Source organism: Cricetulus griseus, chromosome 6 (assembly GCF_003668045.3).
Source record: "Cricetulus griseus strain 17A/GY chromosome 6, alternate assembly CriGri-PICRH-1.0, whole genome shotgun sequence".
Taxonomy (NCBI): Eukaryota; Metazoa; Chordata; class Mammalia; order Rodentia; family Cricetidae; genus Cricetulus; species Cricetulus griseus.
Genome location: NC_048599.1, coordinates 96,736,252 through 96,880,430, shown reverse-complemented (window position 1 = coordinate 96,880,430; position 144,179 = coordinate 96,736,252). Strand labels below are relative to the sequence as shown.

Below are 144,179 nucleotides of genomic sequence, written 5' to 3'. Positions count from 1 at the left end.
GCAGTCTATGGGACCTCTAACAGTGGATCCAGTGTTTATCCCTAGTGCACAAATGGACTTTGGGAGCCCAAACCCTAGGCCCTCCCCCAAATGATGTGACAGACATTGATGATCCCCTGTGGAAGGCCTCACTGCCCTTGGGGAGTAGGTGGGGGCTGGGTTGGAGGTTCAGTGTGGGGCATGGGAGGATAAGAGGGTGAGGGAATGGGGAATTGATATGTAAAATAAGATTGTTTCTAAAATAAAATAAAAATAAAAATAAAAAAGAAAAGATACTGATTCAAGAATAAAATTCATGGGCCACTTTAGCTTACATTACGGTTATCACTTATTTCTTTTTCACTTTTACTGGAAATTTATGTGAGGCCTTTGGCTGTGTAGATGCAACACAGTTAACTAAGCCATTATTATCACCTGGAGGGGCCTGACACATAGTATTAATGAGTAATTAAGTTCATTGTTTTGAGTATCACACATGGAGCAATGGAGCTAATGACAGTACAAGCCTTCAATTATTTACCTTGTTATATTTAAAGGATAATTTCATTAAGAATTGCTCTTTTCAAAACAGCAGCCTACAGAATGGGAAAAGATATTCCCCAACCCCACATCCAACAGAGGGCTGATTTCCAAAATACATAAAGAAATCAAGAAACTAGACATCACCTAACTAAATAATTTAATTAAAAGTGGGGATACAGATCTAAATAGGTAATACTCAACAGAAGACTCTCAAATGGTCAAGAAACAGGTAAGGAGACTGGAGGCAGAGTTTTTCTGTCCTGAAGTCACTCTCAAATAATCACTGGGAGGCTTAATATTAAATACAAATACTCAGCTGATAGCCCAGGTTTGTTACTACCTAACTCTTAGATTTAAATTAACCCATATTTCTTATCTATGCTTTGCAACATGGTTCTTGGCTTGTTACCTCATTTTTTACACATCCTGCTTCTTCTGGGGCTAGCTGGTATCTCTCTTCCTCATCCCATCATTCTCAGTTTGGCTTTCCTGCCTAACGTTATCCTGTTTAACTATTGGCCAGTCAGCTTGTTTATTAAACTAATCACAGTAACATATTCACACAGTGTAAAGGAATATTCCACAGCAGGAGATGTTCAACATTCTTGACTATTAGGGAAATGCAAATCAAAATGACCTTGACATTCCATCCTACTCCTGTCAGAAGACTAAAACACGAGTGAAAACCCATGCTGGAGAGGATGTGGAGGAAGGGGACACTCCATTGCTAGTGGGAGTGCAAACTTGTACAGCTATTTTGGAAGTCAATGTGGTGGTTTCTCAGAAAACTGGGAATCAATCTACCTCAAGACCCAGCTACAATGCTCTTGGTCATTTACCCAAAGGATGCTCAATCATACCACAAAGGCACTTGCTCAACAATGTTCATAGTGGCTTTATTTGTAATATCCAGAAACTGGAAATACTAAATGTTCCTCAAATGAGGAACAGATAAAGAAGATGTGGTACATTTACACGATGGAGTATTACTCAGTTGTTAAAAACAAGGATGCTAGGAAGTTTGAAGACAAATGGAAGGAACTAGAAAAAAAAACATCCTGAGTGAGATAACTCAGACCCAGAAAGATGAACATGGTATGCACTCACTCATAAGCATTAGGTGGAGATTGTGGAATCCTACAAAAGAGGAGAAGAAAGGGTTTTAGGAGCCAGAGGGTTCAAGGATACCACAAGAAAACTCATAGACTCAATTAACCTAGGCTCACAGGGACTCACAGAGACAACTGACAACAAGGGAGTCTGCATGGGGCTGACCTAGGCTCTCTGCATATATGTTACAGTTGTGTAGCTTGGTCCTCTTGTGGTACTCCTAACAGCAGGAACAGAGGCTGTCTCCTATTCTGTTATAGACCTTTAGGATTCTACTCCTACTGGATTAACTTGCCCAGCCTAATACATGGGGAGGTGCTTAGTCTTACTGCAAGCTGATGGGCCATGTTTTGTTGATACTCATGAGAGACCTGCCCTCTCCTAAACAGAAAGAGAGGAGGAGTGGATTGGGGGAAGGGAACGTAAGGGGGATGTGGGAGGGTCTTGGAGGAGAGGAGACCAGAGAAACTGTGTCTGGGATGTTACGTAAGTAAATAAATAAACAAGTAAGTTTATTTATTAAAAATTGCTCTTTTGCCTTTGTTATAAAGATGCGTAATAGCCACATAATTTATCTAATTAAACTGATTTGTATTTCTTAGAAATCTTTAAAACATGGGTTATTTCTTTCCTTCAAGAGTCAAATATTTCTACATGCAAAGAAACTGACAAAGAGCTCAACCGATTTTCTGTTGATAGAACATCAGCTTCCTTCCCGTGGGTCCCGAGTATATCCCACTGTTCCTGCATTGCTCAGTGTGAGAGGGAGTGTAGGGCCTGAGCAGGTGGGTGGTAATGGAGTTCACATGTGATGCTATGGGAGGTCCTTTTAGATTTTCATCTGTTAGACTCCCTAAGGCTCTTTGGCTCTCAAATATATGCCCCACACCTTCAAACTGAGAATTTAGCTCAGGAAGCCGTCCTGCCAAGAAAATCAGTAGCCTTGTTCTAGAGAAAGGCTATATCCAGTGTGCAGTATACACCCAGATAGCCTCTTTCTAATACTAGAAGTTTTTGTTATATTTGTCCCATCAAGCATCAAGTGCTGGCAGAACCCCTACAAGTCATCTCACCCAGCATTCTAGCACTGATTTCTCTTTCACTTCATGTAACATATTCTTTCCCTATAATTCTTGCCTGAGAATTACATACATGTACATAATGTGTTTTGACTAAGTGCATACCAAGTCTCTACCCTCCAGCTCTTCCCTTAGCCCACCACCACTTTAACCTCCTAACTTCATGTGTTCTTTTTTAAACCCACTGAGTCTGCTTAGTGCTGACAGTCTGTACAAGGGTTTAGGGTCATCTGCCAGAACATAGTAGTCATTCAGGCACCACATCTTTGAACAAAACTGACTCTCCCTTCCCGACAAGCCATCAGTTGCTCTTCAGTTCGGGGTGTAACTTCATGAGCTCCTCCTCCATCCATGCTGAGCCTTGGTTGGTTTGATCTTATGCAGGTCGTGTATAAGCAGTCACAGCTGCTATGATTTAATGGGTGTAATGTGTTGCAAACACTGCAGACATCCACTTCATCTGGCTCTCTGCCTTATTTTCACAATAGTCTCTGAGATTTAAGGGGAAAGATGTTATATATACATTTCTCACTTAGGATTGAGCACTCCGTAGTCTTTTACTCTTGGCACATTGGCCAGTTGTTAGACTCTGTATTAATCACTATCTACTACAAAAAGAAACTTATCTGATGAGGGCTGGGAGATGTATTAATTTATGTGTTAAAATATCCTTTTTTAGAAAAAAAACATTCTATTGTTCAATAGGCTATGTATTCAGCTTTTCAGGTCTACATTGTTGAGTGTCAACTTCTTTACAGAGCACCCTTATCTCCAGGATAGGCTTGGAGCCATCTATCTGCAGTGCTTGAAAAGTGGAGAAGTAGGAATCTTCATTTAGAACATTCATACACGCCGTTGGTGAGGGATAGCTGATTAACATCAGTAGATACTTAGAATTATGTGCCACTCTTGGCAACATAACTAATAATATTCAGAAGCTTGTCTGGCCTAGGCTACAACAATACATGTAATAATAAGATGTGACATAATGTGACAGTACTGGGAAAGCTACAATAACTCAGGAGTGTTGATGGTATGCTTAGCCTAGTCACATTTCATTATAACACAAAGCCCAGTCATAAAATATCTCTGTGCTTTAAGCCTTTGAGAACAATTGAGAAGACCTTTGAGGTTAGTTAGTTTTTTCCCTCCTTATTATCCTCAAAAGGATGACCCCAAGATGAGTCCAGGTCACTTATTTTTGTCATCATGTAAATAATTCTTCTGCAGAGGAAAGGCAAAAGAGAACTCAATTCCCTATTAATCCACAGGTTCCTTTGGCCCACTCCGCTTCTTTATCACAAAGGCCACCAGAGGATGATGGGAACAGAAATGAGACAGACCTTCAAGATTTATTTCCCTATGAAATTTTGTCCTTTAAAACCAGCTTAAGCAGAGCCTCCCATGATGCTTGTTTAGTAGTTATCAAAGCATTTCATCAAAACGCTGTTCACACTGAAATTGCGGGTATGGAATTAGCTTGGGGAAACCTTTGGGAGATTGTTTCTTTGTGGGTAATTTTTGTACTGCATGTTAGTGACCCATTTTAGCAGTTTATACAGTGCAAAACATCTGAAAAAACAGCTGGCTTCTGAAATATTTTTTAAAGGAAATTCTGACTGCATTGAGGTAGACTGCTTTCTCAGGTAAAGGATGCAGTGTCACTGTTTATGTTACAGCATGGAATTTATGAGATGACAGCCAGATCTGCAGGAAGAGCTGTTCAGAGACCTTCTGCAGAGCAGATCTGTACCCAAGCCACCTATTTCCTGTGATTGCAGGAGTAGTCATGAACACTAACTCTGTCTCATCTGGTGTAATGGTAAGTCTCATGGCAACAGATATGCAGGGCTGTGGAAGGAATGTGTCTTTGGAGGACAGCAGTACTTGTCTGGGAAGACAATTCTATCACATAGCAGTCATAAAACTTTTCATGTAATGTTTATTTATTTTAACATTTTTTCACTTTGATTTTATGCACTTGGGTCCTTTGCCTACAAGCAGTTAGTTGTATGTACCACATGTATATGTTGCCCATGGAGACCAGAAGAAGGTGTTGAATATCCTGGGACTGGAGACTTATGAGCCTCCATGTGAGTGCTGGGAATTTAACTCAGGTTAAGAAAGAGCAGGGAGTGCTCCTAACCACTGAGCAATCCTTCCAGTTCCATATACAATATTTCAATTATTTGGTTTTGCCTTTTTATAAAAATGGTTGTTAATACCTTCTTCAGAGCAATGTTGAGATGTTTAAAAGAATGAACCTGAGCTCCTCAGTCACGTTGCTAGATAGACCATGGGTATTTATCAGATGCCATTTTCTTTACAGTACCTATATATTAATTTTTCTAATTGATAATTAAAATATGAAAAATACTGGGGACAGTGTATGTCTCTCTTACAGTTCTCCTTGTTTCCTAACTTCTCTGGAGGTGTGGATTGTAGGCTGGCAATCCTTTGCTCTATGTCTAATATCCATATATGAGTGAGTACATACCATGTTTGTCTTTTTGTGACTGGGTTACCTCACTTAGAATGATTTCTTCTAGTTCCATCCATTTGCCTGCAAATTTCAAGACTCCATTGCTTTTTTTCCACTGAGTAGTACTCCATTGTGTAAATGTACCACATTTTCTGTATCCATTCTTTGGTTGAGGGGCATCTAGGTTGCTTCCAGGTTCTGACTATTACAAACCAGTGAAGGGGAAAGGGACAAGAGCCCCTGAACAAATTGGGTGCAAGTGGGAAGGGAGGTGGGTGGGAGAAGAAAGAGGAGGGGAGAAGAGAAGGGGAGAGGAGAACATGAGGGATCAGGAAGCTTGAGTGGTACATGAATAGAGGAGAGCAAGAAAAGTGACACATCAATAGTGGGAGCCACTATAGGTTTAAAGAGAAATTGGAATTAGGGAATTGTATAGAGATCCACAAGGATGACCCAAACTAGGAATCTAAGCAATACTGGAAAGGCTACCTTAAATGTCCTTCCCCTATAAGGAGGTTGATGACTACTTTAAATGCCATCCTAGAGCCTTCATCCAGTAGCTGATGGAAGCAGAAGCAGAGATCCACAGCCAAGCACTGAGCCAAACTCCTGGAATCCAGTTTCAGAGAGGGAGGAGTGATGAACAAAGGGGTCAAGACCATGCTGGGAAAACCCACTGAAATAGCTGACCTAAGCAAATGGGAACTCATGGACCCCAGTCTGACATCTGGGGAACCAACATAGGGCCAAAACAGGCCCCCTGAACGTGGGTATCAGGAGCACTGAGCAGTCTATGGGGCCTCTGGCAGTGGAACCAGAATGTATCGCTAGTGCACGAAGGGATTTTGGAAGCCTATTTCCCATGGAGGCATATTCTCTTAGCCTAGATACACAGGGGAGGGCCTAGCCCCATCCCCAAATGATGTGACAGACTTTGATGATTCCCCCATGGAAGGCCTCACCTTTTCTATGGAGCAGAAGAGAGATGGGATGGGGGTGTTAGTGGGGGGGGCACGGGAGGATGAGAGAGAGAGGGAACTGGGATTAATATGTAAAATAAGATTGTTGATAATTTACATAACATTTATAAAAAATATGAAAAATACAACACAGCTTCTACTTAGATAATACAATTAATCACAGAGAATCTGATGGTAAATGTGGGTATAATAAATGGGTCATCCATAATTATTGTTATTTCAATGCCAGATACATAAAGAGGACCTCTTTTAGATAGAGCTTTTGCCTTGTTTAGAAGCAAAGACACAAAAATATCACTTTTAGTTATTAATTCATTAATTAATTTGAAGCGCATAGCCCAGGTTGACCTGGAGATCACTCTGTAGCTGAGGATTCTTCTTCTTCTGCCTTAGCCTTCCATCTGTTGTGACTGTAAGAACATGCAACCGTGCCTGCCTTAAATGTTTTCACATAATTGAATTTAAGATCCGTTAGTGCTTTCAAATTCAAGGGATGGGTGGCATATAGGATGCTTATAATTTACAATGTTCCTTTCTAAGGAAAGTAGTTATTTTGTGAGTATGTGTGTTTTGCTTATATATAGATCTGTGTACCACCTGTGTGTCTGGTGACTGTGGAAGCCAGGAAAGGAAACTGGATCCCCTATAGCTGGTGTTAAAGATGGTTTTGAGTTGCCATGTAGATGCTGAGAATTGAGCCCAGGGTTTTTTGAGAGAGCCAGTGTTCCTAACCACTGAGCCATTTCTCTAGCCCAGAAGTTCCTTCCTCTCTTTCTTTTCTGCTCTTTTTTTAAAAAAAACCCAATTTTATTACACCATTTGTTGATTTGGGTTCATAAAACCTAGTAAAAATTTCAAATTTTAGCTCAAAATCTGAAGTTGTGAATTTTTTTAATTTCTTTTTTTTCTTTCTGTCTATGAAAAATATTTCTTAAGGTTGAAATGCAGAAGTGAAGGGGAATAGATGTTTCATGAATAAATCAGTATGTGCTGCTAAACTAGACATGGAACACTCCTTTCTTAACACAGTAGCAATTAAAGCGAAAACAGGTTGAGTTTAAGGTTCTCTTAAATTCAAGATATTGTGAGGTGTTTTGGTGTTCCTCTTGAATGATGGGCAGTTATTTCAAACATTGCATCATGGGAACTTTATGAAATGGAAAGTGAAAGTTATTTCAGTTTTTATGTGATGTTCAGATTTCTTTATTGTTATTTTCAGTCACTGTAAGGAATGCCTTTTCTCTAACAGGCAGAATGTGTTATTTGGAAAAATAATAAGTTAAAAAGAAAGACCTCTACAATAAAAACTTTTTGACTATAAAGAAATTAATTGGAGAAGACACTGGTCACTAACACCTCCATGCTTGTGGACTGGTAGGATTACTATTGTGACAATGAGGTCAGTGAGATAATTCAGTCAGAAAAGGCATCTGTTGACAAGACTAATGACTCAAGTTCAATATACCAGGATCTATATAGTGGGATGAGAGAACTAACTAACTCTCGGAAAGAGTTCCTCTGATATGACCATAGGCACACCCATGCATGTGTGTGAGTATGCATACACACACACACACACACACACACACACACACACACACACACACACACTAAAATTGTTTTAAAAATTAGTGTGAAAATGTCTTCCTACCAAAATCAATCTGTAACATGAGAAATGAAAGACCCAGATACTGAGATTCAAGTTTCAAGCTGAAGATCAGGAAACAAAATAGCTGGCCACTAGCTCTTGCCTCTACCACAGCTCAGATAAAAAAGGTGATCCCTAGACTGCTCCCAGCTTGCTCCTCAGATTCACTCAGACTGCTATGCTTTCCTCAACATGGCTGGAGACTCCTGGGACTGACAACTGAAGACTCTGCTCCTATTTTTATATCTCTCTAGTGCTGGGATTAAAGGGTGAGCTCTGTTACTCTTTTAGACTGATTCAATCTCGTAGCCCTGGGTGGCCTTGAACTCAGAGAGATCCATCTGCCTATCTCCTGAGTCCTGGGATTAAAGGTGTGTACCACCACTGGCTGATCTATAGCTTGAGGCTGATTTTGCTTTCTGAATCCTCAGGCAAGCTTTAATAAATCATAAATACTATATCATCACAACAGTCTACAAATTCAGTTTGATTCCAAATAAAATTCCAACTAAATTTTTCAGAGAAATAGAAAAAAATTCTTAAATTTTATATAGAAGCACAATAGTTCCTGGACAGCCAAAGCAATCCTGACCACCCCACCTCTCCACCCTACCCCACCCCAGCCAAAAAACAATGGAGCGATGTCATAATATTTTATATCAAATCATGCTACAGAGCAACAATAATAAAAACAGCATGGTACTGACACATACAGGGAGAGAGAGACAGAGAGACAGAAAGAGACACAGAAAGAGAGAGACAGAGAGAACAATGGAAGAGAATAGAGGACCCGGATCCAAGACTATCTAACTAAAGCCATTTGATTTTTACAAAGACTCCAAAATTATATAATGAAGAAAAGATTACCTGCATAGTAAATGGTGCTGAGAACCCTGGATATTTACATGTAGAAGAATGAAAATTGATTGTTACTACTTATCCTACACAGAAAACCAATTCCAAATGGATCAAAGATGTCAACATTAGACTTTAAGCCTAGTCTTCTAGAGGACAGAGGAGGGAGTAAACTCCATGGTGAAGGCATAGATAAAGATTTTCTTCATAGGAGTCAATCAAGTTGCTTAGGAAATAATGCTCAGTACTAGTGGGAGGCATGGAGTTAAACAACTTCTGTATTTCCCAGAAAATGATTAAAGTCATGAAACAGACTCCAGAACTGAAGAACATCTTTGCTAGTTAAACATCTGACAGAGCATTAGTGTCTAGAACACACAAAGAGCAAAAACAAAACAAAACCTAAACATCAAGCAAACAATCTGATTAAAAAGCGATCAGTGAAAAGAACAATCAGAAATAGCTAATAAATACTTCTAAAAAATGTCCAAAATCATTAGCCACCAGGGAAATGCAAATTAATACCACTTTCATATTTCATCTTATCCCAGTTAGAATGTTTATTATCATAAAACAAATGACCAAAAATGCTCTCAAGGATGTGGGAAAGGCGAAACACTTATTCACTGTAGGTGGAAGTATAAACTGGTGTATCCACCATAAACTTAGTGCAGAGGCCCCTGAGAAGGCTAAAAATTGTCAAAGGGGAAACACTTATTCACTGTAGGTGGAAGCATAAGCTGGTGTATCCACTACAGAAATTAGTGCAAAGGTCCCTGGGAAGACTAAATATTCAACTGATATATTGTTCAGCTATAGCACTGTCCAGCATGTCCCTAGAGGACCATATGCCACCTTACATCAGAGAAACCTGCACATCCATGCTCTTTTGGTTTTACTCACAATACTAAAATCATGGAATCAGACATGATGTCCATCAGTGGATGAATGGATAATGAAAACATGTACAGCTGAATTGAATTAATCTGTAAAGAAAAGTATAATTATGAAATTTACAGGGGAGTGGATAGAACTGCAAAATAAGGTCATCTGGGCTTTGGAAGACAAATGCCATTTTTATAGTAGTGTGTGTAACTCTGAGTGCTGGTAGAGGCAAGAAAATAGAAAAGGTCAAGACAGGGAGATCTTCAGGGAGAAGGGAAAACAGAACACATTGACCATGAAAGTGAAGTATGTGTGTAGGGTACCGGGGGCAGAAAAGTCTAAGTGGGGACTGGTAGGGTAAGAAAGAAGAAGGGGAAGGACAGAAAGTTAACCAAAGTTAAGGTGTATGAAAAAGCCATATAGAAACCCACTATTCTATCAGTTTATTACAAACTACAACATCTCCCTAACAAGAGTATGAATAGAGGTAACTTTTATGGGTGATATGCTCCCCAGAAGCAATGGAACCTTAAACAAAAATCCCAGTGGCAGGCGTGGAATACCTCTCTACAAGCAAGTGGTCAGAGAGGCTTTGAGGACAAATAAAGGCTCTGGCCCTTGCTCTTGGTTGTCCACAATAACTTGATGATAGCATCCTTTTGCTGAAGATACCACACAATTTTGTCACAGACCATTGAGACATGAAGCTGAAATTGGCATATAACACAAACAAAAGAATGAATAAAAATATAATATTAGTAGGCTGGATAAAAAGGCTCAATATGTGCAGGCACTTGCTGCCAAGCCTGATGACCTGAATTCAATCCCCAAGGCCCATATGTGGAAGGAAAAAAACTAATTCTCCAAAGTTATCCTATGACTTCCATACATGTGCAATGGCATTCTCACATGCACTAACAAAAATGAACGTAATAAAAGTGTATAAGAAAATACCAAAAAACCCACAATGCAGGTTTTATTTTATTTGATATGCGCATTTTCATGGATGTGGCTGTGAGGCACTTGGGTAAGCTGAGGAACTTCTGGTATCCTGAATTTTAGCATCTTTATGCTCTGTGATGAGAGTAGGGTATCACATAGCAAACTGAATTCTCTAAGGACTTTTTCTCTTCTGTTGTTTGAGGATTGATTCTTGCCTCACTCAAAAACACTTTCTCCAAAGGCAGGGATCATTTTCCCACCCCAGGGCAAGCCACTCATCCTACTGGTTCATCTCTACTGACTTTTGCTTGAATATTTTTATATAATTTTTCTCCCATAATTGGATGGACCAAGATACCCCTCTGAACTGAGAATAGTCAGAACTCAATTTTATACCTATTTTACATTTCCATACAATGAAGATTGGGCTTATAATTTATTAAAGAAGAACTTTCATATTTTGTTTTTGTGAATAAATAAGTGTGTGTGCGTGTGTGTGTGTGTGTGTGTGTGTGTGTGTGTGTGTGTGTGTGTGTTTGTGTGTGTGTGATTAAGAAGCCATGGCAGGAAGGGAACACTGATGTAGGAGGTTAGCCTATGAAAACAACTTAACACTCATTTTCTATTCCAAGAGGAAATGTTTTAAGTTAATACAAGTTAGGAGCTCTGAAAGGCTCCTGGATGATCTGAGAGGTAATGTATGAATGAAAACATACCTATTAAGAAGGTCCTTTTCAGACTGATAAAACTGAGTGCAGTGGACTGTGAGCTGGGTCTCACTACATAACTGTCTGGACCAGAATTCTCTATGGAGACAATGTTGTCTGTGAACTCATGGAAATTCCCGTCCTTGCTTCTTGAGTTTTGGTATTTAAGCTGGGTTGCCCAACTTGAGTTTTGTAAAATAAAATCATTAAATTAATTTTGGCTTGAGATTACAATAGAATTTCCAACAAATTCTTGAATGACCATTCTGCATTCTCAACATTAATGTTTATAAAATAAAAATATAGATGCTATGTCCTGCAGTATCAAATGTTTAGCCAAAATTTAATCCCTTATGCAAAGTAAGCATACTAATCTCATTAATATGAGAGTAACTAATCTTTAATAATTAGTAGAATTGTAGGTACACGAAATACTTGATTTAATATAAAATTCTTTAAAAGCTGATTATCAGTGAATATTTCAGTGGTATACCTATTTTGTGTAACTTCATGTCACACTCATGGAAACTTTTCTTGAGAAAAGAGGTCATGAGCAGAAAAAGTTTAAGAAGCACTGTTGCAGGGTATGATGATGTTTTACCAAAGAAACTGCAACACAAAGTGATTGGGAAGGTGTATTGTTTGGTTGGTCTGAGTGATGTGTTGGCTCTGGTTCTGCATGAACAGATCGGGGGCTGTGGAACATAGTATCTAAGAGCCTGGCTGATAATAACCATCAAATACATCATCACATTGTAATCATATGTAGTAGATTCTGAAAAAGAACAAAGCCTGTTGAGGTCCTGTTTTCTTTACACAGGGCCTGCTGGGAGCCAGAGGTCGCAGCAGCAGCTCCTTCAAGATCTCTGTAGTTGAGCAAAGGTGCAGTTTTCAGTTCTCTAGTGTCTGGAATGCAGCCCAGGAGCAGTTTCCTTGGTGAACCAGTTTTGTAATGATGATCTGTAAAGCTCCTGAGGCTCAGCCCCTGGCAGGTTTCTGCAGATCAGCTGACAATGCAGTCAATTCCGCATTCTTGTTCTGATGTCCCTTTGGGTTGTGATGACCCTGTCCTCTGCTATCAGCTATTGAACATGGGCTGACACGTGGGGATTTGATAAATTCCGTGTGGTATATTACATTTTAGATAATATATAAATTAAAAAAGTATTGACTTAAAGGCAACACTATTTGATACTTTTATTTCTATTCATTACAGAAATACAAATAGTGGAATTAATCTATGAGGTTCAAGGGTGAAGTTAGCATGAAGACAATTTCATTTCTCTTTTTACCTGGGATGTTCACAGTTAACAGCCTTTATTTGCAATGCAATTTGCAATCTATATCCAAAGACACTGAAGAACTACCAACAACCTGATAGCAGTCACCTACACTTTGGGAACCAGCTACAGTCATTTACATAATGGGGTGAAACGTTGCTATTGTTATCGGAACAAATGGGTCACTAAGACGACAGTCCTTCTTTCCTCTAGGTGTCTTAAGAAATGAGGGAAAGATCTTTTCTCAGAAGAAAGAGATAGTGATTTGTGTTTAGTTTTGCTGACAAATGTGTTTATTTTTTGTCTTCAATGTGTCCTTTTATCTTGTTCTATATAAACCTGGTAATGAACAGATGGCTTTGTCTCTTATTTTTCCCTTTGACTTTGAATAAACTTCACTTTTAAGTACATTTTAGATTAATAAAAAAATATGAAGATAATGAGAGTTCCCATATTCACCTCTTATTAACATTCATATAGGTATAGAATATCCATTATCATTAATGAGCTGACATTAATACATTTTATAGTCCATACCTTACTCAGTTTTCTTTAATGTTCTTTTTCTTTTGTAGGACTCACTCAGTGCCTCATTTTATATTTCGTTGTTGTGTTTTCCTGGGCTTCTTTGGAGAAGACAGTTTCTCAGACTCTCACTGTCATTGATGTCTTGACAGTTTTGAGGGGGAGACTCCAGTATTTTGTCTATTACTCTTTAATGTATTGTTTGTTGTCCTTCCTCATAAGAGTTGAGCTACAGTCTTTGGGAAGAAGACCACAAGGTTGCATCATAACCTCCACCACACCACAGCATAAAGAACATGCTACACATGATATCACTGCTGATGTTGATCACTCAGTGAAGAAAGGCTTGGGAGCCTCCTCTTTTGGAAAGACACTCTTTTATTCAATTTCCATACTAGCTGGTAGGAAGTCACCATATACAGCCCATACATTAAGGGCTGGGAGGTTATGTTCCTTCTGTTTGGGAGTAGAGTACTTATTAATTATCTAGAGTTGTTCATCAAAGTTTGTCAATCATTCTTCCATTTGTTGGCTTAAGTGTTGAATGAAATATATTGGAATCATACTTCAGGTTGTATAGCAGTTAATCTCAACTGTCAACTTGATGCCATCTAGAATCCGAAGGGAAATAAACATCAGAGCATGCCTCCCCTCCTGAGGATTACCTTGATTAGGTTAATTGAGGCAGGTTGCCCATGTGGTGTCCCCACTTGAAGGTGGGGCCTGAGATCCTAGTCTGGCTATAAAAAGGGATGGAATGGAGAAGTGAGCTGAGCACAACATTCCTCTCTCTCTGCTTTTATGACTATCTCTCTGTCTCTCCTCTCCCCACCACACCTCTCCTCTTTTGTTGCTCCGGTCTCCAGAGGCCAGTCTCCCCTTCTTCTCCCCACTTTTCCAATTCCCTCCCCCCCAATAAAAAACTCTCCATGTGTGTCTGTTGCATGGTGTCTTTAAATTACAACATCGGTGGGAGGGGTCATCATTTTTCGGGTTTTCTGAGATGAGGTGGGGTTTGGAGAGAGAGAGATGGGGGAGGGAGTTTTCCACCAGAACATTCCAGACTCTTTGGGTATATGGATGTCAGAGGCTGGGGTGAAACTTCCAGCAGAAGATTTACCAGGGTGTTTTATGACAGCAACTGAATAGGAGCTAAGACAGGTTGTATGTAGCAAATGTGCCTTGTGTTATATCAGCTTTGATGACTGAGAATGTTTGGGTTGACTCCTGTGTCCCTCTGACATGATGGATTCTTGTGTTTTGTGTTTGTCTTAGCCCTTCTTTACTGTCTGATACTAAAAGATCGAAAGCTTTACCTGGTCCATTTCTTGACCTACTTCTAGTATGAATAATTGTAACCTTACTGTAAACTTCTATCCCAGAAGTGAAAATTCTGAGTCCAACCCTCAGCATTCACTTGTTTAATTGTTCAGCACAAGTCTATGTACATGGTGGTATCAGAGGTCTTAACCTGTACTCATGGAGAAATAACTTTTTTTAAAAAATAAAGCATTGTGGTAATCAATTTCCTGTTACTATAACAAATCCCTGGGATAAATTAACTTAAAAAGGGAGAATGCTTAGTCAGAGTCATGGTTTCAGAGGGTTCAATCCATGATTACTTGCCCCTGTTTCTCTGTAGCATGGTGCAAGAGTACATAGAAGAGAAGGCCCATTCAATCCATGTGGTTCAGGAGTTGTTTCTATTTTTAAATTCAGAGACTATTTTGTGTATTTTGGATTATATTTATATGAGGCATAAAATTGGATATATATCTTATATATAGCTTCTTGAAGTCTATGACTTGTGTTTGTAAACTCTTAACATAGTGTTTAATAGAGAACTTTTTAATTCTAACAAATTCTATTGTCAGCTTTTTTCTTTTGTGGTTGTTTTTAGTGCTGATTTAAAAAATGTACCGTGCCACTTTCTAGATTTTCTTCTACACTGTCTTCTAGAAGTTCTAGTGCACAGTGCTTTGTATTTAGATTTATGATTCATTTTGAGTAAGCTTTTGTGTATGTGTTTAAAGATATATATATCTTTTATATAAATTATTTCAGGACCATTTGTTAGACAGATAAACTTTTCTCCACTTAATTGGCTGTATTCTAGTGTCAAAGTTTAGCATGCTATGTTTACTTGGGTCTCTTTCTGAGCCCTTTCCTCTGCTGCTCTTATCCTTTTACTAATAGTTCACTGTCTTGGTTTATTTTGTTCATTTTTGTTTTTGTTTTGTTTTTTGAGACAGGATTTCTCTGTATAGCCTTAGCAGTCATGGAATTAGCTCTGTAGACCAGGCTGGCCTCAAAGTTGTAGAGCTCCACCTACCTCTGCCTCTTTAGTGCTGGAATTTAAAGGTATGTGCCACCACTGCCTGGCTCTGTCTTGGTTTTTATAGCCTGTGGTAAGTCTGAAAACCAGCTAGTATCAATTTTGTAATTTTGTTCTTTCTTTCCACTGACTATTGGAAGGTTTTGTTTTCCATATACGTTTAAGACACAGCTTTTAACATTCACAAAATATCTTGATATTATTTTGATTGGAATCCCATTAGACATATACAAGAAGTTGGAAGAACTAACAACATTTGAATTTTAAATATTAACAGAGGCATCAGAAAGGGAATTTGATGTCTAAGTTAGCTTGCTGAAAAATGTGATAAAATCTAGAATCTTCAGATGGTGCAAAAGTCCAAAGAAATAAAATTATGACCATACTGATTAAAGATATGAATAATCTAAGAGACTGTATAAGCAATAATTCTGTAAAGGGAAAATGGAGCAGATGGAGACATATGTTGTTCAGAATTCTTTCTGCAAACAACAGAATGTTCTTTGGCGAGTTGATGAAGGGAAGGGTTTTATTAAAATGTATTTGGCAGAATCCCTACAACTGGATGAAGAGTTAAATTGGCTTTGCAAATAAATACAGTCCAAGAGAACCTTGGAGCATTTCTTAATAAAATATAATATCCTTCCATGTTTGCTGCTCAGGCTAAGGATCTGATGCTCCAAAGTTAGGAAAAGTGCTGAGGCGCAATGGGACTCCTATAGCTCAGGGGCCCTGGCTCCTCTACTGAGGACTATAGGTAAATATCTGTGCTGGTGTGTGTGGAGTGGGTGGGTCTCTATTGTCGCAGCAGCCAGAAGACCAGGCCCCTCACTTTGGCATTTTAACTTCTAACTAGGAGAGTAATAGAAGTCATACTGTTAAAAATACCAATATTCATGCTTGGCATTCCATGATAGTAACAAGCAGCAGGTGTCAATACCTGTAGACAATTGAAAACAATGATGAGGCATTTTGGAGATTTCAAACATAGGATTTTTAGATCAAAGATGCTGGCCATATCCCCCAAAAGGCTAAGACATAAAGTCAGAGACTCAGTCATTTCAGGATATGTATCTCCTGGCCAGCTGCCAGTTATTACCATACCCTGTAGAATTAGAGAGTTTGTGTGGGGGCCAAGCTTGGCCTATTTTCAAACAACATAAATCCTTATCCTCCTCGGTTGGGCCTCTGCCTTCTGACATGGAGGTTCTGAATCTTCGGGTCAACCAACCTTCTTAAGGAAAAACCCTCAGGCAGTACCTTCCACTGTGTCCTCATAGTCAATATATGTCTCTTTAGAAATTCACTAAAATCACCTTTTTTTTCTTGCTGTTGTTGAATTGTGTTTATTCCTTTCTTATCATTTCACTGACTCTTCAGGAGGCAAGGGATTTAAAGCCATGCCTAAGTCTTCTCCATGTTCTCCAAACCTACTCTAAGTGTGTTATAAAAATTATTTTGTAATTCAGGTATCAGCACAGCATTAAAAAATCCATGTGCATTCATTTTGTGTTATTTCACTTACATTAAATTAGAAATGATCATCTGTCCTCTTTTAGATGATAATGAGGCACATTCATGGAATGGTTAGCACCTGCCACTTTCTTTTAGGTAACCTCATTCAGAATTTTCATTCATTTCTTTGATTCATTCTGTTGTCTGAAATGGAAAACAGCTGGCCACCACTGGAGCAAAGATGACAGACATGAAAGGTTTGTTGTGTAATTTTAGTGGCTATATGCTTGAAATTGGGTGCATAGGCCAAGGATATTGCAATATACTATGCAAACAGCATGGCAAACAGATGACCAGACTTATAGCACCCCCTTTTTCAGCAGGGACATTCATCTTGTCACATTGCAGAAATGTTTCAGTGGGTTTTGATTGTCTCCTGATCTCTGTTCATGGGACACTTTCTGATCTAATATTAGGGGTGTGTTTGAACCTAGAACACTTAGCATTGGACTGATGAGACTAACAGCAGGCTAGCACAGTCCTCACAGCCTGAGGGACAAAAATACTGTCTTCTTTGTCAAGTACATGGGTTTGCCCATTGGGATTTAATGAGCAACCTGGAACTGTGGTAGCCCGGGCTTCATGATGACAACATGGTGGGTTTCCTATTTTCTTGATTCTCTGGAAAGGATGAACAAATCTCCTTGGAATCATTCTGAATGAAAGAGCAGGCTGGGAACTTAAGCCCCTTCTCAGATATTAGCTAAGGACAGCTGCTTTGCTAGGGGAAACCTCCACCACAGCAGAATGGGTCATTTGAGGTTTTGTTGGTTAGTTTTAACTACTCTACAATCATGTAGGAAGAACGTTTCAAATGAGAAAATAGCTCTGTCAGGTTAATGAGCATGCATGTCTGTAAGGCATGTTTTTGTTGTTGATTGATATAAAAAGACCAAGCTCATTGAGGATGACACTTTTTCCCAGGCAGAAGGTCCTGACACACAGAGTAGAGAAAGCTGGCTGAGTGCTAAGCAAGCAGGCAGGTAGCATTGTGCCCTTTCTCTCTATCCTTCCTGTGGAGAAGATGGAACTGTCTCAAATTCCTTCTTCTATGACTTCCCTGCTACCATGATCTCTAATCTGGAATTAAAAGCTGAATGAATAAGCCCCCTTTTTTTTCTCTACGTTACTTTTGGTCAGGGTGTTTTATCATGCCAATAGATGTGAAACTAGAAGAGAGGTTGTCTTGATTTCAACTGTTTTGGGGGAAATATATTGTTCTCAAGTCTTAATCTGAGTTCTTAAATTGCCAGCATGGGCAAAGGCAGAAGTACAGGTCTACACTGTCCTTGGCAACAGCTTGAACAGCATCCTTTATCTTTTAGGGACATTGACACAGGTAAAACTGTACCCTTGGTTTTGCAGGAGAGAAGAATTTTGGTATGAGCCAGTATTAAAGATAGGAGGAGTTTATCAAAAGACACTTTTGTAATGTGGATTTTAAGCATGCAGATGGAGAGAGAAATAAAGCACATCTGAGAGACATGGTGTGGACTTGTGAAATTCAAGGCATGCTTCAGTGTCTTATGGAAAGCTTTTGGAGTTTTACTGTTTTTGAGGGACCATGTCTTCTTCTCTTCTTCCTCCTCCTACTTCTCTTTCCTCTTCCTCCACTTCTTCTTCTTTGTCTTTTTTCTCCTCCCCTCTCTCTCTTTCTCTGTCTGTCTGTCTGTCTGTCTGTCTGTCTGTCTGTCTGTCTCTACCTCTCTCTGTGTGTTTTCTTTTCCACGATTGAGTTTATAGGCACCAAAAGTACCCTGAATAGGATTATAACTTGATAACATAATACCAGAGGTTGATAAAGTAAAACTGAGGCTGTACAAGGTGATCGGCACATATCCTTATAAGCACACATGGGTGATTTTAGAAGACTCCTAGAAAATTTCAGGGTGACAGCTGGGAAGGGAGATGGTCTTAAACAAATATAAATTGTGCTAGAATTCTTGATTCTCAGCTGGAGAGGGAGGCCTCAACTAGACTCTGGGCAAGGGGCTCATCTGCATTCCTCAATAATTCCCCCTGTCTTTTTATACTGTTTCCAAAACCAAAAAAAAAAAAATACAACCCTCCCAAAAAATACACAGCATGTCTTTTATGTGTATGTGTAGAACACCTGAGGTTGATTTTTCTTATTTTTTTCCCATTACTTAATCTGATATACCAGATTTGTTTTCTGATAATGGATATTGTGCACAGTTTTGAGAAATCTTCACTTTACTAGAAGTTTGACCCTTTTAAGAGGTATAGTTTGCTGAAGAGGCTTTCCAGACTAAAGAATCCCAGTCAGCTTTGCTGCATAAAATGCAATCAATGTAAATGGCGTATGAAGCTTAGTGGCCTGCCTCTGGCCTCACAGTTAAACCCAGACCAGTTGAACACATACTCTGAAAGAGAAACTTTTGGTTCTCCTGAAAGAGATCACTGTGATATGAATCCCAACGGTAGCTTTGGTTACTTATTGATGTCTCAGTTATGCACTAATAAATTTTAGAGAAGGTGTATTATAAATCATGTAAATAACTGGGGGGTTCTGAGTCTCATGAGGAAGGAAGACTTGTTAGGTAAACGGGAAAGAATTTACACAGTAATATTTGGCTTATGTTTCAATCGGCAGTTTTAATGATTAATGGAAACGTTGGTGAATGAAAGTCTGTTTGAGCCTTGGAAAAGCAAATTTGTCTCTAGTTTGGGGGACTATCATTCAAGGAAAGTAAATCAACACAGGGAGAAAGCTGCCAGAGTGGAAAGAAAATTGGACTGAGTCAAAAGACACTTGGTCTTGTTTTGAGATCTGAGTTGGGTAAGTTTCTGAATCCTTCATTGTCCCACTTTGTCCCCATCCCTATGGCATTAGTTTGGTGGTCTCTTAGAAATATTCAACTCCAAAATTGTGTAATTTGAGAAATGCCTGGATTTAACCCTTTATGGCAGAGGTGGTGTTTCCAGAGGTTAGGACATCTGCATCCTGTTGAGATGCTCCTCAGTTTCCTTTGTTATGCACAGTTCCTGCTCATGTGGAATCTCTTTTGCAATCACTATCCCCCTTGGAATTTAAATAAAGCCCAAATGGGAGTGCCCAAGTACAAAAAGATTAAGAAATAAGATTAAGATTGCTGTAATGCAATCATCTTGTTTCATAGAACACCACAAATGTGTCATAAATTTCTTAACTCCTCAGCTAAGAACACTGTCAGCTGCTGGCTAGAGCCTCACTCCCAAACACTCAAGAGCAGAGGAAAATGAAGTGATAGTGTTTGTTTTTCAACTATTTTCAACTACATTTGTGTGTGTGTGTGTGTGTGTGTGTGTGTGTGTGTGTGTGTGTGTGTGTGCGCGCATGCGCGCGCATGCTCGCTATATTATGCATATGGAGGCCAGAGGTCAACTTGTGAGAGCTGGTCTCTTCTTCCATTATGTGGGTCCTGTGGATTGAACTCAGAACTGGAATAATAATAAATACTGTTTCTTAGACAACAGTTTATTCATAAGTGCTAAAGTTGATTAGAGTTGTACTAACAACTATAGCTTTTCTTTCTTTGGCACAAAATCTCTAAGGACTTGTTTGCCTTAACTTAGAATGTTATCTTTAACACGGACAGTTACATTTACTGAACACTGCTATTCTGAGTGTTTCATGTATCATTGAATCTCCATACATCTTTGAGGCAGATACCTTTATTTTACACATGGAAAGAAACAAGAGTTAAAATACCTTGTGCAAATTCCACACAACTCTTGGGTGGTAAGGTTGGGATTTGAACCAAGTACTTCCCTTAATCAGTGGCAATATTAACTGCTTTATAGGAAGGCATTAAGGATAATAATGGTGCAGAAACTGCAGTCAAAGAGGAAGCCAGTACCACCCAGTCAGCAAAAAGACTGGAGGGGTGAAAGGGAAGAACCCAGCACACACAGAAAAGACTGCACACAGGTCTGTTCTTATTTCATTTGGGGCTTAAGAAGAACATTCCACATCCTCACTGCTTTTCTTTTTAGTTCTGCCAAATACAGAGATCACAATCTGCGGGTGGGGGTGGGGGTTGTGGAAAAGAGGATACTCAGTGTTGACCTACTATGAGTCACAGTCCACACTCTGTCACCCCTTAGCAGCTCTGTTCTCCTGTTTACTTCTTACGAGCAGAGTCAGTCCTCATTTCAGAAAATCTGAGAAAGCCAGATAGCCACTCACCCAAATCTCTGTAACTAAATATTAACTTGTGACCCAAATCTAGTCAATGAGCTGTAAGGCAAATATTAGAGACTTCTGGGCATGATTTTTCTCGGTGAAAAAAGGACTGATGGATTTGGAGGGTCCACTGTGTCATGCTAGGTTTTGGTTGCCCTGTGATATTTGGTTCGGGTGTAGGTAACACAGAGACCACAAGGGGCAGCTCAGTCAATGTACAGAGAGCATCAGAAGATCAAGACCGAGGCAGCAGGAATTTAGATTATCAGTGGGATTACTTCTGCAAGATTGTTCAGGTTTAATTCATGCATTTAGAACTATTCATGCATTTTGTGTTGTTTTGTGCAGATGGGAGGCAAGAGGCAAGGGCTGTTTAGTAACTAACTGAACACAGAAAACTGGACACTTTTATTATCAGTAGTTGGAAAGATTCTTCTTTTTCTCATTGAATTAGATTGGCACTTCTGAAAAAAAAATCAATGAGCTACATATGTACAGATTTGATTTTACATTTATTCTTCATCCCATGTGGGTCTATATATTTACCCTTATGTCCAAATACAATGCTGTATCACATTAGAGATTGCTATAGCTCCAGAGTAAAATTTAAAGTCAGATAGCATGGATTTTCCAAATCTGCTCTTTTCAGCTCTTTTACAACTGTTTTAGATACATTTATGTGCGTGTACATTTTAGAATAGATCTCCTGATTTTTCTAGTAAAAGCTTTCTGGGATTTTGCCTGCAGTTATCTTGAATTATAGGTCAATTTGGGGTTAAATGGTATCTTAATGACTGTGTCTTTTGCTCTTTGCATTTGGTGTATTAAAATTTTATGCAATCAACCTAAGTTTTATTACATCATTCTAGAATATGTCTTTCCAATTGATCACTGATTCATACCATTGACATTACTATCAAAGGTATTGTTTTAATTTATATTTTAACATTGTTGTAAGTGGATTTTAATTTCATAATATTGGCCTTGTATATATTCTGACTTTTCTAGATTCAGGTATTAGTTTTTGTGGTTTCTCTGTGGCTTCTTTATGATTTCAATATAGATGTTTATGATGACTATGAAAGACAAAGTTCTGCTTTCCTCCCTGTGACATTTGCATTATGCCTGTCACTATCCAAGTGCACTGACTAGGACCAATGTCATAACCTTTATCATAAGCTATATGAACAGACAAAATTTTATTGTTCAATATCTCAGAATGATGTTTATTGAAATTTGCTTTGGCAATCCTGTTGTAGTCTCTCAGCATTTTCATCATGTGTTTAAGAAGAATTCATATAAATTAAAGTGGTTGACAATATTTAAGATTAATGCTGTGCCATATGCTCATAAAAGGACAAATTAAAATGTTTACCATTACACGGTGATCTATGTTTATTTCACAGCATCCTTTGCATTGGAATCTACTTTTTCTTAACATTAACACAGTCACTGGAGCTTTTTTTTTTGAGCTAGCATTAATGAGGCAAATGATTTATGTCTTTTTTTATCCAGTCTATTTCTTAAATTACAAATAGGTTTCTAGAAGTAAGCATAGACTTGGACCCTGTTGTTTTAGTTATTCTGAGACTTTCTGACTTTTAATTGGTGTTTTCATTTAAATGTAATTATTGTTGCTTTGAATATGGCCAGCCTTCTCTTATGCCAACATCAGGAAGTTTTGCCATGCTGGTACTGACAGTGACTTATCTGAGGACAGAAGGTGGATGCCCTATAATCTGTGGTATTTTTCCTGTGTAGGGAGTTTTTCTTTCTGCTATTGGGTTCTGGAGACCCCAGATATCCTGGTCCCCCCTGCCTTCCCTCTCTTCAAATTAGAGGGTCCACCAAGTTCTCTTTCTGGGCTATTATCCCTCCCTGGCAATGTTAAAGATTCTATCAAAAAAGTAGGTATTATTCTTCATAGGTAATTTGAGCAATAATTGAGTCTAACAGAGGTCACATGGCTATAAAGTTAGGATTTGTATTCAAATTAGTCTGGCCTCAGAGCCTTTGGTTGTCCTCTCAAAGCAGAATCACTAGAAACATACAGGTTAAAAGAAGTCTATGGAATTTATGTGCATTGATGGAATTGTCCTTATTAATTACTGATCTCACCATTATTTTTGTGACCAAATTAGTTATTTCAAGTAGCTAACACATCACAATTCAAAATTCATGCTTCATCAATGGATTATGTCAGTAGAAAGTTAAGTAGTTGTTCACACAGCAGTTTTAATGATTCAGAGATAGTGGTGTGATGATGTCAGCTTTATGATGGCTTTCACACATCCCAGTGTGGATGTGTCAGCCTAAATTCATCTTGATTTTGACATCCTCAGGCGGCATCACACCCAGAGTAAATTATCTCTTAAGTGGATGATTTTGTATGAGAAAAAACAATGAGGCAGTTTTATTGCTTGAAACCTCTTTTGTTTTCTGAAAAGACTGAATAGTTCTGAAAATTATTTAAAGTTCTTTTGTGAAAATAATTTAGTTATGGTCTTTTCTGTCAATTCAACCAGTTTCTTTCAACAAGAATAGAATAACCAGAAAGGACAGAGTGAGATAAGTACTCACTAGCCCCTGACACAAACAGGATGGTGACCGTAGCAATGCACAGTGAAGTGTGGATGACTCAGGACGGCCATTGCTAGTATAGAACAATGTTCACAGAGGTGTACGTTTAGCAGACCTTGTGAGCACAAGTCCTCCTCCATCAGCACCTGAGCACATGCTTCCCAAGGTTAGTACTAGATCAAGCTAGTGTGTTCTGAGGACTCCAGTCAAAAATGAATACACAGAGATAAATGCAAATTTATTTAAATTAGTTGCATTTTTAGCTGTTAAGACAAAGTTATAATCTGTGGGCTGTTAAAGGAATAATTTAAAATCAACAATGATCCAGTCAGTGGTCATGAACTAGAACTGATCACCTGTGAGCTTTGACCTCAAGGTGAGTTTAACAAATAAATATTCATCTATAATAAAACAACCACTTTTCTGGTGGTTTCCAGAACATTTTCTTTCAAACAATAAAGTATAGGGCTGTCTCTGCTCTAGAGGCAGTGGGACCCTGGAAAATTAGGCCTATAAATGAAGCAAACCAGAGTCTCATGCAATAGGCAACTTTAGTCAGAGCATTTATACCCTGAGCATTAGTGGTCACCTGAGGCAAATTATCATGAATTCAAGTAGTATACAATAACAAGGACAAAGCCACACATGGCAAAAAACATGTTTTTCTATAGAGGCATATAAAGTATAGTTTATAAATTTAACTAAATAGCATTAGCAAAATATAATGAACAATCTGAAGTAAACTCACTCCTATCTACTACACCTGGGAAGAGCACAAAAATGCATTCCAGGAACAATTCCATGTTTTGAAGAAACTGAGGTCACAAGACTCTTGGCTTGCTTTCTTGGAGCCTCAGAATTCTCCTCACATAACTCCATTTTACACCATGTTTTGACATAGGACCTGCAAAATGGCTTGGTGGGTAAAGGTGCTTGCTGCCCAGCCTGATGAACTAAATTCAGTTCCTGGATCCACTTGGAGGAAGAAAACTGATTCCTGAAAGTGGTGTACTGATCTCCACATGTGCACATAGCATGAGTATGTGTGTACACACCGGCCCACACACACACACACACACACACACACACACACACACACACACACACACACACACACACACACACAGGGTTCCTGGAACAGGATATAGCAGGGAACCAAGTAACCATTAGGGTTAACATAACCCTAGTATTACAATTAGGGCCTATGTAATTCCAAGTAAGTTAACAATTACTCCCTAGTGGTGACAGATGCAAAGAGTAACTGGTCACCATGCAGGAGTGCTGACACTTTCTTTCTTGCAAATAACAGTGGGGGAAAGCTACTCTGAGGATACAATAAGGCCTGAGACTTAGTGGAAAGAAGTGAAGAAGGCCGAGGCCTGGGTGAAGACTTCCAGACAGAGGTGTAGCAGGGTGCATAGACCTTGGAAAAGCCACACACTTGCTGTTTGAAGTGAGACAACAGTCATGATGGCCATAGCATGGTGAGAATGTGAGGAAACAGGCTGTGAAATTAGTTCCCAAGTGATGAAACAGACATGACATCCTCCTGAGCAGAGCTGTGATGCTGGAGATGATGCCGACACACAGTGTGCTAGTGGTGTGGTGGAAGCAGTCCCTCCGTGTGATGTTGCTTAGGCTGGAGCTAGAGTGGGCCTACTCTGGGCCAGCATGGGAGCTAGAGAGGCCCTACTCTGTGATGGAGCACAGAAACAGCTTCGAGTTGAGGCTCTGTCTTATAAACATATACTTTGTTCATTGTGTAAATGATGCTTCTGTGATAGGATTTTTTAAAATAATTTTGCCATTTTGCTCCTGCAGGCATGGATAGTTAACAGTCACAAAACACCTTTACATATCCTACATTTCTCTTTTGAGTTTCAGACACCTGGTCATCATTTTCTGTACCTGGTCACTTGTCATGTATGCATCATTATCTTGTCACGGCTTCTCTGCACTTCAAAAGGTAATTATTGTTGACAGTGGCTGTAAAAACCAGACATCTGTGTGGCTTCTGAGAGTCTGTCTGTCATAGGCAGCTGCTGTTCAGAAATGGTCTTCCTGGAAAATGAGATACAATGTAGACAGAAGCATTTGAAGAGTTGAACTAATTCCAAAATTATGGTGGCTCTCAACACTAAAGCCTTTGGTCTGTGTTACAATAGTGTTTGGCTGTGTGGTAGGAATACTGAGCCCTTCACATTCAGCCTCGGCCTGTAGCTGCAGTCAGGTCAGTTGTCTAGCTTCCAGCTACATTTGTTGTCCTTACACCAGCATTTTGAGTTGTCGTTTCTTCATATGGTATGGGACAGACTCCTTCTTCATCCTCCAGTCTCACTTCTCATTGACTATGCCAGGCCATGTTGCCCAGTAGAAGGTACTTCCTCCTACACTTTTTCTTTGACTTCATGGTTTTTACATTAATCTCAAATTTCAGAACATTTGCGTGCATCTACATGTTTATTATACATTTCCTCTTCTTTAGTATAAGCTTCATAAAGAAAAGAATTGGCCCATTTTCTTTACTGTATGTTTTCTGAATTTGGCTGGCCATCTGGAGCCAACCACAAATGTGATAAAGGCTGTAGTTTCTCATTGTTACTCTGTCAAGCATCAAATCTCCTCGCAATAACTGTTGTCCTCCTGTGACTGAGAGCAGCCCTGATGGCTGAGAGCTCTGAGGTTCCCATGATGGCTTCATGCAATCTTTCATCTTTCAGGAAAAGATGAAAGATTTCATGCTGGTTCATGAAGAGCTGCATCTCAGGGGCTACAGTTTTGCTAGCCTTGGCTGTGTGTCTTCTTTCAAGGGTCTTGCTGTAGGTGTATGACTAAAAAGTCAGTTCCTTTTGCCTAACTGAATTCATAGCTCTGATGGGTGGCTCTGAAGTTTTCACCATTGCCCATCAGCATTTGCCTTCCCTGGCCATTGTGTGTGTCTGGGTGTGGGTGTCAGAGTCAGCATTATGACTTCCTAACTGACTTTCCAAGCCTGTTCTTGGGTCTGCTTTTGCTATTGTCACATACAGCTCTCATCACTTATAAATCTCACAATACAATGTTAACATGGTGACTTCCAGGAGTTATTCCTTGCCAATTTATAACTAGAAAATTCTCCCTCTCTCTCTCTCTCTCCCTCTCTCCCTCTCTCTCCCTCTCTATCTCTCTCTCTCCCTCTCTCTCTCTCTCCCTCTCTCTCTCTCTCCTCTCTCTCTCTCCCTTTCTCTCTCTCCCTCTCTCTCTCTCCCTCTCTCTCTCTCCCTCTCTCTCTTTCCCTCTCTCTTTCTCTCCCTCTCTCTCTCTGCCTTTGGTTTTCCATGTCTGTGGCTTTTCATTTCTTTCTGTTGATCCATTGTGTCTGGTCCTGTGAGTGTGAAGAATTCCCTCATATGTTTCTTCGAGGACAAATCCTCTGCCGCTGGTGCTCACATTATGTGTCTGAAAAGTTCATCTTTACTTTCGATTTTTGAGAGATGGTTGTGTTAGATTATTTTCTGGACTGACAGAATTGTTTGCTTTCAGTGATTCACAGATGTCACATCGTTGTCTTTCACTTTTCATAGTTTCTGACAAGAAGTTTATTCTTCTACTCATCTATTTTCTTTTGTTTGTGACATGCCTCTCCTCTGGCTGCTGCAAGGTTTTCTCTTTATCTCCAATTCATTGAAGTCTTCCTGCCATGCTCTGTGTGTTTTGACTTATTTTAACTTTGTTTTGCTTTTATTAGGCGTTTATCTTACTCCAAGTTCTTTGGATCCTTGGTTGAATATATTTATAAGTCTCTTTTAGTAGCTTTTGTCTCTTCAACTATTTCTTCTGTCCTTTCTTTTTTTCATCTTCTCTTGTGACTCCAGGTACCTTTAATATAGTCTGACAGACAGCTCGGTGCTTGCTGTGTTTTTCTCCCTCTCCACTTTTCTTTGTGAAGCTGGTTTATGTCCATCTGCCATTAGGTTCAGTGACTCTGAAAAATAAATTTATCATTAGCCCTGAATTTACACTTGATTCTAGCTAATAGATCCATCTCTGATAAAATTCCTCATTTGCTCACGCATGGTGCCACCTTTTCTACTGTAGCTTTTAACATAGTCATCCATTCCTCTATAGTCCCAGCGGGAGCTAACATTTGGTTCATATCTGACTTTGGCTCCATTTATATATTTAATCACCCCTTAACTATATTTTTTTCATTTTTATATTTCTTTTAATTTTCACTCAACTGGAAACATCATGTATAAAAGACCTAAAAATGAGCAAGTACTGATTATACTAGAATACACCTCTTATGTTGGGTCACTGGTTTGGGGGTTAGGCTGTGTTTTCAATGTACATAGGCTTTAATCTCTCTAGTGTTAGACCACCATTGCTGCTGCTGAAGACAAAAAGGTCTGTACTGTTTTCCCAACTGTCAGTTGTTCTTTCGCATGTGCACAGATTTATCTTCATGTGGTGGCTTATTACCTATGGAGATAATTGCTGCTTGTTCATCAGTTTCAGACCCATAATGAGTATGGTGAAAGCCTTCTGTTATTTTTGTCCAGATGTACTCTTAGACTCTTAGACTTAAGCTATGGATTCTGGCTTTTACACTATTTGGTCTTCTTACTATGGCAGTCAAGCTCTGCCTTTATTTGGGGGTTAATCTAAAAAAGGAAATGTTCTAGCCTTTCCCAGGTGTTAGCAGACCACTCACCACTGCTTAGTTCCGGAGTAGAATCCTTTGGGCAACATGGTTTTCTGCCTTCTCCCAGCATGGAAATGTGTTCAGTAAGGCAGCTTCCATCACAGCAGGTCCTTTTCACTCTTTAGAGATAATGGGCTTAGCTCTCCATTCCTTAGTCACCTCAGGATTTTACCTCTGATGAGAATGCAGAGATAGGGTCTCATAATATTTCTGTACAACATCTACTAGTTACCATGGATGGTTCTGCCCTGGGGTGTTGATCCTAGAGTCCAGTTCTGTGACATTGTCCCTCATCAGCACTCTGTCAAAGTACATGATAGTGGAGCCAGGTGCTTGAGGTGAACAAAACAAGCACTGACTGTCTGAAGCTCTCCACTCTTTCACACTGACACATTAGCCCATTCCATTTAGCAGTCAGGGCAACTGTAGCTGACTGTGACCAATCAGCCCACATGGCGATTATCCTTTCCTCTCCCAGTTTGTGACAAACCAACAGTCTGCATGTTCTGTCTCTCTTTGGAATTCAGCTGACTCAACTGCTCTACTTATCAGTACTTTGATCAGGAAGCAAAGTTAAGATTTTGTGGTTTCTACATTTTCTTGTTGTTAGCATTTGATGGGTGTTTTTCACCTTTCTTTTTTCACAGTTCTTTTTTCCTTTCTTTGTTTAATGCCCTTCGAACAAATGAAAAGAAACCCAGCTAGTTTCAAGTTTTATAGTTGTATAGTTTTTGTAGCTGACTTTCTTTCCTCAGAGGGCCTATAATCTAACTGGAGAGGTTGTAGCTTCCTAAACCAAGAGTCAGTCACTTTCACACCTAACACACACTCCTGTTTATAAGACAATGTCAGTGATCTACTCTCAAGGTTGGACTTAGCCTATCCTACAAAGGATGCTTTGACCTTGTAGGGAAGAGCAGCAACAACTTGATAGCTAGACTGTAGATTCCCCTTGGATGATTCAGTATGTGTTCCAAAGCTACTCCCTTTTTAAAAAATAAAATAATATTATCACCACAGGGGCGGCACAAACTATTCTGTTCAAAGACAAAGAAACCAGGTGCATTAACTTTACCAAGATCACTTCCAGTTAAAAAGAGGGAGTGTTTACTTAAATATTACCACAGTGTTCAGGTTAAATTTTCAAACCTGGCAATGATTAATTCTCAAACCACAGTCAAAATATTTTGTCTTATAGAAGAGGAATACTCATTCTAACTTGTAGTTAGAATAAAATTAGGAGAGATTGTAAGGCTGGAGGTGTCTGTTTGGGGGAGGGTCATAGTAAGTTTGGGATTGCAGGTAAAGATAACCATCACACATTACAAGGCATGGGTTTTTAAGTGATGATTTCAAGGCACTGACCAGAGAATGATGTCTTCCTGTCTGGGACTGAATTAAAAGAAGGTAATGGCTGCAAATGAATTCTGCTTCCATGGCAAAAGTACACGGAGATAAACTCATCCCTTGAGGAGTGTTCCCCAACTGTATGGCAGGATTGTATGGAACAAAGGAGACTCAATAATAATGAGCAATAACCAGCTATTACAGCTGACCTTTCACACAGAATCCCCCAAGGACTTAATGCACGCTGAATAGTACAGCAATCTGAAGTAGTAAAGAGGACTGTTAGGCCTAAAAACTATTTCAGACGATGGCAAGACGCATAAACTGTGACAGAAGAAGATTTTTAAAGGCCATCCAGGGATTACAGAACAAATGCCTTCAGGTATTGGTTCAGAAAATATTCATAAATAGCTGTGGTCTGCTATAAGACAAACAAGAAAGAGTCAGTTCTGAGTTTCTGGTGTAAAGATTTTCAAATCTTATTTTTTTTCATAGCTGTTTCACTCAAATTAAATGTACATTAAGGTCCATCTTTCCCTGCCACATCTTTGACATTTTTATCATCAGTGGGGTATCTGAAATTTTCAATGTCATTATTTGAATTTGTGTACCTTCACATGTCCCATAGTCAACTTTTTCAGGAAATATTCACTTTCTTATCTTAGAGTATCCTAGTGACCCCAAATCTCTTCCCCATCTTAATCAATTATTAAAATCCCACTTAGGTATTACTCCTGAAGTCAAAGCATGGTCTGTCATCCAGAGGGATGACAGGTCAGAAAGCACATACAAACTGACCATGAACTAGGTATCACTGTCACTCTCTAAGACTAATTTTGAGATGAGACGAAGGACAAGTGAAATCAAGACACATTTGCTTTCTTGTTTTGTTCTTTGGAAAATGTTAGTTGGAGAGGTTTTAAGTGACAGAATTTTTGTTTTCAAACAGTAGAAATACAGAACTTGGCTTGCCTATTGAACTGATTGATGCATAGGAAGAAGAGCAGCCTCATACAAACATACAGAGAACCACTACTAGGTAAAAACTGTAGAGGAGAATGCAGTTAGATACATGGCAACCAAGCCAGGTACTCTCTTCTGGGAACTAGACATAGTTTCTGGATGTGGGGAGGCATGTGGTATTGAAATCCTAGCCTTAGAATCATATGCTTATAAGGAAGGTGAAATAATAGATTTTCGTAGTGACCAGTATCTGAAAAGGCAAAATTCATATTTGCCCTCATTATGCACAAAGTAAATATGGTTGTTCTGAGGAATTTAACTGTATGGTTTCCATAAAACAAATAACCATGGATTGAACGGATTTTCTGATAGTTTTTCTTTTTCTCTTTTTTCTTTTTAATTTATTTATTAGTTCTAGTTAGGGAACAAGCTTGTTTCACATGTAAGTCTCTTGTCCCTCTCCCTCCCCTCACCCCATCCCTCCTCCCCCACCCCCAGCCTACCCCCACTCCATCCACCCACCACTCCCCAGGCAGGATAGGGCCCTCAACGGGGGCTCTGCAAAGTCCACCAAATCTTCCTGTGCTGGTCCTGGGCCCTTCCCCATGTGTTCAGGGCCACAGTGTAACCCTTCACGTGGGATGGACTCTCAAAGTCCCTTCTTGCACCAGGGAAAAATACTAATCCATCACCAGAGGCTCCCTGGAGTGCAGAGGCCTCTTTATTGACATCCATGATATCCATTGACATCCATGGCTGGATCAGTCTTGTACTGGCCTCCCAGACAGCATCTGGGGTCGATGTACTCTCCCTTGTTCAGGCCAACTGTTCCTGTGGGTTACGCCAACCTGGTATAGACCCCTTCGCTCTTCTTTCCTCCCTCTCTTCAACTAAATTCCCGATTTCAGCTCAGTGTATATCTGTGGATGTCTGTCTCTGCTTCCTTCAGCCACTGAATGTGGGCTCTAGGATGGCATAAAGAGAAGTCATCAATCTTATTTTAGGGGAAGGGCTTTTAAGTTATCCTCTTCACCATTGCCTGGATTGTCAGATCATGTCATCCTTGTAGGTCTCTGGAGATTTCCCTGGTTCCAGGTCTCTTCTCAGACCTATAGTGGCTCCCTCTGATATGGTATCTCTCATCCTGCTCTCTTTCCTCTATTCTTCCCTCAACTCAATATTTCTGCCCCTCCATTTCCTCTCCTCTCCTCTACTCTTGCTCTTATTGTAGCAGATCCCTCCCCACTACCCTCATGCTTCCGATTAGTTCAGGAGTTCATGCCACTTCCCATTCCTGGGGACCATTTATCCCTTAGAGTCCTTCATGTTTCCTAGTTTCCTTGGTGAAGAGGATTATAGGCTGGTAATCCTTTGCTCTATGTCTAAAATTCATATATGAGTGAGTACATACCATGTTTGTCTTTTTGTGACTGGGTTACCTCACTCAGGATGGTTTCTTCTAGTTCCATCCATTTGCCTGCAAATTTCAAGATTCCATTGCTTTTTTCTGCTGAGTAGCACTCCATTGTATAAATTTACCACATTTTCTCAATCCATTCTTCAGTTGAGGGGCATCTAGGTTGCTTCCAGGTTCTGGCTATTACAAACAATGCTGCTATGAACATTGTTGAACATATGTCCTTGTTGTATGAACATGCACTATTTGGGTATATATCCAAGAGAGGAATGGCTGGATCTTGAGGTATACTGATTCCCATTTTTCTGAGCAACCACCATACTGATTTCCAGAGTGGTCTTACAAGTTTTCACTCCCACCAGCAATGGAGGAGTGTTCCTTTTTCTACACATCCTCTCTAGCATAGATTGTCATTGGTATTTTTGATTTTAGCCCTTCTGACAGGTGTGAGGTGGTATCTCAGAGTTGTTTTGAATTGCATTTCTCTGATGGTCAAGGATTTTGAGCACTTTCTTAAGTGTCTTTCAGCCATTTCAGATTCCTCTGTTGAGAATTCTCTATTTAGTCCTGCACCCCACTTTTTAATTTCATTGTTTGGTGTTTTGGTGGCTAGCTTCCTGAGCTCCGTATATATTTTGGAAATCAGTCCTCTGTCAGATGTGGGATCGGTGAAGATCTTTTCCCATTCTGTGGGTGGTTGTTTTGTCCTACTGACTGTTTCCTGTGCCTTGCAGAAGCTTCTCAGTTTCAGGAGGTCCCATTTATTAATTGCAGACCTCAATGTCTGTGCTACTGACATAATGTTCAGGAAGCAGTCTCCTGTGGCAATTTGTTCAAGGGTAATTCCCACTTTCTCTTCTAGAAGATTCAGTGTGGCTGGATTTATGCTGAGATCTTTGATCCATTTGCACTTAAGTTTTGTGTGTGGTGACAAGTATAGATCTATCTGCAATTTTCTGCATGCTCAAATCCAATTGTGCCAGCACCATTTGTTGATGATACTATCTTTTTTCCATTGTATAGATTTAGCACCTTTGTCAAAAATAAGATGTTCCTAGGTGCATGGGTTAATATCAGGGTTTTCAATTCGATTCCATTGGTCTATCTGTCTATTTTTGTGCCAATACCAAGCTGTTTTCAGAACTATGGCTCTATAGTAGAGCTTGAAGTCGGGGATGGTAATGCCTCCCCGATTGTAAAGAGTTGCTTTGGCTATCCTGGGTTTTTTATTTTTTTATATAAAGTTGAGTATTGTTCTTTCAATGTCTGTGAAAAACTGTGTTGGGATTTTGATGGGGATTGCATTGAATCTGTAGATTGCTTTTGGCAAAATTGCCATTTTTACTATGTTAATTCTACCTATCCAAGAGCATGGGAGATCTTTCCATTTTCTGGTATCTTCTTTAATTTCTTTCTTTAAAGTCTCAAAGTTCTTATTGTACAGTTCTTTCACTTTTTTGGTTAGTGTTACCCCAAGATATTTTATGTTGCTTGTGGATATTGTGAAAGGTGATGTTTCCCTGATTTCTTTCTCATTGGATTTATCATCTGTATATAGTAGGGCTACTGATTTTTTTGAGTTAATTTTGTGTCCTGCTACCTTGCTGAAGATGTTTATCAGCCATAGGAGTTCCCTGGTAAATTTTTTCGGGTCACTAATTTAGACTATCATGTCATCTGCAAATAGTGAAAGTTTGACTTCTTCCTTTCCAATTTGTATCCCTTTGATCCCCTTTTCTTGTCTTATTGCTCTAGCAAGAATTTCAAGTACAATATTGAAGAGATATGGAAAGAGTGGACAGCCTTGTCTTATTCCTGATTTTAGAGGAAATGCTTTGAGTTTCTCTCCATTTCGTTTGATGTTGGCTATTGGTTTGGTGTATATTGCGTTTATCATGTTTATATATGTTCCTGTTATTCCTGTTCTCTCCAAGATCTTTATCATGAAGGGATGTTGGATTTTATCAAAGGCTTTTTCAGCATCTAGTGAGATGATCATGTGGTTTTTCTTTTTCAGTTTGTTTATATGGTGGATTACATTGATGGATTTTCATATGTTGAACCATCCTTGCATCCCTGGGATGAAGCCTACTTGATCATGGTGGATGATTTTTCTGATATGTTCTTGGATTCAGTTCGCCAATATTTTATTCAGTATTTTAGCATCAATGTTCATATGGGATATTAGTCTGTAGTTCTCTTTCTTAGTCATATCTTTGTGTGGCTTGGGTATCAAAGTGATTGTAGCCTCGTAGAAAGAGTTTGGTAATATTCCTTCTGCTTCTATTGTGCGGAACAGTTTGGGGAGTGCTGGAATTAGCTCTTGTTTGAATTTCTGGTAGAATTCTGCAGTGAAGCCATCTGGCCCTGGGCCTTTTTTTGTTTGGGAGGCTTTTGAGGAATGCTTCTATTTCATTAGGGATTATAGGTCGATTTAAACTGTTTATCTGATCTTGGTTTAATTTTGGTGATATTTATCCAGAAAGCTGTCCATTTCCTTTATATTTTCCAATTTTGTGGAGTACAGGTTTTCAAAGTATGACCTGAAGATTCTCTGGATTTCCTCAGTGTCCGTTGATATATCCCCCTTTTCATTTCTGATTTTGTTAATTATCATGCTCTCTCTCTCTGCCTTTTGGTTAGTTTGGATAGAGGTTTGTCTGTCTTGTTGATCTTCTCAAAGAACCAACTCTTTATTTCATTGATTCTTTGTAATGTTTTCCTAGTTTCTACTTTGTTGATTTTGGCTCTCAGGTTGATTATTTCCTGGTGTCTACTCCTCCTTGGTGAGTTTCCTTCTTTTTGCTCTAAAGCTTTCAGTTGTTCTGTCAATTCTCTAATGTGACTTTCCTCCAATTTCTTCATGTGGGCACTTAGTGCTATGAACTTCCCTCTTAGCACTGCTTTCAGAGTGTCCCATAAGTTTGGGTATGTTCTGTCTACATTCTCATTAAATTCGAGGAAGCCTTTAATTTCTTGTTTTATTTCTTCCTCAACCCAGGAATGGTGCAATTGGATGTTATTTATTTTCCACAAGTATGTAGGTTTTCTGGAATTCATATTGCTGTTGAATTCTAGCTTTAATGCATGGTGATCTGATAAGATACAGGGGGTTATTTCAATTCTTTTGTAACTGTGGAGGTTTGCTTTGCTGCCAACTATGTGATCAATTTTTGAGAAGGTTCCATGTGGTGCTGAGAAGAAGGTATATTCTTTTGTGTTTGGATGGAATGTTCTATAGATATCTGTTAAACCCAGTTGGGTCATAACTTCAGTCAGATCCTTCGTTTCTTTGTTAAGTTTCTGTCTGGTGGGCCTGTTTAGTGGTGTAAGGGGGTTGTTGAAGTCTCCTATAAGTGTGTGTGGTTTGAGCTTTAGTAATGTTTCTTTTACAAATGTGGGTGCTTTCGTATTTGGGGCATAGATGTTCAGGATTGAGACTTCATCTTGATGGACTTTTCCTGTGATGAGTATGAAATGCCCTTCTTCATCTCTTTTGATTGATTTTAGTTTAAAGTCTAATTTGTTAGATATTAGGATTGCTACACCAGCTTGTTTCTTGAGCCCATTTGATTGGAAAATCTTTTCCCATCCTTTTACTCTGAGGTATCGCCTGTCTTTGAAGATGAGGTGTGTTTCTTGTAAACAGCAGAAGGATGGATTCTGTCTTTGTATCCATTCTGTTAGCCTATATCTTTTTATGGGTAAGTTAAGACCATTGGCATTTAGGAATACTAATGTCCATTGTTCGTTGGTTCTTGTTTGTTTTGGATTTTTTGTTGGTGGTGTCATTGTGTGTGGATTTTGCCCTCCTGTTTCTTTTTGTGTTCGGTAAAATTAGCTTATCTATTCCCTGTGTTTTTGTGAGTGTAGTTTTGTTCATTGGGTTGGAGTTTTCCTTCCAGAACCTTCTGTAGTGCTGGATTTGTGGATATGTATTGTTTAAATCTGTTTTTGTCATGGAATATCTTGTTTTTTCCATCTATATGATTGAAAGTTTTGCTGGGTACAGTAGTCTGGGTTGACATCCATGCTCCCTTAGTGCTTGTAGGGTATCTATCCAACATCTTCTGGCTTTTCGAGTTTCCATTGAGAAGTTGGGTGTGATTCTGATTGGTTTGCCTTTATATGTTACTTGGCCTTTTTCTTTTGCTGCTCTTAATATTTTTCTTTATTATGTAGATTTGGCGTTTTGATTATTATATGTCTGGGGGACTTCTTTTTGTGGTCCAGTCTGTTTGGTGTCCTGTAAGCTTCTTGTGCTTTCATAGGCATATCTTTCTGTAGGTTGGGGAAGTTTTCTTCTATGATTTTGTTGAATATGTTTTCTGTTACCTTTGAGCAGTGTTTCTTCACCTTCTTCTACACCTATTATTCTTAGGTTTGGTCTTTTTACGGTCCCATATTTCCTGGATATTTTGTGTTAGGGATTTGTTGGACTTGAGGTTTTCTTTGGTTGATGAATGTATATCCTCTAGCGAGTCTTTAATAGCTGAGATTCTCTCTTCCATCTCTTGAATTCTATTGGTTATACTCACATCTTTAGTTCCTGATTGTTTATCCAGCCTTTCCATTTCCAGCATCGCCTCATTCTGTGTTTTCTTTATTGTGTCTATTTCAGCTTTCATGCTTTGAACTGTTTCAAGAACTTCCTTCACTTGTTTGGATGGTTTTTTTGGGGGGGTTTCTTTAGATTCTTTAAGAGATTTGTTTATTTCTTGAATTTTTTGGTTTGTCTTTTCCTCCATTTCGTGTAATTTTTTGGTTGCTTTTTCTTCTATTTCTTTAAGGGATTTTCTTGTTTCCTCTTTAAAGGTCTCTATCATCTTGCAGAGATAATTTTTGAGGTCCATCTCATCTTCATGCTCTGTGTTGGGCTTTTCAGATCTTGCTGGAGTGGAGTCCCTAGATTCTGGTGGTGTCATATTGGTCTTTCTGTTGTTGAGTGAAATCTTATTCTGTCTTCTTCCCATATCTTCTTTTAGTGGGAGCAGGTGGGGTCTCTCTATCTCCTCTTGTGGTGTGTAGGGGCCAGGAATTCAATGTCTGAAACTCTGGATGCTCTTGCCTCTCCTGGTAGTCTCCTCATTAGTTGTGGATCGGTTGGCAGAAAGAGATGTAAGAGTGGGGTGCTAGCAGATTCAGGGAGCAGGGAGCTCCTCCCTGCCTGGGTGTGTCTACCCCAAGCCGGCAGGCAAAGGGGGGGGGGAGGCAGGCGCGGGTGGTCGGGGTGAGTGATGTTTTGGGCAGGAGTTGGGTAAGGGCAGAGACTCACTCACCTAGTTCTTGGGTCGGTTGGCGGAAAGAGATGGAAGAGTTGGGTGCTACCAGATTCAGGGAGCAGGGAGCTCCTCCCTGCCTGGGTGTGTCTACCCCAAGCCGGCAGGCTCAGGCCCTGATAGTTTTTCTTAATTGAGATTCATGAATATGCAGGAGACAGTTAGTGGCTTACTCTGTTTTAATTCCTTGAGCACTGAGTTTATTTTTACAGTAACAAAAAGTATTTCTTTTATTTGATATGGCTCAGTTTAAAACTTGCTTATTATTTTCTTTCTCTTTGAAACTCCTTTGCAGACCCTTATAGGGATATCTACATGTACTTAATTAAGAAAAAACCTGTTATACATGTTCCAACATAGAATGGATAAAGTACTATATGCTAATAGCTCAGACAAATGTAAAATCCAAGTACATTTACAGATTCAATATATTAAAAACTACAAACACTAAATTCAATAAACTGTAAATGACATTTTGTGTTGCTTTGCTGACAGTTTTGGTTGACATGTGGCAGGAGTATTGACTGTATCACAGCCAAGCATTTTATGCCACTGTGCATCATACAACAACTCGATGGCACATAATGTCTCCCATCTCAAACTAAAGTCTTCCTGGCACACTTCATAGAGCCCCTGGGATTGGCTCCCAATCTTCAGTATAAGAAGAGACAGGACGCAGCTTATGGAACTTGTTCAATGCTTCATACTAATTGAGACACATTTTAAAGGACTGTAAGTAAATAAAGACATGAGAATAAAGCAAACATAGATGTAGCATAGCATGCATTTTAACTGGGATAAAACATTATGAACAAAAATTCTTAAATTTCTGTTTTATTTTCTTTTGAAGAAATTTCTCATGGGATCAAAACATTGAAAAGACTTCCCATAGTCCCTCCATTTTTTATTATTAATTTTTACTGTAATGGTTCCAATAAGGGGGGTTGAGTTTCATGGGGTGCTGTTCTGAAGTGCCCTGTTACTCACTTAGAGTCAACCATGCTTAAGTGGGAAGGTAGTGGCCGTCATTTTGCTGAAGAAAGGCAGGCTGAGGTAGATGGATTCATCTAATTCAAAGCCAATTGCTCAGCCCAAGGAAGGTTATCCAGGGGGAATCAGTTCTAATTGGGTGGGCTGACAAGCACACCATGAGGTGTTATTTTAATTTCCCTTTTCCTATCATGGCAGACTTGGCTGGAATGACAGCTTTTACAGGTTGAAAACAGTATACACTCAAATTTGAGATGAGAGAGATTTAAGATTTTGTAACTACACTTAACTCTCATGAGTTGATGAGGACCCCCGAGGCTGACCCTGACTAAGTCCACTTCTGAAGTGTTAGGTCAAATGCCTTGCTCAAGGTGACATTTAGAAGGCTGAAGACTTAAATCATGTTGAAATTTCTTTCAAAATATGCAACAGACTGGATTTCTTTTGTATGTTGCCGAAGGCGTCTTCTTTTTGAGAAGTTCATAGTTATTTGGTGAATAAGGAAGACAAAAATTGCTGGCCCTTAAAATGTCTAGAGGTTTTGCTGTGTAGGAGGCAAAATTATGTGATTAGAATGAACTGAAACAGAAATTTTATGTCTATAATATTTCATATAACTAAAGAAGTCTGTGAATTTTAGATTATCATTTTTATCATTATCATTATGTTACTTTATATTTATTCAAAATGCTTTTGTCACAGTGGGGTGGCAAGAAAGGTGTGTTTCCTCTGGTCATGATTCTATTAGAAATGAGAAAGTACTCTATTAGGGGTGGAATTCATTCAGTGGTTTGCAAGGGCATTCTGTTACCTACAGGTTCTCTCTGAATGACTTAAGAACTTTCTCAGACTACATCCTTTGTGAGAGGCTAGCAGCTGTTTCTGAAGAAACCAAATGTCTTTATTTTAAAATTTATTACCTCAGAATTGAAAACAGAAATATATAAACTTTGAAGACAAGGTATTTTATATATAGATAGTGGGGCTTTTAAGATTTAACTATTGTATGGAAATACACAGCATAATTAGAGTAAATTAAATCTAGTTTTGGAGAAATTATTGCTGAGGGCTTGGATGTAGCTCAGCTGCAGGAGAGTAGACTAGCATGTGCAAGACTCTGAGTTTACTCTTCAGCATGGGAAACCAACCAACCAACAAACAAACAAACATAGCTCCTGCTTGCTAGTGCTTATGATTAACTGGCCTTGTCCTCAGGCAGCTTCCTTAGTAAAAACAAACTTAACAGCTCTGTCTGCTAAATTAAATAAGAAAAGTGGCTGTCAAATTGGATTTGGAGGTGGTGTTGAGAATAAGCCCATTATTGATGTAAATTCAATAATAACACATAAGATGAGAAAGTGGGACAATGATATGATAAGCCTTTGTTTATTTATCATATTCCAGACTTGTTCTCAAGTGAGATTTTCTTTAAAAATTATATTAATGATCAAGAGCCATATGGCTTGCAATGGAGACATTGCAAGAGTGGCATAAATCCAGCTGTCCATCCCAGCACATAAGCATATTTTATTTGTTGCTTAATTTTTTTTGTAAAAGAATTTCCTTAGGTGTTAAGTATACACAAATTACTTCATTTTCTATTTTATGGTTAATAATAGACATTCCACTATCATTATTATTTTATTTACGCAGCACCTTTCTTTTCAGCAATTCATATAATTTACAACTACATCAAAAGTCCATTTATGTAAATATTTTGCATGCCTGGGTAACAACCTTGAAGCTTGCCATGTGTTCACATTCATAGAGTTACAAATAATTTATAAGGGTTCAAGTTGAGACAAAATGTATTTTATTTAGTTTATTTTCTGTTTACTTATGAAATGGATTTTATTTATTTTATTTTCTGTTTACTTAAATGGTGGAATTGGGGAGTTGTTGGAGAGGGAACAAAAGAATAAGAAAACATATCATATACCAGCTTCAATTTTTTTTTGATCAGTTGTATGTTATGTATTGGTTGGGGTGGGGGTACAGCAAAAGGAAGACCATTCTGGAAAGGTTTACAGTTTACTGAATCAATATAATGAATTAATACAATTCCTTTCATGTTTGCATAGTACCCCAACATTTTCAAGTGATGTTTTTCAATTACCTTTAAATCTAAGTATTACTAACATTGTGTGTTTCTCTATGCACAGATAGGAGTCCCTTTCAGAGGGTCACTGTGTGAGATGTCTTAGTGCTCACCGGCATCTGCTGAGTAGGTGTTACTTCCAAATTTACATGGTCTTGGTCTACAGGAGGGGCTAGACCCATGATATAAATAGAGGTTGATTTGCGACATTTTATAAGCATTTTACAGTTTGTGAAGTCAAATATCTTTCATAATAATGTATCTTAGTAATTCTTTTAGAGAAATCAGAAGATTTGCAAAACCACACTTAGGTTTCTTCATAGCAATGGTTTTCTGGGAGCTTATTAGCTATGGGTTTTTGGTTTGTCATTTAACCCTGCTTGCTGTTAACGAGATAGTACCTGCAATTAATAGACCACACAAGAATCTGAAACCTTAAAACAAACTGTCCACTTTAAAAAAGCCTTCCTACCAGCACAAGGGACACTGTTCCTTTTTCCAGTCTTTTGGAGAAGGCATTCTTCCCTGAGACAGCCACAAACCTGCCACCTTATCAAGTTGGAAATTCTTATTTGTGCTGTGCATGTATTTATAGAATCTCAGCCTTAGACACTCACATAGGAAAGACCATTGCTTGGTAAAGTAACCTGACACTGAATGGAATCAAAGATGAAACCTTTCAGGACAATATAAAATCAACCTCAGATTTAATGGAATGCTATGATCTTTCAGTGACTGTGTATTTAAAAATCCAAACCAATGGGATGCATAGAAAAACAGGAATCAGAAGATATAAGAAATAGAGTAAACCACCAATAGTTTTGCATATGGAGCTACTGAGCAAGTTATCTGGAATTAAAACATGAAAATCTATTAGATGTTATGATAAAGAGAAGTAAAAATAAACATGGCACTTGTAGAAATGAGAAATACATTATTGAGTTATAAGGTCATATGAATAGGTTGATAGATTAGACAGTTAAAGAGTACATTAGAGAATACCAGACAGATTTGAGAAAGTGGTAGTACATAGAAAGGGTTGGGGATAAGAACCAGGTAAATATTTCTTTTAAAGTTTGTGATGGCTTCCATCGCACATGAAGGGATACACTCTCAGCCTGGACACATGGGGGAGGGCCTAGGCCCAGCCCAGGATGATGTGGTGGACTTTGGGGAGACCCCATCAAGGGCCCTACTCTGCCTGGGGAGTGGAGGGTGGGTGGGGTGGGGATTGGGAGGAGGATGGGGGAGGGGAGGGAGAGGGAGAAGGGATTGACATGTGAAGCAAGCTTGTTCCTAATTTGAACTAATAAAAAAATTACAAAAAAAGGTTTGTGATGGCTTCAATAACGAGGTTACTATCAGAATTGAGAGGCAAAACCCAGTTAGCTGCACGCCAGAGACCTTGTCTCAGACTGAGAGAGGATTTCTCTAACAGAACCAATGTAGCAACCAATGTAACAAGATGTCCAGTACATAAAAACATGACAATTGCTAACCTATAACTTCATGGTAAACTCAAGTGACATTCAAGAGGGTGAAATGCTTTTTTTTTTCTTTTAACAAATAAAATCCAAACTTTCAAAAAGTCTAACTGTAAAGGAGAGAGTCTGGGTAGGAACAACTCCATATAGCCTGGCTACTTTATCTCTGTAAGTTCCCTCGACTCAATCCATGTAGCCAGGCAGTAAGAGAAAGGCATGATGGGAAAGAAAGGCAAACAGGGATGCTCACATACGTTATCAAACAAAATTCGGAAGGTTATATATAAGGCAGGGTAGAACACCCCCTCCACCCATCAACACCTGGGGCAGGTGGTGGCAGAGCTGTCCCTGAAGCCATAAGAGCAGGAGAGCTGCTCTTGCCCCTCACCAGCTACAGCAAGCATTTGGGAGAGCAGGTGCTGAACTTTGCCAGGGCAACACAGTAGAGCCAACTCATTGGGGGAGGTGTGGGTGAGCCAGACCTGAAGCTGTGAGCATGGGGGAGCTGTCCCAGCTACTCATCTGTCATGTGTGTGTATGGGGCAGGGGAGTTGCAAGGGCAGAGGGTGGATATGAAGGGACAGGGAGATGCAGAAAGACACAAAGAAAAAATAAAAATAAATAAATAAAAATAAATACATTGCACTAGTGAACCTCTGTGGATTCACTATTTGGAGTAATAGAAGTAAAAACATTTTTTTTTGTATTAGAGGTTTCTGGTCTCTCTTTATCTCTCAATAACAGTTTTATTTAATTTGCTAAGACTACAGTTGAATCCAGTAGCTATGAATTTCTTTGTTTCCTACGTATTTCTCATAACACATATGCTTATCTGTGTGTACAATTACTAATTTTCAAGCTACCTTTTATATCATCTTTGGCTAAAGTTCAACTCTGTGCTGTGTTGTGACTCAGACATTGTTTGTTCCCCAGTTCCTTGTACTGGAAGCTTGGTTTTTGGGGTACTGGTATTAGTAAGTAGTGAGATCTCTTAGGGGCAGGTAACAGAGCAGTGGTTCTCAGCCTTCCTAGTGCTGTGACCCTTTCATACAGTTCCTCATGTTGTGGTGACCCCCAACCATAACATGATTTTTGTTGCTACTTTATAGCTGTAATTTTGCTGATATGAATCATAATATAAATCTCCGTGTTTTCCAAGAGTCTTAGGTGACCCTGTGGAAAGGTTATTCAGCTACCCAAGAGGTCGTGAGCCACAAGTTGAGAACCACTGGTGTAGAATCTCATGAATAGTCTGATGGCTTCCTTCTGATCAAGATACTTCAGAAACTTTGTCTTCTTGCTGGCTTCCTGCCTGGAAATCTGCTCCGTTTTCACACTAGAGCTGAGCTGGACAGAAGCCAATGCTACACCCTTGAGAAATCTCCAGAATTACAAGTGAAACAAACCTTGTTGTTTTCCACGGAGTTAGCTTGTCTGAGGTTCATTGTAGTAGCAAACTCTCCCACAGATTTTGGTGAACACACTTGAGCTATTCCGTACACCACCCGTGTTGATGAAGCCTCTCTGAGCAGCTTCCGTGCTCTGCTCTCCTTACACCATTTGGGCAATTTTTTTGCTCCCCAATATTTCTCCTATCAAGGATTAATTGAACTGCTTTCTTTAACATAAGCCAAGGAGTGCCACCTTCCCTAGATGCTTCGCTTGGTGACCTGACATTCTGGTCACACACCAGCAGTGGCTGTACTATGATGTAGATTTCTTTATTTGATATGTGACTGTTTCTCTTTTGTTTACACTCTTTTCCACACTGTAAAGACCTCACATTTTCAAACTAAAGAAAAGTATGTGTGCAATAAAATTATTTTTTTGCTGACTGGTTATAGATTAGTATGTTTTTAGATTATAACAACACAATTTACCATCAAAGTACAAAATGAACAGAGAGGTGGGATTATTACACTAAAACAAAAAAAAGTTTTTTATCATCTCTCATTACTCTGATCTGTGGCATAAATTACAACATTTATTCTGAAAGAAAATAGTTGGTGATGATGAAACTACACCCTAAATTGCTCATGATTACTTACAAAAAATTCAGTTATTTATTATATACTCATTGTATAGCTACTCATTTTCAATTTGCTGTTTATTCATTAGCAATGAGCTTTTAAAACCCTTCAGTTGAGATAAGTAATGGCATTGATTTTTCCAAATAGTATAACGGTCTGTTTGAATTACTGGTGCACTCTAGTGATCTTGTCTCATTCTGTTTACAAGCCTTGCTTTAATCCATCTTCCAGAGTCTCAGCCCCAGAAAGACTCACCAATCTCAACTTTAAAGGCTTCATGCTATTTTATGCATAGGTGTGCTATGCCAAAGGGAAATCTGACTACAGGGTCAGGGGAGACTGTTCACCATTAGTGTGTTTAAAAAGAGATTACTTCCAGTACAATGATTATACATGACAGTAGGAATCTGGCTTGAAAATCATATAACATTATCCAATTTTGTAATGATAGAATAATTGGAGGACTATAAAGACAAGTTCTGAGTAGATCAATAATATTGCACAAAGAGTAAATTTCAATAAGAACATCATCATAATTGAGAAATGTTATTAAATCAAAGGCATGCCATATTTCAGTACTTAGAGCATTAACAGTATAATCTCCATGGCTGAAGGATTTAAATTGATTATAATTGAGTATTATGAGGAGGCACATTCAGCAAAATAAGATAGAAACAGCTTTTTGTTTTAATTTGAGTTACTTCTGAGATACAGATATGGACTCAATAACTAAGAAAAAAATTGACTTTAGCCCCTTAGAACAGATATATATATATATATATATATATATATATATACATAAAAAAACATTAGCATGTGAAGATACCTGAAGGTTTTTTAGAAAGCCTTTAGACATACCACCTAAATTAAAAATCATCAACAGAAAGCAACCTGCTACTCAATTGTCTTTTGATTTTTTCAATTATAATGACATCATTCTTTTTCATTTATTTTCCTCTTTCTAACCATTCTCATGTTCACCTTCTTCTTGCTTTCCCCAATCCATAGCCTCTTTTTAATTGTTGTCAGATATTCCTCAAGCTCAAGGGTCATTTCAGAAGAGGTGGTGGAAAGGTTTTAAGAGCCAGAGAAACACGAAGTTTGATGTGAGATTTTGTCTCCTAGAATGGCAGAAAGGCCACACCTGTGAAGTCTCATCAACATGGCTGCCTGAATGAGACCTGAGACCTGAACTATGAGAATACCAGTAGATATGCTAGCATAGAAGGGAGAATGCTCAAATGCTTGTGATCCTACAGGATTTTCTCCCTGTGGCTACTGATATCGAGATCATATGTAAATCAAGAAAGCCCATACTAAAGTTGTCTTATATTTACCAAAATTTCCATAGCAGAAAATGTCTGTAATAATTTTCAATTTCAGTCCTGCTTTGTGACATATTCAATGAGGGAATCAAAGGATCTACTTGTGCTTAGTCTGTGTGTAAAGCCAGGAGTGTGGCTCATACCTGCAGCCCTAGCAAACTGGGAGAGCAGAGGCAAGAAGACTGTTGGGGAGCTATCCCAGAACACAGTGAGTTTCAGGACAGCCTGGGCTACAGAGTCAGAGCTATTTCAAAATAACAACAACAGATGTGTTTTTCTCTCCCTGTGGAGACACAAACCAACCCCTCACAGTCGCCAGGTTCTTAGAACCCTCTGTAATTGCAGAGGCTTGCATGAGGCTGTCCCATGGTCTTCTCTGTTACTGCTTTATACAATTTCCTTTGTAGGTCATCTTATGAATTTAATGTCTGGATGTGGATATAATATCTGAAGTTAATTTTCTAGTAAAAATATGTAATTAGTCTTTTTGAACAGCATATTGTGTAAATAGTCCAGGGCTTCTATTTAAATGAAATATGGTAATGGCTACATTACCACTAAGTGTTCTAATGTGTATCTTTCTCAGGTTATTATTTTACTTAACACATAAACTAACTGATCACTGGGGAATTAGTTTCCTTTGAGTTGTTGCTGCTTGGAAAAGAGACATATGGTTGCATGCATTTAAATTCTTCATTAAAAATGTTTACAGGAGAGGAAAAGTAATACACTCTAAAATGGCAAACATTATAGAGGGTTGCAGAATTCAGCTCCCAAGAATTTTATATCATCATTTTACTACTTGGAAATAAACATTATGTCTAAATAACTTGTTTATACAAACTACAAGTAGCTCACTTCCCTGAGTAACTATTTAACTTGAAACTGTTCCCCAAACATTTAGTTATTCTAATTTACATGGGTACAAAGAGGGTGTGTATTTAATCATATTATTATGCAGAATTTTAAAGACAAAAGCATGCTTTCTTAATGTTTTGTTGCGTTAGTTGAAAAGGTATGCTTTATTTCATTTTGTTGTTTCTGTGGTTGAATGTGGCTATATCTGTTGTCGAGAATTAATTTTTTAAGTTTATTTAGGATTTGTGTTTGTGTCCAATCACCTTACTAGTCATACCTGGCAGTTTGGGTGGTATTTATTCTGAAGTTCACAGTGGTTGCTATGATGTCTCTTCTACCAGTATCTGCCTGATACATCCCTGTTCACACACATATCAAAAAAGCAAGACAGAACAGCACAACTAGTTCGGTAAATAAGATCCACAGCCTTTGGAGAAGCGAGACACCATCTCAGCTTTAAAAAGTAATGTTTTAAGGTCATCTCGAGGGGACCAACAAAGAACAGTGGTGAATGAATAAGCAGGAGGGGGTGGTTGTTTTTATTCTTTCTCACAATGAATGCTTTAAACACCGTGTTACAGACATGGTGCTAGATAAACCATTGAGAGTACCCCACAGTATGAGGCAGCTGACACACAGTATGCACAGGAACCAAGCAGAACTGAATGCTAGTGCTCAGCCTGCCCTCACCCTTTGTTCATCTGGTACCCCCATTCAATGTAATGGTATGCCCACATTTAGAATGAGTCTTCCCATCTCAATTACCCTGATCCATTAAAAACTCACTGAGTCACCTCAAGTTGACAAGTTTAACACACTTGGCTATCCACATCTTCTAAAGGCAGCACTGTAGTACATGCCTTGGCCTAGACATGGGTGCTCCTACACTTCTCAGGGTCATGCGTGTCTCAGTCTCCAAGACTGGTTCAATAGTCACCAGTAAGTCGGTCTGGTGTCTGAGATGTAGCAAATACGTCAGCACCAAGAGGGCTGCTGGTATCATCTTGCATAAGTTTTCTTTCAATTCTCAATATTTCTTTTAAAGCATGTTGTTGGTAATTTCAGCTTCCACCACTCCATTAACATTTCTTACAATCCTGTTAGCTTAAGTTACTCATTATTTTATGAGAAGCCTATACGAATAATTATTTTTAAGAGGTAAGAAAAAGAAACAAGGGATACTAAAGTGGGAAATTACCAATACGGAGCCTAGTAGAAGTATAAGGATATTTAATAGGGAAAAGCTTTACTTTCAGAGTGACCTAGCCAGCCGGCAGCAGCAGTCTGTACAGCAAGCTCAACAGTGAAACTGAAAGTGAAACCCAGCCACCTGAAACTCTCACTCTATGTCGCCCTGACCACGCCCTCGAAGGCGTGGTCAGACACACCTGTAGCCAGCCCCTAACTAGTCGTGGCTACAGCTTCCCCTACAGGATACAATGAAGCAGTTAACTAGAGAACTTCCCTCATGTTAGTTGCAACACACCCACTCTCCCACACCCCTCTTTCTCTGAACAAACAAGAAAACACAGCAAATCAGAAAATATGAATACCAAGAGATGACATCTATTACACAAATACACATCAAAGAAGCTTAGCAGCTAAGAGCACTTGCCCCTGCAGAGGACCCAGGTTAGGTTCCCAGCACCCTCATGACTGCTTACAGCCTCAGGAACACATGCAGTGCACATGCATACATACATACATACCTACATACATGCATGCAGCAAAACACTCATTCATGTGAAATAACTCTAAAAAGTTAAGATTCGACTTTTACCTCTCATATTGAAAATTAATTAAAAATTTCTGCCTTCCAACATCTATTTGAGCATAGGAAAAGAATGTAATATCAGAGTTAATAGAAATGTGTTAGGTTATTTACTTAGATAAACATTCAGGGTGGTGTTTTTATTCTGTGATTATAACATAGTAACCATAACTTGTTTCTTAGAGTACAGCTTAATAGCCTTAACATGTATACATACATACATGCATACATACATACATACAAACATATATATATATGAATGCTAGTGCATTATATATATGTATATTGCATATATATATATATATATATTCTGTTGTATGATGCTATATTTCTATACATTTGAGGCAAGGTTAAAAAAAGAGATGAGAAACTAAGGGCATGCAGACCGGAAAGAAGCTGTTCCTTCTATAATCTGGCTATGTTTCCTGGTCAGAAACTGCAACATCAAGATTTCCTGTAGAGACAGTAGTTCCTTCACCAAGGGATATATCAAACAAGAGTATCAAATTCAACAAATAGACTGTGTTTATTTAGGACCAGAATATTGGAGAGCCTTAAATTGAATTACGTTGGCCCTCCTCTCTCATGCCTGTGCATCCCAACACTCCTCATATGACTAGCTTAAAATTCCATTACAAAACTAAATGGAATTCATTAAGAGAAATAAGAAAATCAGCTCATGTTTTTCCTGCTTTTGAAACTTTACTTAAATTTTTAAAATTGTTTTGTCTTTGAATCTGGTTTAAGCTTGGTACCTTTGCTTCACTCTGAAGTTCTTTCTGCAGCATTGTCCAGGATCTTGTCTTACCTGAGTGAGGTTTTTGAAGCGACCATTCCTCAGGCTACAGGAGGCAATGGCCCCCGCTCCACTGACATATCTATCTAGACAGGTGTGTAGGAACATATAGTGAGATAGATGGTAGATGCTAGAAACTACTATCATATTTAAGCAAAACAAAACCAGTCCCTCTCGCATACTGTCACTTTATACTCTTAACCCTGGGCAATGGTTACCACATTTTCCAAGAGTGCAGATTTGCTCCCATGAATGTCCTGTAAGTAGTCATATATAACCTGCAAGCCTGGCTTATGTCACTCAGCACAGCAGATCTCAGATTTAACCAAGCCTGTGTAATAATTTTGCTCAGCTCTGGTTCTTTTGTGTGGTGAAATATCTTAGTTTCAGTGCAGCCCAATTTATCATTTTTTCTTAACTATTTCACATTTTCAGTATAATTATTTTCAGTATAATTATTTCAGTATAATAATTATAAATCCTTGAGCACTTCAAGAAAGTGAATTCATCCCTATGTTTTCTTATACAATATTCATCATTTTGGACTCAAAGTTTAGACCATCCATGTCCTTTAAATATCGCCAATGAGAAAGGTAAGTTATGGTTTGTTACTCTCAGCTATTTGGATGTCCAGTGTCCATCTTACCCAGAACCATTTCTTCAAAAGTCTCCCCTTACTCCTTTAGTTTTTTCCCCTCTTTTGTTATGAAGTAATCGATCAGCTTCATTTCTTGCATCTCTCTACTGTTCCGTTCATTTGTGGAATGGATCATACCAAGCTGTCTTGATTGCCTTAGCTGTGCATACTGATGGATGGGCATTGATTCTTAACTCTCAAGCCACTTGGCTGACTTTAGGAGTTAAAAACATTTCAGGATATATATATATATATATATATATATATATATATATATATTATTTGTTATGTTTTTATTGCATTCTTTTTGTACGTTCCATTTCTTTTCAGAGAATGTCTACCTTTTGTTCTATTCAAGCTGTTTCCTTTATCTTACAGAAGAGCTCAGTTATAACAGCCACTTGAGAGACTTGCGCTGTACGTCTAAGCTAAGGCCCAGGCACCCTCAGGCTTGTGATTTCCCTTTCCTCTTGAGATTTAATCTCGTTTTCTGCTGCTTTTTATGTCCAGTCGTTTTGGATTGCATCCTGGACTGCATGAATGTTATATGCAGGTTCCAAGTCTTACTATGGTCCTCTGGAAAATATTAGTTTCCTTTTTAGCAATCAACCTGGCTAAGCTAACTCCATAAGGTCTGTTGGTGTGTTCTTCGGGGCTCATTCAAATTCCAGCTAAATTCTCTGAGTCTTCTTGTCTGGGTCGTCCTATGAATATATTACTGAAGAGCTTGTCAGAGCCTCTGTGGATTCATACACAGAACTAGGCAACCTCCTATCTGAACCTTCTTTTCCTTGGAGTCTCTGTCCACACATTATCTGTCCCGGCTCTTGTCCTGAGTATTCTGGCTAGGAGAGACAGGTTTCTTTCCTCTGTGCTTTAATACTGCAATGGCAATCACATGCACACTGAGTGCTGGAGGGGATGATGCTTCATGTGGCTGTTCCTCGAGCTCTGACTTCCCTGCAGTCTTTTTTCTCCTGGTTACTTGCAGAATTCTCACCTAGGCAACCAGATGTGGTATTCCTCTTTTATGCTTCAGTCAGGAGGACAAGTGGGCTACAGTAATGTCCTCTTCTTTGGCTACTCCTTTAAAAATGTAAGTGGCGGGTACAATTCCTGTGCCTGATTGTATTTCTTGGGGGATGTATCAGTCAAGATCTCAATGGACGCATTGTAAATCTATTTCTTTTTCCAAAATGGCCTCCCACACTCCTTCTCTGTTTTAACTTGGATTGGGAATTTTTGGATAAGGAGGAGCCGTCTAAACACTCCTGCATGTGCATTTGCCATGCCAGTCCCCAATCTTTGAATGCCAGGCTTTATTAGAGGAACTGCTCCGTGGTGACACTTCTGATAATTCTTTGTTAGTTCAGTTTTTATTTCTGGTGATACAAGGAATCCTACATGAGAAAAGTAATTTGAATAAAACTCTCTATTATGGGTTGCCTGGTGCCTGCTCTGCCCTGCCACTTTAGCAAGCAGCCAATTGACCTTACTTTTCACGCTCGTCCATGTTTTACCACTTCCTGTGGGCTGTTCTTTCATGAAATCTTCAGCAGAGCACTGACATCCTACTTCGCAACCAAACCCCACCATCAATTATTCATTCGTTCTTCAGCTCCTTATACTGAGCGTCACACATTCCTCCTCTGCCTTTCGCCTGCCAGCCGGCTGTGGCAGCTGTGGCAGCTGGCTGTGAGTTGGCTGTGGGCAACTGGCTGCCCACAAATATAACAGCCCCTCCGTCAGCTGTGCCCTGGATCTTTTGCTTTGCTTCCGAAAGGTTTTTGCAGCTAAAGACTGGGGCTTGCTATAGAAATCTGCTTGGTCAGCTTGGTGTGTGTTCAAACCTTAATGTGGGACGAAGTTAGCATTTCCTTAAGCCTATTGTGGAAGCTGTTCCCAAAATGAGTCATACATCAGTTATCACTGGGGGGAGGATCTTTAAAAGAGAGAGAGTTTTCTCTCCAGGCAGTCTCCTTTTAATTGCTATGGGGTTCAGCCCAGGCATCATGAGTTTTGAAAGATCTCCAGGTGATTTTAATGGGCTTCAAAATGTGGGAACACAGCCTTGGGGTAATTTTTGAGCCATGGGATTTGGAAGCCAGTTAATAGATAATCCTTCCAAATATTAGGCAGATAGCACTGAAAACACTTGAATTATGTATCCAAGCAGGCTCATTATACATTCTGAATTGATGTTTCCTCTTTTTGTTTACTCTCTCAATTCACCTCTCTAGTTTCCTGGGATCAATTCCATAATTAACTACACAGAGATACTCAGGCTCTGCTTTTTCAGAGAATCCAAACAAAATGATTAATACCAGGAGTGGTCCCAGGAAGCCAGCTCCGGTAGTAGGATCCTGAATTTGAACAGCATAGAGTCTGAAAACAAAAGGCCTGTACTGGTGAGACATGGGCTGACGACATGGCTAAGCAGCAGTGGTAGTGATACTGGAAGTGGAAAACAGAGGGGTGCTGGGATAGGGTACAGAGGGAAATAAAGCCGAGGCTTAAGTTATGGAAGATAGGAAAATAGCAAGTCCAAGGGTGATTTAAAGATGGTTTTGGGGGTGTGGATAGGAATGGCCCACATGTGAATGCTTAGTAATCAGGGAGTGGCACTATTTGACAAGGATTAGGAGGACTGGGACATGTGGCCTTGTTGGAGAAAGTGTGTCATTGGCATGGGCTGTGTTCAAAAGCCTACAGCAGGCCCAGTCGGATTCTCTTCCTGTTGTCTGTGGATCAGGATGCAGAACTCTCAGCTACTTCTTTAGCACCATGTCTTCCTGCACGCTGCTATGCTCCCTACCATGGTGATAATGAACTAAGCCTCTGAAACTGTAAGCAAAGCCCTACTCAAATATGTTCTTTTATAAGACTTTCCTTGGTCATGGGGTCCCTTTATAGCAATAGAACAGTGACTAAGACAGTGGTAAGATTATTGGCTTCCATTAATAACTTTAAAAGCCTTAGAAAAAGAAGCTGATTGGTTTGGGTTGTTGAGGGTAAACTCAGGGCACAGTGGGAATGCCAACAAGGAAGGAGATTTTTTATGCTCGGTGGCCAAAGGCCACCGAGCATAAAAGCCCAGCGAAGAGATTCTGTGAGGATGATGGCAAAGCTTAGGTTCTGTTAGATAGTAGGAGGGATCCTGGAAGCAGAGATTGGTCCCCGAGGACTGATGAACGTAAGTGCTTTGAATCCCTAGATTCTCCTAAACTGAAAAAAATCAGTTTTCTTTCTCTTTCTCCAAGTGAGTTCCCTCTTTGGTCTGGAGATGAGTAACCACCTCTGATGTGGTGGCTCTATCATTAATGACGTGTGACGTCTCAACATGCGACCATTACCCTCTTTCCTGGTGAAAGATCATTAACTGTTATCCAATGATAGTACATCCTAGGACAGAGCAGTGTATGCTTCCAGAGACACAGAAGACCTGGGCACTGTGTACCAGCCAGAGCAGGAGACCACTATTGGGAAAGGGTTTTTGAGAGAATTGCGCCAGAGAGACTATAAGGGTGAGTGGAGAACAATGCATTGTGAATACAACTCTCTTACGACTTCTGATTTAATGTCTTGGTAGGGACAAGTGGATCTGTCCTCAATGGAATTTGGGAATGAATCCTTGAAATTCGAACACAACAAGCCCATAGTTAGTGAAATGGAGTGGCTAGATATACCATGGTAGAGTAGAAGAAAGTGGATCGAGAGCTTGGGGAGAACAATATTAGATTTGAGTTTAGCAACTGAGAGCTTACACCTTTAGTGGGGCTGGAAGCCTTCCTTTGTCACATTGAAAGCTACAGTGGGGAGCACTGCATTTGTATTTGTTTACTTATATTGTTTTTATTGACTTTCACTTATTGTAAATAGAGATGAGGTTCAGAAGGGAATTCCTATGAAAGGGCATGGTGTACTTTCACCATATTTACTCCACATACCAACCCCTTCCTTTCCTTTCCCTACCCCCAGTCCTCTTTCTTTTCCTCAATAGTCCTACTTGTACTGTCATGTAATTAATTCATATATATATGAAAATTTCATATATATTTCATATATATATATATATATATATATATATATATATATATATGAAATCCGGGATCTACATAAGAAAGAAAATGTGAGAACTCCCTGAGTTTGACTCATTTAGATGAACATAATCTTGACTTCAATCCATAGTCCTATAAATAAGGTAATTTCATTACTCTTCATGGTTGAATAAAACTCCATTACGTATGGATACCACATTTGCTTCACCCTCATCTGTTCACAGACAGCTGGGCTGGCCCCACAGCATGCCAACTGTGAAGAGCACTTGCATGTTTGCAAATCTCTCTGAGGCTGTTGTCCCCTTGTGCCAAGCTTGCGTTAAGAAGGGATAATACCATCTAGGTACATTTTTCAGTATCAGGCGGATGGATAGAATTTTAAGAGCCCAGAATCAAGTGCCAGAATTTACCTGACAGCAACAAAATAATATAATAGACAGCAAAGCCAGGAAGGCAACCAGTGACTAAAGGGGTACTGCCTCTGTGGATGAAATAGAGGGCATGCCACCTAGGGCTTCTCTTGGTTTATATAATAAAAAGCTGACCACTTCTGGCAGAAAGACAGCTCATGTCATCCACTGCAATGGAAAGTTGTTTTCCTCTACCCTCTTCCAGCACAGCTGAGTTGTCATTGTGATAGCCCATTAATTGCAGGAAAGGTAGGGCCTCTGGCAGAAGACTCCTGCAATGTAACCACAAGAACAAGCAACAAGCATCCCTCAGTCCTTTTTCAGAAGACCCATGGCCATTTACCATAAGCAACTATGTTTTGAATATTGGGGAATTTGATAAGGGAAGCAAAATGTAGACACATTCTGTGGCTCTCTCATCCTTTCCCAGTGAGCTGCTTGGGGAATTTGTGCTTCTCATCCTATTCCCTCAGGCTCATTTTATATGGAAACTTGACTCTAGGTGTGGTAAAGGGCAGTGCCACCAAACACAAGGTAAAACCTGCCGTGAACCTAAAGCCTTAACAAGCATATGATCATTTTGGCCTTCTTGTACCATTACATAAAGTAGCAAAATTAAGACATGGCAACTTGGCTAGAGGTAAGATCTCTATTACTATGAAGAACTGGAGGGCATAACAAAAGGAGAAGGGACTCTGCCTTGCAACCTCGAGATTCACTAGAAAGCCTCCTAGTGTTCATCTGGCTTGTGACAACATAGACAACAGTTATAGCAATCATGGCTAAGAAGAAGGGGAAGTCAGCCACAGACTTCAATCCCTCTAAGAATGAAGACTGAATCACCACATGTAACCCAGTCCTTTCTTCGTACTGCCCCACAGAGAGGTGAATATAAAACGGAAGTGATGGGAATAAGTGGTACTCTGAGGACGAATTGCAGGACAGGCTGACATTTATCCACTAACCTTTCTATATTGAGTTTTTGTACCAACTCCTGACAACAAACACCTTGAAGTAGCATTTAACTTAGTTTGTTGTTGTTGTAAGTAGTACAAGCAGCTAGAGGCACAGAAAGAAAGGAAAAGGAAGGTTGAATTGGAAGCTGAAGTGGTCAGTGGAAAGGTATATGCCAAAAATGTATTTCTTGTGAATTTAATTCATGTGCTTTTTAAAAAGATGGACAGGAACTAGTTTATAATAAATCATTACCTTAAGAATTTATGCCTACAAAGTCTGTTATCATTTTATATTATGCAATATTTTTCTTGTGAACATTGTGAAGACTTCACAACACTAACATTTGCCCCAGATGTTTTCTTAAATAATATTAATAATATTTTTCTTATTTGAGAATATCATGCAATGTATTTTGATCATATTTGTACCCTGCAACTTTTCACAAATTAACCCACACTTCCCTACCCACTCAATTTCATGTTTCTTTCTTTTTTAAAAAGCCCATTAAGACAAATTAGTGTTGCCCAAATATTATTTGGATGTAGGGCTTGCCCTGGAGAGTGGACCAACTACCAAGGTTCATACTCTTTAAAGAAATTGGAGTCCACCTCCCCAGCAGCTATCAAATGTCAATAGCTCCTTGCCTAGGGTTGGGACTTAATGCTTATCTTCACACTGGGGTTTTGTCTGTCTTGACTTTGAATAGAACTTGTTCATGCTGTCACAAACATTGTGAGTTGACTCTGAACAGAAATTGTGCTTGCTGTCACAATCATTGTGAGTTCATATGTACAAGTGCCCTCTTGTATCCAGAAACACTTTTTCCCATTTAGTCACCTACTACCTGAGTCTTACAATCTTTCCACCCACTTTTATAAATGATCACTGTGCTTGGGAAAGGGTACATGATATAGCTGTCTCATCGGTGGCCGAACACTCAAGTCTCTTATCCTCTGAGTGTTGACAGTTGTGGGTCTCTGTGTTAATTTTCATCTACTGAAAGAATAAGCTTCTCTGATATGGATTGAGCTATGCATTGATCTCTGGGTATAGCAGTAAGTCAATAGGAGTTGTTTTAAAACTGTCTTTACTCAGCAGGATAATACTACTAGGTTCTCCATTAGGGCTAATTATGTATTGAGTCATAGTTCTTGGCACAAACAACTGCCAGGTTTGGGTGCCATCTCATGGAGCAGGTCTTAAATCCAATCATAAAGAACTTGGTTACTCCTGTGATGGTCATGCCACTATTGCAACAGTGGGCATATCTTGCCAAGACCATTATTATTATGGATCACAGGATTTGTAGCTGGTTAAAATAGATGTTTGTTTTTCTTCTCTGGTAGTTTGCATAACACCTTCCAGCACTATGAAAGCAACTCAGTATGTATGAAGGTTGTCAATACCCATTTGATTTTTCCATTCCTTTTTTCCCTTTTTCATTTTTTGGTTTCATCTCACATTCCAACCACAACTCCCCCTCCCACCTCTCCAATTTCTCCATTCTTTATGACTTAAGTATATGGTATCTTCAGCAATAGGGTCTTACCTTCAAGTTCTGGGGAGTAACAGAGATCAATAACATAAGCCTGTCATGTTTGTAGATCTGTAAGATCCCACTGGCCAGTAACACAAGAAGAGATACCATTTTTGATGTTGGGGTTTTATTTTCTAGCAGGTGGTGTCTTGTCAGGATATTGTTTCTCCATTATAGGGCAGCTCCACTTCAGTTCTAAGTTACCTTGTCATTGCTGTGATGGCACATCATGGTCAAGGCCATTTATAAAGGAAAGCATTTTATTGAGATCTTATTTGCAGCTTGAGAGGGTGAATTGATAATTATCATGGCAGAGAGCAGGGCAGCAGCGCTGGAGCAGTAGCTAAGAGCTTACATCATATCTGCAAACATGAGGCAGAAAGACAAAAAGCTAGTTCACAATGGAGTGTGCTTTTTTAAAAAATAAATTTTTATTTAAATTAAAAACAATCTTATTTTACATACCAATCGCAGTTCCCTCTCCCTCCAGCCCTCCCACATGCCCCACCAATCTCTCATCACACCCATTATCCACTTCCCAGGGAGGGAGAGGCCTCCTATGAGGGATCATCAAAGTCTGTCACATCATTTGGAGCAGGACCTAGGCCCTTCCCCATTTATCTAGGCTGAGAGATTGTCTCTCCATAGGGAATGGGCTTCCAAAGTCCATGCATGCACTAGGGATAAATAATGGTTCCACTGCCAGAGACCCCATAGACTGCCCAGGCCTCCCAACTGACACCCATGTTCAGAGGACCTGGTCCAGTCCTATGCTGGTTCCCCAGCTGTCAGACTGGGGTCCGTGAGCTCCCACTTTCTCAGGTCAGCTGTTTCTCTGGGTTTCCCCAGCATGGTCTTGACCCCTTTGCTCATTCCTCCTCCCTCCCAGGAATTCAGTTCACTGCTTTGCTGTGGATCTCTGTTTTTGCTTCCATCAGCTACCGGATGAAAGCTCTAGGATGGCATATAAGGTAGTCATCAATCTCATTATCCGGGGAGGGTATTTAAGGTAGCCTCTCCACTATTGCTTGGATTCTTAGTTGGGTCATCCTTGTGGATCCCTGGACATTTCCCTAGTGCCAGATTTCTCTTTCAACCTGTAACAGCTCCCTCTAAATCCCAAAGTGTCATCTATTCCTCCCGCCCCCACCCTCACCCCTGGCCCCATGACACACCTCCTCCGACAATGCCATACCTCTTAATCCTTCCCAAACAGTTTCACCAACTGTAGAACAAACATTTACATATTTCAGCTTGTGGGGCTTATTGTTATTGAATTCATCACAAACTTTAAAAAAATATATTTACCTGGTTCTTATCTTACCAATCCTTTCAGTGCCCACTTCCTAAGTTAAATGCCCCCACAACAAAGGGAATGTAGCCAAGGAAAGCTGAACATTTTTAATTGCTCCTTTCTCACAGATTTTTCTTTTCCTCTGATAATTTTCAACAGAGACATAAAGCTGTTGTGGAAGGTAGGGGGAGAACACACACATTTTAGTGACCCCTCCCTGTGCTGCCTGAATGGAATTCTTCTCCTTCTCTGAGGTGGTATTCTATCTCCTCTGGGTGCGTGGTTACGACTTAGGTAAATGTGGGGCAGCTGTGATGTGAGCTTGTCACCTTTTTGTTCCAAGAAAGTCTGTGCATGTTAACTGTGTCTCCAGGTAGGGGAATGATGTGCAATGTCTTTTCTTACTGAATAAAAAGGGAATAAGGAGATGGTTTTTGTTACATTTGCTCCGGGCAAATTTGAGCACTTAGTTCAGATTTACCTTGATATAACAAATTGGCTTTGCAATTCTTCTCCACAGAGTTTGAACCTCATCAAACTGCCAGCAGTAACTATTTTATATCTGCAGGCACTTTGGATATTTGCTACATCTTTATATAAATTGAGTAATACACAGTTGAACTCCTGGTTGACTATATGTCTTCAGAGTTTATGTTTTCTTTGAAATATTTTTCTATTTTAGTTTTACTTTGGAAGTGTTGGTGTCCCGATTGTCTGCTTTTCATTGGTGCTTTTGGAAATGTTGCTGCACTTCTTATTTGTTAGAGCATTCATTTCTCTGAAGGAAGAGAATTCTGGGGATGCCTCCTTTTGTGGATTTTATTTTTCAAAGCCTTGCCATGGATCTTAAAGTTGAAAAACAAAGACATGAATAATTCCAAGTTTATAGGAAGAATGTTTTAGAGAGAGGTCTACAGGTTAATTTTCAGGGGAAATTAGTGGTATAGCCACTGGACTGTGAAAATAAAATGTGAAAACTTGAATAGGTTAAATATTCAGGCATGGCCTTAGAGAATAGCCCTCCAGTTTGCTGTTGAGAAGGCAGACCAGTGAATCAAAATGGACCCCCCCTTTATATTCTCAATGTTAATGGAGCTATAATGTGATATATTTTTTAAGAAGTGTCTTCCCTCAACCTCATGGCAAGTGCGTGATTTTTTTAAGTGGGCTCAATGTTGACTCATACAACAACTAAGCCAGAAATAGAACTTCCCGTTTGTTTAAAGTGTAGTAATGATATTAAGTACAGGAGCCTCAAAAGGAGCACAGAAAGACAGGAAACTGTGGTTTGAAATGTAACAATGTACATAGTTGAACATAACCTAATGAAAACAATGTTGTTTAAGCTTTGGCAAATGTGAGCATTTCTACATACAGTGCGGCTGCTGATTCATTTTGGAGTACTGCCTTTGGCAAACAAGTGCAGGCTCATCTTAAAACACTTATAGAACATTAAGAACCTAAGTGTTACTAAAATTTACTTAATTTATATGGAAAGGGAACTTCATATTTCAATAGGTCTCGCAGGGCTTTAGACATGGCTTGTCATTCATGAATATTGAGCAAAATAGGGGCATCCAGCTTCGTATTATAAAACCATATAGATCAGACCACAGCCTTCCCAGACTGCCATCTTCAGCATTAGCTCTTGACTTTACTCATAATAGAAATATTGAAAGTTTTCCTGTAAAATATGGGCTAGGAATTTTAGAACCTTTACTTTCCTATTTTATTCAACAGCCAAAAATGAAATGTGATTCTCCTAACATGGTGCTGGCATGAGGCACACTGTCTATTTCAATATCAATCCGTAATACACTCTAAAATGCTTGCTGGCAGTTGTGGCTACAGCCTGGACTGCTTGAAATGCCTCCATAATCTATCCTTAGCTGTGTTAGTCAAGTGTTTATGTTGCTGTGATGATATGCCTGGGGAACAGAACCCCTGAAAGCAGCAGGATTTGTTTTGGCTCTCGGCTCAGGGATTTTGGTTGTGTGGCTGGGTGGGCCCTGGTCATCAGCTTAACATGAATCAGGGAACCACTGTGCAGAGATTGTACTGGAGTAAAACTGTTCATCTCTGTTCTGGGAGGCAGAATGAGACAGGAAGGAGCCATAGACAAGGTACATCCTTCAAAGTCACACCTTAACTGACCCATTTCCACCAACCAGGACCTTCCTCCTGGTTAGCATCACCTTCTATCAATGCCATTACACTATGCATCCATGAGTAGGTTACATCACTGACAAGGTCAGAGATCTTATGATCTAATCACTTCCCCAAAGTCTCATCTCTAAACAATATATTAGAGACCAGGACTTCGACACATACATTTTGGAGAAACTCATTATTTAAATCAACATCCACTGACTGGTGCTCTGTCCTGAAGTCATACTTCAGCAAGTGGTTTTTTTGTTCCCTTGTCATTTCTTTGGACACTATATGACTGAGAACTCTGTTTTTTTTTTTTTTTTTTAAGAATACTGCTATAGCCTTGTTGGAGAGTTTAAAGGACAAGGAGATCCTCCATTGTGATGAGAAACGTCATTTAGAATGTCCATATGGTACCAGAAGAGAAAAATCCAGGCTTCCAGATGAGCAGTTTTTTCCAAATTTGCTGCTTAGCCAGCAGATCTCGCCTCCTTGAGTTGTTGATACTGTCTCTGAGTGTCAATACATTCAGGTCAGCATCTGTGTGTTGCTTTATGCCTTTGGAGTTGATGCTACTCAGTAAACCGCAATCCCTTTGTGGGGATGATGTTGGAAACCCACAGATTAATCTTCTCAGGTTGTGCTTTCTTTCATTTATTCTGTGATAGTGCTCTTGCCATCTCCAGTTCTACTTCGTATTAAAGACAGAACCTCTGCTTGCTCTAATAATAGGTTTTAAGTCAGGAGGAAGAGAGCTTTAACTCAGTTGGCATGGAGGGCAGAATATACGGTGCACTGAATAAACAAAGACCTAGAAGGCTTTTGTCAGCCTAAAATACTCCCTGCGATTGTTTTTGATGAAATAATAATAATTATAGTGACGGCTGAGGCTTGCCACTGAAAACCTGTAATTTTTAGCAGCTGTGTCACGACCATAACAGCTACTGGCATGTATAAAATAAAATGTACGTTTCCCTGAACTGTGATTGCCCCTATATGTAAATACCCTATTACTTGCTGGGCCTGCTTTTTAATTGTCAACTTACCTGAAGCCATCCTGAAAATTCATATAACTTCAAAAGTTTTGTCTTATGAACTCCTAAGGGATTTTGAAGACAATGATTATTTTAAAATAATTAATAGAATTGATCTAAATACAGTTTATTAGGGAAAATTTGGTTATGCATAGTTCCAATCACATGGATTGCTGCACACCTAGCATCAACTAATTAGCTATTTAGAAGATGGAAATCTGCCCAACACCAGTGACATCAAAGGACTCTATGGTAGGAGATGATATGTAAATGTGATCTTCACAGTAACCAACTACCTTATTTCCAAAGTTGTATTTGTGCTGTCAATAATTTATCAAAGAGGGATGGAAGCCCTTCTGAGATTCTGTTTAATATATTTCATGATGTAACAGGATTTGCTAGACAAATGCCTACTACCTTCAAAGAGAACACAGTTGGTATAGTTGCTTGGTGTTGGGAAGAGTAAAAGAATCAGGTCTGTCTTTAGAGATTTCAGTTCTGTTAGGAAAGGTAGGCATGTTAATTTGAGATAAGAACATTAATCTGGAATCAACAGAGGTATAGATGTTCACAGGTGATGATGTACAGTCTAATGACAGAGGAAAGAATTCAAAAGGAAGAATTTAGCACCACATGGTGACAGGTACGTGGCTAATTTGATTTTCTTGTTTGCTGCAGCCATCCAAGGATCTGGAGTCAGGGTCCAGAGGGAGGCAATACTTATACTGGAGGAGAGCAGTGGTGCTCAAAAATAGAAGGAAATATTCAGAGTAGACAACACCATGGGTGTGTCCAGTAGACACGTAATGAGTCTTGATTGAAGAACGAAGGAGGGAGAAGAGAGGGGATTATGGACCAAACAAAGGACAAGAAAAGGGATGTGGATATCAGAAGATCCAAAGTGTACAGAGCATGGAGAATTCATTGCAATAGGCAATCTTGCACGTAATTTGTATTCCTCCTGCTCCCAGCAGAATCAGAGCTGGGAGGGGACCAACTTTATTAGCAAATTTATACCAGAATGTGGATATATTCCTTTAATTCCTACTTTCTCCCCTCCAGATTTTGTTATTATTATATATGTAAATGGAAAATTATGTGTCAATCAGCAAAATGAACTAAATCTTTCTTAAGTTGGTGTGAAATCATAAATTTGTTTGAAAACAATATTTCATGCTGGCTTTTCATAAACAATTTGATATCCCTTCACAGTCTGGATGAAGCTGTCTTGCTCGACAGGGAGATAGAGAAAATACACAATGTTGTGGCCTCTGGTCCTGAAATAAAAATAGTGGTTTGATTAAATGCCAGTTGGTTGTAAACGATAACCCACGTAAACAGTGGGAAATCATTACACTTAAGCAGTGAATTCTAATTTAATTTTATGGCCTTTGGAAAGAAATCCCTCAGGCCAGTCAGCAGAAGTTAAGCGATGGTGACTGAGCTAAGGCTTAGAGGGATTACAGCTAGGCTGGGCCAGCTCTGGGGTGCCCTATCTCTGCAGAGTGGAACTGTCCACACCCATCCTTCCCTGTGTTCTTCTAAACAGGTCATTTTAAGGTTTGGCCATCCCAATGAATTTTCCCATTTTATGTCCATGTTTTTTATTGCTTGCTGCATTTAAAGTACCCCCACAAATTTGGTACTTCTAAACAAGGATTTTATTATAAATAACAGTTCCTCCTCTCCCTTTCTTCCCCTTTCTCCTTCTTTGTAATAGAGAGAAATTCCACATTTTATTGTGTGTAATCAATGCATTTTGCTTGTTATATTTACTTTAAAAATCATTTCTTTTACACGCTTATTCTTTGACAGTGTCATCTAAGTTTTGATGTAATTGGATCATATATTCCTGTTAACTATCTCTTACTGTCTCTCAAATCTGCTGAATGCCTGTGGGTCCCTGAGAAAGCTCCTTCTATTTTCATGACTTTTTTGTTTTGTTTTTAAAGGTTTTGTAATCCACTGAGTTTAATTAGAGTTATTTGCATGAGCATATGTGGAAGGTTTATTTATTAGAGCATGTGAAACTAGCCAGTGGTTGCACCACTGAAGAAAGTGCCCCCCATCATTAACTGCCCATGAGTCCTTAAGGAGAGCTGGGGCCTCTAATTTTCCTTCTCCAGCCATGATGGAATGTTGCTAGGATCAATCTTGTGCAAGTCTTATGAGGAAATCACAGCTGCTATGATTGTGTGAGTGGAATGGCCATGTCCTGTTTAGAACACAGCTCCATACTCCTCCTCTGGTTCCTACATTCTTTCTGCCCCTTCTTACTAAATGTCCCCTGCACTTTGGAGGGAGTGATATAGATGTGCTATTTAGGGCCAAGTTTTCATATGTAACCATTTGATTTGAGAGGGCTTCCATCAGAGCTTAGCTGGGTGATTCTTCTCCTGTTTAAGGTGTTTGTTGTATGGGTCCATTCATGACTTATGTTTGGGGGCTTGGCCAGTCTGAAGGGAAAAAAAGAGAATTTACTCAAAAGTCTGCTAGATTGAGGCCCAAAGCTGAGTTCACATAGATCTTTGTCTTTAGCACATGACTTATATCCTCCTAGTGTGGTCTCTCCAGCATGGGTGTAAACTTCTCACAAGGTGACTAAAACAGGCCAAAGTAGAAGCTGCCATCTTTGTAAAAGTAAGACAGAGGCTAGAATACTATCACTTTCACTAAGCAGACTGGTCAAGATAATAACAGGCTAGCCTAGGCTCAAAGGGATAGTAAATATATTTCATGTCTTGAAAATATATAGTCAATAATTTGTTATTTGTAATCCACTGGCATGCAGAACCAGAGTCTTATAGACAAATACATCTTGGAAAGTCTAACATTGTTAATGTATATACCAGTCAATTACCAAAATTTATAAGTGATTATTTCCTTGTGCAGTACCAAATAGGTACAATTAAGGGAAGATTGACAATTTGTAAATTAAACATAAATAGGTAAGAGATGTTTCTTATAAACATGTGATGTGCAGATTGGATAATTAGCTGATGTCTTGGCCTCTAGCCATTATGTGACTAGTTGTATTGTGCTCATGCTCTACAGTTATTTCTCATTAAACTGTGTATGTCCTGAGTTTTTATCAAACCCTAAACTATATTCTTTGTCGGATGCTGTGGATGTGTACACCAGGCAATAGATGCAATATACCCACTTGTCCTGACAGCAGGCATGTTTTAAGAATCACTCTGCTTCTTCTAATCCTGTTGAGCTTGTCTGTGTTGGCACTGACTGACAGCAAAAGCAATAACATGTAAAGGCACCTGCTGGCATTGATTTGGCTTTACAGTCAGAGAAGACAAAGGGAGATTACTTTCCAGCATTTTGTGCCAGGACTGTTGATCTAATCTGATCTACACAGGGGCTCTTATAAAGATGCAAGTTGTTTTAGGCAGGCATCTGGAGCTGTCTGGCTAGAAGAGTTATTATGTATCAGAACAAATTAGGCAAAATTAGTACAGCATTCAAATGGCACCAGCACAGGTGTAACGTTGGCTGGCTGCTAAAATATGTCACATAGCAACACAATCACACTCATTAAGGAAGACTAAGTTATATAGACATGGTGTGAGAGCAGAAAATATCATAGGCCATTTGTTCAGTAGCCATGATATGACTGGATTAATTGGAGAATGTCACAATTTGCTTTTGAAATGTTTTGCATCAGATGAAGAAAGACAACGTAAGAAATGATGGGTATTTTTTTGAGATCTGCTTTTGGATTTCTTCCCTTGTTTCCATGCTTCAGCTGAAGAGGCATTTATTAACTTATTCGTGTTTGTACACGTTTTCCTGTATTCACACACTCAACAGGATTTATTGAGGACTTGCTACTTACCAGGCACTGGGCCAGGAGCAAATGCTTGCTGGAGAGCAACATTAGGCACAGCTCCAGCTTCAAGGGGCTTCTAGAATATTTAGGGAGATAAGGAAATAAATAAACAACACATACATGATACACACTTAAATGGAGAGCTCTGTGTAAACTCTGTGTAAGGTAAGCTAAACGCTCACATTTTAGAATTCCAGAATTCCACGGTGTATGGTGAAGACTTTACTTCTTACTCTCCAGTTCAACCTGATTGTTGTTCTCTGTGAGGTAGCAACTGGGTAACTCTCCAAAAGAGGAAATTCAGGAGCCTGCTCCTTTTCCATTTCTGGTGGCTCTGCCCGTACTGTCAACAATTCCTCGATACTCTCCATTCAAATAGCAGGCAAGGGAAGGGCCAACAGAGTTGTGGATGGGATATTTGTTGAGTCTGTCTTAGAAATGGGGAACCTTATTTCTTACTACACTGTTATTCAGAACTCAGGCACATTGTCATGTTTAGCTCCAAGGGAGGAGAGAAAGTGTATTTGTTACCTGAAATGGTAATGGGATGTATTAACTAGTCGCTGCCATATGCTCATGAAGACAAATTAAAATACAGATAAATGAAAAACATCTAAGATATAAAGTCCTCAGGGACTTTATAGTTTTGTTGATGAACTATATAAATTAATATTGAAGTCATGTACATTATTGATATTTAAATGAAAAATTAAGAGAAGATACTTAAGCTATCAGTGACTCTCAGTCTTTACGGGTGTGAAGGGCTGAGTACCATGATGAAGTATTTGCTGAGATAGTGTCTAGTAAGTGTCACAACTGAGTCACATATTTGTTAAAGAGGCTTGAAATGTCCAGTGCGCACACACACCCTCATTGCACAGTTGGGTTATATATTCTGCCTTCTGTTAGAAAAGTCAACACCTACACTTAATGGCATTAATTCTAAGCTTTCTCTGAAGGAACCCAATCAAAGGGAATTTGATCCTTAACAGAATCACAGAATCTATTGGCCTGGTCATCATAATCTGTCAGTGAAAAGCAGAAGATCGTGAATGGAGCCTGTCCTTGCTTAATTGGTTTGGAGGCACAGGGCCAAAACTCTTTCCAAGATGGCTATAGATGATCCACACAGAATTCCAGAGCCATCTTTCTCATGAGCCTGGCCAGTGTAACATCTGGCAACTGGCTGACTGAAACTGGGATCACTGTACACTCAAGTTCTGGACTGGTTTGCAACAACACTTTTTCAAAGGAGAAAGGAACATCCTTTGCTCTCTCTCTCTCTCTCTCTCTCTCTCTCTCTCTCTCTGTGTGTGTGTGTGTGTGTGTGTGTGTGTGTGTGTGTGTGTGTGTGCACATGTGTGTCTCACACACATACCTGGGTGTACGGTGCCAGAGGTTGACATTGGTCTTTTACTCTGTTGTTCTCCACTACATTTTTTTTATAACAGAATCTCTCTTTTAAGCATATTCTTTATTGATTCTTTGGGAATTTCATGTCATGCACCCCAATCCCCCTCACCTCCCTGTCCCTCCATATATGCCCCTCACTACTGCAGTGCCATGCCCCCCAAAAGACCCACCAATTTAATTAAAAACAAACTAAGGCAAACAAAAATACCATCTTGTTCATCCTTCCTGTCTCTCCAAACCTCTTCATTCATCCTAATGGCACTGGGAGCTGCATTGTGTCACACATTATACCCCTTTGTCCAGTCAGATCCACCCAGAAATGTTCATTGCATTGAGCATTGGTCTGATTAAAGGCCTCTGACCTCTGGCATGCCATCATCAATGGACTTTCACCAAAACTCCTCTTAGATATCTAGCAGTTGTCCTGAGTCATGGATAGCCTGTGGCTATCATTCTGCAGGGCCAGTCCCTTCGCACAGTCCAGCAGTTTATAGATGGGGTAGATGTTGGGGTGAGCCAACCCAAGGCCCAGGATGTGGGTGTGGATGGTAGCTGAGCTGGTCAGTCTGGGCCACTGGGAACACCTGCCTCCTGTGATGTATGGATCTAGCTCTCCTAGGCCCATGCCATCAGGGCCAGCTCTTCCATGCTCTTGGTGAGGGATAGGACCATCTCTTCTGATTGTGGGGGCCAGCTCTCCCATGAGGGGCCAGGCAAGGTCTCAGCCACTACAGTGTTTAGCCAGGCGCAAGGCCAGTAAAGGGTGGGGCCAGCTCAGCATGGACCTCCAATTTCAGCAAATATGGTTCCTATGACCCCATCTGGTAACCCTGGACATGGACAACAGCTGTAGCAGGACAACAGACCCAGATATAGCTCTCAGCAGCAGCCCTGGCTGGGACAATACCATGGCCCAGGTGATAGCTCAGGCAACTAAGATTGTCATGGCCCCAGAGGAGGCCACATGGCTCTTGGACACTTGTATGGCTACAGGTGTGGCCTCGAACATGGGCCTGTATGGCCTTTGGTGGCAATTTGGGCCACTGATATCAACACAGACTCTGTTGTGGTAGGATAAGTGACCCAGACACAACCCTATGCTGCACTCTATGCTGGGTGTCTCTGTGGCTCCGGATGGCACCACAGTCCACTCAGTTTGGAATGGCCCTTGGCATTCCAAAGAGAACCCAAGACAGGTTCTCTTACTGAGACTGGAGCTTGCAGGTTCAGCTAGACTGGAAGACCAGTGATCCCTGAGGATCTGCCTGCCTCTTACTCCAGCCCCCACCAGGATAGAGACTAGTGCACTCTGGCTGATTTTTACCTGAGTGTTTAGGTCCTTATGCTTGTGCAACAAAAACTTTACATAATGAGCTGTCTCTCCAGCTCCCTCAGTGCATATATGTGTGCATTGAAAAATGCTTCTGTGTTGGAAACACTGAAGTTTGCTGTGTCTTTTGTTAACTTCTGCCCTGAGGGGCCCTGTGAATTGGAGATATGGCTCATAAGAACTTTGAATCACTAAACAAATTATAGCCTGTGTTTCATCCAGTTTTTTTAACATTGGTAAGGCTTCTGAAAATGATATATATTAATAATTCATGTTATACAAGTCAAAGGATTGGAGAATGCAGAACAGATACAGGTTAGTAGGAATAACCTTCGGGGAAGAGACAGGGATTAGGAAATGTCTCTGAAAATACTGTTTGCCGATGACCTGCTTTCTACTCACCTACAGTGTTCAGTGGTGTGTGGACTGCTGGGCCATCTCCAGGTTTATATATACCACTTGCTGGCTCTGGATCTGGTGTTCGGTATGTCAGCCAGTGTTCCCTCAAGCTTAAAAAACAGCTGCTGGAAAGGGATAGAGGAAAACCTGAGTGTAAATCATCAAATTGTCCCTCTCCACTTTCTAAGTAGATGTCTATTTTCAAAGTGAACATTTTCTAGTCATTCCAGATTTGGGGCTAATGAAAGCTTATCTCAATACACAGTCAAGTCAAATAATTTTTTCTTGCTTCTTTCAAGTAACTAGTCAAATGGAATTGTTTGTCTACAGCAATCGCTCTTGCCAGAGTCAGCTGTCACAGACTATGCTTGGTGTTCCAGAGGTCTTATGAGACCCAGCTGTCAGGCCTGGAAGAGAATTGTGCCACCGCCACAGGTCAAAGAGGAGAGTGTATTGTGCTCATGGGATGTTGTCATAGTACCAGTGGTGGCAGGGTTAGTCGTACTCAATAATGAAGAGATCTTTGTGAAATTTCATTAAAAATCCTGAGGTTATAAAATAACTCCAAATTATGAAATATTTGTTTTGTGAATCTAGTTTCATTTGCAGTGATGTTGAGAAGCAGAGCAAAGATTTTTGGTACCACATTCTGATGTAACACATTTATATAAAGCTTTTAATTTGTACTCATACTTGAAAATCAGAATTTGAATTTGATGTGTAGGGAATTCTGGTTATAAACCAGTTACACCAGTAAATTGATGATTTTGACTTTTTTATTGATAACATTATAAAACACAGGTATTCGTGGAAACTGTGGTCAATAAATATCATATATATTATACAATGTATACACAAAGTTATCTAGACCTTATTCAGCAGTGTTTATGTAAAAGTGAAGTCTTATTAAATAGAAGTTTGTTGGGCATAAGTAGAGTGATATGACTATTTCAAAAGAGAAAGACAGAAATGTAATATACAGATGGTAGGAATTCTGGTCCCTTATACATTGGCAGTTTGTGTGTTGGCAGTATTCTCTCTGGATGTTTAAAGGCATTGATCACAGAGTGCCACCGAGTGTAACAACAGGTATAATGGGGAGAGACGCCTTGGGAATTGAGTCACATGAGAGACAAAGTCATGGTCGTCAGTCAGAGAAGGTAGCAGAGGCAAATGGTAAGAAAAATGGCAGGCTGTTATTTTTCACTTATTCTTGACACTTTGACCAGGTATGAGTTTCTGCTTTAACTACTTCCCAAGGTAATAAGAAACTCCTCTGAGGAAAGTGGAGCGAAACGCTTATCTATGGGCATAAACATGAGGATTTGAAAGGTGGTTTGAGGAGATGCTCTTTTTTCAAGCTCTAATTCCAAAAAAGGGCTGTGACAGAGTAGATGATACTTATATACTCAGCGCAAGGCTTATGCAATCCTGCATTCTTTAACAGCAGGCAAGTCAATCCAATATTTGCCTAGCAGAGACAACATCTTTATCATTATTTGTATTATAAGCAGCAATCAACCTTCATTTTCTCTATATCCCAAAGCAATAGCAACAAACAATCCTGGAAAAGATCATTTAGAATGCAGGGCTCTCAGCACATGTGCTCCAAGGGCATCCTGCAAGACGAGAGCCCAGGCAGTGCTCTTCTGATAGCACAGTGGAGTAAAATTTTAGAACTAGCAATGCTTATTGCTTTGTCTTCTGGTTTTTGTTTCATTTAGACTGAATAAATTATTTCCATTTTTGAGAGTATCATTAAACTGTCCAGTGGAAAGGAAATCCACACTTCCTTTTTACCAAATATTTCCACTGATATATTCCAACAGATGAGGTCTTCTTGATGAATGAATTGCAAAGTCTCCCCAATTTAATTCAGATAGATGGCTTTCTGCTGTTCAAATAACATTTATTTGAAATTACAAATAACATTAATTTTTCAAATCATAGCTATAATTCATTCTGAAAAATGTGCCTTGTTTAATACTTTCTTTAGCTTTGAAAATGATGGCTTACCATAATGAGTACTAGGACACTGCCCACACTAATGTAAATGTATACTAAGCATCTTCTCTGACTAGAAGTTATTTCAAGTGGCTACCCATATTAGCTTACTTCTGTCTTACAACAGTCTGAAGGAGGTATGATCCTTGTGTGTCTCACAAATGTGAAATGGAAGCTCAAACATAGTAACTATTTGGCTTGACACCAAATTCCTGAGTTTAAGGATCATAATTATGGATTATATGATTTCAACGAGATTTTTCTTTATCGCCTCATCTCCTTGAAAAATGAGCACATTTAGGCTCACATCGGCAGTGCTGAACTACTGTATGTCTGTAGCTCACCTAAATGTCTATTAAAGCTGCACATTGTCTCTCAGGGGGGAGATGCCTCACCTGGCATGCACACAGCATTGCATATAGCTTCACACAGCGGTTTTAAATGACACATTCAGTGTCAATAAATGCATCCATTTGTGCCATTGCAGGAGCTACCCATGATAAATTCAGCTATTTGCTATATTTTTCTTTGCCCTTTAGTGCTATTAAAGTTTTGGCAGCAGATTTTTTACTTAGAAATCAAATGTCCAGTGAGGTAAAAATATAGCATTCTTGGAAGAAACATGGGAGAACTGAGTTGTCACTTCTTTTGTTTGACTGTTACTTCATCTGGCATGGGAAGATAGGATCCAGCCTGATTAAGAAGACAGACCCTAGAGTCAGGCAGTTGGGATTCAAAGCTTGGCACCACTCAGAGAATACTTTAAAATACTTATGAGGTACTGTTAGACTAACCAGTCAAAATTAATATGCACTGAAAGAAACTAACTCATAGGCAGCCTTTTTGTCACCACTAGAAGCTGTGTCTTTGAGTGTTACAGAAGGGTAGGCATAGTCTTTATCTTAGATGTAAGGATACTTGAACACTTAGAGCAATGTTTGGTGGACATAGACAATGCTAGACACCATAGCTATCATAGTTACTAATATGTGAAAAAGCTTTAGGACTCTACTTTAAAATGTCTGCTGAAAGAACAAAGGGGATATCTCATTAAAGTTGAGCCTGGTGCAAGACTCTCTGGGAAAATTATGGTTTAGAGAAGTTTAAAACAACTTCAAAGGCTGTATGTGAGACATCCAGTGATGCCATCCAACAGGTATTAAATATAAAGTTTTGCTGTTGAGGTTTATAAAAAGTAACACCCTTGTAGGTAAAAGAAAAAAGAAGCCTCAAAATTTTATATTCTAAGGAATAGTAGATATACAGGGTATTCCAAGGAAGACTATGACCCACTTTTAGCTGGCTAATTGACGAGAGTGTGATGTTGCCTCCAGTTATAGCTAACCTGATTTGGGGCACACAGGTCAGACTGATGTTGCTGAATGCCCACACCACATATAGAATATGTTGGCTTTCACGAACCAGGCTGTGGATAGATAAATGGATAAAGCATATTTGTTCAGAGAAACATGACTGGGATTGTAAATAATGAGTCTAAAAACCAAGTAAGGGAACTTAGAGAGGTAAAGATAAGGGGAGAGGTTGTACGTGGTTTTCAGATATCTAAATAACTCAAGTGTGGAGAAGTGCTGTGGCAAGAACAAGACCTAGGCAGAGAAGGGGGACTCACCACTTTCTGGGGTACTGGGAAGTTGCTGGCATTCCTGAAACATTTAAACTCTGCTAATGATTCACTGTTAATGTTAATGATATGCTCTTCAAGATATCACTCCTATCCTCCTTTCAATGTTTATGCTCCTATAAAGAAAGGAGGATGTTGGGGGATGGGGTGACTTGACTGCCTAATTAGCAGTCTGCTGAGCACTCTTGTTGCTCTGTGTGCCTTGAGCAAAATCCTCTTCAGTGGAGCAGTCAGCTAGGCCACAATTACACTAACACTCGCCATTCTGAATGCTCCATGAATGCCAAGGGGAAGCTGTAAGGTGATAGCAGCCAACTAGACCACAATTACATTAACACTGGTCATTCTGAATGCTTCATGGATGCCATAGGGTATCTGTAAGGTGATAACAACTGCTTATTCTTCTGCCTGAGGGTGCAACCCTGGACAAGACTTAAATAGCTTGGGTTGGACTTTCCCGGCAACCATTTCCACCTGAACAAGAGGAGCACTTTACCCAGCTGGCCTGCAGAGGGATTCCTGTGACTGGTACAATGGGTACAGTGTCATGATGGGAAGACACATCAATATTCATCTTCATGAAAGGTTGCTCTTATTGGTGTAGACACACAGTCCCTGGCTATATAAGCAGGCTGTTGGGTGTACAAGCTGGGAGACATCTTCCTAGACTTCTTCTGATGTTGCAACCTTAGGTCCAATAAAATATTTCTTTCAAGTGGTCTTTGCTTAAAGTAGGAACTTTAGTTGGATAGGCTGAGAGGATAGCCTGAAGAACGACACGGTGCAAGAAGAGGCAACACAGTGGCAGTGACAGTGGCAGCAGTGATGGCAGGGTGTCAGTGGCAGTAACAAATGAGCTTCAGGGCAAGCAGAGGCAATGAAGCAAAAGTGAGGGGGCAGAAGCTTTGACGGCCACTGCAGAGGGAAAATGGAGAACGATGGCAGGTTGAGTGGAAGACCAGGGAGCCATAGCAACCAAGAATCTCTGGTGATCAGCCAAGATGGAACCACAGGAACCCGCAGAGCCTGGACTAGAGGCAGAAGTTCAGTTGTGGCAGTGAGTTAGCAGTTGGCCTAGAAAACTGAGATTTGGAACTGGACAATTCGCTGGTCCAGTTGTAAAGGTGGCAAAGCAATCATCTGTAATGGCAACTCCATAAGAGAAGAAGCCACAAGAGCAGGGCTTTACATCAGCAGAAGCATCAGTAGCCTAAAGGCAATTGGAACTGCCTTTTCAGTGGTTGCAACTGTGACCATGGCCACTACAATAGGACATGGCTGGGGAGTTGAAATGAGAGACAGAGCAGGACCATGAGGAAGAGCAGAAGTTGGAGGAAGGTAAAAGAGCCAAGGATAGAAAGGTATGAGGAGGCATGGAGGAGAAATGCTGGCCTTGACTGTAGAAAGAGGTCCAGAGTGCTGTCATTTCATTAGGGCCATGGGTCCCCTCACTCCTAACCCGAGCTATAATAACACTGGGTGTTATTAAGAGTTAAGGAATACCAATTTCTGTTCCTGAAATCTGTACTGCCAGCTGAAGAATCCTGACTACCTTGCCATGCACAAGAGCCAAGACACTTATACAGCTAAGTTTCCTAGTCCCTGAGGCATGCATAGGAGTTTAAATACTAGATTGCACCACTTGCTGCTGCTGCTCCTACCTGCTCACTGCTTCTGCTGTCTGCTGATAGATATCAAGGCTACAAAGCTGCCTATACTACCTGCACTATAAGCACTGCCGCCATCAACCCATGATTTCTAAATGGTTACAGACAAAGGACGCTGGCAAAGCTGACTGATGACAAGACCAATTCATGGTAAGAATCATAAGAAAATAGATATGAGTCTACATTAAACTTATGATCTAAATAATATTTATAAGTTGCCATATACTCTTTTGACTTGTTAATAGCAGACTCTGAGGACAACATAGGCACCCTTGTCTCACACTTAGCATGCTTATTTTAATTTTCCTGTAATAGTCTCATCCTGGGGCAGGCTGCCCTCCTGGCTCTGTAAATGCCAAATAGCTGTGGGTATGAAAACCATTACACCTCTTAGCATTTAAACCATTTCCAACAGAGATGCATGTTGTTTATCACGTGTTATTCAAATGTTTTTTATCAGGAATGGGAAACTTAAAACTTCACCCAAGGGATAAAATAAAGTTCTGCCCAGGACTTTCAGTTGACCACAACTGACCATCTCAGTGGGATACCTCCTGTCACTTTTGCTGGATGTTGTAAGTGCCCAGCTTGATATTGGGTTATTTCTCTGCTGCTTGTTGTATGTTCCTTTGCTTTCCTTGTATATGATTAATAAGCTTACTCGTTCAAAACTTCAAGTATAGAGCATTTTCCAGACAAAGTAAGCCTCTCAAGGTAGATACACCTGTCCAGACAGCAAAGGGAGTTGTCCTTCAATGGAGGCATTCCAGACTGGAATAGAAAGTGATTAGGACAGAATGTTATAAAAAGTTTTTCAGGTGAGAAGAAATGTTAATTTCTTGCTTTTCAAATGCAAATTCTTTAAGTGTATAATTTTAAGCTATGAATCAAGTTAGTTATGAAAGCAATTTTAAGTAAGAAAAAGTTATGTTCCCTGCATCCCTTATCTCTCCAAGACCTTTATCATGAAGGGGTGCTGGATTTTGTTCAAGGCTTTTTCAGCATCTAATTAGATGATATGGTGGATTACATTAACAGATTTTTGTATTTTGAACCATCCCTGCAAGTCTGGGACGAAGCCTACTTGGTCACAGTGAATGAATTTTTTTAAATGTGTTCTTGGATTCTATTTCCCAGTATCAAATATTTTTTGTGTCTATGTTAATGAGGAAGATTGGTCAAATTCTCTTTCTTAGTTGCATCTTTGTGTGGTTTTGGTATCAGAGAAACTATAGCCTTGTAAAAAAGAGTTTGGTAATGCTCCTTCTTTTTCTATTGTGTGAAGCAATTTGAGAAGTATTGGTATTAGCTCTTATTTGAAATTCTGGTGGAATTCTGCACTGATAATAAAGGCAATATACAGCAAGCCAAAAGTCAACATCAAACTAAATGGAGAGAAACTCAAAGTGATTCCACTAAAATCAGTAATAAGACAAGACTGTCAACTCTCTCCATATCTATTTAATATAGCACTCAACATTCTAGCTAGAGCACTAAGAAAACAAAAGGAGATCAAGGGAAACAAATTGGAAGGAAAGAAGTCAAACTTTTACTATTTGCAGATGATATGATAGTATACATAAGTGATCCCCAAAACTCTATCAGGGAACTCCTATAGCTGATAAAGCCCTTCAGTAATGTGACAGGATATACTATTAACTCAAAAAATCAGTAGCCCTTCTGTATACAAATGGTAAATGGACTGATAAACCAGAGAAACATTACCCTTCAATATAGCCACAAATAAGAAAATATCTTGGCATAACTCTAACCAAAAAGGTGAACGACCCGTACAACCAGAATTTTAAGTCTTTGAAAGAAGAAATTAAAGAAGATATCAAAAAATGGACAGATCTCCTATGCCCTTGGATAGGTGGAATCAACATAGTAAAAATGGCAATCTTACTAAAAGCAATCTACAGATTCAATGCAATCCCCATCAAAATCTAAGCACAATTCTTCACAGACCTCACAAGAATAACATTAAATATAGAAAAAAAAAACCCAGGATAGCCAAAGCAACTCTGTACAATAAAGGAACTTCTGGAGGCATCACCATCCTTGACTTCAAGCTCTACTATACAGTTATAGTAATAAAACAGCTTGGTATTTGCATAAATACAGACATGTGGATCAATGGAATCATTGACGAGCCTGATACTCATCCACACTCCTATGAATACATGATTTTTTATAAAGAAGCCAGAATTGTACAATGGAAAAAAGAAACCATATTTAGCAAATGGTGCTAGCATAACTGGATGTCAACATGTAGAAAAATGAAAATGAATCCATATCTATACCTATGCATGAAACTCAAATCCAAGTGGATCAAGAACCTCACCATAAATCCAGCTACACTGAACCTGGTAGAAGAGAAAGTGGAAAGTAGCCTTGAATGCATTAGCATAGGAGACCACTTCCTAAATATAACACCAGTGGCACAGACACTGATAGTCACAATCAATAAATGGTACCTCCTGAAACTGTAAAGCTTCTGTAAGGCAAAGGACACAGTCAATAAGACAAAACAGCAGCCTATAGAATTGGAAAAGATTTTCATCAATCCCACATCTGACAGAAGGCTTATGTCTAAAATATATAAAGAACTTAAGAAACTAGAAACGAAAATACAAAATAATCCAATTATTTATGGGGTACAGATCTAAACAGAGAATTCTCAACAGAAGAAATTCAAATGGATGAAAGACATTTAAGGGATGGCTCAACACTTAGCCATCAGGGAAATACAGTCAAAATGCTCTGAGATATCACCTGGCACCTGTCACAATGGTTAAGGTAAAAAATAATGATGAAAGCTTGTTCTAGAGAGGATATGGAGTAAGGGGAACATTCCTCTGTTGCTGGTGGGAGTGCAAACTTGTACCACCACTTTGGAAATCAGTATGGTGGTTTCTTCAAAAATTGGGGATCAATATATCTCAAGACACAGCAATACTATTCTTGGGCATAAACCAAAGGATGCACAAGGACATTTGCTCAGCTATGCTCATAGCAGCATTTTTGTAATAGCCAGGACCTGGAAACAATGTAGATGTCCCTCAACCAAAGAATGGATGAAGAAAATGTGTTACATTTACACAATGGAGTTTTACCCCATGGGAAGAAAGAAAGAAAGAAAGAAAGAAAGAAAGAAAGAAAGAAAGAAAGAAAGAAAACAATGACATCTTGAAATCTGCAGGCAAATGGGTGGAACTAGAAAAAATGATCCTGAGTGAGGTAACCCAGACCCAGAAAGACAAACAAGGTATGTAAGCACTCATAAGTGAATGTTAGCAAAGGGTAACCAGGCTATAATCCACAACCTTAGAGATACTAGGTACAAAGGGGGACTCTAAGAGGGACACACATAGAGGACCCCAGAAGAGAAAATATTTAAGAACTCTAGGTAAAATTGGAGGGGGTAGAAGGGAGGGCCTGAGGGAGGGGAACATGATGGACCAAGAAGACTCAGGGAGGGACAGAGGGTGAGCAATGAAAGAGATAGTTTGTTTGAGGGAGCCATTGTGGGGTTAGGAAGAAACCTGGTGCTTAAGAAATTCTCAGAAATCCACAAGAATGACCCCAGCTAAGACTCCTAGCAATAGTAGAGAATGTGTCTGAACAGGCCTTTCCCCTTAATCAGATTAGTGACTACTCTAATTGTCATCACTGAACCTACATCCAGTAACAGATGGAAGCAGATGCAGTGACCCACAGTAAAGCACTGGGCAGAGCTTCTGGAATTCAGTTGAAGAGAGGGAGAAGAGTCATATGCACAAAGGGGATCAAGAGCATGATGGGGAAAACCACAGAGACAGCTGACCTGAGTTAGGGGGAGCTCACACACTATGGACTGACAGTTGGGGAACCTGCATGGCATGAAACTAGGCCTTTTGAATGTGACTTCATCTGTCAGAGGGGAGCTGGCAGTGGCACCAGGACCTATTCCAGGTGCATGAACTGGCTTTTTGGAGCCCATTCCCTTTGATGAGATACCTCCTCAGTCTTGATACGGGGTGGGGTGGGGCTTGGTCCTGCCTTAAATTGGTATTCCAGACTTTGTTGCCTCCCCAAGGAAGGCCTTACTCCCTCTGACTAGTGGGTGGGGAGGAGGGGCCAGGAGAAGGGGAGGGAGGGAGAACTGGGGTTAGTATGTAACAATAAAATAAAATAAAAATAAGGATTCAAAAAAGAAAATAAAGTTTATTGAATGTGAATAAAAATGTTTGTTGTTTCTGACAGATTTAATTTCAACACAATGATTTTCTAAAAAATGAAATTATAGAAAACCAGAATAGACTTTCTTCTGAGGAAATCAGTCCCTTTTGGAGGTGGTCAGTGATGAAACAGCTATGTGTCCTTAGCAGCTGACAAGAGCTTATACAACTTTATTCTGGTAAGTGAGTTATTGCCTGTCAGGGATGTAGTGTGAAGGACCCCTGAATTACTGGAAGACACTAGAGGAAGCCCAAATCTCATATTTCCCTGGCTTTATTTTGTGTTATTTCTGCTTTGTGCATAGGTACACTGCTTATGTTTTTTGTTTGTTTGGGGGTGTCAATATTGAATTCCCTCCATGACTACCAAAGAGGTATCTTTTACTGAAATCAAATCAGTATTATATGAACCAAACATGATTACCTTTGCAGAAGGGGCTCTGACACCCTTACACAGACATACATGCAGGCAAAACACCAATGCCTATGAAATTAAAATAAATACATTATTAAAAAAGAAAAAGCCAGGCAGTAGTAGCACATGCCCTTAGTCCCAGTACTCAGTAGGCAGAGACAGGTGGATTTCTGTGAGTTCAAGGCTAGGCTGGTCTTCAGAGTGAGTTCTAGGACAGCCAAAGCTGTTAAACAGAGAAACTCTGCTTTGGGGGGCGGGGGATGAAATGGAAATAGATTGACTTCAGGGGCACACATTTTTTTCCACATATGTTCAGTTCATACAGCTTCATATATCGAGTAGTAAATAAATAGACTGAGGTTTTCTTTTAATTTCTTTGAAATAGATCCACTTAAGCTTTGGGAAGACTCTTAAATTTTCTAGCATGTAATCTCGTTGCAATATTTAATATATAGAATTCTATATATTTATGAAGGTAGTGGGAGAATCATTGCTCATATTAGAGATAAAGTTTAATATTGCCTATCAGCTTGATTGGACTGAGAGTGGAGCACATCTGTCTTCGCAGCGGATGCCTTGCCCATAGCCCCTTCCCCTGCTTCCCCAGCACATGGTGGAGGGCTCTGTTCTGCCACAAGCTCTCCACTGTGATGGTTTCTCATTGGGACCCAAGATCAACCCCACCATGGCACCTTGGATTGAAACTATGAGTCAAAGTAAATCTCCCCCCACCTTAAGTTGCATTCCCCAGGCATTTTGGCACAGGAATTACTCCGAGTCACACAATCCCAGAAGAGTCTACTTTTGTTCTTAAGCAAATATTAAGGGCGGATGATTAGGAAGGCTCATTTCTCTGCTGTCTTCTCCAACTCCTTTCATGCTCACAAGCTGTGTTTGATCTACATCACCACAAATACATGGGGGTGACAGAGTCATCAGCAGGTAGGAAGCATGTTGTACCTAAGGGTTTAAGGCTTTCTTTCCATGCTGACTTGAATTCTCAACTTGACCAGCTGTGTGTATGAAATATAAACTCTTCAATGTCATTACTCATATATCAAAATGAACATCTTAAAGCTACACCTTGGGGGCTTTAATGCTAAATTTTCTGGGTGCATTTTCAAATTGAAGCATTTAAGTGTATTTTGATTAGGATCATAAAGTAAAAGGGCAAAAAAAAAATGAATTAGCAAACCAGATGCAAAATGCCACATAGTTGGTGAGATGGCTCTATGAGTAAGGGCACTTGCTGCTAAACCTGACAACTTGAGTTCTATCCCTAGGACCTACATGGTGGAAGGAGAGAATGGACTCCCACATCATGTTATCAGCCCATCCCTCTCTATACACCCAAGTAAATAAATGTGGTGTGTGTGTGTGTGTGTGTGTGTGTGTGTGTGTGTGTGTGTGTGTGCGTGCGTGCGTGCGTGCGTGCGTGCGTGTGTGTGTGTGTGTGTGTGTGTGTGATTGCATGCACGCACGTACACAAGTACATGTGTGTATATATGACTAAAAATCAGGGTTTGGTGCAATCTCCATCTAAAAAATGTTTCCCTCATTGCCACTGATTAACTTATGCTTCAGTGGGTCCTCCACAGAGTTCAGTGGTACTGTTCTGTTTGTTTGGTAGACTGAGTTTCAGTTTGCTACTCCTTACCCTCGAGTAACCTAAGGCCACTCAGAATGGGGGATAAAAACCCTGTGTTAAAAATGTTATGAAATGCTTTCAAATGCTAGCTCACAGTTGGTCAGCCTTAAAATTGTAACGTCAGTTTACATCTCTTTTTTGGCACTCAATCAATCAATTGCTTTTGTCTTTCAGTGGCTTCGAAAGGTCAAATGAAGAACTTCATTCTTTGCACATATAAAACACTCAATCTTACTTATTTGAGGAAGACAGCATTCCAGGCTGGTAATTTAAGAAGAAATCACTATATTAAATTAAGACATGAGTTGATTCATTTGCAAAGAAAAGGTTCAGTGGGACTTATCTAAAGTACTTGATTTAAGTAGTTCCTTTTGTATGGAAAAGAATGGTATCATTTTAATTTTCCTTTATGAAATTTTGTTATATTTTTCTAAATATATGAATATTATAACATTTCTCTTGAATATAAAATCTTTTGAAAAGTGTTCTAAGACAAGCTTATGGTTTTGCCAAATGGGGTTCTTAATTTTTTATGCTGTTTAAAGATGGGATTAGGATTAAGATGATATTTCCAATAGTTAATATTAAGATCATTTTATATAATAACATTATACTCTATGCACTTATTATACAATGTGAGTAACCAGAGTCTAAATATTGAGTAAAATTTACCATTTGTTTATGTGACATTGACAATGTAATTGGTTTTCTTCAGTGTGTACCATGCCAATCACTCTATTTATCATTGAGTTATCTTCACTAGTTCAATTGTCACTTGAAAGGAGCTGGTCTGCTTTTGACTAAAATTGATTCCTTTGTAATAGCCAACAACAATTCTGCTATTCCTCAGAGGGCCTCCTTCTTTCTGGTCCAGTCAAAATATACAAAGAGCCATTGACTAGAGAATAACTCAGGCTCCAAATTTGTAATGGAACAAGAGAGAATTGAAAGAAAAATATTGACAGGAAAGGGTGCTAGAAAATTTACACTTCAATTTTATTCTCATGCCAGTCAGTGACTCCCAGGTGGATTTGTGTGAAACAGTTGAGGAATTCTTAGACCAGCAAAATAATCATGGCCCCTTTAGTCTGATGAGGTTACTGCCCAGTTGTCATGCTGCTAGCATCCTTTCAGATAGGGTATGTTTAGGGGGAAGAGATCATCTGTGGGATCTCTTAAAAATGTATATCTAACAGAATTTGTTTGGTGGGCAAAGGATAAGTTATGAGATGTAGAAAACTTCAAATTGCTCTTTAAAAGTTTTGCCTAGGGAACTGGGTGTTTCATGGTGATTCATGTTGTAATGGCGATTCTTAGAGAAAGGCCATATTTTGTAGTAAGTAGACAAGAAAAATCAAAAACTTATTTTTGTATTTGCGAAGATTTAAATACCCATTAAACAATGTAGGGCAGGCATGTAGGGCAGGGAAAGATCAATCTAGAGAACTAATTTTGGGAGCCATCAGTAAAAATAGAGTTGAACCCTGTGGCAACCTCTCAAAAGTACTTAGGAATAGTGTAAAGCATTTTTGCATTTAAGATATTGTTGTAAGAGCCTATGGCCGGAGAAATGTCCCAGAATAGATATATACAAAAAAAAAAAATGGGGAAGCTAAAGTAAAGGCATTAAAGTGGGAATTGATAAGTGGAACTGGTGTCAGAGTAGGAAAGGGTTTTCAAAAAGCACAGTTTCGGAGAGGGAAGGCAGGCTGTGAATGAGGGCTTGTTTGTTTGGAGTCTCAGTAGTTCTGAACTTGAGTCTTGCACCAGTTTCTCAATAGGACTCAGACGCACCTCCATTTCATTTCCCAGGATACCTTATGTTTTGAGGTGTGTTGGTACAATAGAAATCCCCTGTGCCCTTGTCTGCACACAGGTTTGTGGAACCCACCTGCAGAGGGGTCATATCTGCAATTTAAACAGGCATCCTTGCTAATTCCAACAAGTGAGACCTATGATAACTCTTTGAGCAGCTATTTTGTAGTTCTGTTTGCTACCTAGGAATAGCAAACAGATGAGAATCTGAAACATGTACATTTTACAGGTTTTATTTTTTCCAGAAAAGAGATACTGTGTAAGTACTAGATGCTTTTCTGGGTATCAGAAGTCTATGTGATATTCATGTTTTCTCCTCTGCCTCATTTTTAGAAAACAAATTAGAGGTTGAAAGAAAAGTACAGGAATGTTTTTCTGTAACTGCCAGGCTTCTTCTTCTCAAGTTGAGGAGGGGGAACATGGTTTATTTTAGCTAGCAATCCTAATATTCCCTCTTATTCCCTCCTTCCCTTGTTGCTTTACATTTCCAAGTTAAAATAATAAGTCTGATAATCTCCCAAAGAAACATTTGAAGATTGTGAGCATATTGTCATAACCACCAGCAAGATGCAAGCACCAGTGACCCAGGCAGATTCATTCTTCCTCAGTGAGTAACTGTTAAAGAAACTCCTTTGGAAGAGAGTTCGAAATTCTAGATAAGACTACCAACTAGAAATCCCTGATGCCTATGCCATCATCGAGCAATTTAGACCCAACACCAGTGTTGGCCACATTTTCATGTTCTTGGAATGGATGATTTTTATACTGGGAATTTTCTGCTGAGTGAGTTTATAAAATGTCTGCATGTTAGGAAAGCAGGAACAAGTAGAGAAGGCAGCTTTAGTTAGTTACATTTTTTTCTTTGCTTTTACTCTAGAATCCTGAATTCCTGAACTTCTTCAGGATTCCTAGTCTGCTATTCTCTTTTCCTGCCTAAATTTCCTTTTGTTGTATCTGCTTGTCTTCAGCCATGATTTTTGGTCTAGCTTGGAGAAGTGTGACCTGGATGCCACTAATCTGTCACTAACCTGACTGTCACTAAACTGGCTGTCACTAACCTGGCTGTCACTAGCCTGTCACTAACCTGGCTGTCACTAAGCTATAATTGACAGTCTTCTGAGATGTAAGACATCCCCTTAATTCCATGAAAGACTTCATGAAAGGCTAATTGATCTAATCACTGGACTCTTACTCAGGCTACTTACAAAGGCTAATGAGGGCCTTGGTGTTGTGTTGACATGCTGATATGGTTTCAGGTTTGCAAAGAAAAGAATTTTAGCCATACCCATTAAGACTCTTATTTTGTGGTAGATCCTTCAATAATAGCTATGGGAATTTGGGGATAAAGCTGAGGGGAAGTAGAGTATGAGATATACTTACTTTGGGGACCTTCTGGGCTAGGGTCTTACTGGCAAGGTTCTGATAGGCCTTTCACTCTTAGGCTTATGCCCAGGTTTTGGCACCAGTATTTAGGTATGGAAAGAACAGGCTATACAGGTTGATTCTACTTCCATCAGCTGCTGGATGAAGGCTCTAGGATGGCATATAAGGTAGTCATCAATCTTATTATCAGGGAAGGGCATTTAAGGTAGCCTCTCCACTTTTGGTTAGATTGTTAGTTGGTGTCAGCCTAGACACCCAGGGCTAGGGCCTAGGCCCTGCTCTAAAGGATATGACAGACTCTGAAGATCCCCCATGGAAGGCCTCACCCTCCCTGGGGTGCAGAAAGGGGATGGGATAGGGAGTTAGTGGGGTCAGGGGAGAAGGGAAGGGAGAGGGAACTGGGATTGGCATGTAAAACAATTTCCTTTCTAATTTAGATAAAAAATTTTTTAAAAAGTTGATTCTATAGATAAGTGCCAAGGTGTATTTCAGGCAACCAGGTCTTTTAATAGTGCCTGCCACTTGGACAGTGGAAAAAGTGAGATAGGCAATTGAACAGCAGCCCACAGAAAAAAGGGAATTTCTTAGATTTATAGTCTTTATAGGGGAGAGCTATCTGAGTTTAGAGAATTTCTCTGAGTTTAGCAGATTAGTGAAGGTACTACATAGGATGTTAGTCTGGAATTTAGGAAGCTAGTTCTATGGCAATACCCTAGCTTGGGGCTACCTGCTGGACCTCATCAACTTAGAAAAATGACTAGAGAGAATGGAAAGTGTGATTGATACTATCTACAAGGTAACAGCTAAGAGTGACCATCTAACAGTGACCTTTCATTGCTTATGGCTTAGGAGACAGACTTTTGAAATTCCTGTCACATCACACATAGGTAACTCAAGATTTGCTCCTAAAAATTTGTGGAGTTACCTGGTATTTCAGCAGAGAGGTAAAAGGCTAGAGGTCACAGGTCACACCTATGTGTAAGCTGATGAATATGGAGAGTGAAAATATATAAAGCCAGAAGTAGTCTGGGATGAATTATTTCAAGTAGCAGAGGTGTAAAATTTTAAGCACTGGAATCTGGTCTCATTTACATCAGATCTAATCAGAAGTGCTCTCCTGTCAAGAATAGTCTTAATAATGAATACATACAATTACAAATGTATTATGCATATCATATTTTAAGAGATAATGGGATTTATTAGAATTCCTGGTAGGAAGGTGCAAACCTGAGGCAGCAGTACAAAGAGAATATATGGAAATGTGAGAAACCACCACCACCATTGTTGCATCTCAATTATCAATAATGAAAATACATTTCAATTTACTACTCCAGAAGAGAGGCAACTGCCATTATGCTTTTTTTTTTTTTTTGGTGGAAAATGTTATTATAAAATCATGGTCTCCTGAAGAGGTAACAAAAGAATATATAGTTCAACATCTCAGAGAAATGATTTTTTAGATTATATGTAATACATTTACAATTCTGTTTGTGCTTTTTCTCAGCCCTTACAATTTACCATTTTCATGATTCTTTTGCGATTCTTGTGATGCTATAAGTAAATATTTTGTATTAAATTGTGTATTTGTGGTTTTGTATCATTTGGTATAAGAGGTCTATGAAATGCAGCTCTGTGGTAGATGGAATCTGGATGTGACCCTATTTATGTTTTCTAACTTTTTTTTATTTTTTGGTCTCAATTTGTAGAGACTTGAAATTGCTTTGCTTTCTCCCTGATTAGCTGTTATCCCACTGACAAGCAGTGGCCAGGGTACAGAGAAGATCTGAAAGCCATGGGAATTCTCTGATAGAAACATTTGTAGCAAGTTTCTACAGAACCTCTGATAACTCAGGAATTTTAGGACTACAGGACATGATGGGATCTATGATAATAATAGTGTGAGCTTATGAACATTTTATACAGTTTCCTTTTACTAGAAACTCAAGAAACGCTATTGAATATGTCAAGATCAATAAGATATGGAATGTACCCTTTCCTCGACAGGTGCTTACTTTATCCATAGCATGAAACAAGGCACAGGTATGTAAATGCAAAATTTTAAAACACTTTTCCCAATGATATTAAGCAGACTAGGTAGGACGATGCACTTTTCCGACACAGAAATCAATTACAGCAAGTCTCTGGCTCACATTCTTTCCCTGAGTACATCTGTCAGGAATCTGTTGACATTTCATAGGCAAAAATCAAGATTGTGTGATTCCTTTTTTCAGGACCGAGAGGTATGAAGATCCGTGGAAGGAGGCATGTCAGAGAATAAGCTGAAGTGTTCTGTTATTTTATAACATTAGATCTTCTGCCCTGTCAAATCTGTCACTTGTGTCCTGACTTTGGCTGAGATGATGAGAACAAAATGGAAACAAATACATGAAATGCAGGCGCTTGGAATTCAGGGAAGATGAGAAATGCCTTGGTGCATGGTACCAACTAGCACCCCTCCTTCAATAGCCTCTCACCTTTCCAAACCATGGAGGGACATGTGATGCTCCTTGTGTAAGCTGCAAAGCAAGGCAAGTATTTTTAGGAGCAATTTCTTACATTAATGGACTATCAAAGTGACCTTTCTATTGCTTTCTGCTAACTAAATCTTTATGCTATAAGCTGAATATCCCCAGAGATGCCAAAGCCCACCATTTTAACCTTTTCAACATGTGCTCAATTAAGTTGTTCTAAGCATGCCCAGAATGTGTCTAGCATCTTTCCTTCTGAACTTGAACAGAGCTTGCTCAGGAATGTGCCTGCTGCTTTACTGTTGACCACTGTGAATAGGTATAGACTCCCCTAATAAAATCCCAGGCTTCATTTATTCAGGGAGGACATGCATTGAAAGGATTCGCATACACCCTTGCCTGCTGCAGATAAGGTCTTTTCACTTCTTAAATTTCGTGTCCATTTTGGTTGGGCTTTGTACTCACCAGGGTGTGAACCTATTACATTCATTCACACTTGGACCTTGAGAGCTTGTTTGGCGGTTCTAGCAGGGGAGCTACTCGTATACCCTTGACTGAAGACTGATCCTCCACTATTCAGGGAAGGTCATCCTCTTCAACTGAGCACGCAACTTCGGGAGAGAAGCACATTGGAGCTGTGAGGGAGGAAGGCAATGTTGACCTAGCAGCCAGATCAACAGAATCAACCTTGGCGATCAATGGGGTGACAGGTGTCATAGCCAGATCGCCCTCACATCCTCAGTCACACTTGGTTGGAGACCATTTTTCATGGTGCCACAACCTAGTTATCAGCTATCTCATAAGTGCCTCCACGTTTGTTTCCCTGCCTGCCTGGAGATTGCCTCTTGGTGCCCATATATATATATATATATGGAAGTAGTTGATGGTATTTGTGTTTTTCAAATGGTTTTCTACTCTAGTGACTTGCCTTGGACTCTCATGGAAGTCATCTAAGACTCAAACAAGAAAAATTGAACCTTGATTTTCTCTGGTACACTGCATAGGGTCTATAATGTTAGCAGAGGTATGACTCTAAGGTGCCATTGGCAAAACTGAGAAAGATAGTGGATTTTGCTAATGGGAAATAACATAGGCCAGTGGGGGAGACAGGGGGCGAAAGAGGGAGACAGAGACAGAGAGACCAGTGCAACAAAATATAGAAAATTGGAGGAAGAAAAAGAGGGTGGGCATGTCAACATGAAAATGGATTATACATAAAATATATTGTCCTTTAAGATCCCCAGAGAACTGTAATTCTTTTCCTCTTGGGACTTTCTTATTCCCATCATATACTTTCATCTTAGAAGTAACATCTACAAGCAACCCATTTCCACACTTACCACAACTTCTGTTTACTCTGCCAACCTCAGCATTTTTCATTTTTATCTTTTTTTTTCTCCAATGTGCACTCTGTGCTTATTTCTGAATTCACTTTGTGAATGGCTTCCTGGATTCTGTTGCTGAATGTCTCTCTCCATGGACTCCTGCATTGGTGTTTCCATAGCAGGGGGCGTAGACATGTCAGTGGTATAGTTCCATTCCTTCTCTAGCCTAAAGAATTTAATTAGAATGTGTGGATAGTAGAAACTGGATTATTTCTTGTTTCTTGAATGTTCTACCTCCAGGCCTTGATCCTTAGTCTAGCTGGAACTCTTTCTTGTTATCTATAGACAGCCTCAGGTTTCAGGAATCATTTCAAATGCTATGCCTTCTATGAAATATTTGTTTGAATCATCCTCAGTCAATTTTCTTACACTGGCAAGCTCCTTCTATCTGGCATTGGAACTATCCATGTCTTATTTCCTTTCCATACGAAAGCTGTAAACTCTATGAAGAAAGGAAACACTGTAACAAATTTTGTGTGCTGATTACACTTACTAGGATTGTTTTCTTAAGCTATGGGCATGAACTGAGTTACTAGGGACATCCAGCAAAATGTGAGGCAGATTCCACCAAATGCTGTTAAATACACATGAACACTTTTCTTATATAACCTCTCCTGTCTGCAGATTCACCCATATTCCAAAAATATTGTTTAAAAAATCCAGAAGATTCCAAAATGCAAAACTTACTTAGCAATGCGTGAAAACTATTTGAATCAATAGAAATTAAATTATCTGTAGGTATCTGTAGGTACACCTTGGTGCCCACTACTTCAGAGATCTGAAGCCTATTCCCTTTACCTCTGTGAGTACCACATGTCTGTGTCTCATGTGTAGACCACATTAGCTATATCTGTGATGTCGCCCCTGTGCTGATCATTTCTTATAGTTACTTCATAAGTAGTAATTCATAACAATTATTTCCCCAGTGCTCACATTATATTAGGTATCATAAATAATATGTAGATGATTGAAAGTTTACAGAAAGATATACACACATTATATACAATATTACACCATTAATATGAACATCTATTCATTTTGATATTCTAAAAGTTCTAGACCAGTGGTTCTCAACCAATGGGTCTCAACCTCTTTGGGGATCACATATCAGATGTTCTGCATATCAGATATTTACATTTTGATTCATAACAGTAGCAAAATTACAGTTTTGAAGTAGCAAAGAAAATAATTTTATGATTGGGGGTCACCACAACATGAGGAACTGTGTTAGAGGTTCACAACATTAGAAAGAATGAGAACCACTATTCTAGAACAAATCCTGAAGATACTGAGGGAAAACTCTTCCTCTCTCTCTCTCTCTCTCTCTCTCTCTCTCTCTCTCTCTCTCTCTGTGTGTGTGTGTGTGTGTGTGTGTGTGTGTGTGTGTGTAGCATTTTGTATGAAAAAGAAGCTATCAGAAAGACAAAAGAAGAGGACCTGGACTACCTCACACACTGTTAAGTCAACCGTGCCTTCCCAAATTCAGTCCCTTATCAAGATGCTTCAGTCACCCTTTGACTTCTTAACCTTCCAGATTTATTTAGAGCATATTTCATCCCTTTAATGATTGAGAGGTCACAGAAGGGCACCTAGCAGATGAATATGCTGGTTATTGTGCCCAGCCCCATCCCTTGCAGTACTAAAGTAGTTGCGCTGAATCAAGTGTGATCATTTCTGTATTCAGTGATACAATCGATTGAAAATTGTTTTCTTGGATTAAAGCCCAGAATAATCCAAGGGCTGGAAGGACAGGTCTATGGAATACTGCAGATGTTGCTGAGTTTAATAAAGGAGTACTGTGGAATACAACAGCAAAATCTTGATACTATTTATGGTCTTAGTTGCTTTTCTATTGCTGCTATTAAGGCACCATGGCAGCTTATTAAAGAAAGTGCTTACTAAAGGCCTCATGACTCCAGTGGATAGAGTTCATGATCATCATGGCAGAGAGCATGGCAGCAGTCAGGCATGGCTCCATCTAGGAGAGGGCTCATATCTAATCTGAAAGTAGGAGGCAGAGAGAGCTAACTTGGCCTAGCATAGGATTTTCAAACCGCAAAGCCTGCTCCATGAGACACACCTCTTAATCCTTCTCACCTCTGCCTTCCAAGTGCTAGGATTAAAGGTGAGCACCACCACTGCTGGGCTCCTTCTCAAATAGTTCTACCAACTAGGAACCAAGCATTCAAACATAGTATGAACCTATGGCGTCTATTTAATTCAAACCATGGAATTATGCTCTGTCTCTGTATTTTCCTCTGCATCCTCTAACAGGAAGAGCACACTGCTTGTGATGTTAAATTTTCTACGTAAGGTTACCATTGCTGTGATGAATCACCATGGCCAACACAACTTGGGGAAGAAAGAGTTTATTTGGCTTATGCTTTCACAGCACTTTCCATCACCGAAGAAACTCAGGACAGGAACTCAAACAGGGCAGGAACCTGGAGAGAGGAGCTGATGTTGAGGCCATGGAGGGGTGCTGCTTACTGGCTTACACCTCATGGCTTTCTTCTAGAACCCAATGCCATCAGCCTAGGAATGGCACCAGTCAAAATGAACCCGGCGCTCCCACACACTCTACAGTAGTAGTTCTCAACCTTCCTGATGTTTCGGCCCTTTAATACAGTTCTTCCTGTTGTGGTGACACCCGTCCACAAAATTATTTTCCCATTGCTACTTCTTAACTAATTTTTCTATGGTTATGAATTAGAAAGTAAATATCCATGGTTTCTGATGGTCTTGGGCTATTTCTGCGAAAGGGTTGTTTGACTCCAAAGTGGTCATGACCCACATGTTGAAAATCATTGCTCCACAGGCTTACCTGCAGCATCATCTTATGGAGGCATTGTCTTGGATAAGGCTCCCTCCTCTCAGATGACTATAAGTTGTGTCAAGATGACATAAAAACCAGCTGTTATACGAAAGTGTAGCTAAAGTTTCAGTTTGGGATCTTTAAGGGCCCGCCTGGGGCGAGCCTAGCAACATTGGATATAAAATCTTGTATTCTTATACCTCAAGCACTTTGTCTTCTTGTTCTCCAAGGTGTCTGGCTATCCAAGCCTCACAGAAGCCCCAATAGACTTGTCCCCAGCTTGTCTCTTTCTCTGTGCAGGGATCTACTTCCAACTCTCTGAACAGACATAAAATTGATAGAAAAGATTTAGGAGTTTTCAGTTTTATTTTGGTGGGAAGAAGTCCCTGTTTCTTTCCCTTTCCATGCTTTTCAGCCTTCACATACCAGGATGAAAGCACAAGAGAAATATGGCATACATATATTCATAAATCTATTAGACAGTATCTCTCCTCATTTTGACCAGGGGCAAAGCAATAGCTTGTATCTATACTTAAGGTAAATTTCCATGTTATTTGAATTTAATATATGAATAACATGCATGTCCAATCAAGGACCATAAAAAACAGATAAGCAATGACACAATATGAACATTTTGTAAGTAGTGATTGGAGAAAGCAGATGCAATGAACTAAATTAAAATGCTGGGAGATGATCATGATCAGCATGATGAGTACTTTGTGTCACTGCATGTTTTAAGAGTAAGGCATTAAGTTCTCTTTGTTTTGGACTTTTCTCTTGAGGAAGGCATAGGCAAAAAATGGACTTTCAATATACAGATATTATTAGGATCAGAAGACAAGATTCCTCCTACCTAGCATATACACTTGGGTTTTCCTTCCTGTAGCATAAGCCTCTGCATTTTCACATACAGCTGGATCCAGTCTGACCTCTCTATTAGACTTGGTTGTCAGAAGAACTGACACAAACATAATAATGCCCACTATGTTTTTTGTGGTGTGCTAAATAATGCCCACTGGTTCTGACCAAGGAATCTGTCATATTTAGCCACCATCCATACATCAATAGTAGACTTCCAAATTGGGTGAAAATCTCAGATGTTCTAATGTCTTGACACAATGCATGGACTTAATGCCATGAAATAAATAGTAAATAAAAGCAAAGAACAAGAGAAAGACAAATGAAATCATCAATATTTTATAGAAAGTAAAATATATATCTCTGGTTTACTGTCTTTGAACCTTTCTAGTGAGGATATGCAAAAAAATATTTTTTCCACCTAACGTATTAAAGAAAACTAAAAATCACAGTAACAGCTAGATCAATAGAGGGGAAAGCAAGGTAGATGCTCTCCTGCACTGTCAGTGGATGAGAGTCAAGAGAAGAGTAGGAAGGTGGATGCTCTCCTGTACTGCCAGTGGACGAGAGTCAAAAGAGGAGATGGGAGGTGGATGCTCTCTTGCACATGAGTGGATGAGGGTCAAAAGAGGAGATGGGAGGTGGATGCTCTCTTGCATATCAGTGGATGAGGGAACAGTAAAGCAGCTCACAGCAGGTTGTGCTTATTTATGTCTGTCTACTTGGCCAGCCTTCCTATTTTTCCCATCTGTCAGTGGGAATAGAGTCCAGTGACTACTTCAAGTTTCTGATTCTCTTTCTTTACATATATCTATAGATACACAAATATAGATATGTCTATTACATGTGTGTATGTATGTGCACACATGTACACATGTAAATAAATGCATTAACAAAGTTGCTTATAGAAACATTGTTGGCTAGATCAAAATATGGGGACATCAGGGTGTTCTCTAACATAATTATACTTAGATCCAGGTTATTTATCCATATCTCAAGATAGGATGTGCTAATATATGATACAGGTTAAGAAATTACAGATATATTATAAAACATTCCTATTTTATTTAAAAAAGAGACAAGATCATGTGTATGTATGTAAATGTACCATAACCTGTCATAATGAAGAAATAAGAACTAAATGTATTATTTAACCCAAAATGTGGACAGAGAGAGAGAGAGAGAGAGAGAGAGAGAGAGAGAGAGAGAGAGAGAGAGAGGAGGGAGAAATGACTTATACCGAGTTAGCACATCAACCCTGACAGCAGCCTGTCCAGGCTTTGGACCAGAGCTGCCATCCTAATGAAACAGCTACCTGAATGAATGACTGGATTGAAGACCAAGCCACTCACTCTTTCTAAGCCTCTATTTCTATATTTGCTAAGATGGCAATACTATAACATTTACCTCACATATTAATGAAAATTAGTTTGTGAAAGCATGACCTAATTAGCACAGCTCTTTCTGTCACAGAAAATGATGGCAGTGGTGAAACCTCACACTGACTTGTTTAGTGCATGATTTGGTTTACTCTGTGGTAGGATACCCCTCCTCCCAGCCCTGATTTTGTCTTTTGGTACCTGGTAAATAACACACCTTGCAGTCTGTAAAAGGAGGTGATTACATAGATTTTCATAGTGTTTCTGTATAAGCCCAGCCAAATAGCAATTGAACCAAGATCTTGAAGTATTTGTGCACATGGCTAGGATGTTCAGCCTCAGTGAAAGATGGAGAATGCAGTCAGTGGATGGCTTGCTGAGGTTGCAGTTAGGGTAACATGAACATGTTTGCATCACTTAAAGCAATGGCTAGTTTTACATTTGAATAGAAATAACTCATACAATTCGTAAGTAAAAACTACAGTTTCATGTTATATTGAATGCAACAAACCCCCCCCCTACAATTTTTTTAAAGTAATCATCATAGCCCTTAGTGCCGGAGCTCAGAGAAATGAACCAGCTGAGCTGAGAGTCGCCTGAATGAATTTCTCAGCTCTGGAGACTACAGTGATGGAGCTATTTATAGGTCCCTTTCTCCCTTACGTCCTTAGAGAAGAGGGAGGAAGCTAGATCAGGAAAACCCCATTTTGTTCAGGATTGTACACGCACACTGCTTGCATTAATCAGGAATCTGATTGCTTTCCCTGAAATGATTCAAGTATTAATGATTTCCCTGCCAGCATCTAATGAGCATTTCCTTTGGATTGATAGTTGCCTTTGCTTCATTCATGTACTCACACATTTTGATCAACAGTTAGGTTAGGTAAAACATGATTGTTTTCTAGGCCACCATCGTGTCAGCTAGAGAGGGTACTGGAATGATTAACGAAATGTAAACTTAGAATGTGAAAAGATAGCAAGCTAAAATATGAACATAGAGCAACCCCTATGGAGTCCATGGCAGAGGCTGTTGAAATGGAACCAACTGAAATCCCTTGGGTATGAGACTTTGCCATCAGTGTTCTCTTTGCTCTGATGACCTAGAGCAGGGCCTGGGAAGCAGCCTGTGGAATGAATACCATGGGAGGAGGCTAAGATGCAGAAACAATGGAAGACACATATTTAGATATTCATTCATTCCATGGTGGAAGCAAGCCCTGATTTCATTACCAGAACTTCCACAGGACCTCCCTTGACATCTACAATCCTTGCCCTCCCTGCTCTCTCTCTCTGCCTGCAAGTGAGGCTGTAAAGTTTTCTGCTACTACTTTCTCTAGTACCATACCTTCCTGCTGGGAGCCTGGGAGGCCACACCATGTTAATGTACTAATCTTCTGAAACTATACAAGTCCCCAAATAAATGCTTCCATCTGTAATTTGCCTTGGTCACGGTGTCTCTTCACAGCAATAGAACAGTAATTATGACACCCCATGACCCATCACATCTTTGTTTCCAGAAATCACAAGCTGTAACATTGCATTTTCGCCAGCTAATGATGCGTTTAAAATGGAGGTCGGTTACTGAAGGAGGCATGCTCTAAAAGTTGTCTGAGTTGATGTTTCTTTAAGAGGCACAGTGAACAGCTACACAGGGAGGAGATCAAGGATTTGCTTGCAATTTGCCCTGTGCTTCAGTTCAGAGGGGCAGACACTGAGAAAGCTATAGGCACAAGGTACTTCTGCCAGGCATGTGACACTCCACTGTTAAGTGCCTATGATTGTTGTTGCTAACAATGTTTCAAGTTTTTAATTGCCTGCAACATTTATTAGAATTTCCATCTAGTTCCAAAGAGAGCCAGGAACACAGGTTTGTGGATCAGTGCTGTCAACGCCAATGGTTCCCTGTGCAGATTTGAGATGACCCAGTATTTTCAGTATAGATACATGGTCCTTTAATACAGAGATATGAGGGTGATACTGTTTTAGTTCCACAACTGTGGGTGTGAATGTGAGCTAAAAGACCCCTTTAAATATCCTCTTCTCTAAAACATTTTTACAAAATCAGTTCGAAAGAAAAGAAGATAATCGGGAATTATGGCTGTGGTCATAGAAAAGTGGGGGACACATCGGCAAAGGAGTCGAAGGTAAGCAGGAATGAAATTCTCAGGCTAATTTCCCCTAATTATTAGTTTTTAGAGTAAAGATTTTTTAAATGTGACTGTATCTAACTGCTGATTTGTTACTAATTCCATAAAGTAGACCATACTAGAAACTAATATTTCCACATTGCAATTATTGTTAAAATGACATTCAGATGGCAGACATCCATTAGTTGACAAGCCAGAAGCATGGCACTTGCCATGATTTTGGAAAAAAAAAGTTATTGTGCTAAACATAATTACAGTTATTTCTTCTTCAATGGGAAGCTTAGTAATGGAATTTCTGTTTATGTTCCAGAATCTAAATTTCTGTTTATGTCTGAACAATTCCACAAAGTAATTGCTCTATTTTATTTATATAAAATCCTGGCTATTGGTAGTTTGAGATATAGACACATTTTACACATGTATGAAAAATTTAAAGACAGAAAAACAAAATCCATATTTACTTTCAAAGCAGAAAGCAGTGTTGACAGGATCTTGGGGAAGCCTGCCTGGCAATTCAGTGTCTGAGGACCCAGGTCATTGTCTTCATTTAGAAACTTAACAAGGAATTTTTGCACATCACTGAACCTCATTAAATTTCAGATTTTGCCTATGTAAATTGCATGCAAATATCTGATCTAATCACACTGTCCAGTTTCTATGAGATTTGGGTATAAAATGTATATGAAAATGCACATTATTTAACTGTATGCTACTATTCATCACAGCATCATCTTCAGTATCCTGCTCTCTTTTCAACATTCATATTTAGGTTTCTTGGTTTAAAATGTCCTTTTCTAGTACACAAAGAAAGTGTAACTACCCTAACATCGTAGAGAACAAAGCATTACCATAATATACTGAGGAGAGAATGAAAGACCCTTGATGCACTTATCTTCTTTTTAGTGCTATCTTGAATAGTTAAGTCTTCCTTCATGAATGCTCTGAGCATACATGTATATGTGTACAAGAAACAATTCTAAAAATAGGTTTATCTCTAACTTGTAAGTTAAGTTCCTTGAAATAAAATAAAAGTTCCCTTCCTCTGTTTTCTGTGTAAGAGAACACACCACATAATTAACACTGCAGCTTTTCCAGGTGGAGGATTGATGGCAAAAGATGGAAGAAGTATAGGGAAGATGGACTGACTGTCTACATTCACAACAAGGACAGATTTCATATACAAATGAATGTGTTCCATTTGTCATGGTCCTGAAACCCCGTTGTGTTAGCAAATGGGAAGTAACACCTTGTGGCATGCAATCTAAAATAATCTCCATGTGTTGAGTATCATTGGCAGATCTGCCAGGATGCACAGAGTCCCAGTGTGATCACATAGATTTCTCTGGTCACAAACAGAGAAAAGCACAGGATTGCTTTAAAAAGGATGACAGTGCTGCCAGCCCAGAAATCACAGCTCAGGCTCCTCGTGATAGCAGACTATCACACCTGCCATTTGACAGGTGTGTGCTAAAATTTATGAAAAGCTTTTCTAGCCAAGCCACTGGCTGCTGAAAAGAATGGTGGATGCCTTGAGCCTTGACATTTATTACAGCTTTGCCAGCATATCTGTCTTGTAGAGTGTGATTTGAAAAACGATATGTCTAACCATGATCTTAATAAGCTCATTTGTTCCAGATTCTCATTGTACTTGTGCTTTTGGGTAGATGAGGAGAGGACCAACAATATAAATAATGGAGGCCTTTTTATGGAATGGCTGTGCTTATTTCAATATCTAGACAGTCCTTGCACCTAATATTGCCAGGTGCCAAGTGAAGCAAGGGACCACAGTGCTGCTTGGACCTATTCCTGAGATTCCACTTCCATTTTAATAACCTCAATTTCAACCAGTTTGCCTGAAAACACTGAAATTAAAGCATTCAGTAGATATTCTGTTAGTGACACAAAGTGATTAACATTGGTCTGAAAAATCCATTCTTAAATGTATTTTAATATTAATATATATATTATTTGTGTTAGAAACAATCTTATTTTACATATCAATCCCAGTTCCCTCTCCCATCCTTCCATAACCCCCACAATGACCCCCCATCCCATCCTCCCCAGGGAATGTGAGGTCTTCTATGAAAGATCATTAAAATCTGTCAAGTCATTTGAGGCAGGGCCTAGGCCCTCCCCTGTGTATCTAGGCTAAGAGAGTACTCCTTCAAGGGAAATGGGCTCCTGAAGTCTGTTCTTGCACTAGGGATACACCCTGGTTCCACTGCCAGAGGCCCCATAGACTGCCCAGTGCTCCTAAATGATACCCACATTCAGGGGGCCTGGTTTGGTCCTATGTTGGTTCCCCAGCTGTCAGATTTGGGTCTATGAGTTCCCACTTGCTCAGGTCAGGTATTTGTGTGGGTTTTTCCAGCTTGGTTTTGACCCCTTTGTTTATCACTCCTCCCTCTCTGAAACTGGATTCCAGGAGTTCGTCTCAATGCTTGGCTGTGGAACTCTGCTTCTGCTTCCATCAACTACTGGATGAAGGCTCTAGGATGGCATTTAAGGTAGTTATCATTCTCATTATATTATATGGGCATTTCCGGTAGCTTCTCCACTATTGCTTAGGGTCCTAGTTGGGGTCTTCCTTTTGGATCTCTGTATAATTTCCTAGTGCCAGATTTTCTCTTTAAAGCTATAGTGGCTCCCTCTAATGATGTGTCTCTTTTCTTGCTCTCCTCTATTTCTCTCCCCACTCAATCTTCCTGACCCCTCATGTCCTCCTGTCCTCTCCTCCCCTTTTCTTTCTCCTACCTCCCTCTCCCCTCCCCCATACTCCCTATTTGTTCAGGGGCTCTTGTCCCTTTCTGCTTCACTGGGGGACCATGTATGTCTCTCTTATGGTCCTCCTTGTTTCCTAGCTTCTCTGGAGGTGTGGATTGTAGGCTGGTAATCCTTTTCACTGTGTCCAGAATCCATATGTGAGTGAGTATGGTTGTCTTTCTGTGACTAGAGTTACCTCACTTACCACAGTTTCTTCTAGTTCCATCCATTTGCCTGCAAATTTTAAGATTCCATTGCTTTTTTTCTGCTGAGTAGTATCTGTATCCATTCTTCAGTTGAGGGGTATCTAGGTTGCTTCCATGTTCTGGCTATTAAAAATAATGTTGCTATGAACATAGTTGAACAGATGTCCTTGTTGTATGAATGTGCATCTTTTGGGTATATGCCTAAGAGAGGAATTGCTGGATCTTGTGGTAGACTCATTCCCATTTTCCAGAGAAACAGCCATAGTGATTTCCACAGTGGCTGTACAAGTCTGCACTCCCACCAGCAGTGGAGAAGCATTCCCTTTTCTCTACATCCTCTCTAGTACAAACTTCCGTTGGTGTTTTTTATTTTAGCCATTCTGACAGGAGTAGGATGATATCTCAGAGTTGTTTTGATTTGCATTTCCCTGATGTCTAAGGAATTTGGACACTTTCATAAGTGTCTTTCAGCCATTTTGGATTCCTCTATTGAGAATTCTCTGTTTAGTTCAGTAACTCTAAGCAAACAGGTAAAAGACCTATATGACAATAACTTTGAGTCATTAAAGAAAGAAATTAAAGAAGATACCAGAAAATGAAAAGATCTCCCAGGCTCTTGGATAGGTAGGATCAACATAATAAAATTGCAATCTTACCAAAAGCAATCTACAGATTCAATGCAACTCCTATCAAAATCCCAGCACAATTCTTCACAGACATTGAAAGGACAATTCTCAACTTTATATGGAAAAACAAAAGGCCCAGGATAGCCAAAACAACACTGTATAATAAAGGCACTTCAAGAGGCATCACCATCCCTGACTTCAAGCTCTACTATAGAGCTATAGTAATGAAGACAGCTTGATATTTGCACAAACATAGGCAGGTAGACATGGAATTGAATTGAAAACCACATACCTATGAACACCTGGTCTTTGACAAAGAAGCTAAAACTATACAATGGAAAAAAGAAAGTATCTTCAACAAATGGTGCTGGCATAACTGTATGCTGCTGAGTAGAAGATTGCAGATAGGCCCAAGACTATCGCCATGCACAAAACTTAAGTCCAAATGGATCAAAGATCTCAACATAAATCTAGCCACACTGAACCTCTTAAAAGAGAAAGTGGGAGGTACCCTTGAACTAATTGGCATAGGAGACCACTTCCTCAACATAACACTAGTAGCACAGACACTGAGATTGACAATTAATAAAAGGGACCTCCTGAAACTGAGAAACTTCTGTAAGGCATAAGATATAAAGTCAACAGACAAAATGGCAGCCCACAGAATGGGAAAATATATTCACCAACCCTACATCGGCCAGAGAGCTGATTTCCAAAATATATAAAGAACTCAAGAAGCTAGTCACCAAAACACCAAATAATTCAACTAAAAAGTGGAGTAAAGAACTTAAATGTATCTTAAAAGCTTTAAACTTTGCTTATTTAACACTCAAGTTTTATAAGATTGAAATAGTTCTTGTATTTCCTTATTTATTATTGAGATAGTCTTGGTAGCTAATTATGGGACAAATACCATTCTTGTTGCATATAGGATATCAAGAGGAGGGGAACAATACACCAAACAGCCACTTTCCTCGATGCGTGCCATAGTTAGTGCACAATTCCTGATTATCAGTGTAGCTATTTTTCTAGATAAATATAGGCCTATATTTGAAAACATTCATTTTGATAAATGTGTCTATCTATTACAATACAATGCTCACTTAGGCTGAGTTAGTAAAGTAACGCTTTAAAGGTAATTATTACGTTATCAAGGCACACAATATTGTTTATCTTTCAGAGAACTCTGTCTTTTTTTGTTCTATCACTGCTATTAAATATTTCATTTGATAAAATATTCACTATGTGTCTGTCTTCTACCCTCCATCTTCATTCTAGGCAATTAATATAAAGTTTCCCATCCATTTTTGTGCCTCCTAATTTTATTAACTTGAAGGACCAGCCCTCCTGGTGAAAATTAACAAAGAAATATAAATAGCACAACTAAGAAAAACATCTGATAAAATTAGAGAGACCAATGGTTTAGTGACAAACGTCTGTTGGATGTCTGTAATGGAAGAAACTCTATGAAACTCCATGCAAGCACATTTCAAAATTTAAACAAAATTAAATTCACATTTTCTATAAAATGCTACTTGCTACAATTATCCTGAAAGAAATAATGAATGTGAATAAGGACTCTGGTGCATTTGTATGATGGAGAGAACTAAAAAGGCCATCCCAGAATTACCTTCAAAGTGTGAACCAACACCTGACAGTTTTACAAGGAAATCCTTTCATGTTTTCCAAGAACTGAAGATCCTCTTAAGACTTCTTTCAATAGAATGAAAAGAACAAAATTCTGTGGGATCCATTTTGTGTTAACCTAATGGTAAGTGGTCCCTCATTTTATAGAATGTGCTTAGTAATGTACAGAGTGAAGATGGACTCACATGGCTTTGATCTCTACACTGTAAATTCTAATACAAACAAATTCTACATGTTTAGTTCATCTCGGTAGTGAAACTAAATGATACATAGAAAGATATAAAATATGTATGAATAAGTATGCAATAATAAACATTTTGATGGCAAACAAAATAAATGTAAATTAAATACAGCATCATGCTTTTGAAAAAGTGTATTTTCTTGGACAGGTGTAAGGAAAGATTGTTACAATGAAATTATTAACATAAATTACATAGATTGATCAAAAGAGACAGATAATACTTTAATCTCAGTTAAATTACTAAAAGCATTTGATAGATTTCAAAGTCAATTTTCAAGCCCCACTTAGATGTTACCTGTTTGTGCTTCCTTTGATTCTTTTAGCTGGATGTAAATTCTCCCTTGTGCTTTCTTGACACTGAATTTCTTTCCATTCACAATACTTCACTCTATCTCACATATATACACATTTGTATGTCTACCCCAGCTGCTTTATTTTGGTATGATCTCCATCTCTCTCATAGCATCCAGGAGAGAATTGCCTTCTAATAATGCTTGCTTAAGAAGTGTTATGAAACAAGCACATCCTATTTAATATGATAAATGATATGACATGTACAGATAAGGGTAGCAATTACTTCTATTAATATCCTTCTTTGGCATCATTTGATACTGGGTGGATAAGTATATCCCCTGGGTCAGAATGTAGCTGTCCAATGGCACTGATACTTCTCTGACAAAAATTTAGAAAGAACTTCCTTTTATTCTAGAGTGAGATATAGTAACATTTACCTGGAGAAACTATTATTGCTTCTTTCAACTCTTCATATTCTTGTCATATTTGGACAATGGCTATAATGGTCTAAGTAGTATGACAATGCTGCAATTGAAAATTTCCTCAAATTTTTTCATTCCTATGAAGCCACAATTAAGTCATGTAATTCTACAGCAAGCTAAAACTTGTCTTTTCAAAAGACTATGCTTTCCCTCTAACAAACACAAAATGCATTCATCAAAGTATTCTTACACTACTATAGGTACAATGTATTATATAGTCTTGTGTTATTATATATCTTTATTAGGAGGTTACATCTTAAGAATAAATCCAAAATTTCTCCATAAAAAACAGAATTTTTCCATTATTTGCAAAAATATGATGATCTTTTATTGCTTTAATCTCCACATTGTAAATAGTAATATTATTTGATTTAAAATATTTTTTCTTTGTGGTTCCTGTTGCTACTGGGAGCCATGCAACTGCCAGGGGTCTGAACCACCAGAAGGGGCCCCAGGAATATGCTGCTGCTGATTCCATCTCGATCTGAGAGGCTTGCACTTCCACCTGAGGCCATGGTGACATCTGGCCTCATCAGGGTCCATGCTCCTGCAGTAACTGGGTTCTGTATGGATGTCCATTGCCCTTATGACTACAGGGGCCCATGCAACCCATGTATTAAACCATTTGATGAAGTAAGAGGGTCTTGCTGATCTGATCTGCCCCTTACTGGCTTGGAGTAACAGCCTGCCCCTCACAGGAGACACAACCATGTTCCTCACATTGGCCCTGGGATAATGATCCTGATGATCCAGGCATGGGAAAGCTGGCCCTGACCCCAAATAGGAGATCTGTCCCCCCACACACTTGGGAAAGCTTGCACTATCCCTCACTATGGGCCTGGGAGACCTGGCCCTGCTCATCCTGAGGGGAATGGTTGCAGTGGCCTAGAATAACCAACTCTGCTGTCACCTAAGCACACATGCAGGACTTAGAGTGGTACACACCAACATCTACCCCATCGATGTCCTGTTGGAGTATGTGAAGGGACTGGAGTGTGTGAAGAACCATAGCTGCAGGATCTCTGTGACTCACGGCAGCAGGAGGATATCAGAGAAAAATGTCATTGGGGGTCCAGTATTGATGGTGTATCAAAGCCAGAGGCCTTAAACCTGACGAGAAACTCATTACACATTGAACATTTGAAAGTGAAGCTGTTCAGACAAAAGGGTGTACTGCATGACACACAACAGCTTGCAAGACCACTAAGACATATGAAGAAGTGATAGAGAGGCAGTAAAGTCAGAGAAGTGAAGGGTTTTTTATTTTAATTATTATTTATTTTTATCTTATGTTTTCTTTTTAGCTTTCCTTTGGGGGCTATATTACAAGAGGGAGGAGTGGAAATGGAGGGACAGGGAGATGAGTGGGATTTGGGTACATGATGCAAAATTCTCAAAGAATCGGTAAAATAAGAAAATATACTTTTTCATACAATATATTCTAATCACACTTTCTCCTACCCCAACCACCACCACATCCTCCACACCCATCCAATCCTATGCTCTTTCATTCTTTAAAAAGTAAGAAACATGCCCAAGTGAAACCATTCTTGGGTATAGACCCAAGGGATGCTCAATCATACCCCAAAGAGACTTGTTCATAGCATCATTATTCATAATAGGCAGAATCTGGAAACAACCTAGACAACCCTCAACTAAAGAATGGATGAACATAATGTGGTACATTTACACAATGAAGTACTACTCAGTGGTAAAAAAAAAAAAAAGAAAAAAATTACGAAATTTTCAGACAAATGGATGGAACTAAAAAAAAGTCATCCTGAGTGAGGTAACCCAGACTCAGAAAGACAAATATAGTGTGAACTCACTCACAAGAGGATATTAGGCGTAAAGCAAAGATAACCAGGCTACAATCCACAGCCCCAGAGAAGCTAGGTAACAAGGAGGGCCCTAAGAGGGACACAGGGCTCACTCTGGGAAGGGGAAATAGAAGAGATCTCCTGAGTAAACTGGGGGCAGGTAGAAGGGAGGGCATAAGCAATGGGAACATGAGGTATAATGATTGCTAAGTTGGGGGAGGGATGGAGAAGGAAAGCAATGAAAGAGATATCTTGATAGCTGCAGCCATTTTGGGGTTAGGGAGAAACCTAGTGCCAGGAAAACTCCCATGAATCCACAAGGATGATCCCAGCTAGGACTCCTAGCAACAGTGTAGAGGGTGCCTGAACTGGCCTTCTCCTATAATCAGATTGGTGACTACCCTAATTGCCATCATAGAACCTTTACCCAGTAACTGATGGAAGCAGATGCAGAGAGCCACAGCCAAGCACTGGGCCAAGCTCTGGGAGTCCAGTTCATAAGAGGGAGGAGGGATTATATGAGCAAGGTGGTGGGGTGAAGATCATAACAGGGAAACCCACAAAGACAGCTGACCCAAGTTCATGGGAGCTCACAGACTCGAAACCAACAGCTAGGGAGGTCGCATGGGACTGACCTAGTTCCTCTGCATGTGGGTATCAGTTGTGTAGCTTGGTCTGTTTGCGTGGGGCCCTTAGCAGTGGGACCAAGATCTGTTCCCTGGTTCATGAGCTGACTTTTTGGGACCTATTCCCTATAGTGTGATGCCTCGCTCAGCCTTGAGCTTGGTTCTGCCTCAACTTGATACAACATGCTTTGTTGATGCCCCATGAGAGGCCTTACACTCCCTGAGGAGTGGATTGGTGGTGGGGGCATAGGTAAGAGATGGATAGAGGGAACAGGAAGAGAAGAGGGAGGGGAAACTATGGTTGGTATGTAAAATAACTAAAATAATTTAATAAAAAAGAAAAAATAAGCATGCAAACAAATCAGAATTAAAAAGCAAACATACAAGAAACATACATACACATAAAAACACAAAATTGGAAACCATAATATAAAAGCAAAAGACAAAAAAAATGTCCAAACAAAGTAATGTGAGACAAAAAGCCTACAAAAATATCATTGAGGTCATTTTCCATTGACCATCTACTTCTGGGCATGGGGCAGGCCTACTTTCAAGTGTGGTTAATATACCCAGTGAAACTCTGTTGAAGAAAACTATTCTTTCCTTTGTTAATTGGAGACAGTTTCTTGGTTAGGGGTGCAAGCCATGTCCACTTTCTCCTCCCAGTGCTGGGACCCCATCTAGCTTGAACCTGGGCATGTTGCCACAGTATGTGAGTTTATATGTGCACCAGCCCTGCTGTGTCTGGAAGACACTTTTTCCTTGGAATCAATCATCCCTTCCAGCTCTTAACAATATTTCTGCCTCTTCTTTCATCTAGATCCCTGATGAAGATCCCATAGAGCTTGATAAAAACATCCCATTTAGGAATGAATGTTCCCAAAATCTCCCATTCTCTACATATTGTCCTTTTGTGGGTCTTTGTATTAGTTTCTATCTACTGCAAAAGGAAGCTCCACTGATAATGACTAAGGCACTGATCTACAGGTATATGGTTGTCTTAGTTACTGTTCTATCACTGTAAAGAAACACCACAACCAAGGTAACTCTTATAAAAGAAAGCATTTAATTGGGGGCTTGCTTGTGGTTTCAGAGGGTTAGTCTATTAACACAACAGGGAGCATAGTGGCAGGCAGGAGGGCAAGCTTGGTGTTTGAGAAGTAGCTGAGAGCTTTACATCTTGTTCTTCAGGCAGTAGGGAGAGAGAGAGGAGAGAGAAAGACAGACAGAGACAGAGACAGAGAGACAGAGACAGAGAGCTTTCCCTATGACCGGGGTAGGCTTTTGAAAACTCAGAGCCCACTCCCAGTGACATACCTCTTCCAACAAAACCACACTTCCTAATCCTTCTCAGTAGTCCACCAACTGGAAACTAAGCATTCACATATATGAGCTGATGGGGGGGGGCATTCTTATTTTAACCATTAGTATGGGTGTAGCAATATGTCATTGGCAGTAATTTTATTGCTATACTTTAGCAGAACAATAGTATTTGGTTTTTCCTAGGTCAATGGCCTTTTTAGTCTTAGGTTCTTGGCACCCTGAGCAGTACAATGCATGGGTTTCATCTCATGGAGTAGGCCTTAAATCCAATAACAGAGGAGTTGCTTATTCTCACAATGTTTGTACCAGGATATCTTTCAGGTAGGTCACCAATGTAGAGCCTTAGTGACAGACTTCTGCAAGGTAGGTCCTAATTTTGAAAGCTTCCATGGACTTTTATATAGTGCTAAGAGCTAATGATGAAGAATTCAACAGTCAAATCTTTGAGAGATGTGGTTTGAATGAGAATGGCCCACATTCGGTCATATGTTTTGAATACTTGGTCCTTAGTTAGTGGAAGTATTTGGGTAAGATTAGGAGGTGTGGCCTTGTTGGAGGAGGTGTGTCACTGGAGGTGGCTGGGCTTTGAGCACTTAAAAGCCCACATCACTCTCAGTGAGTCTCCTTCTTCTTCTTCTTCTTCTTCTTCTTCTTCTTCTTCTTCTTCTTCTTCTTCTTCTTCTTCTTCTTCTTCTTCTTCTTCTTCTCCTCCTCCTCCTCCTCCTCCTCCTCCTCCTCCTCCTCCTCCTCCTTCTTCTTCTTCCTTCCTCCTCTCTCTCTCTCTCTCTCTCCTCTCTCTCTCTCTCTCTCTCTCTCTCTCTCTCTCTCTCTCTCTCTCTCTCTCGGTTGTGTCTCAAGATGTAAGCTCTCAGCTACTGCTCCACTGCCATGGACTCACCCACCGAAACTGTAAATCCCCCCCCAAATTCTTTCTTCTATAAGTTGCCTTGGTCATGTTGTCTCCTCACAGAAAGAAAAAAGTAATTAACAAAGGGGAAATCCAGATTCTAACTATTTAGCTTCCATGTAGTGAAATATGGTTATCTGTTTTATCTGTAGACTCTATTCCTTTTACCATTGGTGATAAAAGACTGTTTCACTTTATTCTTTTTTTTTTTTTTTGGTTTTTTGAGACAGGGTTTCTCTGTGGCTTTGGAGGCTGTCCTGGAACTAGCTCTTGTAGACCAGGCTGGTCTTGAACTCACAGAGATCTGCCTGCCTCTGCCTCCTGAGTGCTGGGATTAAAGGCATGTGCCACCAATGCCTGGCTTTATTCTTATTTTTAAAGCTTTTTGTCTTTGCCACTTCAGAATGCTAATAATTTGGCTTTCTTTACCAGTGTTCTTCTCCAGAAACATTACTAAGTTAATTTAATACTATTGGCACCAATAGAATTAACAATACCACAGTGCTAAGTGTTTGGATAATTGGCATTTTGTTTTTGGCTAGGTATAGCAATAAACACAGGCTCATTGGATAGGAAATGAATTCAAGGAAGATTCATATGCCATTGTTCTGGAAGCTGGAGGGCAGAAAGTTTGAAGTCTAATGGCTGTGTTAGAAACTATAGAGAGGACAGAAAAACTAACTATGGGAACTAGGCCAAAGAGATAAATAAGGAGACATGGCCATAGCAGAGAGGAAATAAAACCAATTTCAGATGGAGAAAACTATGAAACTATCAAAGTAGAAGTGTCTACTTGGATGTACATTTTTGATACATGACCTTGAATAGAGCTCAAGGGCAGTGATGAATCCAAGGTATCAGAGTGAAAAAGCATGAAGACTAGCAGAAGCAGCCTTTGGGGAGTGGCTGTGTATTCAAGGATCCTTCTGTTACAGGTTAAAGAGTTGTCATATACCACATGTATTTGTTCTTTCAAATCAGAAAATGAAAATTACAGTTCCCCCAATAACATGAACATTAAGGTATAGAATAAAAGTACTGGGTGCTCAAACCACCACTGAAGCAAAAATTCTACCTCTGGGAAGCAGGAGCAGTGAGGTCAGTGTCAGTTCTTAAACCACTATAAACATTGCAGCCTTTGCTCTGCCCCTATATGGCTTCACCTCTAGACAGCCAACAGTCACGAGATGTTTCTCTTCTCTAAAACTGAGGACAATAACCAGTTCCATAGCGTCTTTTCTTCCAAGTACCTTCTTTAACATGATAATAGGTTAAGCTTTCACTGAACTTTTATTTTAAATTGTGGTACTGAGACTGGAATGTATGGCCATTTGTGTGGCCGCTAAGTTAAATCCTATGGCTAAGTTATATCCCCAGCCTTGTATTACTTTTATAGTTTGGGGACATTGCCTCACTAAGTCATCCAGACTGGCCCTGAACTCACTCTGTTCCTCAGGCCAGTCTTGATCCTGAGGCTTTTCTATCTCAATCTCTCAACTAGCTAGCTGATGCTACTTGTCTGTGCCACCAGTCCCAGCATATTGAACATTTTTTGTGTTCTTATTCATTACAGAATAGATATTTTAAGTTTTCTTACTGTTATTCAATGATAAACTTGAAGATAAACAAAATTTTCATTGACAAGATATCATTTACATAACAATATTGAATGATAAACATCAGAAATATGTCTTTACTAAGAGTGAAGAAAATAAGGTAAGAGAAATAAAGGTCTGATAGATTTAGCATTATCTTTCTTTAGTCATGTTTTATAAAAGGAAAGTGAAGACATTTTTGAGTTCTAGTTTCCACCACTGGAAACCACACTCATGGATATGGATATATGGGGAATCCTATGCACTGCAGAATTTAACCACTTTCCTCATTCCAGTTGATGTTGCTTTGGAGAAGTCCCTAGCATCTCTCACTTGATTGTAAGAACTCCTAATCTATGTTCTGATTTTATTACTTACAGGCACAGCTTTGTCATTTTGTGGAAACACAATATTCTGTCATGTTAGAGTCACTCAAAGCTCCCTAAGGCCTCTCTTCTGCATGAGGACACAGGATCCCTGTGATCCACCTCCTGCTCTGACCATTCAGGTTCTACTCAAGGGGTTTGTTCCTCCTTTACTTATCAGGGGCCACACTGCAGTCTTGTCCTGTTATCTGATATGCAGACTGAATCCTGTTGTAGTCTTTCCCTCGAAACTTTCCATTGCTGTTTCCAAGTCCTTTTTCAGAAGAAATCCCACTCAACCCAATTCTGCTTTCACTTTCTTGAAGGCTTCTCTCAATGCAGAGTACAAACTACTTTTATTTTTATTGTGCATCCCTTGTTCAGATCATTTTCCTCTGCCATTTTCCAAACTTTTACTATTTCACCTACCTCTTAGTTTTAAAGATTCTTTCACTGTCTTCTTGAGTAGAATACAGACTCAATGAAGACAACGATTCTTGTTTTAAAAATGCTCTATCTCTCCAATGTTTAAAAGAGTTCCTGGCACATTATACATGCTAATTAATATGTCTTGGATAGATGAATAAATTAATTATATTCATTATAAAATCTACATTGGCATATATTTTGTATGCTAAATTATGAATGTTGCATTTTGATATTTTTTATTCGTCTGACAATATGAGATGTTAATACTTATACTCTCTTTTAAAGCTTCATAGTTACAAGTTTTCAATGATCCTTGGGGTAAAAGAAATGTTTCCAAGATAGAAACTATTTTCCAAGCTTACTCTAAGTTTGAAATGTTTTAAAGAAATGACAATGCAGCAGAATTTTTTTTCTATTTTTGCCTTCTTACTGGGATGCTGAAATCTTAGCAGTTACAGACTTCATTAGTAGCCATATGGCCAAGCAATCTCACCATAGACCTTTGAATTAATTTGCATTTTCATTTAATTCTGCTTCCTATTTGTATGTACTAAAACTGATGATTCATTTACTTTCAAAAGAATTAGAGATTCTCATTCCACAGATCAAGCTTTCTTCCCATGCCTCCAAACCAATCTTTCTAAGTCAGTCTTATCTCTACTTAGATTAAATTCATAAAACTAGAAAAGTAGAATCATCTTCCAGAACTTTGTCCCAAGTATTATAATATATCAGAGCACAAAACCTTTATGGCAGGTTATACACAGAACTTCGACACAGCACAATGACTCTATGTGTTGTGATTTAGGGAATGAGCTCTTCTAGACCCCTTGAACACTGAGCTCAGTGTACAAGAAGCACTAACATTGAAAGGAGGACTTGTAACCTTTTGAATAGAAAATAGTCAGTAGAGAAGAAAGGGAACAAAGCATCCATTCCAAGCAATTCACTATAAAGGAAGAATCTGGGCTTTTCTGAAGCAGACACAAAGAGGTACCCTGGGCATAAGTTGTTTACTCGTGTTCAATTTTTATTAGACAAAGGAAAAGGAAAATTGGCAAGAGGAAAACTTGGTTTCTGATGTAGTCTTGACAATGTCTTCATCCACTTGTCAATGGGTTTTTAGATGAGTATTACTTACCAGAGTGACCAATGTCAGGATGATATGGCTGGGTCATTTTCACATGATTTAGTTACTGAATATGCTGCCCATGAAGGGCATGACACTGAGGGAGGCATCCTTTTATACTTTCTTAAGGATTCCTTACCTTGACAATGCCAGCTGCTGTGTTGTGACAAAATCCTCTCTAGAGAGGTTTACACAGTGAAGGACTGAAGCATGCATCAATAATCTGGTGAATGGACCTTCCTCCATCTGGACCTCCCACTGAGCATCTTTAAGATGCAGCTATAGCTCTAGTCAGCATCTTAACCACCGTCTCAGAGAGCTTGAACCAGAGGCCCCAACTATGACACACATTGATTCATATTCCACAGAAAGTTAAGGTATAAAATTGTGGTTGCTAAGTTCTAAACGTAATTTTTAAGCAGTAATAGAGAGCTGAAAGTCCTGACAACTCATGAAGACAGTAAGTCCTTCCTTAAATGTGGATGTTGGTAGTACAATTCAATATCTACCACACTTCACACTCTAATCACATGTATCCACTTCTTCATGTGTGTTTGAACAGGCCCTTTTTCTAGAGATTTGTGGAGAAATCTCTTCCTGAGAGAAATTAAGAAGAAAGAGGCAATCAGAACCAAGCGCAGTCCCATTGCTGCAGTCAATTTCAGGTCTAAATTGATGCCCCTCCACTCCTAATTTTACATTCATTGCAATCTGTAGTCATCCCCTCTTTCTCATGCCTGCATTGTTGAATTTGTCCATTTCCACTTAACATTGATCAAAGAGGATCATTTATGTTTCATATGCATTTCTTGCTCTTCTCATTATGCAATAGCAGCTCTCTGCCCTTTTGATGACTTAATTAATCATTCTTGCCAAGATCATAACTTATACTTTAGCCTCAAATTCACAAATTGTTCATAATTCTTACAGGACTATTATGATAGCCTTCTATTGAAATTATGGTCCTTTTGTATATCATGTCCTATAACTGGGAAGAACATAGAGTTTCAGGTACCGAAAGCAAAATTTCCCAGAGATCTTTGATTATAATGGTGAAGCAGCCATATTCCTGTTTTTACTTTCTGCATCTGGGGTCCCTGGATTCTTCTTATGTAAGATTCAGTGCTTCAGAAGGGTCTTTGAATCATGGGGAATACAGCACAAAGTATGCTGGCCTATGAATATTACCTCATATTTGGATCTATGACTGTTCATTCAATAGGCAACCACAAAGCTTTGTTAGCCCTTCAGCATCTTTTTTTTTTTTTTTTGGTTTTTCAAGACAAGGTTTCTCTGTGTAGCTTTGGAGCCTATCCTGGCACTCGTGCTGGAGACCAGGCTGGCCTCGAACTCACAGAGATCCTCCTGCCTCTGCCTCCTGAGTGCTGGGATTAAAGGCATGCGCCACCAACGCCCGGCTCCTTCAGCATCTTTTTATTAATTTTTATTTAAATTAAAACAATCTTATTTCACATACCAATCCAAGTTCCCTCTCCTTCCCACATTCCCATTCCCCTCACCAGATCCCCATCCCACACCCTATCTACTCCCCAGGGAGAGTGAAACGTCTGATGGGGATCATCAAAGTCTGTCACATCATTTGGGGCGGGACCTAGGCCTTCCCAGTGTATTTTGGCTGAGAGAGTGTCCCTCCCATAGGGAATGGGCTCTCAAACCCATTCATGCACTATGAATAAATACTGTTCCACTGTCAGAAGCCTCCTAGACTACCAGCCCCCCCCACACACACACCTGACACCCACGTTTAGGGGACCTAGTCCAGTCCTATGCTGGTTCCCCAGCTGTCAGACTGTGGTCAGTGTGCTTCCACTTATTCATGTCAGCTGTTCCTGTGGGTTTCCTCAGCATGGTCTTGACCCTATTGCTCTTCATTCTTCCCTCTCTACAACTGGATTCCAGGTCTTCAGCTCAGTGGTTAGCTGTGAATCTCTGTTTCTGCTTCCATCAGCTACCCAGTGAAGGCTCTATGATTGTATTTAAGGTAGTCATTAATGTCATTATAGGGGAAGGGCACTAAAGTAGCCTCTCCACTATTGCTTAGATTCTTAGTTGGAGTCATCCTTGTGGATCCCTGGAGATTTCCCTAGAGCCATATTTCTTGTTAAACCCATAATGGCTCCCTGTATTAAGGTATGCTTTCTTGCTCTCCTCTTTTCTCCCAACTCGACCTTCCTGATCCCTTATCTTGAAAGCCCTTAAGCATCTTGATGGTATAATTTGTTATTGTCATATTAACAAAATAGTACTTCCTATGTTGTCAATGGTTTCTTGGTATGAAGAAATATGGTATTAAAATACATAATAGTAGATAACACGTTTTATTATTATTTGGACAGAATGCTGACTCTGGTCATTTAATAGGAAAATAAAACCCATGCATGGAATACATTTCATGTCTGGTCTTTGGGGTATAAACTGATGGCATTTCTGTGGTGGAAGTGGCTTAAATCACTCAATGTTTCTACTTAAAGAATGACACCACATCAGTGGCTCCACATTGGTGTCTGTTATTTGTAGGTTGGATATTCAGTAACTAAATTTGCCTTAATGAATGGGAGTCCATTAATTAGCATGTGTTATTTCATATTCTGCAGTTACAATAAGTGTATCTGTATTTGTAAGTCATCATTGGGGTAGGCAAAGGCAGAGACTGTCTGATATTAAATGGGTGAGTTATATTGTCAAGTTAGTTGATTACTGGGTCTTTTATAGTAGCTATTCTTTGGTAGACTTGGGAATACGATACACCAATCTTTACCCTTCATACCCATTTTCACATGTGTACCCATAAACATTCCATATATCTAATCCAGCTTCTTTATAAACAAACTTATTTTTCTTTTACACACCTGTAGACTCAGCTAGAACTTTAACCATTTGTCCATAGATCTGATTATGTTTTACTATTACTCAGTTTTTCAAAATGAAGAAGAGGGTTCATTACATCTCATTTATTTGTTGGGAATCTTTTCTTCTTTGTTCAGTTGGTTATAAAGGACTCTCTTTACAGCTATGGGGATAAGCTGAATAGAGAATGTGGTACAATAGTGGCCGCTTCCATTGATACTTAGTTGCCTTCATCTTGTAGTAAATTCCTTCTTATCTATAGCAGCTTATAATTTGGTTGATTTTTTGGCACAGGGGGAAAAACTGCTGCTTTTCTATAGTTATCTCTTTCTCTCTCTTTTAAATTCATCTTTTGCTGGAGTTTCTCCCAAAAAATTACTCACATTTCAATCCAAATTTAATATTTGCTTTTCAAAAGACTTGAGTGAATTCATCCCCCCAGTCATCCAGGGGTATTAACAATAAATTTTTAGATATCAGTGCTAACTTTAAACCTTGTATGCAACTATCTTTGAGATGTCTCCCTATCACTCTTTCATAAAAAGGTTCTATGAATTATCATTGTCAATAGCCAAGTTCCCTTCAATCAATGATTGGTGGTTCAGTGTTGTATAAGTCTGATGCAGTAGGCATAGTCTTCCTTTTTAAGGATCCTAAAACCTCTTCAGTCACTGAATTATGGAACTTGGAAATGACTCAAGTCTAAAGAAATGGATAATGGATTTTGACTTTTGCTGGGCAACAGCCCTTGGCCCTCTGGTCTTTTACACTTGATTTCCTCTGACATTATAAATTGAGAAACTCTCTTGTTGGATATACATCTATACAACCTTTAGGATATTATGCTTTTTTAGTCTCCATTATTCTTTGAAGTTAGAGTTGCCTTGTTCTGCCTAGTCACTTAAATGTCATAATCTTTTAGCTTCTGGAAGTTAAGTGCTATATAACTTGAAGAATTTTGGGATCACAGTATCCTTATTTAGATCAACAAATCAATATATATAGCAAAATTTTCTATTGTGTACTTTGACTTATGAAAGAGAGCCAATATTAAACATTCTGTTCATGCTATTGCCTTTTACCACTGCATTCCTGTGCCTTTGGCAAGTCTTATTTTTCCTGTGACTTCCTATGGAAAATTATTTTATAGTTAAGTCTTCTAGCACTCTTCTGTATAGTCATTTCAGGATGCTCAACTTCCTGAGCTCTTTGTTTTTCTCATATCAATTAGGAGAATTCAATGTTTTGCCTTTTCTTAGATACGTTAATTTTTCTGTGCTTTTAGTGCCATCCTTGTAATGAGCTCACACTATATCTACTTCCTAATTTCTGCCATGGTGTATTAGTTACATCTGTGTTGCTATGGTAAAATACCATGACTAAAGTAACTTATAGAAGGAGAAGTTTATTTGGGCTTATGGTTCTAGAGATATGAGTCAATGACAGTGGGGAGGCATGGAAGCAATCAGCAAGATCAGAAAGCTGAGTGCTCACATCTCAATCACTAGCACAGAATAGAAAGAATTGGAGCTTACTGGAAATAGCTCAAGCCTTTAAACTTTCCAAGTTCTGACTCCAGTGACACCTCCTCAAATAGTGCCACCAACAGGGACCAGGTATTCAAAAACCCAAGACTATAGAAGACCATAGGGGACATTCAAATCACCACACAGAGTATATCTGGAGAGAGAGAGAGAGAGAGAGAGAGAGAGAGAGAGAGAGAGAGAGAGAGAGAGAGAGCACTCCAAAGCCCACAAATTCTTCCATATATAATCTAATGCTCTGGTCTTATTGAATAACCACAGACTCTTACTTCCTACATGTATTCATGTGGACTTTTTAAGGTTGTATTGACTTGCTTCTTAGAAAAACTTCTTGGTTTTGGTGATATACTTACACACATTCCTTACATATTCAAGTACAAGTGACATGCTTGGTCTTATTTTTGACTGTTTTGGAAACAAAGCTGATCATACTATTTAAATCTTGGAATTTTTCTCAACTTTCTCCACCTCCCGTGTGTGTCATGAGAAATATTTTGTATATGTGTTATGAAAGTAGTTCTTTGGCCTTCATACCTAGATTTCATTGGGCTGTTATTCACTTTTATTGAACATTTCCTTTAATAGAGCATCCACGGCTCTTGAATATAGCCATCATATTCTGTTATATTTGTAGCTAGTATTTCTTCCATATATTGCAAATATCTGATAGGCTGTTCCCAGCGTATTACTTTCTACTGATATAGCTTCCAAATTCACCTCTTGTTAAAGTTTGATAAGGAAACTGGCACTTTGTGACCAGGGCTATTAGCACTTCACCTCCATCAGTGTTGGGACCTTCATTGCTAGTTGGTCATGAATGACCCAACTACAGAACTGCTTTATTGTCTGGTTTCTCAGACCATGGCTGAGAGCATTCATCATTCTGAACTATTAAATGAACTCTGAGATACCAGGAGTTCATCAAGGATCAATACCCGTGAAAGAGAAGAGGAAAGGGCAGGGAATTAGCTTCCCAAACTTACTCTTCCAGAAATTCTGTCCATCAGAATACTCCATGTCAAATACAGGTAAGCATTTATCCATCTGCATTGCTTAGTGAATTAACATGGCTTTTTCTCTAAGGAAAAATGGAGATTTGAGTCAGTTTACCTGTACAAATGAAGCAGGTATTAAAGGAGCTAAGAGTCAGGGCCTGTCTGTGTGCTTCTTGAACCTAAGCAGTAGATTTTGCTGTATCCTATAGAAGAAGCATGCTGAGAATTTTATAGGACCAAAAAGGGTATGTGAAATCCTTTTCCTTGTGTGTAAAGTACTTGTAAAATGAGGGTTGGGCTGGTAAAATCTGTCCTTGGCTTACACAGTGTAAATCATTCTTTTCCAATCTCTTCTTTTCCTATTTCCTTTTTGTGTTCTTAGCTCTCACTAAGAAATGCAAAATCATACAATGATAGAAACAGTAAGACAACCAAGTTAATATTATAATAAACACCATATCTAGTAACCCAAAGGAAAAAATAGAACTCTCATACTGGTGACTGCTTGTGAATAATTCATTTAGAGTATTACACTCTTTAGGAGAATATACATGTCAAACATTTTAGCATGGAATCTGGTACCTAACAAGTTCTCAATATGTTTAGATGGAAATAGTTATAAGGGTTCTGGGGGATAATATGATTTTATGTCTGAGGAATTTGCCTGGAGGCGGTGAGGATTAAATCAATCAGAATGGAAACAAATGTGTCCCAATTTGTCTTAAGGGACATCATTTTTGATGAAGATGCTTGAGGGACTTCTAAGATTTGTCACAAGAACACAAGATTTTGGTGCATTCTGTCTGAGGAAACACAAAGGCCCTGTGCAGTGTACATTACACTAACCCCTCATCCCATGCAGACAGCAGCTCCTATCCAGGTCACTGCAGCAGTGGCAACTGTGGAACAAATTCTTACTAAACTTTTTTACAAAATGACTCAGTCCTGTCCAGAACCAGAAATGTCTATCCATTCCAATGTGATATAAAACCTGCCATAAAAAGAGCATGAACTGTTTCACCACTATGGAAATAATTGCGAATCACTTTTAAAGAAAGATACTAACATTTTCTTCTTGTAGAGTGGGACATATGATTTATTATTTTCATATCAAATATGACCTATATTTAACAAAATCCATTTCTCTTCTGGCCTTGAGCTGTATTGCATAACACAGTGTGGTATGGCTTGCAGCTGCCAGGCGCTATAAATAATGTACCTCGGGAAAGCATCCTGGTCAGATTATCCATTGCACACTGGCTGCTGCAAGCCAGCCCAACACTAGCTATTGGCTGTTCCCACTCAGTGGCTCAGCTCACTGAGAATGAGGTGCTAGGGCTTCTTTGGACAAATCAGGAGGTGAAAGCTATCCGTAGTCAAAGTCACTATCATGAAAATTTAATGGACATATTAGTAGATTAGAAAAAAAAGAACATGAGCTAACAAACATATCTATTAGCAATATTAATTGGCATAGTTATCAAAATTTCATTAAAAGGATGCAATGTTCTGCTTCCAGAGTTTGGAAATAGATGAGTCTATTATCAAGCAAAATGAACACAGTGGAATCCACAACCTGGCCCTTTTAGGGATTCAGAAAACTCTTAAGACAATAAAGGCATGTGACATAGTGTCATACCAAGTGTGCTTCTGTTGTGATGATTTTTATGTGATCAAGTAAATAAAATATTGGAATATGCACAGTTTAATATATGATCACAACACACTGAGGACAGGCTATCAAATCAACTTTTTTGATAATTTAAGTTTTACCTTAACAACTTGAAATTTATATAAACTATGAACCAACATATTCAGAAGTCCCAAAACATATTTCTGACTTTTCTTTGGCTATTTACTTGAACTGGTTGGGAAAAAATCATAACCTGTATGTGATGATGCCTTGACATTTTTTCAGCATCTGACTTGAAGGATACTGCTGTCCTTCTTCAGGGAGAAGTCATTTCTTTAAAATGACAATTATTATGAATTTTATCCTCAGGGTAATAACTTGTAAAAAATTGAAGGATGAAAATTCTCATAGATTTTGAATGATTACCTCTCCTAAACAGCTAACAAATTAACTAGTACAAGATGTTGTTAAGTATGCTTCCTCTACCTTTCTGATAAACCATGAATGTGTTATCGAGGGCTAACAATTATTTTTTTTAACCAGCTGTTCAAGATAATCATTGAGAGTTGTAATGATCTTTAAATATCATTACATTTGGCTTTGACCTTGCCCCCACCGTGAGAGGTGAGTGTCCGGGTCCCAGGCTGAAGGACCCTACTCTCTCAGCCTGAATCGCCCTGGGCACCCCAAGCCTCAGAGACATAGAAGCAGCCTTCCCATTCCCCCAAGCCATCCCCCATGGCATATGCGACCATGGAAGCCTTGGCCCTACACCCACCAAGAAAAGTGAGTGTCTATTTCCCCAGCTGAAGGACCCCACTCCCTAGGCCCTAATCACCCAAGGAACTACTAGTGCCCCACCCCTAACCACTGAAGTCCCAGGGACTTGAGAGCAACTTCGCTACACCCCAAATGATCCCCCATAACATCTGGGTCCACTGCAGCCTTGGTCCCACCCCCATGGGGAGAAATGAGTGTATGGGTCCCCAGCTGCAGGACCCTACACTCTAGGCCCTAATTATCCCAGGACATGCCACATGTCCCACCCCAACCCACCAATCCCAGAGATCTGGAAGCAGCCTCCCAACACCCCCAAAAATTCCCCAGGGCAGCACAACCATCAAATCCTTGGCTCTGCCTATACCTGGACGAGCCCCAGAGCTGTATCAACATCCACAAGAGTCAAAGACACACCTGTATCTGTAGGAAAAGTGACCACCTAAGCCACTATACCAACTGGAGGGAGAGGAACCTCCTGAAGCACAGGTTCCACCTGCACCCACTGGAGGAAGAGACGGGAATATGACAGTATAAGAATACATTCAACAACATAAAGAGCAATATGGCATCACCAGAAACTAGGGATTCTTCACCAGCAAGACCTGAACATCCCAACACAGATGAAGCAGAAGAAAACAACCTTAAAAATAACTTTATGGGCTGCGCGTTGGTGGCGCACGCCTTTAATGCCAGCACTCGGGAGGCAGAGGCAGGCGGATCTCTGTGAGTTTGAGGCCAGCCTGGTCTCCAGAGTGAGTGCCAGAATAGGCTCTAAAGCTACATAGAGAAACCCTGTCTTGACAAAGAAAAAAAAAACTTTATGAAGATGATAGAGGCCCTTAAAGAGGAAATAAAAACTTCCTTAAAGAAATGGAGGATGAGACAAAAAGAAAGAAAGAAAGAAAGAAAGAAAGAAAGAAAGAAAGGAAGGAAGGAAGGAAGGAAGGAAGAAATCATCAAAACCCTTAAAGAAAGCAAAGAAAGCCAAGAAAAAACAATCAAACAGGTGAAGGAAACAGTTCAAGCAGTTCAAGACTTGAAAACTGAAATAGAGGCAATAAAGAAAACACAAGCCAAGGTAAGATGGTGAAGACACTATGCCTCAGGCATACAAGATGACCTACACACACACACACACACACACACACACACCCACACACACCCACACACACACACACCCACACACACACGCCTAAAAGAAAGAAATGAAGGGAGGGAGGGAGAAAGGGAGGAAGAAAAGAGAGAAGTACATTCCAAAATTCCCACTTTAAATTTATAAATACAAGCTAATTTAATTTTCTTGAAATTACAAAATAATCTTATGCCCACATATAATGCATATATTTTGTGGTTACCATGCTGTATGGAAGGTATTAAATATGAATTTGTTGCACAGCTCTACCATAAACAGATTTAAAAAGAATTTTAATCTCTAACTCACATAAAAGCCTCATTCTCACTAGGAAGACAGAATCAAATCAGATAATTTTCTATGTTACATCAAGGTAAATTCCTCAAAAGTGGAATGTGTAAAAGATTTGAAACCAGGCTATTCAAAGAACATTAACTGGATTACAAAATCAAGATGCAATAGTTAATTCAAAATAAAACATCAATATTGTCATGAAAGTTTTACCATTCTTTTGTATAAAAATGTCGTTTGAAGAATATATTGCATTTATCAATTATATATCTACTGTCTCAAGGTGGTTTGTTTCCAGACTGAAATGCATATAAAGTACAGTGACACTCCATCCTGAGCTAACCTTTTCGAATGATTAGTTAATTCTTATTCTTAATGTCACAACAGTTGATCATTTACCACACTGACATTTTATTAACATTTATAGTCATTTATTAAAACAAAGGACATTATCTTGTTGGGTGTGTTTCTAATGAGGACTAAAGATTCATTTGACCCTCTTTTTATTTGCATCCCATGCTTTGGGTCAGAGTGCTGCTGAAATATGCTGTGGGGATACTCTTCAAACCCCACCTGCATGCACTTCTTTTTCAAGTAGGCTTCATCCTAGGGATGCAGGGATGGTTAAAAATATGAAAATCCATCAATGTAATCCACCATATAAACAAACTGAAAAAGAAAAACCACATGATCATCTCACTAGATGCTGAAAAAGCCTTTGACAAAATCCAACACTGCTTCATGTAAAAGGTCTTGGAAAGATCAGGGATAACAGGAACATACCTAAACATAATAAAAACAATATATAGTAAACCAATGCCAACATCAATCTAAATGGAGAGAAACTTTAAAATCAGGAACTGATTTTAGGCTGTCCACTCACTCCATATATCTTCAATATTGTACTTGAAGTTCTAGCTAGAGCAACAACACAAAAGGAGATCAAGGGGATACAAATTGGAAAGGAAGAAGTCAAACTTTCACTATTTGCAGATGATATGATAGTTTACATAAGTGTCCTGAAAAACTTCACCAGGGAACTCCTACAGCTGATAAACACCTTCAGAAAAGGGGCAGGATACAAGTTAACTAAAAAAAAAAAATCAGTGGCTCCACTATATACAGATGATAAATGGACTGAGGAGGAAATCAGAGAAACATCACCCTTTATAATAACCGCAAACAACATGAAATACCTTGGAGTAAAGCTCACCAAACAAATGAAAGACCTGTATAGCAAGAACGTTGAGTCTTTAAAAAAGAAATTAAAGAAGATACCAGAAAATGGAAAGATCTCTCATGTTCTTGGATAGGTAGGATCAACATAGTAAAAGTGTCAATCTTGTCAAAAGCAATCTACAGATTCAATGCAATTCCCATCAAAATCCCAGCACAATTCTTCACAGACCTTAAAAGGACAATTCTCAACTTTATACAGAAAAACAAAAGACCCAGGATAGCCAAAACCCTGTACAATAAAGGAAATTCCAGAGGCATCACCATCCCTGACTTCAAGCACTATTATACAGTTATAGTCCTGAAAGCAGCTTGGTATTGGCACAAAAATAGACAGGTAGGCCAAAGGAATAAATTGAAAATCCTGATATTAACCACACACCTATGAACACCTGAGTTTTGACAAAGAAGCTAATATTATACAATGTAAAAATGAAAGCATCTAGGCTGCTGCTATGAACATCATTGAACAAATGTCTTTGTTGTATGAATGTGCTTCTCTTGGGTATATGCCTAGGAGTGGAATTGCTGGATTTTGTGGTAGACTCATTCCCATTTTCTTGAGGAGTCGCCATATGGATTTACCAAAGAATGTATAGAGAAAATGTGGTATATTTATACAATGAAATACTACTCAGCAGAAAAAAAAAACAATGGAATCTTGAAATTTGCAGGAAAATGGATAGAACTTGAAGAAACCATTCTGAGCGAGGTAACCCAATCACAAAAAGTCAAACATGATATGTACTCACTCATATGTGGATTTTAAACATAGAGTAAGGGATTACCAGCCTACAATACACACTGCCAGAGAAACTAGTACACAAGGAGAACCCTAAAAGAGACAAACTTTGTCCCCTGGAGAAGGGAAAAGGGATACGATTCCCTGAGCAAATTGAGAGCATGGGAAGAGGGTGGAGGGAGCTACGAGAATGAGAAGGGAAGAAGAGGAAGGATGTAGAGGTCATGAGGGAGCAGAAAGGTTGAGTCAAGTATAGATTAGAAGAAAGGATATGTGATAGGTAGGGTTTTAGTTGGGGGGGTAGGGGAGGAGAGGAGGGATAAGGGAACTGGGATTGTTATGTAATTCAATCATGTTTGTAACTCAAATATAAAAAGAAAAAAGAAAAAAGAAAGAGCCAAAGGAAAGCCAGGTGGTGGTGGTGCATGCCTTTAATCCCAGAACTCAGGGAGGCAGAGGCAGGAGGGTCTTTGTGAGTTCAAGGTCAGCCTGGTCTACAGAGTGAGTTCTAGGACAGCCAGAGCTACATAGAGAAACCTTGTTGAAGAAGAAGAAGAAGAAGAAGAAGAAGAAGAAGAAGAAGAAGAAGAAGAAGAAGAAGAAGAAGAAGAAGAAGAAGAAGAAGAGAAAAAGAGCCAAAGGAAAAATTTCAACATTTAGAGTACTATTCTCCCTGGTTTTTGTTTTATAGTACACTTTGTTTTGTTTATGTGTGAAACAACAAATAGTTTTGTTACTGTATTTTTTAAAAAATAAAATGTCATCTTTATGCAGAAAAAATAATGTATAGATTAAAATCATGAGGAGTCTGGCAAAATAGACTGGAAACAAAAAAATGAAAGCATTTTCAACAAATGGTGTTTGCATAAATGGATAATGGTGTGTAGAAGACTGCAGATAGATCCATATCTATCTCCATGTACAAAACTTAAGTCCAAATGGATCAAAGATCTCAACATAAATCCAGCCACACTGAACTTCTTATAATAGAAAGTGGGAAGCACCCTTGAACAAATTGGTACAGGAGACCATTTCCTGAACATAACGCCAGTAGCACAGACACTGAGATAGACAATTAATAAATGGGACCTCCTGAAACTGAGGCTTCTGTAAGGCAAATGATACAGCCAGAAAGACAAAATAGTAGCCCACAGAATGGGAAAAGATATTCACCAACCCCACATCTGACAGAGGACTGATTTCAAAAATTTACAAAGAACTCAAGAAGCATGTCACCAAAACACCAAATAATCCAATTAAAAATTGGGGTACAGAACTACATAGAGGATTCTCAATAGAGGAATCTAAAATGGCTGAAAGACACATAAGAAAGTGCTCTACATCCTTAGACACCAGGGAAATTCAACTCAAAACAACTCTGAGATACCATCTTACTCCTGTCAGAATGGCCAAAATCAAAAACACTAACTATAGTTTGTGCTGGAGAGGATGTGGAAAAGGGAAACACTCCTCCACTGTTGTCGAGAGTGCAAAGTTGTCCAACCACTTTGGAAATCAGTATGGTGGTTCCTCAGGAAAATGGGAATCAGTCTACCACAAAATCCAGCAATTCCACTCTTAGGCATATACCCAAAAGATGCACATTCATACAACAAGGACATCTGTTCAACTATGTTCATGGCAGCATTATTTGCAATAGCCAGAATCTGGAAGCAACCTAGATGGCCCTCAACTGAAGACTGGAGAAAGAAAATGTGGTACATTTACTCAATGACGTACTAATCAGCAGAAAACAAACAAACAAACAAAAACAAAACAAAACAAAACAAAACAATGGAATCTTGAAATTTGCATGCAAATGGATGGAACTAGAAGAAACCATCCTGAGTGAGTTATCCCAGTCACAAAGGGACAAACATGAGCCTTCATCCATTAGCTAATATAAGCAGAAGCAGACACCCACAGGTAAACACTGAGGTGAACTCTTAGAATCCACTTGCAGAGAGGCAGGAGTGATGAGCAAAAGGGTCAAGACCAGGCTGGAGAGACCCATAGAAACATCTGACCTGAACAAGGGGAGCTCATAGACCCCAGACTGACAGTTGGGAAACCAGCATAGGACTGTTCCAGATCACCTGAACATGGGTGTCAGTTAGGAGGCCTGGGCAATCTATGTGGCTTCTGGCAGTGGATCAGTATTTATCCCTAATATACGAATTCACTTTGGGAGCTCATTCCACATAGAGGGATACTCTTTCAGCCCAGACACACTTGGGAGGGCGTAGGTCCTGCTCCAAATGATATGACAGACTTTGAAGATCTCCCATGGAAGTCTTCATCCTCCCTGGGGAGCAGAAAGGGGATGAGATAGGAAGTTGGTGGTGGGCAGGGGAGGAAGGAAGGTAGAGGGAACTGGTATTGACATGTAAAACAAGCTTGTTTCTAATATAAACAAAAAAGAAAAAAATAGAAAAAAGTTTCAACCTATCCTTTGTATGATGGAGACAGTCTAAACCTTAAAGCCAAACTTACACAATAGTGAAACAATATATATGCAGTGTACTAACATTTGTAGGGGGAAATGCTGGCCACACCTGCTGGAGGGCTGGCACAGGTGATGCTGACCAAGCACACTTGGGCATGGTCAAAGTGATGTAGCAAGGCTTTAAATATGAGGGATGCATGCATGTGGCTCTCTTTTCTCTCTCCAGCCTGGCTCTACAGGACTGGCTTGGTCATGTGAATACTTCCCAATAAACCATCTGCTTTCAAACTAGTTCTGCTTTCATTGTGATCCTCATTAATTGCATTCCACTTTAAACATTATTTATAATTCACAGAAGTTCACAGAAATGGGAGATAGGCTAATCAACTATTAACACATTTTTGTTAAAACATTATGCCTAAAATGTCTGATTTGCGTGTGACCCCAAAGTCATACTAATCTGGAAACTGAGCAAGGTTTTCATAGTAAAAGGACATTTTCTCATACTAATCCTAGAAACTGACCTTTTGATAGTATGGCCATTTGAAGGTTTTCATAGTTAAAAGTACATTTTCTTCAGGTTCACAGCCATGCATTTCTCCACCAGGCTTCAGCTGAGCAGACAGTATGTTCAGTGACACATATGAGTGTTACTACTGACTCCCATTTTGTGTCCCATAGCAGCAATTCTTGAGACTTTTATGAAAAGAAAGCAACTACTTGTAATACACTAATAAGCTACATGTTCTTTTGATGGGGCAAGTCCTTCTGTGTATGTTTATCTTATTAGTTGTTGAATAAAGTACTGCTGGCCAAGATTCTTTCAAAAATTCTTTGACTTGACATCCACAAAAACAATATGCTGTGACCATAGTCATCCCTGTTAACTCTCTCTTCTCTCCCCACTGTTGTTGGTTCCCTTATTCTTCCAAGCTAGTTTTTTCATATCTTGTTTTATTTGCTTGGCTGTTTACTTTTCTTTTGTCCCCTGGTCCTTGGAGGAAGTCATGATATAGCTTTCCTAATTAGGGCTGAACACTTGATAGTCATTTATTCTACACATTTGCAACAGTGTGAGGTTCAGTGTGAATCATTGTCATTGTAAAGAGAAGCTTTTCTGGTGCAGGCAGAAGACAGGAGCAGTCTGTGAGAATAAATATAAATATTTAGGAGACAGTTTGACAACATGTTCACTTAGCAAAATATCACCATTAGATTCTTCCTGCTTCAACTATACTTCCCCAGGGTTTGAGCAGATTTACAGTATAGGCATGAATGTCCTGCTTGAGACAGAAATTCTTGTAATATATGAATTATTTCCCTTTTATCTCTCTTTTATTAGTCAGTAAAAAAAGTACAACATTTGCAAATTTTATTTATTTCATGTGTGTGAGTATTTTGCTGCATGCATGTATGTACACCACAGTGTTCCCTGGGGAACACAAAGGAGATGGGACAGGGTGTCTGTAAGGGCCAGGGGAAGAGGGAAGGGAGAGGGAATGGGGATTGACATGTAAAACAAGATTGTTTCTAATTTAAATTTTAAAAAGAGAGGGAAATAAACAAACGACAATAACAACAAAAAGATAATATGAGCAAGGTTATATGAGCCTTGATTTTCATGATAAACATAGCATGATAATCTGTTCTGAAAGGTAGAGATGGCTGAAATCTGGTGTTTGCTATGCTTCTGAGATGGTCAAAGAAGACAGTTTTATCTGAGGCTCCTGGGGGAGCTAACATAATACCTGGTGCACAGTAAGTGGTCACACATGGTAGTTGTTTTCATACTTAGGAGTCAGGGCACTATAAGGATTGAGTACTGGTGTCAGTTAGTGCAAGGTGACTACCCACAGCACATGGAGACTCTTTTTTTGAGTAAAGGTTCAGTTCTGGGACAGTGTGATGTCAGAAAGATGCCATGGCATCTTTACTTCAAGATGATAGTCAGCATAGGTTTGGGTATCCATACGAAGCAGATATAGCAACTGGTTCAGTCCAAACAGAAAAGGTGGGCAGATTGGAAATCTGATGCAACTTGCTTCTTCATTTTCATCTAGTAGACAATGGTGCTTGGGATGTTTCTGTTGCTAGAGATATCATGTTATCTTGAAAGACCCCCAGAGGCTCAGGCCCCCAGGACTCAGCCCAGGACCTTGGCCACCCCGATCACCATGCGGAGGCGAAAGCTTGATGCAAACAGCACAAGGCTTTATTGCAGTTTTTTAATAAGCTAACCCCATGTTAGCCCAGGCTTTTCATCCATCCACCATGGCAGGTGGCTAGGAAAGACACTACAAAGCCACTGCATAGAGATCTTATAGGGCAGTATAAGGGGAGTGTCTAGGGGTACGCACAGGCTCAGGATTGGTGTGCCTCCAGGCTTGGAGGGTTTGCCTTGTGTTTATTGGTCAACTGGTTGTTATGGCCCATAGGCCCTCCCAGGGTGGTTGCTATGCTCTGTGCGTCATTGCTGTGCACTTGTCCATAAAGCACAGTCAGAGCTGTAAATCATAGCACCACCAGCTAACTTCTGAATTGGTTCCTTGCCATGAGGCAGGCATCTGACCTCCTAGTGACCAAGACAAGGTCAGGCAAGTATGTGTTTGGCTGTTTTGGCTGCCAAAATGGGGAGCTGGTCCCTTCCATCTCATCACTGCTTTAGCAATCTATTGCCCATGTGACGCCCTCTGGTGTTGCAGTATTAATTTTGTAGTCCCAAGTTACTTGAGAATATCACTGAGGAGAAAGCCTCAAGTGGCATTTTAAGATACAGGGAGGGGATCCCTTAGGTTAAAAGAGCATGGCTGCCATGACTTAAATACAGAATGTCCTAACTGTGCCTTGGAACCTACCACCATTGTTCATTCTCATTTGGGTCATAAGCAGTGGCAGATTCTCAGCATTAGGTGCTACTTGTTCTCAGTAATATAAATAGCTGAATGTTTTGATAAGAAACTAGAGATTCTTCTGATTAAATGATGTGCTAACATTCCTCTCACTTGTCAACCCCAGGCATTATAAAGATACTTTGCGGCAATGCATGATTGACTAGGTAAAACAATAAATGTATTTTTGATGAGGATAAAAATTTTCTTTCTTTCCTGGAGCTAATCATAAAGAATATATTAAATCTCTTATTTAAGAAGACTGTTATGGATTTTTGTGCTAGGGCAATGAAAAATGGATCATCTTTCCTTAAATGGAGACTCCCAAATATAGCCACTGACTTACAATGCTGATTGGCCAGAAAATGTATAAAACATGAAGTGAACATTTAAATAATTTTATGATGATAATGATATTAGGTAAATAATTAAATACAAAGTGACACAGCATGCTAGGTCTTTATTTTCTGAAAAACTACCTGGCCAGTGAATGATATTAATCAGTGAAATGCCAAGAGATATTACCTTTAAAATATATGATACTGTGTAAGTTGGTAATATGAATTGGAAGTATGTCTTAGAATATATGGACGTAGAAATGGAAGGTGATCTTATCCCAAAGCAACTTCAGCTCTGGGGTTCGTTTGACTAGAACACTTAGAAAAATTGAAATATGGCCTGATACAGTAGGGATACACAGGCTTTTGGACTGAACTCCACCAGTTCTGACATAATATACCTATGGAATGGAAATGTTCCCTCCCTTACCTCTCTTAAATTCTATCTCAGTAGAGATAAAATACTTGGGGAATTTCTTCAAATATTACTTAGCATTTTTTCTTTGACTTTCAACTTGCCCTCTAAGGCATGTTCTTCCCTTTGTGAGTGTGTATTTTTCCTGAAAGCTAATCCTCTGTAGAGCTGCATTCTGAATAGTTTGATACAAGCTTAGAAAGGAGTGGACATGATTCCAACTGGGACTCCTAGTCTCCACACTCATAATTGAAATATATACTCTACATGGTTTCTTTGCCTTCAACATTAATACCCATCTGCTGAAATGGCAAGGTGCCTGCTCTCTGGTGGTTGGATAGATGCCCTGGAGCACAGGTGCCTGGCAATGATGGGTTTAGAGAAATCCTTGACAAAACATTGTTCGTGACATTTCCTCCACAGGCCATCTCCCCTGGGTACATATTATGCAGAGGCCTCTCCCTTCCTGTCTGATGTCATGACTGTGACTGTATGTCTTCAGAAATATTGGTCCATCATTAAAAGCAAAATATCAGAACAAGGTGACATTAAAAAGTAGAAACTATATTTTTTTTTGCATCTTGAGATCTAATTCAGATTTTATAAAAAGTTTTTCTTGAAAGATCTCAAATATCAAAATTTTAAGCCCAGATTATCTTTTCAAGGATTTGTTACTTATATTTATATCCCACTAAACTTGGTGACATGCACTCAAAAGCTAAGGTATAACAATGAATGATGTATTACATGATATGTATATGCATGTATACATCTCAAATAAGTCTCAATAAATCTCAATATATCTCAAATAAATGGTAATCTTTTGGTCATGTCATTTTAAAGGTATTGTGCCCAGAGAACTTTAAAAGAAATATGAATCAGGGATTGGGGCTAAGCTCAGTTGGTAAAGTTTTGACACATAAGCATTAAGCTCATAAGCTCATAATCCCAGCACCCACATAAACAGCCAGGTATGGTAGACTTTCTTCCAATGATGGTGCTAAGAAGGTGGGGACAGGAGGATGCATGGGACTTGCTGGCCAGCCAGTCTAGGTAAAGTTATAATCAAATGTCTGGTCCGAGGAGAGATCCTGTCTTAAAAAACAAAGGGTAGAAAGTGACTGTAAAGAGTATCCAGCATCAACCTCTGGCCTCAACAATGAACATGCACTTATAACCACAAACATACACAAGTATATACTCTCTCTCTCTCTCTCTCTCTCTCTCTCTCTCTCTCTCTCTCTCTCTCTCTCTCTCTCACACACACACACACACACACACACACATACACACACTCACTAACCACTATTTCTTTAATGATATTTATTTTTGGAGTGAAAATTTGCCATTGGAGTATCTTAACCACTTGTTTAGATCCTGGGGAGACAGATGTGACAGTATGGAGAGAACTGAAACCTTATGAGTCACACAGCCATTAGGAGGCAGAAGAGCTTTCTAAGGTTAGACTAAATATTTTGGAGGAACAAGAAGATAAAGGTAGGCTTCCCTCTGATCAATTTCTAGTCCTATAATGTTCCCTCAGGCTTGGTGAAGAAAATGTGAGGTATAAACAAGAAAACAGAAGTAGGATCATGGGCCTTAGAGCCAGTCTGCCCCTGTCTGTCTTACAAGCTAAGCCCAGGCATGGTGTAAGAACACAAAGGAGAAATAACTGGGAACTTTCTATAGGTAACTGAGGGCCTCAGAAAGCTCCAGGAACAGAGCTTAGGGTTATTACAGGCTTAGCCTTTACCTTGTACCCAAGTTACTCAAGGATTCAAGAATTTATATTTCCTTTCTCATCTTTTATAGCTTGGGACTATCAAGGCACTCTCATGCTTTGCTATAACTTTAAGAAGAAATAACATAAAATCAAACTCCACTGAATAACTTTCTTCTTTCTTGAGAGGTTTGAAATTGATATAAGCTGTTTTAAAAAAAATCACAGAATTACATTTGTAGTTCAAGTGTGTGCAATACACTTTATAAGGGCTATGCAATTCTTATTGTGAAATATTCCAGGAAAGAGTAAAATATGAATGTGAAACCTTTACATCTTCTCAATTTTATTTTGTGAAAGGCAGTGATTGTACCTGTTCATATAAGGTAGATATTAGGTTGCCCATCGTGCTCAGGAAAAGTCTAACTCAGCACCCCACTGTCTTTTATTTCAGCTCTGTTGTCATCATAGAACCTAGAAGACTTTTTAGTTCAGGATTTTGTAAAAAACAGCAAACTGATTTTTGGTATTTATCAGAGCCAATACATTACAGTAACATCTCAGACCAGTAGAAATTTTTAATTTTACTTTTGCTTCTCTCTCTCTCTCTCTCTCTCTCTCTCTCTCTCTCTCTCTCCTTCTCTCTCTCTCTCTGTGTGTGTGTGTGTGTGTGTGTGTGTGTGTGTGCATGCGCGCATACGTATATATGTATATATACATGTAGGTGTGTATGAAGGCAAAAGAGGACTTATATCCATTGAGCTGAATTAAATGAGGTTGGAAGCTGCCCAATGTGGGTGCTGAAAATCAGACTCAGCTTCTCTGCATAGCCTCACGCACTCTTAACGGTGGGCATCCCCAGCTTCATGTATTACTACTAGAATTTTAAAAAGCTGTTTATGGTGTTGGCTATCATTGTCTGCTTTCCATTTCCTCTGTGCTCAGGAATCAAATCTGTTCACAAGCATTCTGTTTAGGAGAGAACACTTCTTAATGAATGAGATACTTCTCTTGTGCCATGATGCTGACACATTTGTTTCAAGGTTCCTACGGTCGAATACCCCCAGTCCTTACTATGTTCTTTCTTTATGGAACCAGGCAATGGACATTTTTGTGCACAACCTTTCTTAGCAGACTTTCGCAAAATTGTTTTGTCCTTGGAATGCTTCTTGTGCTATCTTGGTATGAATGCCTGCCTAATTCTGCTTCTCTGACCCCTTGAGTCCCTGTGTTCTCCTTGACCAATATGTTCCTGCCGCCTTCTCCGCATTTTGAATGCATCATTGATGTTCTGAAACAAGGAGGCTGGCAGAGGTTTTTTAAACATCTTTAGTTGGCAACATTCTCTTTATGTCTATGGTTCAAGACAAAAGCACATTTCCCTCATATTCATCACCAAGACACTGGCGAGTTAACACAATTTAACATTCTCCTGCCTCTTTTCTATTTATTTACTTTCCGTGTTTTTGTTTCATTTCTAAAAGAAGACGGATACATTTGTACCCACAAGCCTGAGGGGGGAAAATCAGTAAAAGCTGACCTTGGCTTCATATCTCCACTCTCTTTAATTGCTCTGTGGTTGTACAAGCCTGCATCTGCCTACCTGACTGTCAATGTTTTTCAAAAGCTGGATTTATGGTTCCTAGAAAATAAACAAATTATTATTGTGTTCAAAATTATTGAAATCATTCTAATTTTCAAATAACTTTTGAGAATTGTACACGGCACTATGGGGTTTCTTATTATGCTCTGCTTCAACATGGGAAAAATACAAAGAAACATGTGGGAATAATTCATAAGGCATTTATGTGCCGTATAATCTGGTTTTATAAATTCATGTAACAGGAGGTTTTCTGGGAATAATTTTCACTGATTAACCTTTAGGTCAATTTGTTATTTTTGTATAACCAACCATGACTTCCTTTCATTTCTTTAACCTCTGATTCTTCCAGTTGATTAATTTTCTAAATGGTTAATTACTTGATAAATACAAGATAATTTCTTCTAGCTATCTTGCTATGTGGTGATTTTTTTTTTAACAACAGGACATCACTTGAATGCGGTTTCTCTGGAATTGTCTCCTTTATGTCTTTGGGCACCAGAGCATAAATACTGTCTTTTTTGATATGATAGATGAGGTATTTCCAAAATCTGCATAGACCATGACATATATCAGTGCATGTAGTGATGATTACTTTTAAATCTAGAAAAATAAAGAAGATACTGTCAAGATTGTTGTGAAAATCTGCTAATTTCTAATTTAGAGTCAGTATAAGAGATGATACTTTTATCTGCAGTCAAATTTTAGAATGAACAGAAGTAAGAAAAACTTCTATGTTTGGACATTGCTTCTCAGTCAATAAACTATTTAAGAAAACTAAGCTGACGACCTAAACATTAAAGCCAGGTTTCTTTGTTTGATATTTATTATTGTCTCAAAAGCTGTTGAAGCTTTTCTTTTCATTTTGTTCTACTAATGTACCTCTAGCCTTCACACTGATGGACGGGACAATAGAATGACAAAGTAGGGTCCAGATGTAGAAAAACAGAGTTGGATTTATAACTGAAATGCAGCATCGTCTATTGAGGCCAAACTGACATTTCACTAAAAGCCCAGTACAGAGACCATATTTATTTCCTTCAGAGTGCTGAATCAAGTCAGTGAAAGGTGATTTGTAAATTGCTTCTTCGGTGAACTTGAATAAATAACTCACAAATCAATGTGTTACAAGGATTTGGTAACCAGCCCATTTCATGTGAAGCCATACGGCAGCTTATTGATCTTTTCCTCTGGATTATGTTGGACTGGAACTGCTGGGGTAGATACAGCCTATACTACCTCTCTGCCAAGAACAGTTTATTTTAAAAGACAGGAAGTGTAATTAGCATTTTTAAAAAAGTCCTTCTAGCCAGCACTATCACCCTGGGGACAAAATGAGAGAAACTGTTGGCACGGAACAGGTGAGGTAGAGGACACTGACTTTTCCAAGGTGCTTTTCAAGGAACCAGGAAGTACATGACCAGGAAATGGTTTTCCCCAATGCTCATGTTTCCTGATTCTAGGATGACAAGCTTCCAGTGCCAGGGCCCTAAGCAAGCCTTCAAGGTCTGCACAAGCTTTTTCTGCCGCCCCCCACGCCCCCCCTGCCCCCTCCGCCTCCGCACTGAGTTTAAACCACATGGTTTGTGTCTTAGGATAGAATTCAGATAGGCTGCTATAGTTTCATGGAGCAAGAGCAGCCTGTTAAATGTAAGGTCTCTCACTGAACCTGGAGTTCATTGATTAATCTAGTTTGGTTGACTAATGAGCTCCAGGTATATACCTGTCTCTGCTCACCCCTATGGATCCAATGCTGGGGTCACAGACACGTGCCACCAAGCTCAGGTTTTATGTGGGTCCTTAGGATCTAAACTCAGGTCCTCATATTTGCACACAAGGCATTTTATTGACTGAGAAATCTCCCCAGGACCTGGTACATTTGTTTCCAAAAGATGTGTGGTTCTTTGTGACCTTCTGTGCCTTCAGACATCATGTTTCATTGCTTGAGAATACAAGTTGAGAAAACAGGAAGGACAAAATAAATGTTTCCCTGTTCCAATGTTGTGTGCCTAATTTACTCCTGCTGATTCCAGAGGGGAGTATTTCATTCCTTCCACGCAAAGGCATTCTCGGGCATAAGGCAAAAACTCCAAGCTAAGCCGTTATTAATCTCTTCCCAGAAACACAACTAAACAGCGCTATGAAACATCGCCTCTGTGCTGTCTTCACCCTGTGCCAGGCCATGAAGCAAATTCTAGAGTTAAAGACTAAACATGAAACTTGTAGATTTGTGATGAATAAGAAGTGTTTTTATTCAGGAAGCCATAAAAAGAGCACCTGTTTGGAGTTGACAGCAGGCTTTTGAATTCAAGTCAGTTCAAATTCTGTTTCCCGTTTCCTCCCCAACCCAATAAAGTCATAATATTTGCCCTTCCCACTTTATGACACTGAAGAACTGTTTGTTACCACTGGAAGAAAATATGTTTGCTGACATCCCTGATATACATGTACTTTTTATAAATGTGATATTTTCTATTTGGGATGAACTTTTCAAATAAAAAGTTTACAGAATGAACATCTTTATTGTATTTTCCTTTTCAGTTTGTCATACCACATAAGCTTATTGAAAATTTCAGCATCAAAAAAAAAATGTAGAAAATATGATGAAGAGAGTCACACCAGAAGGATAGTAGAAAATGAAGCCCTAGATCTCTCTTCCTCACTGAATATACTACCTCCACCACACACTGCCAAGTGCCTTTTGTGAGAAATTCACAAGCTGCCTGGGAAATTCCTGTGTCCAGGATGGGTCCCACACATGGAAGCTGGTAATGAAGATGCTATTTCAACCCTAACTCCCAGCATATCTGGGAAGGGAAAGATATGGGTTTCACATACAGTGTTCAGATCTTCCCTAGATCATCTAGAGTACTAGCTTCTATCTCACTTGCTTAAGAGAATGGGTGGGATAAAGCATCTTCTAAATGCTTTGTGGATAGTTAAAACAAACATGACATTTGAATTTGCACACTGTCACCACAGTCTTACACTCTACTTAAGTGCAAACAAAGTATGCACAAACTCCCAGATTATCCTGGACAAAGACTTGGGCCGAGCATCAAATATTCTGACAGCTCATGTGTTAAATTATATTTTTATCTCTGTTCAAGTGGTAGGTGACTGGGAAGAGTGAGAAGAATGATGGCAGTTTGGCTAGTAATTTGTAGAGCCTATCTACTTAGTACAGCACAAAATTAATGGACAAAAATATTCCTCTCCCAGGTTTTCCCTGGGAGCTAGAGAGTTGGACAAAAAAACCTAAGTGCCAATATTTCTGGGGGATGCACAAAAGAATGATTTCTGTTATGCCTGTCTCTTGGTGGTTCACACAATCTACATGCCTAAGACTCAAAGCTAAAAGAAAGAGCACCTTGATTATGTGAACTGCTACCTACAGCTCCTTGTGACTCAGGTATAAGTAGATGAATGGGGAAATATTTTTCAGATTCCAGTTTTCCCAGTAGAGGAACAAAACTACACAGAGCCTCTGTAGTATGACTTCCATGTGGTTTCCAAAAAGCCTACATTCAGTCTTGTTTCAGAGATACCATGTACTCCATAAACCGGGAACCTTCTAAAAACAAATTACCTGGTTAGCCTGATTGTTGTAATTCTTCTCCTGAACTGTGCCAAGTCCTCAAGAAGGGAAAACATGCTGTTTTGTCTACTGCCTAGGTTGTGGCATGAAGTACTAAGGAAAGTGAAGATGTAAGAAAACAGTCCCGGGAAAGGAACAGTTATGTTTCCATAAAAGGATTCCAATGTAACAATATGACAGGGAGTGCAAAATAATCATTGCAAATATTCCAATCATGGTAAGAGAGAAAAGCATGCACATTGTGAAAATTTCTACAAAGAAAAAAACAGTGAACATGCCAGATGCAAATCCAAAAGCTTAGAAATACAGTGATAGAATGAAAAATGCTCTATAGTGGTTCAAGTAGAACAAGTAGAACAGAAACCAAAGGGATCCCAGATATAATATATATATATATATATATATAATATATATATATATATATTCGGAAATGTTCCAATTTAAAGAGTTCTGGGATATGACTCAGTGATAGAACTTTGCTCTAGCATGAGCAAGGATGCTAGGTTCAACCCCTGGTATCACAAAAACAGACTTTGAACTGATTAATCAGAAGAGACAGGAAACAAATATGTTTCAGCGAGTCACTAAGGGTAAAAGGATAGAAAGAGAAAAGAATACTTAAAAATAATCATGAAAGACTACCCAAATCCTGAGACATAGTCATCTTAATCCAAGCATCAAAAAACAAAACAAAACAATTTTCACATATAAGGAAATCCTCTGGAGACTATGAGCAGGTACCTAGCAGATACCATCAGGGTAAAAGAACATGGAATGATGCACTCAAATTGTTAAATGAAAAAGAAATGCCAAAAATAATATATTTGGTAAAATATTCTTCAAAACTAAGATGTGATGAAGACTTTCTGGACAAATATTGGCAGTGCTGATCCCTGCTTGACCGCTATACAAAAGTGTTATGGGGAGGTTTTGGAGCCGAAAGAAAATTAGAACACTAATAAAAAGTATAGTGAAATCATAATGAATGTCGGCAAATATATGTGCCCTGATGCTAGGAAGTTCATCTTTAAATTATTAGCTTCTAAGATAAAAATAAAGAGAAGAGTGTTCTTAGTTAATACATGATATAGAAATACCGTATGTGGTATTAACAACCAAATATAGGAGGTGAGTAAAGGCATGCGGTTTTATACGTGATAAGTTGTTATTTGTTATAATATAATTGATTAATGGTAACAAATAGGTTATTAAGCTATTTATGGAAGTCCTGTGAAATTCATAAAGAAGGTGCCTATAAAAGATAATCAAAGAAACACATAGGAACCAAAGTATGTTAGTGTAAAACAAAGCCCTAAAAAATTCAATAGAGCAAACAAAGCCACAAGACAAGGATAAAGCTAATATTAAAATGACATGTGAAAGTTCTTCCCTATTAATTAAAAATGTAAAATGGACATAACTCCAGTAAGAAAAATACAAAAAGCAAGGTACCCTGGGCATGGTAGTGTACACTTTTAATTCAACACTCAGGAGATCAAGGCAGCAGGACTGCAAGCTTGAGTGCAGTCCTGCTTGTACAGTGAGATCAAATCTAGGCTGTGCACCATGAACCTGTCTCAAAAAACAAGCAGGACAACAAATATCATAGCTCAGTAGTTCTCAACCTCCCAAATGCTGTGACCCTTCAATACAGTTCCTCATGTTGTGGTGACCCCGAACCATAAAGTCATTTTTGTTGGGACTTCGTAACTATAATTTTGCTACTGTTATGAATTGCAATGGAAATATTTGTATTTTCTGATGGTCTTAGGTAATCACTGTGAAAAGGTCATTCTATTCCCAAAGGGGTTGTGACCCACAGGTTGAGAACCACTGCCGTAGCCTAAGTATATATTTTTGTTTTTTAAATATGAACCTATTTTAGACACACACACTGGTTGAAAGTAAAGCTGGAAAGAGATGCTCTGTGCAAAGGGTAACCAAAGGAGAGATAAATCAAGTCTATTTCTATTAGATAACATAGTTTTAAGTTAAAAATCATGAACAGAACATTGTATAATGACAAAGGAATAAATTTCCGAGAAAGCAACACGATTATAAACACATGCAAGACCCAACATCAGAGTACTTGACTCTATAAAGCAAATAGCAAGGAATTGAGGAGAGAAATGAACTGAATGTGATAATAGGAGGAAAATTCAATATCCCATTTTCAATAATAACTAGAAGATGGGAGAGACTGGCAGATAGTAGGATCATGACAGGAAGTTGGGAGTCGCTGTTCATAGACTTTATGTATATAAAGTTTCAGTTGTGCAAATTAAACAGGTTCTGGTGACCTGATGTGCAATACAAAGCTTAAACTAACATTTCCGTAGTGGACATGTACAACTTCATTAAGAGGGTCGATCTTGTGTTAAATATCCTTATCACAACAAAAAAATGCAAAGGAAAAAAATACTATTTTTCAGAATCGAAATTGAAGCTATGTGTATGTCAGAGAAAAATAATATTTTTCCCTTTTCTTCCAAATGTAAAGCTTTAAACTGCCTCCATAAAAATGTGATGTTCACACATTAACAAGTGACTAATCAAAAATTGATTTTTGGCAGAAAATGCATTGTAGAAACATCATGCTGTAAGCATGGCTCAGTTGATGCTTCATGTCCAGCTGTCCTGGGCAGCATTGTACACAATTCAGTTTAGACAGGGAAGGCTTCTCATGTACTTCACTTGGCCATACTGTGTGTTACTCAGTACAGACAGAGAACTTGGTCTGCTTCCAAATGACTGTTTTCAGAGTAACTGACATAGAAATTAGCATTCCACAGTTCTATCATGTTATCTTCTAAAGCAAACAATACGGAAATCTTTACCTAGGACAAACAACTTACAGTCTGTGTAGCAGGAGCACAGATAGCCCTAACATTAATGTTTTACCAAGTCATCATTCTGGTAACAAATATGTTTCACTGGGATCATTTAGTTAATGACATTTGTTTTAAGAATAAGCATTAAAAGAGCAGTATGGGTATAATTAATTCAGGAATTCATGGGCACATTTAGCACAGAAGATTACATTCTATCTAGGTAGAAAGAATTCTGCAAGAATTTGCTAACTCACCTCACCCAGAAAGTAAATAAAAGAAAACTGATTCAACATTTCATAAACTAAAATACCTTTAGGGTCCATTTGATCTACCTTTATTGCTTTTTAAAACGTCAAGTTACAGAACAAGAGGAAAAAAATTGAAATACTAGAAATATCAATCTTGTATCACCTGGGGAGAGAGAATAAGTGGTGGGAATATAGTAAATGTCTGTGTAGGCACCTCCGTGAACAAGAGAGGCTAAGAGAGTGGTCATGGACACTTCTTTGTCTTGTTCTGTCTTGTTTTGTGGGGTTTGTGCCAATCCTGCCCCTTGATAGAACCTTGATCTTTCCTGCTGCACACAGATATGAAAAGCACCCCACCCATTTCCAGATATTGATATCAGTTTGATTTCTCCCCAGTCAGATGTAAAGACTAGCACTACACTTTTATTTTCAAGTTAATTTTGTCTCTTTCATGTCTACCCACACTGTCCCCCTAAGTGGGCAGTGAGGAGTCAAATGTTATGGTATCTTTTCTCCCAATCTATACATTTCACTACCTTTTAAACAGTTTCTGATGCTTCCATATTTGGCAAATTAACTAGAGCCAGATCAAACTGAAAGTGGCAAAAACAATTATTTGAAGAAATCTTTCAAGATAGATTATTGAATTCAAAGTGTTTGAATACTCATTTTTTTTCCCCTGTCTTTGCAGGAAATTCCAGCACTTAAAAAGCAGCACTTAGAAAGCAGAGGCTGGAAGGTCTTGAATTTCATGACAGCCTGAACTATATAGCAAGATACCATCTTAAAAACTAATGTTATCAGTCCTCAATGGTTTATGTTATGTGTTCTTGTTGTTACATCTGCCAAGAATCCCTATTTTGACACCTTCGTCAGTAGTACCCTTGAGAGAGGTAACATCTTTCAGCAATTGCTGTAGGAAACATGGAGGTGGTTCTCAGCCTTTCCAGTGCTGCAGCCCTTTAATACAGTTCCTCAGGTTGTGGTGACCTCCAACCAGGAAGCTATTTTCTTTGCTACTTCATAACTGTAATTTTGCTATTGTTATGAATCATAAATAAATATCTGTGTTTTCTAATGGTCTTTTGGGAATCATGACACACAGATTGAGAACTATACATTAGAGGAACTTGACATGCTAAGCACACAGGATGCATTATCTGTTTTCTGCCTAGAAGGCTAGAGAAAGATGTGTTTACTAGCCTGGCTACCACAATCTCTGTGGCTACCGACTGTTCCAGCACCAGGTCCTCCCTTAGGCCCTTACTGTAAATTTGCTTTTCTCAGTCATCTATCGATCACATTCTTACAGACTTTACAAAGATTTTAGATATAGTCATGCCTGACCTGCATTTAGCTTGCTTTGTTCCTCAAGGAGCTTTCTACATTTATTTTTTTTTTTAACAACAAAACACTTGGAATTGAGCTAATCATTACTACACAAAAGTTGTCACCAAAATGTGCAATGCTCAGACTTGCCTGAAATAAAACACCCAGGGTCAGATGCCTGAAATTTGAACCAACACTAGCTATGGTGTTGGGCTGAACTGAGCTGCCTTCTTACCTTTTGATGATGGTCATCCTATTGGACATGGGGGTGTGGTCACAGAAAGACCCACAAACTACTTTTTAAACATCACCAAAGCTGCTTCCTCTTACAGACAATTCCAGTTTTTTCCATCAGGGACTCTTCTCTCATTAAAGACATCCACATTCTTGTTACGATAAATCTTTCTGCCAAAAGCCGCCGAGCCCCACTGCCACATGTGCGCTTTATGTCAGCCACCCGCCCGAGTTAGGCCCAAATAAATACACAGAAACTTGTATTAGGTACAATGCTGCTTGGCCAATGATTAGGACTTCTCATCTGCTAGCTCAGTCTTAACTATCATAAACCTATATATTTTATAAGAATTACCTTATCAGACGCCTTATTGGCGTCCCTCCTTGCCAGTGGATCAATCACATTGTGCTGCTGGAGGAGCAAGGGGGAAAAGGGGCCACTTCCTGTTTCCTTGCTTAGATATGAGTCTCCTTATTATGTCACTTCCTGCCTGGAACACCACTTCTCTACTACATTTCCCAGAATCCTCTTTGACTCCTAGTCCTGTCTAACTTGCTGTTTCAGTATTTTATTCAACAGTATTTTATTCAACAATCAATAAGATAAACATACACAGAAGTACTTTCCCCATCACATTCTCTTTAAAAGAGACCCCTTTTGGTTCATAAGACCCTCATCACCATTTCCTGAGGAAGCAGAATGCAGATGAATCCCCTCTGTTCCATTTTCAGAGCACATAGCCAGCCCAGCGATGCAAATCATGACTATTTAGACCACCAAATTATCATGTCTAACCCAAATTACAACATCATGCCTTTCAATGGGTGCCTGGGAATGTCAACTTTCTAATAACAAAGGGAGAAACACACATTTGTGAAGCCTCCCAGTTGGGAAGGTAATTATAGAAACACAGCTCCCTACAAAAGTCCACTGTTCCTCAAATGCCTGAACTTTCATGTGCTGAATATGGACAAAGATAAGTGATTCCCAAACTCAGTTTGAGTCCCACATGTGGATGTCAGCTCTACCACTCAGTTAGAATGTGGTAGCTATTTTGAGTCCAAAGCTCCCAAATGGAATGACACATGACCACACTTGGTTCTCATTGGCAGTTACAGTTTACCATAAATAGACAACAAATTATGAGATCTTTTTGATTTAAAAAAAAACTGTATTGTTTATGAAAGCCCAGGCAGTGCAAATCAGCTCATTCCCCTGCTCCATTTCGAAGGAGCAACGTTAGCTGCATTTGATTTCATGGATTGTCTTAGTTTTTCCAATATTTTCACCCTTATTTGAAGATAGATGTTTTGGTTTACTAAATCCACAGTTTAGATAATTTAAAAGTAAACATATAGGTCTCCGCCACCTTTCTCTTTAGTTTGCATTGACACTTTGGCTGCTTATTTATTTCTCCACACCTTCACAACCATCTTCATGGGAGTTTCCCTCCTGAGCTTACACAACCCTCCTTATCCTCTTCTTCTCTCCTTCCCTCCTTGGTTTCCTCCCTTTATTTTTCCTCTTTTCCTGTTTATATCCTTTCCTCACTTCTGTATGGCTTTAGCTCTTAGTCACTGCATCTCGAGTATAATAAATACTGCCTGCCTCTGAATTCCATAAAGAGACCCACATTTGACCTTGGCCTCAGCTACTCTCTAGTTTCCTCCTTATTTCTTCATTCTCTTTCTATTGGTACTCCTTGTATACTTTTTTATTTTATAGTCCTAATTTTCCCTTCTTTGGTTTATTTTAACCACCTGTCAAGATATACAAGCTCCCTCTTTCAATCCATAAAGATCTGCTTGCGCTAGGCTTGTGCATCTGTGTCATTCTCTCTTTCAGTCCTTAGTCATTGCTCTCCTGTTTTGCTCAATGATCAGAAAATACAACGATGAGTCCTGAGTTAAGTCTTATCCTCTGTGGTTTTGGGCAATGTAACAAGTAACATACATTCTTTTTGAGCCACTCTCCCACTCTAAGTTCCTTTATTTAGCTTGAAGATGCCAGTCTGCAATGAACATGATGATGTGAGGGTGGGGAGGGGAAGACTCCTTCACCTTAGAGTCCTCTCCAATTAGCATATTTTCCTGCTGTTTTACAACCAAATTTCTCAGGAGTCATGTTAAAACTTTACTTTCTAATCTGTTTACTCTGAAATGTTTTCTTAATTATCATTACTATTTTGGCTTTTGTGCTTAATTCTCTACATACTCTGTTGCCAATGTCCTTATTACTAAGTCTACAGAGTGTTTTTTATTCTACATTCTATTTTTGTTCTTGACAATATTTAGCACCATTAAGTTACCCTGATTGTAGAAAATATCTTTTTTGTTCTCATCTCTTTCTTCCTTGCACTCTTTTCTTCCAACTTGGTGTTGCCTCACCATTTCCTTGGATTCTTTCTCCTGCTATCCAGCTTTTTTTTTTTTTTTTAATTCTATGCTCTGTGTGTTTTCTTCTCAAAACTTCAGTCATTATCTAAAATACCCCAAATTTATGTCCTTCTTGGATGGCTGTTCTGATCTTTAGTTCAGCTACCCATTGGGTACATATACTTCAACTTCCATGGAAACTTTGAATTTGTGTCTAAATAATGAAACTCTTCTATCTTTCAGACTTATACTTCTAATTCCTTATCTTTGATCAGTGACTGACACCACCTCTCTCATCTGATTGCATAGTCTAGAAGCCTGCCTTCCTTTCTTGTAAACCCGTGTCCATTTACACAGCAAGCTCTATGAATTCTGGATGAAACTACTGTTCAAATTCTATGCATCTATAGCTTTGACACTAACATTGGCTATCCTGGACCTTTTCTTGGCTTACTACAGCAGCTTCTTCTTGTGCCCCTATGATTCCCACACTCCCCCCTTCTAGGTGTGCTTGGTATTATATATAGAAGAGATCCTGGGAGGTCTCTAGGATCTGATAGTTTCTGTCATTCTCCATTCTCTACTTCTAACTTTATGGGACTGGACATCAAGAGCCATAGGCTTATTAAGATATTTTTCTTACTGACACCAAAAGATTCAAACAAGATTGAGTCTTGGCTCTTGGCTCGATTAATATCATATTTTAGGAAACTTGGAATTAACACTAAAAGTTGTAAGTTGTTTATTAAATACTTTAAATTGGTGTTTTGCATATTTAAAAGTTTTAAGTGTAGTGTTTTCTACCATAATACAAAAGAAATAAAGAATTGAACTCAAGGAGAAAAGCAGCAGAAGAAATATGTAACACAGAGATAAGACAAGGGCTGAGTCTGGGCTGGGAAAGGAGATGTGGCTGCTGATGGCTTTGGGTTTTTCCTTTAATTTCTCAGGAAGCTATACCAGTTTTCAGCCTGTATGATTTAGCCAAAGATTATAATTTTATACAATGGATCAGGGATCCCCAAGTGGGTGGGCTGAAAATGTATGCTTTAATATTAGCTCATATGGCCCAAGGACTGTTACAGTTCCTAGGCTGGCTGACTCTTGCCACAAGCAGCCTCATCTGTTACAAGTTGTGCTAGATAACTATTATCATTTCTCTATGAAAAACATTGAAGATACAGTAATATGGAATGAACAAATTTCTTTCTTTTGCTATGTCAGCTCAAATGGGATTCTGTTACTTGCCATGGAGAACTTGGAACAAGACATCTCGCCAAGCATGGATTTGAGCTGATTTTTTCTCCACTGTAAAATTATAAACAATTTTTTAATGTCTTAGAGGTTTGATCCAGGTTCCTTAAGGTAACATTGATTTTTTTTTTTTGGCTTTTCGAGACAGGGTTTCTCTGGGTAGCTTTGGAGCCTATCCTGGCACTCACTCTGGAGACCAGACTGGCCTCGAACTCACAGAGATCTGCCTGCCTCTGCCTCCCGAGTGCTGGGATTAAAGGAGTGCACCACTAACACTGGCCAAGGTAACACTGACCTTAAATTACATTATTTTTCTCTTTTTTAAGACAGCAATTTCCCATCATATATTTAAAAATCTTTATTGGCATCTTTCCTTACATACATACATACATATTTCACTAAAAATAACGGGCATTTTACTCTAGGAGTATTGAACTCTAAAAATTTTTGAGAAATTCTCAATGAATGTTATTCTTGTTTTGCCCAGTTCTTTTTATACAGAGTGAAGGGCTCTTCCTGTTAAAAATTTTAGCCATGAAGATCCACCTTCAGAGCCAGGTGTGGTGGAACATGACTTTAATCTCAGAACTTTAGAGGCAAAGGCTGGTGAATCTTTGAGTTCAAGGCCGGTCTGGTGTACAGAGATGAGTTCCAGGATAGTCAGGTCTATGGAAAGAAACCTTGTCTGGAAAAAATCAAAAGAAAAAAAAAAAAAACAGAGGATTCATCTTCAATCTCTTTGTATCCATGAAACATTTTAAATATGTCAAATGAATAATTTATTGAGTCACTTATTAAATATTTTACATTATACTCAGTCATATAGAGTAAATTTATTGAAGGTGGAAACTTGGTCATACTTATTTTTGTAGTATCTCATCCTAAATGAAAACATATAACACGAGATAGTAACAACATTTAATACTTACTTGTTTCCTTTGTGTTGGCAATTTTTCACAGGTTGTTATTATATCAGTCAGTCATTAGAATGACACCTAATTACTATTGAAATCATTATCATAATCATTCTAATAGAATACGGCAAGATGTGAATGACATAAATTTGTCATGCTGAAGACATGTGCTTGAATCCTGTCCACCACCACTTGGTAGCTACACTTTGAACTTCACTTCTCTGTGTCTCCTACATGGTCATGTGCTATATGGTAAGGTATGATAAAGTGGTCATACATTTCTAAGGAACTTGCAGTATTGGTCCACGAATCACTAGGCATCAATCACCTCTTTGTTTCTTCATTTTAGTCTACAGAAACTTTATAAATGTATATTGAAACAACTTAATTATCTATATATTTGGAAGCTACCATAAATATAGTCACAAGGTGAGTTCTTCACATAGGGCTTCTAAATAAATAAGCTAGTACTGACACACAGTATGCTATGAGATACTTCTGGTTGTGGATTTGAAACTACCTAGGAAGTTCAGGGGCAGGGAAAGGGTAAGGCAGATAATGCCAACTCTATGTCATCATTTTTACTCACTTTTAAAATTACAATCATTTACATGGGATATGCATGCATTTAGTAATTAGAGGACAGTTTGCTAGGGTTGTTTACTCCTTCTGCCCTGTGTCATCTGGAGATTGAACTTGGGGCATAAGATGACAATAAGAGCCTCACTGGTCCTCATCATTTCTTTAAACAATCAAAAAGTGCAATGATGACAGACACCGGGAATAGAAAAAAGAAACATTTGGTACCATATTTGTAATTTGATGATGACTTGATGACCATGACTGTATAAGAATTATGAAAAACCTATTTTGGAAAAATAAGTTTTTGTTACACTTATTGGTGTAGGAATATAAAAAGGCTGTAAAAACAATACCTTAACTCTTCTATACAGAATGTGTGGGACAGCAGTTGGAAAGACTAGAGGCTGGAAGCACCTGAATTTTGCCTAATATCTGCAGCTGTGATTAGCTGTCAGATGGTGGAGTCAGTTTCTTCTTATGTGGACTCTGTGTGAATTCTCCACATGGACTTAAGACAAAGGGAATGCAAGAGAAAGAGATAAGGAATACAGACGTCTCCTCTACATCAAACACTGTTACATTGTATGAAGAGCACGTAGCATGGCGTGCATTCTCTGAATTTCACACTGTGTCACAAGATGGTAGACAGGCCTGGCATTTCTACATCCTGTTATTAAGTTCAGCAAAGGTGTTCTGTAAGTTGTCAGTTCTGAGATATAGAATGATAAAATCAAAGTGGTTCTTTGGACCCATTTTAATCTTTAAGACTTCCATTTTAATAACATATCTAGTAGTTGTTCTCAGTACAATGGATGTAGAAAGATTTCATTTCAAAACACAGACAAAATGATAGGGAAGGAAAAGATTTTTGCACCTTATTTTCAGTCATTATAAGTGAGGCATTTCAACAGTTATATTGCTTTCTGAAAAGATGTCTCTAGTCCCAGTGTTTACTTTTCCAGAACCTTCTTTTCCAGTTCCTTCTTCAAACTACTCTTGATAATTCAATGAAACAAAACAGCTAAATTGTTTTGTTTTATGACATTGAGTTTGGTACCATTTTTCTTTACCCAAATATTGCTTTTTGGCTTTAAATTACATGTCCATGTTCTCACTTTTAATCTTTCTAGAATGTGTGCCAGACGATGAGAGTAGAGAAAATTACTCTTAGAATTTCAAAGTCAGACTTTGATCTACATGAAGTGTCAGACAAACACAAACTCCAGAACCCATTCATTGCTCAACCTTTGCTGTTTTAATGACAGCCTCTATATGAATTTTCCTTTCTTGTGTGCTATCTTCTATGTGTTTAAGAATATTTCAGTTCAGGAGTAGAGATACTATGCTAAATACTAAAACTCTCCAGTTAGGGTGACTTGAGATCATGAAAGAATTAAAATAGTATCTACAGAACTTTCTTCAAAGCTGAATTTGATTGGAGAAATAGTAAGAGGAGTCACATGTGTTGTGATAAAAGGAAACTAATAGTAACTCCATCTCTTCCTTGACCGGGGATAATAAACATATGGACCTAGTTTAGATAAAAGTAGAAGAAAATTATAAAATTAGACAGACCTACAAGACATACTAATTACTGGGGAGAGCCAAAACTTTAAGCACAATAATTGAATTTTAAGATGGTAGAGGTGGTAGCAGACTGGATAACCCAGCATGGAGAGGTCAAATGTTTAAATCAAATCTGAAACCTAAAACAACAGTTTTTTGCAGCTATGGCACTTGGTTTGTACAGAATGTGCTCAGATTTTCAAACATTTGTCAAGTGCAGGCTTAAATAGAGATGAGTGTATTGGTAACAAGAGTCACTTTTGAATACCTAGGATGATGATGCATCTCTACGCTTCTGACATCTTAAGTCCATAATCTAAGAGGACATGGAATTTTTAGATGATTTATGACATATTTTTCATGAAATTTATTACACAATGGTCAGGTCATTTATCTTATTGCTTAGCTACAAACTTCTTGCTAGTTAAAATCTCTATACATTCGCCACATTGAATACTGACGTAGATCTCAGTGTAATGGTTCATGAATAACTCCTGAAATTGCCTAATATAAGAGACAATGATCAGAAAAATATAATAATCCTGAAGATATAGATACAATAGGATGTGCAAGCTAACATATAAAA

The 144,179-nt window shown here is 39.1% G+C and overlaps 3 long non-coding RNA genes across 6 annotated transcripts; all 3 read right to left on the bottom strand.

Annotated features, from left to right (window-relative positions):
• Positions 1 to 27,473: 27,473 nt before the first annotated feature.
• On the bottom strand, positions 27,474 to 49,545 carry LOC118239050. Its single transcript, XR_004770462.1, has 3 exons — positions 48,686 to 49,545; positions 28,325 to 28,489; positions 27,474 to 27,595 (listed from the first exon to the last, which is right to left on the bottom strand). It is a non-coding gene; the product is annotated as an uncharacterized LOC118239050 (long non-coding RNA).
• An 8,114-nt stretch (positions 49,546 to 57,659) lies between these two features.
• Positions 57,660 to 137,322, bottom strand: LOC100773945. Of its 4 annotated transcripts, XR_003486294.2 has the most exons (7): positions 137,257 to 137,322; positions 122,225 to 122,844; positions 113,429 to 113,523; positions 89,397 to 89,514; positions 67,738 to 67,859; positions 64,599 to 64,668; positions 57,660 to 62,028 (listed from the first exon to the last, which is right to left on the bottom strand). It is a non-coding gene; the product is annotated as an uncharacterized LOC100773945 (long non-coding RNA). The 4 variants fall into 4 exon arrangements; XR_003486292.2 differs by lacking the exon at positions 89,397 to 89,514; XR_003486295.2 differs by lacking the exon at positions 122,225 to 122,844.
• Positions 88,735 to 89,388, bottom strand: LOC113836265. The gene is made up of 2 exons (XR_003486298.1): positions 89,206 to 89,388; positions 88,735 to 88,825 (listed from the first exon to the last, which is right to left on the bottom strand). It is a non-coding gene; the product is annotated as an uncharacterized LOC113836265 (long non-coding RNA).
• Positions 137,323 to 144,179: the final 6,857 nt, after the last annotated feature.